Source organism: Manacus vitellinus, unplaced genomic scaffold (assembly GCF_001715985.3).
Source record: "Manacus vitellinus isolate BGI_N305 unplaced genomic scaffold, ASM171598v3 scaffold_5_pilon, whole genome shotgun sequence".
Taxonomy (NCBI): Eukaryota; Metazoa; Chordata; class Aves; order Passeriformes; family Pipridae; genus Manacus; species Manacus vitellinus.
This window is the reverse complement of record NW_021940682.1, coordinates 38,070,013-38,213,586: the sequence shown is the minus strand read 5'-3', so window position 1 is coordinate 38,213,586 and position 143,574 is coordinate 38,070,013. Positions and strand designations below refer to the sequence as shown.

At 38.1% G+C, this 143,574-nt stretch overlaps 4 protein-coding genes across 7 annotated transcripts in view; 1 reads left to right on the top strand and 3 right to left on the bottom strand.

The window, feature by feature from the left end:
• The window catches only part of YAF2 (YY1 associated factor 2), a 32,930-nt gene extending 16,411 nt beyond the window's left edge, over positions 1 to 16,519 (bottom strand). Inside the window, exons 1-2 of the mRNA XM_029963480.1 lie at positions 16,323 to 16,519; positions 16,058 to 16,182 (exon numbers count right to left, since the gene is read on the bottom strand). Coding sequence (XP_029819340.1) covers positions 16,058 to 16,182; positions 16,323 to 16,349 — 152 coding nt within the window. The 5' untranslated portion in view covers positions 16,350 to 16,519. The remainder of the gene's footprint in view (positions 1 to 16,057; positions 16,183 to 16,322) is intronic.
• A 32,765-nt stretch (positions 16,520 to 49,284) lies between these two features.
• On the bottom strand, positions 49,285 to 58,958 carry ZCRB1 (zinc finger CCHC-type and RNA binding motif containing 1). The gene is made up of 8 exons (XM_008929672.2): positions 58,806 to 58,958; positions 54,650 to 54,737; positions 54,464 to 54,492; positions 53,159 to 53,270; positions 52,969 to 53,076; positions 51,717 to 51,826; positions 51,538 to 51,613; positions 49,285 to 50,205 (listed from the first exon to the last, which is right to left on the bottom strand). The coding sequence occupies exons 2-8, from the start codon at positions 54,731 to 54,733 to the stop codon at positions 50,074 to 50,076; spliced, it is 651 nt and encodes a 216-aa protein (XP_008927920.1). The 5' UTR covers positions 54,734 to 54,737; positions 58,806 to 58,958; the 3' UTR covers positions 49,285 to 50,073.
• Positions 58,959 to 59,516: 558 nt separating this feature from the next.
• On the top strand, positions 59,517 to 125,597 carry PPHLN1 (periphilin 1). 4 transcript variants are annotated; one of them, XM_029963602.1, is made up of 11 exons: positions 59,517 to 59,790; positions 62,734 to 62,781; positions 63,818 to 63,909; positions 67,265 to 67,444; positions 68,225 to 68,286; positions 83,582 to 83,832; positions 88,068 to 88,138; positions 92,232 to 92,351; positions 94,953 to 95,093; positions 123,452 to 123,566; positions 123,729 to 125,597. In XM_029963602.1, coding segments are annotated over exons 2-11 (1,062 nt in total). In that variant the 5' UTR covers positions 59,517 to 59,790; positions 62,734 to 62,780; the 3' UTR covers positions 123,758 to 125,597. The 4 variants fall into 4 exon arrangements, with proteins under 4 accessions (XP_029819462.1, XP_029819461.1, XP_029819459.1 ...); XM_029963601.1 differs by having other exon boundaries at positions 67,265 to 67,435; positions 83,582 to 83,790; positions 123,452 to 125,597; XM_029963599.1 differs by having other exon boundaries at positions 59,518 to 59,790; positions 83,582 to 83,790; positions 123,452 to 125,597.
• Positions 125,598 to 129,086: 3,489 nt separating this feature from the next.
• Positions 129,087 to 138,518, bottom strand: PRICKLE1 (prickle planar cell polarity protein 1). The gene is made up of 7 exons (XM_029963625.1): positions 138,344 to 138,518; positions 135,995 to 136,108; positions 135,017 to 135,154; positions 134,321 to 134,524; positions 133,669 to 133,855; positions 132,670 to 133,533; positions 129,087 to 131,342 (listed from the first exon to the last, which is right to left on the bottom strand). Exons 1-7 carry the CDS (start codon positions 138,473 to 138,475, stop codon positions 130,486 to 130,488), a joined length of 2,496 nt encoding a protein of 831 aa, XP_029819485.1. The 5' UTR covers positions 138,476 to 138,518; the 3' UTR covers positions 129,087 to 130,485.
• Positions 138,519 to 143,574: the final 5,056 nt, after the last annotated feature.

Genomic DNA, 143,574 nt, shown 5'->3' with positions numbered 1-143,574 from the left:
CAGCTCCTCAAAAATGAAAAATCCACAATATTCTTTAAATACAAAGAATTTCCTTCCAGGCAATTCAGGTGAACAGAATAAAAGCTTCCAAGTTAATTCAAGTTCCCAAATCTTCTACTCTAATTCGTGTTGCTTTAAGGCCCTCACTGCACAGGACTTAGGTAACGAGTTCATCACGTGTTTGAACATCAACTTCTTTCACACTTCTGCAATATGTTCTATCCTACCAGCATTGCATGGCAGAACTTATTGTTTGGAAACAGTAGTTTAGTCAATTAGCCCCCTGGATTTTACTGTCCAGGGTTTTACAAGAATTATCAAAATTGCTATTGCCAAAAGGTCTTATAAGCAGTAAATAATCTATTTATGTATGTGATGTTTGGTCAAACTTGTGAAGCTTACTGCTAAAGAATAGAATCAGTACAAAAAAGAAATGTGATTGCCTTTACAGATTCCACATAGAGGTTTTTTTACAGTATCTCCTTGGCAAAGTCTTGCAGTTTATTCCAAAAGCTGAATTATAAACACAGGGTATGCTGATACATTATGGATTAAACCCAGAACACTTGCCACAGTTCTGAATAACATAGTAGAAACTCTAAAATCAAATTCAGGCATTCCCGAATAAGTATCTTTGTGCAAAGTATAACAAGGTCAGTCGGCCTGTAGGAAAAACTACCTACAACTATTCACTAGGCTTCAGATAAAGTCAGTCAGCTCCTTTAAATAACCACTCAAGTTTTCCTGAATCCCACATCTCTCTTCGTTTACTACTTATGAGGGACAATTGCTTAAAAAGCAACCTTCTGTAAATAGAAGAGATCCCTGTAATATCTTCTATTCTGTAAATAGAAGAGAATCCCTCTCTCTCTCATGCCCTGCAGACTTGCCTATCTCCCTTCCATCTGCTACTGTGTGGCTTCTGTGTGTTTCTGACTGAGATGACTCAGTTAAGGTACTCAATATTTTTTTTAAATGGAATTCTAATTTCAATCATATACTAGTATTCCTCCTCCACCAGCCTCCACCTCCTTTGTTATTCCCTCATCTAGTGACGATTTCAGAAATGCCTTGTTAACATTCCAAATCCTAATAAAAATCCTGTCTTGCTGATGTTTGTTTCATACGTGTCTTTTAAAAGTCTAAACAGAATACAGTTAAGTGCATTAAAATCTTGTTGAGAACAAAGCTGAATCATTCAAATCCTACTCTGTTCTCTCATTACTAGACTGGATCATTTTGCAGCACAAATGTACAGGCTTTAAATATCTTATAATTTATTTGAAGATCATTTTCTACTCACATCTATTCTAAATATTAATGTCTCAAGAAGCTAATAGAAATCTGATATCCACAGCAACACTCTAATCTTCATTTTTCTAGTTCACAGTCATTAGTGAAATCTCAAGAAAAGCTTATCTTTGCATACCTTTTACTTTATTATCATATTCTAGCTAGTCTCTACTCAAATCTCCTTCACCATGTCCTCATTCCTCCAACTACTACAGTCCACATTCTCAAATATATCTTAACATAGTAACTAGAGAAATTAATTTAAAAATAAAAGGTAGTTCCTAATCTCCAAAGCAAACAGATTAGGATAGGGAGTCAAATACAAAGAAGTGTGATATTATAGTAAACAGCTTTTTAAACAAAGTGAAGGATGTGAAAAAGTGGGTTTAGGTAGAAGATTTTCTAAGAAATGACTACTCCTGTAACACATCAGAGAACACCATCATCTAGGTATGAATGTTTTCAGCAATTCTTATGGCATCTATTTCAGTAACTTTTACAGGGCACAGCTATAGTTAAGTATTATAGTAATATTATAGACTGATACGCTTCCTGCGCATTTATAAAAAGACATTAATTATGCAAAATTCTAACTGTAACTTTGTAATAGAGCTTAGATAGCTTTTCACTCAGCAGATCCCAGGACAGGTTACAACCAGCAGCTTTGGAATGTGACTTTTCCATGATGGATTGATAGACACCAGAAGATCTAAATGGCTCCAGGAAAAAAAACAAGATAGTTCAAATTCATTTTCTGTAACAAGTAACAAGTACCATGAAGTAGAAGTTAGTAAGAAGTAAATAAACTTTCCTCCCACTCACTAGCCAGGTCTTTTTTATATAGTTATCTCCCTTCCTCCACCCTCATAAACTGATAAAGAGTTACGATATAAATATCAAGTAATTAACTTTCCCTCTTCCTGAGGCATGTTTTCTCTCTTTTTCAGAGGTCTTTCTGCAGAAAAGGTAACAATGACCCTAATAATTTTTGCATCTATGTCCCTCCAGAGTATCTTTCCCCTCTCATTATAATTGGTTTCAATGATAACAAACAAAAGCAACTTCACCTAAACATTCACCTATTAAACAGACACAGCTACCAGAGTCTTCCTTGCTTTGAGTTAACTTCTGTTTCCAAAGAGCTTAACTTCAAAGAGACTGCTCTTTTCTTCAAGACTAGGAATTCATGAAAAATGTTGGAAGGTTGAGACCTATATTTATATAGATATTGCAATGGTATTCACAGCTTTAAATAAAAGAAATGGGACCAAATTTAATTTCACATCATAACCTTATTATCATGGCTTACAAATGCAAAAGAATTTCCTAAGAGTCAAGAAATTGATACCTGAATTCCTCATAATACAGAATGAAATGACTAGAATCAAGACACACATACATGCATTATGTCATTGCAGTGACTATCCTCATGTAATAATGCTGACAGTCAAAAGCCAATTTGACACACAAGGAGTGACAGAGTCTTACAAGACTTCAAGTGAGAAGGTAAAACTTTAACTGTTACATTTTAGGCCATTCATTCCAGTTTATGCACAAATCTGTACTGTTAAGGTTATGTGCAATCTGGTTGCACAGAAACCAAGAAAAAAATTCCCTATCTTTACCCCATCAATATCTTTTTTGCTGATCTTTGTGCTTCAAGACAATGAAGTTTTCAATGCTAGTTTGACAGTAAAAATTTAAAAGCATGAAATATTTTTCAAACTTCAATAGCAGAGGACTATTTTTGTCAAATGTAAAACACTCATTCCCAAATAATTTGACAGAATTATTGAGCATTTCTACACACAAAATGCACAGTTTTTAATATATCCTTCCACATATTTGCAGAGTAATAGCTACAATGTTTTCAGACTTTATTTTCTTCTATCAGGCAATTTTTCAATTAACAACATATTTTTCTAGATTTGATACATAAGAAAATTTGCTTTCTAAAATTGCATTTATCTTTTTACTGACTATCATACCTACTCCACAATGTCTTTCTGCAGCATCTTGTGCAACAAGAGCTTCTAGGCTCTGCCAAACAATATTGCAGAACAAAGAAGGTGCTTTTTTTAAACTTTGCTATAAACCCAACACAAACATTTGTTCCATTACTATTGCTGGGTTTTGTGATCAAGTGCAAGTAGGCCACAATTTACCTCCTAGTAAGAAAAAAAAGATTCCTTTCTGCAAAAGGGAATATTATTTAAAGCAAACGGGAAACCATCAGGAACACAGTGTATACTAAGTAGTATTGCAAATGCTGGGGCCAATTAGATCTTCCAAACTATGTTCTGCACAGAAGCGAGCAGCTCATGTAACGATGCCTCTCCTGATCTTTAGCAGTCGAAGTCCCATTATGAGAAGTAAAAGATATTTCCTATTAGCACTTCTTGTAATACAAGTTGCTAGCAATTAAATTAAATCACTACCAGGAGAAGCAGTCTTTGGGTTCTGACACAGATCAGCTCACCCTCCCCCAGTCATCACTACTGTATTAAGCTATTCATAGAATAAAAACTATCAGATTAAACTACATTTAGCTTGCCATGTCACATGAATATGCTCACACTAATCACCACACAAAGCCATCTTGTGAGAAACTAGTCTTTATTTCTACATTGAAGCAGTTCATGATTAAATGCATCTTCAACAAATTTACGCTGCTATCCAAAATTATTTTTTCTCGTTACCATTACTTCTGTCATATCCTAGAGTGTTAACAGTACATTACACTGCCTCCACAAATTATACAACTATGTAATTATGACAGTGCAAACAATGGAGCTAGTAGTTCTGTATGGGAAAACATAATATAGTTCCATCTGCATATTGCAGAGTAACAATGCAATTTCTAAACATCCTATGCATATTTGAATTCTAACTTTCAGCCAGCTCTGATTTGTGCTTTCATATTCCTAACTGTTTTACAGTGTGAATCATTTACTTGGAATTCATCCATTCAGTGCATTTCTAGCAATTCTGTCTTTCAATAAAAGCTGATTCAATTAAAATAGACTCACAAGACCCATATGGTTTTATCAGTCACAGTAAAAATGTGCAGAAAACTACCCCTTGAGGCAGTGTTCCTATTTAATCATTCCCTTAAAGGGAATGCCCTATTTTCCAGATGACATTTAACAGACGAGGCCAGCAAGTCTCCTGAAGACAACTGGTACAATGCACAACAGCCTGCTCTAAGAAGAAATACATGTACCAAGACCTTTAGAAAGGCAAAGTTCATCTTCATGGATACTTTTCAAAGTGGCAATGAAATTTTACTTCTCCAACAACCAGTTAAGTCTCCAACCCTCTGAACGTTGTTAGAATTCTTTCCCATGTGCCACAGACTATGGCTCATCAATGCTCAGCATGGCAGATATATTGAAAGTAGTCTGTTAGAGAAACATAAAACCAATTTATGTTTCCTAGAAGACAATGTGCCCCATATGAGCAGCGGTTACAAAGCTCAGTTTCCTTAACAACTTCCCCTGAGGAGGCAGTATTTGGGACTCTACAGAGAAAGCAGTGGTTACATTGTTTTAGACCCCTAGATCCTTAGGATTTATGGGGAAGTGACCTCTTCTGACTGCCAATCCCACAAAGGATTGGATCCTTCAGGCTGCTCCTCTGTCCCCTTCCCGCAGAAACTGTGATGCCTCTTGCACCTATGCAAAAAAACACACGCAGAACACGAGGTTCACACTGATGCAGCAGCGCAGCCATTGTTGCACTGAACAGGGTCAATACTTGGCACAGTTGGCTTTGCGACCAAATAGGAAAGAACTTGCTTCTCACCTATCTTATTTGTTCTGCACTGCAGGCATCATCTTCCCAGAAGGCTTCACAATCTACAGACTTCTTGCATTCAGAGCCAGCCCCACAAAGATGTCCACCTTAAGTAGGGGAAAAGACTTTCGACTAAAAAGTCAAGTCTCCATAACATTCTTCAGTAAAACGCATATTAATCTCAAAAGATGCCACAGAATCAGTCCTGACCTTCTCTTTCACCCTTCTTATTCAATTATAGAACTTCTAGTGCATGATCATAATCACAGATTTCAGTGATATCTGTAAGAAACAACCTTCCTTCCTTTCACTCCATGTGCCAACCAACTTTTTTCAGCTTTTAGAGTTAGGAACTTTATTTTCATTGTGAATTTTCAAGTCCCCACTCATTCACACATTTTTTTTCTGCTAGGCACTGTCATTTGAACTGTACAGTTCAGAGAAAGTATATTCAAGCATCATGGAAAAGTTTAAAGCTAAGTACCAAATCTCCAGTAAATTAGAATGGGAAAACTTTCAATTGTTCATTTCCTCCCCACCCCTCAACTTCTAAGAAAACAAGAAAAAACTTGTAGCAGACATCAGGGTCTTGTAGTCTTCTCCCAGACTTCTGATGAAAAATTTGCCAGCCAAAAGCCTACCAACAGCTGAACTGCAGCTGAACTCTCCAAGTTCAAGCCTGCTCCACATCAGTGTACCACATACCAGTGGAATGCACTTCAGAGGGTACAGACAATTCTCAAGATCTCTCTGTCCTACTTAAACCAGGATAAGCTACTGTATGAAAGTGTAAAAACTGAACACATAATATTTTGTTCTAACCTACTTTAGAAGTATTTTGTAGCTCACTGTATAAGCCAAGACACGACTTGATACTTTAAGAAAATTTTCTGCAAAGCATACTGTCCTAACCCGACTTCCAAGATGAAAAGTACAGACACTTTATCAAGTTTTAAATAGGAACAGGCATAGTGGGCTGTCACAACTATCAAGGAAAAATTGCTATAAAAAGTCATGGGGCAGAAAATGCAACTTCTCATCACTCTACAGGTGATACAGGAGCTTTCTTCCCACCAGCTAGACTTCTCTTTTAATGTCGTCCATCTTATTGTAGGTGTTTATTCAAATCCCAGTAGCTTTTAGTCTAGGACAGATAATTTTCCCTAGAAAAGATACATGGAGCAAGAATACCATTGGTGGCACTAGAAACAAAGAGGACATTTCCACAAAAACACTCAAACAAAAACAACAACCAAAAAAACATTAAAAAATCCCAAACCAAATCTAACCAAACAAACAAACACAAAAGCCCTCCAAGAAACCCCCAAAACTAAACACATCAAAACACACACTACTTATGCCCCAAAGGAAAGTACTTAACCATGAAAACAGAGAGAAGTATATCCACTATCAAATACGGAAAGGAAGCAAGTACCAGAAGGCATAAAGGCTTCCATGCTTCACTACCCACACAAAAGTTTAATTCCATGTAACCAAATTAAACAAGGCAGTATGAGTACAAGTGAGAATACGAAACAGACTGGGCTACTGAATGTTAATCATGGCAGTCTACAGCCTCTAATGAAATTCACCCTCAGAATCAAGTGTTTAGAGAACTACATGAAGATGGAAAAAGTCATCAAGTACTGCAGAAAGGAAAAGAAAAAAAAAAAGAGAACTCCCAAGATAGGGAAATAAAAATGCAGATAGGAGTAGATAACTCAGCCTAACTCAAATTTCAGAAGGATACCAGAATGAAATTATTTAAGAATTGGGAGCATTAAAGGATAAAGCCAGTTGGCTTGTCACAGCTAGTTCCTCTCTTTTATGGACTGATAGTCCTACTGACTAGGAGAAAAGGAATACATGTTCCAAGTCTTACTTGCAGCACAGTCAAAAATACATCCTCCCACTCAAGCTAAACTATGATGAGGACAAAGTTTCAGAATGAAGTTCAAAATTTGGGTTTGCTTGTTTAATAGTTCTCAGCAACCAGCTGCAGAGACAGCAGCATGTACAGCATAATTTTTATAGTGAGGTTCTACGGGTATACTATTTAATATTCTTAATCATGCTTTGGACAAAGGAATAAGGAATAGAACAAGCATCAAGCTGAAAGGTGGTGACAACTATTTGATAAGACCATCCTGAGTGAAGACAACTCAAAATTATGAATTCCAAGAAAGACAGCACAAAGCACTGCGGGCCTTATGACAGCATGAAAAAAAAGCCCTACTTAAGTAACAATGGGATACAAAAGGACACCAGACTGTACTGGATCAAGCAGATTACAAGGCAGGGATAAGTCAACATCATGGTACTACTGCACAAAGGAAAATTCTCATTCAGGGAAGTGTGAACATCAGACATTGCAATTTAGCAGAATTCTAGAAAGCCACAGTCCTTCTAAACCATACACTAGGAATTACTCAGCTGAAGGTATGTCCTCATTCCGGGTTACTACTGTAAGGAACAAATGTGTCAACTGAACACTCAGGAATAAAGAATAATGATATAAAGAATTATGATTTAAGAAAATCATTACCTTTAAGAAAAGACTGTTGAAATTTTCTTCTTTACATGAAGACTTACAGAGGGAAAGTAGGTGAATATGAAAACCAAAAGCCAATAACCAAAGAACTACAAATGTAGTGTGTAATGCACTAAAGGGGGAAGAGGGAGTATAAATCAACCTATCTCACTGAACACAAAGGTTAGATATCTGGAAAAACAGCAAGGGTAAAAGGCAGTATAAATAACCTGTCTAAAGAGGTTATAGTCCCCTTCACTGGAGACTTTTTAGCATAAAGATAATGCTAGAAGTTGCCCAGGTTTACTGATCCTCTTTCAAAGTAGAAGAGGGTCTAAATCACTGGAAGACCTTTTCCATCCTGAGCTCCTAGGACAATAAGACAAATGAGACATATCAGCCTTTACACCCAAACCTATAATGAACACAAACGAATTCAGAGCTTTCACTGCTTTCTAACTGTGGAAAACAAATGCTAATCTATTTTGCTGACAGAACCTTTCTGTGATCCTGCAGTACTATTAATAAAGTTGGCCTTCTAGAGAGAGTATCCCCTAAATCCATGATCAGATCTGAGATCTTGGAATCAGAGGGCTAAGTAGTTCTTCCTGTTCAGCAGCTCTGATATCATTAGTTATCATAGGAGGGAAAAAAAGAATGTTTATAGAAAGCGATCGATTTCTTTCTGCTCCATGTTTGTTTCTTTTAATTACATAAGGTGTATATACACAGAGAAGGCCAAGTAACTACATTTCTGGCCGATATAACACTAGGGAACTACAGGCCTGTCAGCCTGACTTCAGTGCCAGGGAAGGCCACGGAGCAGATCATCTCGAGGGCCATCACACACCAGGTTACAGGAAAACCAGGGGATCAGGCCCAGCCAGCAAGGCTTTAGGAAAGGCTGGTCCTGCCTGACCAACTGATTTCATTCTATGACAAAGTGACATGCTTAGTGGAAGAGGGAAAGGCTGTGGATGTTGTCTGCCTGGACTTTAGTAAAGCTTTTGACACTGTCTCTCACAGCATTCTCCTGGAGAAACTGGCTTCCCATGGTATGGACAGGTAATAAGTAAAAAAACTGGCTGGATGGCTGGGCCCTGAGAGTGGTGGTGAACAGTTATACCCAGATGGGGGGTGATCACTAGTGGTGTTTCCAAGGACTCAGTACTGGAGCCTGTCCTGTTTAATATCTTCATTGATTACATGGACCAGAGGATCAAGTGCATCCTCAGTCAATTTGCAGGTGACACCAAGCTGGGTGGGAGTGTTGATCTGCTGGAGGGTAGGAAGGCTCTGCAGGGGGATCTGGACAGGCAGCATTGATGGGCTGAGGACAACTGTATGAGGTTCAACAAGGGAAAGTGCTGGATCCTGCACTTGGGTCACACCAACCCCAGCCACTGCTACAGGCTGGGGAAAGAGTGGCTGGAAAGCTTCTCAGTGGAAAAGGACCTGAGGGTGCTGGTCAACAGCCAGCTGAACACAAGCCAGCAGTGTGCTCAGGTGGCCAAGAAGGCCAATGGCATCCTGGCTTGTATCCCAAATAGTGTGGCCAGCAGGCCCAGGGCAGTGACTGTCCCCCTGTACTCGGCCCTGTTGAGGCCACACCTCCAATCCTGTGTTCAGTTTTGGGCCCTCCACAACAAGAAGGATATTGAGGTGCTGGAGCGTGTCCAAAGAAGGGCAACAAGGCTGGTGAAGGGACTGGAGCAAAAGACTTATGAGGAGCAACTGAGGCAGCAGGGGTTATTATAGTCTGAAGAAAAGAAGGCTCAGGGGAGACCTTATCGCTCTCTACAACTACCTGAAAGGAAGTTGTAGGAGGTTGGTGTCTGTCTCTTCTCCCAGGTAACAAGTGACAGGACAAGAGGAAATGGCCTCAAGTTGCACCAGGGGAGGTTTAGTTTGGATATTAGGAAAACTTTTTTCACTGAAAGGGTAGTCAGGCATTGGAACAGGCTGCCCGAGGAAGTGCTAGGAGTCAGGATCCCTGGAAGTTTTCAAAAGATGTATGGACGTGGCACCTGGTGACATGGTCTGGTGGTAAACACAGCAGTGCTGTGTTAATGGTCAGACTCGATGACCTTAGAGGTCTTTTCCAACCTTAACGATTCTACAATGTTATGGTTCTATTTTCAACATGATGCAAAAAGGAACAACTAAACTAGGTTTAAATCAACTACCAAAGTTGGATCAAACAGATCCTATGGGATTTTAGCCCAGTATCAAAAACACTCTTTGTTTTGTTCTGGGAAGATTGCATTAATAAAGTGAAGGAAAAAAAAAATTACTGAGGTATATCAGACATCAGGAAGGAGGTACAGAAAAAAAGAAAACAAGAAAGCATCAAACCAAAAATATCAATTTCATGCTGGAGAGAAAAAAAAAAAACCAACACATTTTTTATGAGCTGTTTAGAGTAACAGATTAAAGTATCTGTCAAGTTCATCTTAAAAAAAAAAATCAACACCCCCCTCCACACTTCTTTGGAAAACTGAAAAACTTCTTTCTTTTCTAGAATTGATCTTCTTTCAAGTGGTCGTGAATTGCATTCTCTATTGCCCATATAAGCTACACCCATCAGAAGCATCTAACAGAGTCAGGCCACTCAATAAAAATTCATTCATTGTTTAATAAAGAAAACAAAAACTCATTCTAGTTGATGTGTGCAGAATTCTTAAGTTTCACTATATTTTTTCAGGGAAAATAATTCCTAAATAAGTTTCCTAACAATTCTAAAAACTCTTCTTAAAAATCGGACTGGAAGTCCAGAATGACTGGATTACCCCATGGCTATCTACAGAGCAAAAGAGAACTATTTATTCTTACTTTTTTTTATAATTTAATATTGACACTAGAATATAAAACTTCTAATATAGAGCTTGGTAAAATATGGATTATATATGACTTTTCCAGTCATTTAAGTCCTGCAAATATTTCCTTCTCCAAACTACCACAAGTAACGAACAGCTCTTCAGTCTGTTAAGCTTGATTCAGTCATGTATTTGTAAAATCAGCACGACAAGCAATTCTTCCTCTTTTTCTCCTTTACAACCTCCCCCCCGACACATACACATATGTGCACACGCAGAGGCTGCAGAGTGGAAGGCAGAAGAGTGAGTCCTTAACAAGCTGTTGTGAAAGAGATGCATTAAACCAGATATACAGGAGAAGTACCAACTCTGTCCTCAGCAGTACTGGATTTCAACAGAAATACAAATACCAGATTTGATTAAATGTAACTGATTTGTGCTTATAAACATCCAGATGGTACATGACTAAACAAATTGCACATGTTTTCTGAAGAAAAATGACCTTGATATCCAAGTTAAAAAATTAAGCACTTCATTTATGCTTCTCGAAGCATAAAACAAACTCATGACAGTTCCAAATAGAGACCTATATCTCATATTTAGGAGATTATCAGACATGTTTATAAAATCATGGACATATTAGCTCGCCAGCCTCTCAGGCACACTCAAGGAGCACAGACCAAATACCAAGGAAACATACAAAGACTGCATCCCAGTTCCTTATACCTCAGACTGGTATGATTTAAATTTGGCTTTTTTCAGCTGGGAGAAAAGGAGCAATTCAGTAATGAAGATCAATAGATCACAGGACAAGGAAGCCATGCCCCCATTCAGCTAGTTATACATGTCTCTACTTTGGCAGTACAGGATGTTAAGAGGCACAGATCCCAAATCCACAAAAACTCATCCTGACTTAAGATAACTTTCTCATTCTGGATACAAATTTCAGGGGCTATTTTATAAATGATATTCCATATAGCAGCTCACTCAACATGTGTATCAAATAGGAATCCCTAAAAAAAAAAACCCACCACACTACATGCAAGCAAACCAAAAAAAACCCACAAAATTTCGCAGAAGTCACTTGTACCCATCTCATTTCTTTATTCTGCCTCCTTTCCCCCGCCAAAAGAAAATTATTATGGATTTGAATAGTGTGCACTAAGACCCAAATTTATAGGCAAGATTAAGTTTTTACTGAATTCAGAGAAAGTAATGAAAGAGGCTCTAAAAAATAAAACCATAACAAGCATAAAATACACTTTGTACAACAAATCTTCCCCTGTTAACCAGCTAAGACAATACTTTTAGTGAAAATATCCTTTTTACCTAATTTAAAAATCACAGAATGCTATCAACTCTGAAAAAGGGAAACTGATCATGTGTTCCTACCCCTCTTTTTTCCTTTATTTACATAGCAGAGTATCATTCCAAACATTTCAAATTTTAAAAAGCCAGTGTTTGCAGTTCCTCCTGCAGTTCTCACTACACTTCCCTGGATGCTCATCATTCACTTTGAAAGGAGAAGTGGTTTATCATAGCATTGAAAAAAGAATAGGGTCCTGCAACTAGAGATCAGACCACATACATAAAAACCACATGAAGGAAAACAAAGTGACAGGTAATTTTAAGTCTCAATGCTATAGCTGACTGAATAACAAGAGTGTTAATAATGCTTCTAAGGAAGTTTGAGCAGAGAGGTGACAACGGGGCAGTAATGCAGTCTCCCAGAAGGCAGAGGAGAATAGGAAGCATACATTCCTGTAGAGGGAATGCCAGTCCTCTTGTGTACTTCTTCCCAGCAACACTGAAACTCTTAATCTTCAGCTTTACAACACATCTAAATTACAGTGACTAATGGTGTTAGCTGGCAAGAATAGCAAAATCCAAACATCTATTGAAGGACAGACAAACCAGGGGCAAATAGTTGCTGCAATAAGGTCTGTCCAAGGATCCAGCCCAATTCTTGAAGGTCAATCAGTATTAATATACTCCTGATTCAGATAGTGCCATGAAGAGCAGAAGGAAAGAAAGAAAAGAAATGGTAGCTTGCTAATGGAGGCAACTTTCTTTTGACAAAGCGGTAGTTGTGAGAGTCAGACCAAATTCAGCAACCCCATTACAACCTCCCCAGGAACAAAATAACTCCCTTATGTGTTTTCAGCACAGCATCATTGCCACTGTTGCTTTAACATGATTCCAGTCTGGGCTTTTTCAGTGTTCTACTAAAGACTTCTCTGTACAACATGGGTGACAGATGGGGAATGATGATTTTTCAAGTGATTTAGTCTCAGTAAAACTCAAACAATTTCATGGGGCAAGGAAATCAAACCACTTATTTAGCCTAAGGACTTTGCCTCTTGCCAAACTTCGATGATTTCTGCAAACAATAAAACTTCTCAAAGAGATCATACAATTTCTTTGTTATGGAAACTATTAGGCAACCTAAATATAGAGTTTGCTACCAGTTCCCTCTATAACATAGTACGCTAGGGTTCTCTTCAGTATTCCTTACTCATGCTTCTAATGAACTTCAGCAGGAGATTTATCCAAGTAAGAAATGATTATTACAGTCCTATGTTCTTTATGTTTATATAATGTCTTTCATCCAGATGATTTCAAAATGTTTTAAAGGTCACACGTAGAAAATTACTATATTCAGTGCAGCCTCTTATCAAGAGGAACATAGCAATTTCAGTACCCAAGCAACAAAACAGAACAATTTAGGTTAGAAAGTAAATACAAAAGCCATGCCTACAGGGGGAGTTTAGATCCTCAGTGACATTACCAAATTAACATCTGGCAGTGGTTCTAGAGTAAAAGGTACAGGGATTTTCATCTGGCAGATGGGAGTTTAGTTCTATATCTGACTCATGGCACATCTAACTGGCACCATGTTGGGGTACTCCTTTAGTACTAACCCAAGGAAAAGAGTGCCACCTTGGGAATCAGTTACACCACTTTCTGCAGCATCCAGGATTTCTCTTGGACACCCCCCCTCCAAGCACAGCCCAGCTTAATCAGTCAAAGTAATACTGCCATAGACAAAGTTAATTGAACTCCATGATCTAATCTGCTTTCCAAATTCAGTCTAGAAATAAGATATAATCAAGAAGTCGTAAGAATTATTTGCACTAATCTTAACAATTCCACCAGTTGTTAAAGAACATAATCCATGTCTAGCCCCTGGCACAAAAGATAACTCTTTTGGAAAGAAGAAATTATTCAACAGTGAAAACATCCATAAACCCTACCCCCACCTGAGAATATTTCTGTAAAGTTAAATGTACATAATCAGTATTAAAAAAAAAGTTTTAATGAACTTTGCACCTGATTCCCAGTGGCCTTCAAACCCACTAAACTTAAATATGATTGCCTGTTTTTCCACCTGAAAATCTGGTCATATTTAGTGAATTTTAACATGCAGAAGCAGATATTAAAACATTCCACCACAAAGAAGACATTTCTCTGAATTAAAAAAAAAAGGCAGTGTTTTACATTGCCTTCTAGACAAAGCTCTCCTCACTAAAAAAACAGTCAAAAATTTTAAGTAAGAACACTGCACACAAAGAACCATGTTGAGGCATCAATTTAATCTAACATCAAGCTTCAAAATGGAAGACTGAAATAAATAAATAATGCATTCTCACTGTCATCAAAACATGGTAGTATTGTTATTCTGTCCAATACTGATGAAAACCATTTTGTCCTACAGGCAATACCAACAAATGCTTTAACAAGGCACTAACTTTGTCACTTGGATTAGAGATGCTTAAAAAAAACCCAAATAATAAAACCACCCAAATGGCCTTTTGTGTCTCTTTGGCACCCTAATGATCCTCTCCATGGACACAAGGGTCTACTTACTAGCTCAAATCAAATATCAGAATTGGAGACAAAAACTGCTTGGCCTAAAACTTCAACCTGTATTTATCTCATGCCATGTGTAAAACCTGGACTTTGAAAACACAGGAAAATGCAATTCATTTAAACCTTATGGGAAAAAGAAATCCATAAACCTACTCAGGTACACTTTGTTACAGTGTTTAAGTAGAGAAACAAAAATCTACCTATCAACTACAGTTCTTCTGTAGCAGGTCACTGTCAAGGAGAAATTGGAAATTTAAAAAAAAAAAAACAAACCAAATGTTTTCTTGTTAAATTATATAAAATATGAAATATTCAAGGGTGGAAACTAGAATGCAATGAAAATATTTGTTTCTCGGGAACTCCACACTCTTTGATTTGGCATGGGGTTTTTTTGTTTTGTTGGTTTTTAAGTTTCAGTGCTTTTATCCAGCTGAGTTTCCAATGCAACAAAACATAATTTTACACTGACTTTGCCTATCAAATTGACTGGATGTTAAAGAGCCTTTTTTGAAGGCTTTGCATTAATTCAGTAGTCTTATTTTGCTGAAAATTACAATCTCTACACATTTCTCTGTGATATAAACACAATGCCATTGTTATAACTGCAAACTACACTATTTGTGACAGATGCAATTCCCCCTCAGTGCATTTACCTCACTGATTTCCTTTGTTAAAAAAAAAAAATCAACCAGTATTGAAATCTCAAGCTATAAGAAGTCCTTTCAACACTCATTCTGGTTTTCAAAAGTCTAAGAAACCAACTCCAGAAAAGGAGTAATTTTTTTTCTTATGTAATTGGATCCAACCTTGCAGTCACAATTTCAAATGTAACATTTGTTGCAAGTCATATTCATCACTGCTTTAACCAATATCTACAGTGTAATTGTGGCTTTTGATAGAATTGCAACTTTGATTGCCATTTAAACTTCTGCCGACAGGATTAACCTCTAGGTATGATAACTGTAAGAAAGGATTCTTGAGCAACACTCTCTTCTGTTAGCATGCATGGCTACAAGTGCACTCCTGTTCATTTATAAAAAGCCTCCATTCCCCAAACACACACGCTTAGCCACAATACTGAAAAACACCGGCAGGCACAGGAACCACTGCAAGGTAATCCACTGCAAGCTTTCCGACTGGTGTACAGAGAAAAGGTCCTCCTGGGAAGTCACGGTTTCATGAGGATGCAATTCCATACGGCACAATTCAACTAACAATTCCTTTCTAAACACTGAAGGGTTATAATCCACCCCCTACAGCCCCCGGAAACCTGGACGGTGATACTCTGTGATGAAAAGTGAATTAAAATTAATACTACTACTAATAATAATAATTATACAAAGGGGTTATGTATGTGGCAAAGTTAAACTCACAGAAAACATGAATTTAAAAGAAAAAAAAATATTAAAGGGTGCCTTAGCAGGCACACCCCAGGTGATGGTTCTTCTTCATGCAAGGGGCACAGCCTCTCCAGGGTTAGGGTACGCAGGCAATTATGCCCTTCCTGGTATTTATAATTTCTGTTTCCACACACGCGGCACACCGCTGGGTCAGGTTTACCGAGGAGCCCCGGGGGGCTGGGTGCTCCCCTCCGCCCCCCCGCACACCCCCCGGTAAACGTGACCTGATTCCTATTACGGCCGCCCTCCCTCACACCCCGGGGACGTTCCGCGGCTTCCCCGGCCCCCATTCCTGTCACGGCCGCACAGCCGCTCCCCCGCCGCCCTCGCTCCCCCCTCCGCCGGCGACCCACCGTGTGGAGGTGCCTTTCCTCACGTCGCACATCAAGCACTTGAAGGCCTCGGCGCTGTTGCGGAAGGTGCAGACGCTGCAGTCCCCAATACCCCTCGTCCGAGGAGGTTTCGGCTGCCGCTTCGGGCCTGCGGAGACACACGGCGCGCCAGGGGCAACGCCGGCCGCGCCGCCCCGCCGCCCCCGGGGCAACCCCGCCGCCATCGCCGCCGGCCCCGCGCTCCCGGAGGGCCCGGGGGAACCAGAAGGCGCCGCCGCTGCCCCTACCTGGTCGGGCTCTTCTTGTCTCCCATGCCGGCTCCAGACGCGTTCCCGACCCGGCCCCGGCGCGGCCCTTTGTGCGCTTGTCAATAAGAAGGAGCGCGGGGGGTCTCCGGGCTCTAGCGGGGACCCGGGGAGGAGGAGCCGCCGCCGCAACCTCCAGCTGTCGGGAAACTCCCGCTGCCGCCGCCGCCTCCCCGCTCACGTGTCCGCCCGCCGCCAACCAGCAGCGGCGCCCAGGCCGCGGCGCCCCGCGGGCCGCGCTCGGCGGCAGCTTCGCTCCGCCGGCGGCTCGGGCGCTGCGAGCGGCGGCGGCGGGGCCCGGGCAACGCGGGGCTGCTGGGGGCGACGGGCGGACGGGGGCGGTGCCGGCGCCGGGGGCGCCCCGACGGGGGACGGGAGGCGGTGCTGGGCTGAACGGGCAGAGCGCGAGTGTGAGGGACTGCAGCCGGCCTGCGCGGCTCTGCCCTGGAAGCCGCTGCTCTGTTGTCGCGCAAGGTTGATCGCACTGGCACCTTGTGCTCCTTCCCACAGAAATTGCTCCGGGACGTGCTTTACAGTAAGAAAGAAACGGGAATAAACTGAACACGAAGTTCTGCTTAGCAGTCTTGGTCTCGAAGCATCCCGTTGGCCTGAGGCCAGTGGAGAACGCCGTGGGTACCAATACAGGACCAGGAGACAGCGATGTTATACCTGGCACCCGTGTGCAGCGCGGTGCTTTTGCACTTAAAAACTTGCAAGTACAACGTGGTTCACAGGCATCATAGCAACATCAGGCAGGATACGGGGGTTTATCACCTCTGTTATCTTAGAGCACCGGAGCCCAGTCACAGACTAGGATGCCATTTTGCAGGATGCTGTGCAAACTGAACAAAGAGCATATGTCCTAAGTACGTAACAAAGACAGCATTAGACACAGGTAGACAGCAGAGTGCAAGCAGACAACGAGATGATACTGGTCAGCATGTCAGTGACCAAAGCTATTGTTGCTGCATTGTCTTTGTCCGGAAATGATAAGATTTCAAGAACAAAATATGCCCAAGGATAGCTTTACCCAAGTGTGTGAAGACAGATGTTTTTGTAAATTAAGCAAGTGGACAATGGAGGAACTTTCTGATTCTGAAGGCAAAGTTGTCAAAACAAGTTTCAGCTAGAAATACTGAGATATGATGGAGAGAGGAAAAACATAGATAAAGTGCTTGACATCTCAGGAAAGCAATTAAAGACCCATTCATTGGGACATTACATTTATGTACAAGCACTAACACTTCTACAAGATTCATAGTTTCTGTGTCTCTCTAGCAACCCTGTGCATCAGCAAGTGGAAAACTGTGTAGGATTTCCTACTTGTGGTTGGAAAGTCATCCTAATTTCCTTCTGCATTCGCATCCAGCTTCCAGCATTGTAATCTTCCTCACCTTATGGGCTTTTTTCTCTATTTGCCTCAGCTTTTCCTTTCTTCCTCTATCGTGATTTCCTTCTTTCTTCTCTCTTTATGCTTCTCATAGAGTCTTTTGTAAATTATGAATAAAATGTATGCATTGCACATCTAAGGGTGGGCCATACCACGCACAGATAGCTGGCCTGGGTTTGTTTGCATTTAGTTAGACATCTATGTGAACTAGGTGCCCAGACCAGCCCCCAGCGGGGAGAAATAAGTTCATGCTGAAAGTGATTGATCTGATGCTAAGACAGGCATCTACAATTTTCTCCATAATTTTACAGGGATCATTTCTTTCCTTTGACTATAAAGAGCACTTTGCACAAGTAGTCCAGAACTGGACATCTACCCTTTAAAATTACAGTACTATATGAGGTGTCTCACCTGTGCTTGAACCTCACACTACATAGAAATCTCTTAACAGGAAGCAGTGGAGAAACCTGTCTCCTTGTGCCCTTTTCCACATTGCACTCTTTCTAATGTATAAATAAACATATTATTTCCTCACTTTTGGAAAGCAATTATTTTGAAACAACTGTTTTCTCTTAACCTTTCCTCTGTCACAGCCTACTTTTTCCATACGAATTGTGAGAAACGGAACTTCCAGTGATGGTTACAAAGGCTGGGATATGTTGTAATCCCTCAGGAACCATTCTTGGAGAGAACCATTTCTAATCAGTCAGAAGAATCGCAACTGCCAGCCACAAGTGTTATCCCTAGCAGACAAGTAATCTTTCTGGTTGTTGTGTTCCAGATCACCTGCTTCAAGGCTGTCACCAAACCACAGTGCTCAAAAATCAACATGTTTTCCCAGCAGCATTGGACTTGTTTCCCACCAAGCTCCCAACACATCTTTATTTTGGGAGCTGAAATGTGATTCAGAGGGTGCATTCAAAAGTTCAGGTGGATGGGTCATGGTGTTACTCCCAGGGCCCACGGGTTTGTGCAAGGGTGGGTCTCATTCTTGAATAACACCAAAGAGGAAAGAAAGGATATTTTCCTCACACCTTGTTCTGTCCTCAAATAGGAGCACAAGAGAACACCACTGAAACCATCAAGCCATCCCATGTCATCTTTGCAAATGAAATGTGATAGAAGGCATTATTTAATGGCAATGCAGGAAAGCACATGGAAGAGGTGTGTGCATTAGTCAGATGCGGAAGAGATTTGGGAAGACTTTGATACAAACTGACAAAGTTGAGTATTCCATAGCCAGATATTTTGTCATCCAGTGGTACCCATATGAACTCAGAAAACTCATCTATCTTTGCTATGGCACATGACTTAGACTCTCACTGTATGGCACATGACCTAGAAACTTTGAATGACAACATTATTAGCAGTATTAGCAGTCTTTTAAAAAGTGTTTCAGGGAAAGAAAGAGTAAGAATGAATGAACCTTCATTTTGAATTCCCCTAGTTCTAGGTTTAATTTCATCTAGAAGTACAGTTGTTCCAGAATAGTTATTTGCACCCTGTTTTAGTTCAGCGGAGCTAATGTAAACACATTTTTGAGACAGAAGAGATGGGCAATATAATTGTATCTTTGTACATCAGGTATTCACTCTCTAGCTAGTGTTTGGTCTCTTATTATCTTAAAATTGACTTTTTTTGTAGCATTGTACAAGAGAAGTGCTCACAATATGATTATGATATTGAAGATGATATTATGCTGATAGCTTTGTGGAAGTAATATATTTCAATATATGGTATAAATGTTCCAGCATTCATGACTTCTCACTTAAAAGTTTATTCATAATAAAGAGGATGTGAAAGGGGATGGTAGCATATTTTTAAGTATCTTTTTGTGTGAAAATTCTTGCTGCAGGGAAAAATCACAGTTGTTCCTGAAAAAAGGTATTCACATACAAGGTTATTTAAGAATAGGCTGCTGCTGTGTAAATCCCTATGAAGACTTGCCATTTAGTCAATACTTGAACCATTGTTGTGCACATCAAACCTAAGCCAGTTGCTGCATTATCAGCATCTTGAGCAATTAAGTAATCACTTTGTCACTGCTTGAGCTCAAGAAACTCTCCATAAAAATGATTGTCATTATATTATAGGTAAGCCACCTTTTAATTCTTATTCATGAAAAGGAAAACTACATAAGTATAAAACTGCACTAGAACAAGTGCATGTTATTCCAGCATGGTGCATCTCTTTGGGTTGCACCGATATAACAAAATTAACACAATTAAATCAATTCATGGGAATTTGACTTGTTGGGTTTTTTGACATGGTATAAGGAGGCCCAAATCCTGCCTGGGTTTCTATGTGATGCTGCACTGCAAAAACCAACCAAACAAAAAAAACCCAAACCAAAACCAACCAACCAAAATAAAACAAAACAAAACACACACATAAAAAAACAAAAAAAAACCACAAAAAACCCCACACCAACACCAAAAAACATAAACCAAAACAAACAACAACAAAAAACAAAACAAAACAAAACAAAACAAAACCACAAAAAAAAACCCCACAAAAAACCAAAAAAAGCCCCCCTGAGCTAGTGAAAAGTGAAAGCTGCTTTCAGACCCTATAATAAAGACAGTAAGATTGGTGATAGTGAGAACTGCCTCTCCAGCCGGTGTTTGCTCAGCCTCAGGGGCAGCCCAAGCTATCAAAAAACTATCAGTGGCTCCTGACAATCCATGCTTCTCTTACTAGTGTGTGGAGGTAGGAGAGTGAAATTCTGATTTAGAAAGGGCTGGGACAGAGAGGGACCACATCTAGAGATTTGTATTATTTTCTAATATCAGACAGCCTAAAAACCATTTTAAAGAGTTTGCATTTCCTTGCATGTACAAGCCTGACCTAAACATATTGTATACCTTTTAGGAAACTATGGCACTTATGAGAGTTGGTTTATCACAATATCCTTCAGGTTTCACACAGCTAGAATGGCCCTGACATCAGTAGGGATATACTGTCATGAATCTCGAGTAACATGGTGGTGACTAAGCCCAGGAGTCTTTCTGGGGCTATAATTTGCCGATTTGTGCAAATTTGGCTCCAAACACATAAGACAGAGGATTGTGCACAGAACTCTTGCAGGTTATAGCACAGCAGCAGTAGCTGTGTGTGTAAGATCAAGAAAAATTTGACCATAGTGGGTTATTTTTTATATTTGTCCCCTATGAACTGAAATGAAATTATCAAACCGCTTACTTTCAGATGCTTGGCAATTATCAAATAATTATTTCAATAACTTCTTACTTATCATTCACTCTCATGGTTTGGGCACAGCCTTTATCCTTTCAGATTTTGTAGTAAATTTAAAAGTTGTTCTATAGTTTCTTTAACTCCTCTGCTTTATCAAAGAAAACTCTCAAAGTATAAGTTTCCCTTCTTTTTCTATTCAGACTCTCTCTGAGGTAATCCGAGGTGTGAAGGATCATTGGCAGGACTAAAAGAACATTTTCGACACTCATTAAATATTTCTGTTCCTTTTACTGAGATTTCCAGGCATGGTGGCACATGGTGGCAATTATTCTCTTCTTTAAGACTGAAGAGAATAATTAATTTCAGATGGATCAGATTGTTAGGAAACAATACCAATACTTAATTCTATTATACGTCTCACAGGAGTGGTGTGCTTAAAACTGCTTTTGAATGCTAAATTGAGGGTATACCAGCTGATTGCTTCAGACACTGGAAAGGTGTTCACACCCTGCATCTGGACTTGAGGAACCTGTGGAAGTTTCCAGCCTAACAAATGGTGAAAGATTGTCTCCTACAGGCCAAATGGTTCAAAATGGTAAAGCCAGAGTTTTTCTTTGAACCATCTATAAAGGAAGCAGAGGGAGACAAGGCTCACTAGCATCTGTGAATTTGGATCTCCAGGGTCAAAGGAACTGGAGAGAAGCTGCCCTTGGCAACTACATAAATCTGAGGCTAAATCTTTCCCTGTCTGCTCCCATCAAGGTGAATTGAGGTAGATGTCCAGCACATCCTCTGCCAAGGAGGGACTTGTTTGGGCAAAGCCAGAGCCCCCTGAGGGGGAAAAGGTATGTATTGCTGAGGCTCCTTTAAACAGAAACAATCTCTGTCTTCAGCTGCCAGTTCTTGCTGACATCAGCATAAGATCTGGCTGGTTACAGGGTTGAACACATACATACCTCATTTAGCAAGCCAAGCTCCCTTGGGGCTATAGGAGAGAAAACAAGTATCTCACTTTCAATGCTATTTGTTCATGTCTGCTCCCTGATTTCATTTTGTGCCTTTATCCCATCTAATTTACTCCCTCATTTCTTCTCTGCTCTTTGTCATCTTCCTGGTTGTTTCTTTTCCTTCACCTCTCTATGTGTTCCTTCTTTCTCCCTCCTGTTTTCTTTTCCTCCTTGTCTTTATGTCTGAGATTTGTCTTTCTACCTGGTCTTCCATACTGCTAATTCTGCCTGCTCCATCCCCCAACTTCCTTTTCTGTCATGCCTCACTCTTTTCTTGCTTGATTTTCACTTTCACTGATGCTCTCTCTTGTAGTTGTTTTCAAGTGTTAAAATCTGACAAGAGGTTGAGTTTCCTGTTTTTGTGTCATGCACGTGGCAGGCTTCCAGTGGAATTAGTGCCAGAGGAAGAACAGCAGAGATTTCACACTTTACAACAAGATTTAAAGCATTTGGAATCTGATTAGGGAATATGGCTGAAAGTCACATAGCTTCCTGCTCCTGCATAGCATTTTTTTAAGGCTGTCAGAGTGAAAAATGAAATACTGGAATTAAAGCCCCTAAGCAAGTTCCATGCTTAGTTCAGTGCTCCAACATCATGTCAAGTCAGCACACCTACTGCAGTGGCTGGATTCCATAAACTGCCTTCGGATCAAAACTGCTGTTCAATTTTTCTCACTGTAAATCTCTTTTATGAATTCCTTCAGATTTACTCTGAGATCAGAATTTGACTTACAGGCATTATCTTTGACTAACGATGGGGAAAGGGTGAATGTGTCTTCATTGTGGGATCAGTAGGAAAAATGATATTGAAGATGTACTGATTTTTTCAGATGTAATAGAAGTAGTGAAGGAGAAAACCAACCTTCTATCAGAAAAGAACACACAGAGATGATAAGTCCATGAGAAGAATGCCTTTTCTGTCTGTAGTAAAAAACATATTTCACTGCTTATAGTTATATATACAAAGACATGGGTACTTAAATATTCAAAACAATTTCAAATTTTTCTTAAAAGGCATTCCATATCAGCTCACTATGTTTTCATTATGAAATATTCTGAGGTAAGAGATCTCTAAGAGAAACCTCAGGAGTCCCTTTTTTTCCCAGTTTCCACATTATTCTAGGTAAGGAAGAGAATGATAAATTTAATGAAGGTGCAGCATGCAGGAGTGCTGGTAAGAGATCTCACCTTTTTTTTGGCTTAGAATTATTGGCATCGTTTCGGTTTGGCAAAAGATTATACCCTTCATGACATAAGCCATGTCAGTATCCTCTGCCTCCAGCTCCAGTGTTACATTTTCCATTTTTCCTTTGTTTTTTTTTTCCCCTGCTCATTTTCATTAAATTGAATACAAAATATAAAATCCAAACAACAAAAATGAAAAAATAAATCACAGAGATCAGATTCAGCTACTAGAACACATTTCTGTGTGGGCTCAGAATCAAGGCCAGCTGAGGAAGCTTTTTCCTTGAGGAGAAGACAATTTCCTTGCCACCGTGTTAAGGTTATTGCAACACCAGCACCCTAAATAACCATGCACTGCCCCTTACCACCCATTTGTCTCTCTTCCCACCCTTCTGCTTGGTCTTATATTGCTGCCAAGTACAGGGCTGGTCTGTGTAGACTCAATATTGGGTAAATGTGTTTTACTAAGCTTATTTTTCAAAATAAATTTTAAATATTAATTTCAAAATTAATACATAAATGAGAGAGAGAAAGAATAATGAAGTTCTTTAATTAATGTGGAGTGTACCCTCAGGCTTTGCCTGTAGGTTCAGAGCACTGTCTGTAGCGAGCCCATGCACTGACAGGTGGTCTAGGTCTAGGAGAAGTAGAAATCTCCCAGAGGAACCTGTCAGTCAACATGGATTGTCATTGATTCCTCCTGTTAGGTAATTGCTGAAGTAGAAGACAGGATTCAAGAAAAACTGTTCAAATAAAAGACTATCGAACCTTACAGTGCTGCTATTTTTAAGATGATTTAAATGCAAAAAACAGTGCTGTGGAAAAAAACCACTGCAATGATCATCCCAGATCACCATCACTGGAAGCTGAACACTGAGGTCAGATGACATCTCTACAAACCAGCTTCTCCTCAGAGCTTGTCTGGGACTGTCTAGCCTGCAAATGACCATAAGGCTGCAGGGCTAATGGTGCAAAGGCTTTTGCATCACACCAGTAATGCAAAAGCTCCACTCCCAAGCTAAACTGCTGCTTTCTGGCTGCTGAAAACAAAACAAAAAACAAAAACAAAAAACCCCCACAAAAACCAAACCAAAACAAAAAGGCAATGTAGTTATGCAAAAGAGAATTTGAAAAATCTCAAATTTTTCACAGCCAGGAGAACCAACCATGTCCTGGGGGGCATCAGGCAAAGCATCACCAGCCAGTCGAGGGAGGGGATTGTCCCGCTCTGCTCTGCACTGGTGCAGCCTCACTTTGAATATGGTGTGCAGTTTCGGGCACTGCAATATAAGAAAGAGATTAAGCTCTTAGAGAGCATCCATAGCAGGGCAACAAAGATGGTGAAGGGCCTTGAGGGGAAGCCATATGAGGAGCGGCTGAGATCACTCAGTGTGTTCAGCCTAAAGAAGAGGAAACTGAGGGGAGACCTCATTGCAGTCTTCCTTGTGAGGGGAAGTGGAGGGGCAAGTTCCAATCTCTTCACTCTTGTGACCAGTGACAGGACCTGAGTAAATGGCATGAAGCTGAGTCACAGGAGGTTTAGGTTAGATATCAGGAAAAGGTTTTTAACCCAATGGGTGGTTGAGCACTGGAACAAGCTCCCCAGGGAAGTGGTCACAGCACCAAACCTCTCTGAATTCAAGAAGTATTTGGACAACAGTCTCAGGTACAGGGTGTGATTCTTGCAGTGTCCTGTGCAGGGCCAGGAGTTGGACTCAATGATCCTGATGGGTCCATTCCAACTCAACATATTCTATGGTTCGATGATTCTATGATTAATTCTGCATTGGAGATATTGTCATCTGTAGCTGTTACATACATTTGACTAACCCTCAGAATGCTCTTTTACAGTTCTGTAAAGAAATCTTCAAAGAAACCCCAGGATCAAGGCAGTGTAAGCACAAGCTTTAAGTCAGCTTTGCGTGACAGCTTCTGATTTATGCTTTCAAACATACCAACCAGATCTCTGTCTCAGTTTGTTCGTTACCACTTGCAAAACACATAAGGACATGCAGTGCCTTAATGTACCTCTCCCAGAATAAAATCTTTATACATATTCTATTAAATTAGATAGTTCAGGAAAGAATTGCCCTTTCCTGAAGACTGGGGTTATGAAAAGACTATTTAGAAGCTTCTATATTTAATTAATTGAAAATTATGTAACATTCCAGAGAATTTTAATGTCCAAATTTTTTCTCTCTAAGTCCATTTAACTACTACCATTTTCATATAAATATTCATAAATATTGCTAAGAATGAAGAGTTGAATGTATTTTTTATTATATCAGTCGAATATACAATAAAGGCATTTCCCTTATCCTTGAGAAAGTACTTAAGTAGATAAAGAAAATAATAATGTGAGTTGCTAGCTTATATGTTAACAACAGAATATTTGTTAGCTGCACATGTAAGAAAACTTTAAACAAATTTGGTAGTTCTAGCTGTAGTTCAATTCTTTGAAAGAAAAAAAATGATTGGATTTTTTTGTTGGAGAAAAGCTATTTCACAGTTAAGAAGAGAGAGATATCTGAAACTCTTTAGTCATGTCTCTCATTAATGTGCAGTAAAACATACTAGATACTCTGCTTCGGTTATTATAGCTTTATGCAAGTTGTCTGAACCGTACACTTAACTCTGGATAAGACTCTGTCCCTGTGTAACTAGAAGATAACAAACTACTGCAGACACAGGAAAGAAGCAGCTCAACAAGAAAGTGTCAGGAAAAGACGGATTGACTTTGTCTGCATTTGGTAACCTCAGGACATCAAATACAAGAGAAAGTCGTGGAGCTTCAAAGTCTAAAAGGTGCACACAACCTAAGAGCTGTGTTCTGTCTTCTTAGGAGTCTGCCTGGGACACTAGCCAGAACAACACTGCAACAGCACCTGACAGGTAAAATCAAAGCATGAGTCATAATGTCTCTGGTCTGCCAAACTGAGCTTTATTCAAGTTGCACCTTTAAGATAAATTACAATTTATAATTTGATGGCATGTTCTGAAGCTAACTATCCTTAATTTCAAAGTGTTGTAGGCAGGTTGTGTACTGGCACTGAGGTACAAACATGGGTTTGTGTGATGAAAATTGAATGAAGGGAGTTCAAAATCCTAATGGTTTGTGTAAATTTAAATGAAGTACCAGCTGGACATTTGCCAGGATAAGATATCATTCTGATAGACCAGAACACTCAAGCATATTGAGTGAACTCTTTGTATTAGTCTAAAAGAATAAAGGGCACTGTAACACTCAAGGCAGAGAAAATGTGGAATGTTTCAAAAGCAAGCATTCAAAATTGCATTGATAATAAATTATTTAAATGGAGTTTGGAATATGGAATTCTTGATATTTGGAAGCATTTCTTGGATATGAGGAAGGAGGCAGGCAGACTAGACATGGAAGAAAGCCCTTTATAGGGCAGAAAGATATTGTTTTCATTAATGCTAGCATTATTGATAGGCTAATCTTCTAGAACAAATCACCCTAAGATATAATCTTCGAAGCTATAGAACTGGTTGAGTACCACAGTATCATCCTTACGATTTTCATTTTAGACACTGTAGCAATCAAAGGGTAATATAGCTTCAAGGAGTAATATGACAGTTTAAAGTTCAATTTAGCATGCTTGTAACAGGCCAAGCACTGGGATTTTTCAGTTGGTTTGACTGGGTTGAGGAATGGACATACAGAAATCTTCAATCATCAGATTGTCTTGATATGCATGACTGAATATAGGTTTAACTAAACTAAACACTTCGTAATTGCCAACAAATTGCCTGCTTTATTAAGACTAGTAAAAAAGACTAATGCAATCCAAGAGTTTTTTGTCTCTGTACCTAGATTTGTATTTCTTAATGAGTTTTGTAATCCACAGATCAAGGGATAGTATAGAAACAAAACAGACCTCAGTTTATAATTCAAAACATTCTTGCATTTGAAATATCTACTCAGAAAAATAAAACATCTAACAGACTTCAGTGCAAGAATACATATTTACTTTTAGTCTCTTTGGTAGTGCCCATTAAGGACCTGACTTTCAGTTCATCAGTTGCAGATATGACCAAATCTGTGAAAAAGGGAAGCCTGATTTTGATGAGAGTAGCCATCACTAGATGCAGCTGACATCTTTTCTGGGATTATTTTCAGTTAAATTAGTGATAAACATTCTTGATATCGACTCCAATTCAACACTGATTTTTGTGTGAGAATTTCTTCAAAAAGTTTTTACATGTGCATATTTAACCAGAAAGCCTGTGAAGAAACCCAATGAGAAGACATAAGAAAGGTAGCATAAAGCTCTCCAAAACATAAAGATATATATATGAGAAATCTTGGCTCAGCTGAAAACCATCTGAAATTTTGAGCCAGATTCATTAGTAGGCACTGGTTGCTTTGTGCTGCTACACATCAATGTAAAGCAAGTGAAATACAGCCATAAGTTAGGTCAGATCTACTGATTAGCCACTTTGCATTGCTGAGTGAACACCAGCCAAAGAGACTGATCATTAACTGACTAGCAGTCAGGCACTGACATACTTTACAAGAGTGGTATTGAGGACCAGGGGATAATTCTGTGCACTGTCAGGGAGAGCTATTAACAAATGAGGCCATCCCCGACTGCTTTTGCCCAACTGAGCTGAATCATGAAAATCAGTGAGTGAGGAAGGATGACGCTTGGCTTTGTTATCTCCAGATATAGATACATCTCTCTATACATGTATCTATATATCAAGATAAAGATCTCCCCCTGCTTATCACCTACAGCAGTTTCTATAGCAGTTGTTGAAAACATACTATCAATTTACCTCTTCATGTGAAGCTTTAGGAGACTTAGCACTAAGGAAAGTTTGAATGCTCCTGTGTTCTCACATTATTGAGCAAAACAACGTCCAAAAGTTGCATCCTCTGTGCACACCAGAAAGGATGTAGCGACCCAGACAGAGCTCCCACAAAAATATGCAGCCATGCAGGTCTCAGGCTGCAGATGTCTTCTACCTAAACTTGTAGTAAAGTCTTTGACACTGTTTCCCACAGCATTCTCCTGGAGAAACTGGCTTCCCATGGTGTGGACAGGTGATAAATAAACAGCTGGATGGCCACATCTAGGGAGTGGTGGTAAATGGAGTTACATCCAGTTGGCAGCTGGATCCAGTCACTAGTGGTGTTCCCAAGGCTTAGTATTAGGGCCTGTCCTGTTTAATATCTTCATTGATGATCTGTATGAGGGCATCAAGTGCACTCTCAGTTTGCAGGCGACACCAAGCTGGGTGTGGGAGTGTTGATCCGCTGGAGGGTAGGAAGGCTCTGCAGGGGGACCTGCATTGATGGGCTGAGGACAAATGTATGAGGTTCAACAAGGGAAAGTGCAGGGTCCTGCACTTGGGTCACACCAACTCCAGCCAGTGCTACAGGCTGGGGAAAGAGTAGCTGGAAAGATTCTCAGTGGAAAAGGACCTGGGGGTGCTGGTCAACAGCCAGCTGAACACAAGCCAGCAGTATGCCCAGGTGGCCAAGTATCCCAAATAGTGTGGCCAGCAGGCCCAGGGCAGTGACTGTCCCCCTGTACTTGGCCCTGTTGAGGCCACACCTCCAATCCTGTGTTCAGTTTTGGGCCCCTCACTACAAGAAGGACTTTGGAGTGTGTCCAAAGAAGGGCAGCAAAGTTGGTGAAGGGTCTGGATCTCAGGTCTTCTGAGGAACAGCTGAGAGGGCTATGGTTATTCAGCCTGAAGAAAAGGGGAGACCTTATCACTCTCTACGACTACTTGAAAGGAGGTTATAGGAGGTGGAGGTCAGTCTCTTCTTCCAGGTAAGAGGCAATAGGACAAGAGGAAATTACCTCAAGTTGCAGCAGGGAAGGTCTAGATTACATATTAGGAAAAATTTCTTCATGGAGATGGTTGCCAAGCATTGGAAGAGGTTGCCCAGGGAAGTAGTAGAACCACCGTCCCTGGAAGAGTTCAAAAAACACATGTGGATGCGGCTTTTGAAGACACGGTTTAGTGGTGAACTTGTTGTGGTGCTCAGGTGACAGTTGGACTTGATGATCTTGGTGGTCTTTCCCAACCTTATTGATTCTCTGATTCTATGATTCAGAGATGTCAGATAAAGACTGTCAAATGGCAAATTTCTAAAGTGACTGGTTTAGGTTTTTATGTTTTAAGTTAAAAATTAGTTAAAACATTTTATCTGTAAATTGTCACAAAAACTGCTGTATCTAAAGCACAGGTGATGCATCCTACAATCCATAGAAAAGGATCTTCAACTTTGATATGTACAAAGCAAAAAGCTGAGTATTGAATCCTTCTCTTAGATCTCTATATGAAGACACCAGAAACACACCAGTTCTCTATGTTCCTTACAGTACATTGAAGGTCTGGAACTGGGAGAAAAAAAAATTCACCTGTGGTGATGATTTTAGAGATTATATAAGCTTTCTCTTATGTTCAGAAGGTGTAAAAAAGATTGTCAAAGTAGGCACAGTCAGGATGATGTCTAGCAGCATGCTGCCACTTCAGTGTGAGGTCCTCAGTAAAGTGCTCGGAAGAATTATTTCTAGCCAGTTGAATCATAGTGTCTTAGATGTGCTGATCAATGGTGTTGCTACACGAAAACTCTGAGTTTAGAAGCAACCTTAAAATGTCTGTTTCCAGTGCTAACAACAATAGGAAGTATTGTAAAACTAATGTTACCCACAGAAAGATAACAGCAGGAACATCAGTGATCATTGAGCATGTCACAGCTGTACCTGGACAGTGGGAAAGTCAGGGAACTAAAAGCAAGAGACAGTAAATCCAGAAGGTGGTCTAGGTGAAACTTTTTCTTTACTGTGTGCTGTTATGTTTCATTTTTAATTCTCAAGGAAGAGGTTTCAGAGAACCATAAAGCCTACAGCTCCAGGGACATTGGGCCTGGAAAAGACATGCTAAGGACAGCACAACCTTACACCAATATTCCTTCCTCCACATCACTCTTATCTGGGGTGCCATGGAACTTGGAACCTTGAGCCAAAGCTCCAAGGCGACAATTAGGTTGAGGGTTGGGGTTCAGAGAACCACCAAGCATACATCTCGACAGACACTGGGACTTGAAAAGGGATACCACAGTGAGTGCAAAACTGCACCTATGCTGCTCCTTCCACATTTTTTCAATCTGGGCACTCATAGTACCTCGTACATCAGCCTCAACCCCAGGCTGCCACTAGGGTCAAGGGGTAGGGTTTGAGTTCAGGGAACCACAATGTGTACAGCTCTATGGACACTGGGGCTGGAAAAGGCATGGCAAGGGGAGCACAGCAATGCACCAACACTGTCTCTCCACAACTTTCTTATCTGGGCCACATATGGTGCTGGGCACCTTAGTCTCAACCCCAAGTCTCCATTAGGTTTAGGGTTATGGTTAGGGTTCAGAGAACCACAAACCTCCAGGGACAGTGGGAATGGGAAAGGCATGCCAAAGAGAGCACAGGACTGCACCAACATTGCTTATTTCACATCTTTGTAATCTTGGCCACTTGTAGTGCTGGAGACCTCAGTTTCAGACTTCCTATGCCAATTATGGATTACATGAATCTTCCCTAATTCAAGGTATTTTAGGTACAAAGGACATCAGTTTAGTTTTTTATTTGCTTGGAAAAACTATGAGCTTCTAAATTCCTTTAGTAGATACATTTAAAACAAACAAACAAACAAACAAACAAAAGAATGTTATTCAAAAGGTAACAACTGTATCTTTTTTCCTGTTGCATATGAAATACGTTGTACAGGCAAATGTGACTTCACAGTCATTCTTTGTATTTGAAATCCAATAGAGGTGGAAAGAGTCAGAGCAGTTGTAAAAACTAGTAGTACACTAGGTTGTTTGGGGTTTTTTGTAGGCTGTTCTCGCAATACATAAATTTCCAGAATCATGGCAATATTCTCCTTTACTCGAGTCAGGCTTGCCGCTCAACTAGAGCTGATCACTGGAGCTTAGTCTGCTATACTCCTTCAGTGAGATAGATGAGAACTCTTCTTTTGGTAGTTGACAAATTTACTGCCTGAATTGATTGACAGACTTTATTTCAAGATAGCATTTGTGTGTTTACACTGAAATAAACAGTGGACACAAGTTCACTCTTGTTTAAACTCTCTTAGAGGTAGTTTACATGTGTTCCCTGGACTAAGATTTTGAGTTCTTGTCTGCCTGCCTCTGTAAATCTTCTGTGACTCTGCTTAAATCCAAGCATTCCCTCTAGATTTTGAAGTTTAAATGGATGTAGACTTGTCAGTTTTATCTTGGGGTTTATTTGTTTTTGTTTTCCCCTTTCTTTTCCACCTGAAATAAAGTAAGCAGATGGAATCTCAAGTCTTTTGAGAATAAGCATGGGAAAGAAGTTTTCCAGTGGTGTGCAAAACCAAGCTAGAGGACAGTCTGTAATTTATTGGTGCACTGCTGAGTCTGAAGTAATGGTGTGACTTCTGAGCAGCCTGAGGAGGCTGGGGGAAAGCACACATTAACATGGAAATGTTACTGGAAAACAGGGCAATGTCAAACTGGTCAGTTCCCACAAAAATTGCTGATGTGGAAATTTTAGAAAAATTGTTATTTTTCTGGGTTATGTTAAACTAAATATGGATAAAGTTGTATCAAAAATAAATAAATTTACAGCTTTTCTGTTTAGAAACCTGCGTTAATGGATATAAAAACATGTATTAAGAATGATTTGTTTATTGGCAGTCAAAGTATTCTGACATAATTATAACACTCCATGGTCTTTCTTAATGGATTGTGTTAATTTTGGAGTCTATCTAGGTTTGCAGAAATTACTTACTGTGTTACTAGTGCCAGCTGTGAGATAAGGCCCTAACAACTTCTTAAAAATACTGTTATTCATTTACACTGACCTCATGTATAGCTAATCATTGCACGGTTTTGCATTTGTTTCTGAAAGCTAAAAAACCCCCAGCACTTCACTTTACTATTGTAAATATTTAGTGAAGCGAAGTACAAAATATTCTCTGTCTTTGGGCTTGTTCCGTGTCAGATAAAATAATATCTTTTAAATAATCATTCTTTCCTGTTACATTTGTTTGAGGAAGAAGTTATGGTAGGGTGTCTTTTACTGGCTCCGCAGCTTTACGGGGTATTTCCCACAGAATCTTTTTTACGTAAAATAACCTGGGAAAAAATTTTAATGCAAGTACTTCTGAAGAGCAAAAGGTGACTGATCTTGCAGCTTCACAATCACTTTATACAAGCTAATTGCAGGCTGTCCCCCAAGGAAGTTTTCCTCTTCCCTGACTATTGGTGTGTTCCTGTCTCCCCCCTGCATTGGCTGCCTTAAGGAAAGGGTAGGGCATGTGAGCGGGATCAGCTTGCCAGGCTGACTGTAACCGCTCTGCTGTGTTTTCCAGAGTTCATTTTCTCTGCTCTAATCTATGAGCTAGTCCGGCTCAGCCCACAGCTGTTTGACTGGAAGCAGTGGGAGCTTGCAAGGACAGTCAAGGAGGAGAGAGCCTGGACCATTCTTTCTAGGTTGCAGAGAATCAGGCTTCATTGCACACATCACAAGTCAGCAACAAAAATAGGTAACCTCAGCAATAGGACAGCATTGGAGATTGCACTGAAAAATCTATCAAAAATCCCAAATTGTTCTAACATCAAAAAGGATATGAATCTGACCTATGATCAAAAGACAGAAAAGCCTCCATACAGGCAACTTACTGGGAAGCAAAAAGCTCTTTGTAGCTTATCACTTATTTAATAGCAGTGGCACTTCACAGAGATGGGACTTGATTCTTGGCACTCACAGTGTAAGCCCTCACTCTGTACATTGCAAGACAGAGGCACCGAGACCAGCCTACATTGTGGGGTTGCAGACCTGAGGGATCAGATACTGTATTAAATAATTAAACATGATAGTGGGAGAACTGACCCAAACACTGACTAGACACATCTACATTAACTTACAAGAATAAAACTGTACTATCTCACAGTCTGCTGATGCTAGAAGCTAAGGCCCTACTTTCCCACAGTTTATCCTGGCCATGTGCCCCCACTTTTTCCAATTTTTTTGCATTTACTACTGTAGATGGGTGAGCCAGGTCAGCTCACTAAGTAGTTTTCTGCCAGCTCAGCCAGCAGATCCCAAAAACTGTGGGGCCATATGAGAGGTTTGAAGAAACCAAAAAGTCTGGCAGAGTGGAAATTATCCTTCTGTGGGCAGCCAAGCATCCAATTGTCTCAGCTGTAACGGGAATCGTCCCAAAAGCTCTCTAAAGTGCTAATGATTTGCATTCAGTTTATAGCACCAGTGACAGCTATAATCAGCTACTGCTGGTTATTTTTTATTTAAAAAAAATCACAGAATAATTCAGGTTGGAAGGATCTCAGGAGGTCTCTGGTCCAGTCCCCTGCTCAAAGCAAGGTCAACTTTGAAGTCAGACTGGTTTGCTCAGGTTTTTGTCCATTCTTGCCTTCAAAAATCATTCTCTTTATTTGAGAAGTTGCACAATTTATATAAAGTTTGTTATATTTTCCAGCTAAATGCCTTTCCTCTGTCACAAGAACATCTAACATAACTGTAGCAGAGAACAAAATGACCACTGTCCTCTTAGGGCTGCTCAGGAGTAGGCAGAAAAGCACTCTGCAAATGTCCCTGTGCAAACAGCGCACTAGCACACTTGTACCCTTCCCTGTCAGGAGGCATCAGTTCTTGGGTATCATTTCTTAGAGTCTGCTGAGAGACTTATGAACTCTCATCCTGGGAACTTTTACTTTCCCCTAATCAGTCCAAATGAGGCAGGTGAGTGAAGCCTCCTGCTCACCCTGTCTAACCAGGAGTAGTTTCAGTCTGACCTTGGAGGTGGACAGGCTCAGCTAGTGGGTACCAGGGAACAGGGGAAGGGATAGGTAACTACGAACGGCAGGGAGAACATCTCTTCATCCCAGCACAGCTGGATCTGGAAAAGGGCATCTGTCCATAACCTGGGATGCACATACACAATTGTATCTTCTTCTTTAAAATTATTTTTTCTGTAAAAAGAGCCAAGGAAGCTACTTGCAAAGAAAGTTATTTGGGTAACAAAGTCAGCTACCCAAAAGTTATAAGATGCCAGGTGACTGCACAACCTTGATGCAGTACCTTGTGCAAAGTGTATTATGCAGTATCAGCACGTATTGTTCCTCCATGGGATCTGTATCTGGTTCACTGCAGAATACATATGAAGAAGGACTAATAAGGGGATTTTAAACTTGCTACTTTCTAACATTCAAAAGCTTCACCTATATTCTAATTAATATTCCTGTAATGCAGAGGGTTACATGCAGTATGCATGATGCGTGGACACACCTGTATATGCTTTGGAGAAAGTTCTTACCTGAAAGAAAAGTAAAAATATCTTGAAAAAGATAGAAAACATTATTAATGATGAGATTTGATTTTATTTCCCTCTATAATTCATGTTAACTTTGGATTTACAAGGTCACGTTAAACAATTTATATAGGAAATAGCAAATCAATTTATCATAGCAAATATAAAATGAACATGATCAAGCTTGGATGTGACTGCATGAACCGTCACATGAGGAGAAAATCTTGGCAGCTGCCTCAAAATAACCATTATTTGTCTCAAAGGCAAACAGACGAGAATGGCCTAAGGCCACTAAGAGCCAGACTCTCTGCATTTCAGAAGGCGCAACACTGAGAAAGCTGAGACGAGGCAGAAAGCTGAGAGTAGAGCTCACATACAGGGGCACCTTTTGGTACTAATCCTGCCTTTTTTCCAACTCTTCATTCCTTCAGCTTTTTTTTTTTTTTTTTTTTTTAATTTTAGTTTGTATATTTTTCCTTCTTCCAGAGTCTGAAGTAAATTCCGTAAGGCAACATATGCATAATATCAGCTGCATTAAAAATTTTAGTTTTTAGGAATCAGAGTTATTTTTAGGTAAAATTTCTTATCCTCCTGTGATTCTTGTGAAAATACAATAAATATGTAGGAAGGACTTAAAGGTGGGAAATCTCTGCCACATACTGAGTTCAGCAACCCTGTTGTCTAGCCTTCTGTCCCTTTACTGCTTTATGTTGCCTTTGTGTATGAGACACAGGGACATGATATATTGGCTTTTATTTGGTCCCCTAATTCCTGCTAAAGAGATGAGGAAATTATAACCACTTGGTAGCAACAGATATTGGATGAAGAAGTACAGCAGGAAGGTAAACAGGAGGTTTCCCATTGATACAGTGTGATCAAGATAACACTACTGTTTTTTAAAAATACATAATTCATTTCTAAATGTCTATACAATTAAAGGGCCAAAAGATGTCTGCATTTAATCAGAAAAACACACACAAAAAAAGAAACTGTAAAATATGAGAAACCTTCTGTCTTTAAAGACACTATTTTAATTCAGATCAAGTGTTTGTCAATTAAGGGCATTAACTGGGGACACACTCATCCTTACTGGCATATGCATTCATCCATGGACATAGCCTGCAGGGGTGGTGATCAATTATTCAGTAAGACATTTTATGCTGCCTCCACCTTTCATAGCACATCATCCACTGGATTGTGATCAGTGGCAAATATTTGAACAGGAGCAAATGAGAAAACAATTAATATTTCTTGGTTGAAGCTAAGTGAGATTTTAATTTCCTCAGTAAAAACTCTCCTCAGTCACCAGGTAATGGAAGACACATGAGTCTAGTTCCTTCTGTTCTTTGAAAAGAGCTGAGATGGTAGTTTCCCATTTTCCAAATATCCCATATGCTTTAGCATTCAAACCTCTCAGAATTCTGCCTCTTCCATCGCATTTATTGTCACCTCCTTCTCCCCCACATCTTTGCTGGTGGTCCAGCAGCATACTGATAGAGAACAGTGTGCTTTTCCAGTTTTGAAGCTGCCTAAGACTGCAGTCAGAAATGCTGCTCTGGCTAAAACTGATGTAAGTAATAAGATCACTGCCCCATACACTCTCCAGTTTCTTCCCCATCCTCCCCATCTACCTAGAGCTCAGTTTTCTTGGGTCACCCCAAAGCAAACTACCGCACGAAAAACCCCTGTCTATTTTCTGTTGGAACAGGGGATCTCATTCGTCCTGAAGTCACAAAATTCTTTGACGTGATGCAAATAAGAGAACAGGGACACACGTGGGAGTGGGGACCTGAAGACAGAAAGGCTGCCATCTTTGGTGGCAGCCCACAGTTATACCAGATTAAGTGTAGTGTGAACCACTCTTGCAGAGGAATGTGTTGACCACAATTTATCTACTGAGGGAAAATATAATATTATAAAGTAACATAAACTGCTTCCCACTCTTTTTGAGTTCTTTAGTTTTCCTTTAATCACTCAGTTGGAGACAGTTTATGCAGTTCGGAAATGAGATACATGTGAAAACTCCTTCAAATTAAATGGTTTGTTTTCTGGTTTTTTTTTTTTTTCTTAAACTATTACAAACACATTTTTGATGAAAACATGGAGGACTCTTTCTGCACTCATTCTCTCAGTAAGTTATTTATACTTCACACCCTTGCCTTTTAGCACTAGGTAGGCTCTACAATATATTTTTCGTGTAGCAAATAGTCTTTTCCCCCCCTCTTAACAGGAAAAACATACCAGAGATCATTATAAAACAATCAAGATTATTAATCCTACTCTTCTCCTGAGGGAGCTGTCTTGTGTTTCTATTGTTCCAGGGCATTCATCTCTCAGAAGTGCATATTTAGTATTTCTCCCCCCCCCGTATTTCTTGTTGTCATGGGTAATATCAAATATGGAGTAGAATACATGGATGAAACTGCAGTATCTTTTAATCTCTCTCACTGTCTCCTAGGGGGTTAGGGATAAAAGCAACATTACTTGGGAGGCAGCATTTCAGTGGATCTTTTGGGGGCAATTATTGTATCTGCATTGTTAGGTGCATTTGCTTAGCATCTGGAAAAGGCCTGACGGATTTAAAACTGAGTTCAACATTTGGAAAAGAGAATGTATTCTACTGTGAAAGTAAAAGGAACTATTACTCTGTAAGAAATAAACTGTGCAGTTCTTACTTTTAAGTTAATAATAAGGTCTAGACCTAAATAAATAAACTGTGTTCTCAGTGGAATTAAACACATAACTAAAGAAGTCACCAAATTTCTGGTATCACTTAAGTCAAATATAAATGACCATTGAAAACTGGAAAAGAACAGGCAGATAGGCTGGTTCTGTGTCCATCCATTGTCAAAACACTTTCTGACCATAAAAACCAGCTCTGGGTTTGTGTGAAATGTGTGAATATGTCTGCCATTACTTTAAAAATTGTATCTATGCCTGTTCAGTGGGAAAGGTCTTGAGAGAGGGAGCAAGCAAAAACTACATGGGATGGGACATGGTCTTGATAAAAACTTCTGAGGTGGGATGGGTCAGAGAAGGGAGTACCTCTAGTGTAGAAAGGTCAGTGTGAGGGATAATTGAGAAGACTTGACAACCTTGCTGGAAAACCTTGCTGCTTGGCAGTGTGCCCAGAAAAGAAGAGTTACCATGAAAAAGAGGCAACACACCTGCAAAGGGGATTGTCCCTCTCATTTTGTGCCTGTTAGCATGGAGCCTTCTCAAGAGTACCTACCCATTTACTGTCCCCTCCAAAACTGCACTCACAATACTCTGATCAGTGTAGATGGATGCCCACCCCCAAAGGAGGGGAAGTGGCTCCTACAGAAGGGAGGCTCGGAGCTGAGCTACCAGATCCCTGCTGTACTTGGGAACTATATCCCTACTCCCACACTAACCACAGCCAAATTCATTCTGGTACAAACAAGACATCCTCTGGCACTGGACTATACATTAGTATTCTTAGACTCTTTATAGGCCCTCTTCAAAGCCTTGATTAGGGTGCTCCACTACTCCAAGTCCTTTTGATGCCACTCCGTAAACCACGCACAAGGCACTGGCATGATACTTCTTATCCCTGGCCATTTGGCAGTGAAGGACTGCTGCACAGCATCTCCTCTCCAGAGCCTCAGCAGGTCTCTTCCCAGATCCAGTTCAAATGACAGCTGTGAAGACTGAAAACAAATGGCACTTCTGTGTCACCCACTTCGGTGTGGTGACACCACATATCACCCGGGGACACACAGCTGATAGTGTCATTGCCAGCTACTATGGCAACAGAAACTCATGGTACAAGGTAAAGGCTGTAGAGATCCACATGCAGTACCTGCAGGAAGAGCAGGGTTGAGAATGGGTGCTTTGAGAAATCAGCTTTGCTCTTGGCCAGAACAGTTATAAGTGGGCAAAGAACTGACCAAGAAAAGGTGAGGAGAGATATGGCAGGTTCAGTAAAATCCTGGAGAGAAAATATTTGATATGTCATGAGACCAACCAACAACCCCTTTTCGGAGCACTTCACCTTTTGAAGTAACTTTATAGCCTATCAGTATTATGTAGTATGTAGCTGCAATATTTTGGTGGGGTGCAAGGCATTCAAAAGCCAGGTCCAGTGCTTTGCCAGGCCATGACCCACAGCCCTTCAGCCCCCAGCACCATCACATCTGCCAGTGCAGTGCAGGAGCCAGGGATGGTAGACAGACCCACATCTTTGCCCCACTGCTCCATAACCCACTGTTTGATTTTCTTTGATTTTCTTTCCTGTATCTCCTACAATAAGTTGTAAAGCACTGTGGTGAAAGGGGACTATTAATTAAATAAAAGGCTGATGAACAGCCTGCTTTTAAGCAAGAAACTGTGTGTCATTGAGCTTCTTGTTTGTGTCAGGGAAGAGAGGAATGAAGGAGAGGTGGTAATGACAGGGCCTGCCTCCAGGGAGGGAGCTGGAGACAGCATTGAGTGGGGTGGAGAGCTCAGACTGAGGCAAAGGGAGAAAAGGAATATAGTACAGTAAAATGAACACGATGGAATAAATAAAGGACAAGCAAAAGAAGAATTTATTAGAACTGAAACAAAGCAGAACCACTGAAACTTTCAAAGCTATAAAAATGAGGAAACAAGAAAAAGTATGGAAACATTCTCATCAAAATTTATAAAATAGGCACAAGCTGGCACACTCGGAGAGAGAAAAAAAATGACAGGGAGGCTTCGATCTTGTCTGTCTCTTTAATCTAGCCAGCAGTGTGCCCACCTTCCCATGCATCATGACTATAATTATAAGCTGTAATCTATCAAAGCAGGACCTGGAAATTTTCATCGTATTGCTCTGTAAACATACGTGGAAGGCTGCAAAACTCTTAAGCGTTGACTCTTCTCATCTAACCACATTGTTCTTTAGGACCATGATTCTGTACATAATGAGAATGATAGGGTTTCCAGTGAGTAAGGCTTGATAGTATCACACGATTAGATAAGAAATGTAATGAACATGTCCAACACCTCAACCAAGTTTACTGTCTCTTGGTGTCTAATGGAAATTGCTTGTAGTTGCCTCCACTTTAAATGATGATATCACACAAGGCTCTCTTTCCAATTAATAAAAAGTCTTGAAATGTAAGAACATACTTAAAGAGCCCTTTTTTTCAGTTTTGTCACTTATTTGTGCTCAAGAGTCTGTTTCTCATTCTTTCTTTCTCCCACATGTTGATAAACTCCATGCTGACAAAATGAAGGGGTTGAACACAAACAAGGCCTGAAAGCGTGGATTTCAGCTTTGACATTTACTACATTGCAATGGATGTCTCCTCCAACCACTCCAGCAGAGCACATGTGTTCTGCTGTAAAGGTGTATAAACCCAGGTAAAGATAGGATTGCCCTCAATCTAAAATACTGAAGTATTTTATAAACGTGGTATTTGACCTTGTTAGTGATGGTAGGTTATTGATACTTAGAGGGGCATCACAGCTAGAGGCATAATGGAACTTGTTGGGTGTTGTGGGAAATACAGCCTATGGCCTCAGGCTTCCACATAGCCTTGAAAGACAGAGAACAGTTATTAGCTTTGAAGATTTTATAACTTGCCTCCAAGGAAAACAGTCTTGTTTTGCTAGACAGGAGCTTTGAAGATTTGAAAAAAACCCCAAACAATCCCCCAAAAAACACAACACTCAAAGCAAACAGACCCCTCCCCAAATCAAAGCAACACACCCCACCCACTTTTAAAGGCTCCCTTTCTGAAACATTAATGTGCTCATGAACCAAACATTAGCAGACCTACCATTCTCTGGAAGAGAGATACAGAATCTACTGAAAATTTAGATCAGACAGGAAAAAAATGGTCAGGTATGTGAAACCAGATTTAGGGGTTTCAGTCTCATTTTTGTCCAGAAAACCTTTAATAAAATATTCTGCCTAAGTTAGCAATCATCTTGCCATTGTCTCCATAGGAAAAAGACACAAAGACAAGCCTTGAGCACAGATCAGTTCAGCTGGTGCAATAAGCAGAGGGCAGCAGCCCATGCCAGCATGGAAAAACCATGGGGAGAAGCAAGGGCTGAGCAGAAGGTGCTTGCAGAGGTCATCAGAGGTAACCGATTAGCTCAGAAGCAACCAGGAAAGGAAGAGCTATTCTTATGTCCATTCAATATTCAGTAGTATCAGATGAAAAGCCAAGACAGCTGGTGTCCTATGTGATGCTCATTATTCACAAGTTTTCACAAGCATATTTTCCATTCCACATCCAAGGTTTAAAGAGAGTAAAAAACAGTATCTTCGTCACAGATCTCTGCAGAACCCCTCTCAGTTCTCATCTCATCGCTTTGTCTGTGAAATGCTGAGAGCAGTGTTCCCACAAAATTTTCACTCAGGTTACAGTAGTAGCATTTTTACCATGTTGTTACTATGTCACAATAGCACAAATCTTAATGAAGTCAAGATAAATGACATCTACCACCTCTCTCATACGTGTAATATCTACACCCTTGTACAGAAAGACATCAGAATGATTAGAGTCTATACCGATTTTTTTACATCTCATTTCTTTGCTTGATAATTTTGTTCCAGGACTTTTTTTTATTTTAACCATGGCTCCAAAAATTCCTCAGCTCCCACTTTTTAAAACCAGAATCCAAGTGTACACTTATAAATGCAAATTGCCAAAGGTAACTCCTAATATTGCCTAGGGTCTTTACATATTCTGGAAGGCCCAACCTCTTTAACAACCTCTAATCAACTGAAGCATTCCCTGCTCCTTTCTGTCCCAACTGTAGCTTGCACTCTGATAGATTGTTGCTAGCATTACAGTTGACTTCCCTAGTGAGGGCTGATCCCACCAAGGATGAAACACTCCTGCCTTTCCAGCTGCTACACTGAAGATTCCTCCTGGTGAAGGGTGGATCAATTTGCGCCCCTGTTTTATCCTTCCTTTGAACATATTCCTTGTTTTTTGATATTTGTATGGCACACACCACTGTTTCTCATTTGATTGGCTGATCTTTTGATTTGACTCTGTATCCTTGTGCTAGTTACACTTAGCAAACTCCTCTAGAGTTGTTTGGTTTTTTTTAAACCACTGTTGAAGATTTCATGGTTTACTTAAGTTGGGCTCTTATCTCACTTGTATTTTATTTCACTTCAAAGTATTTTGCAGTAGTGCCTTTACTACAGCTTTTTTAAGGAATTGCCTTTTTGCTTTTGCCTACTTCCCATGAGCTCCAAGTTCTCACCTCTCATTGCTTCAGTTCTGTTGTAACTCTATTTGAAAATTAATGGAATTAATGATGATTTTATGAAGTGAAACTTGACCCACTTACTCTGGATGAGTTGGGAAACCAGTGAGTGAATGACCAGTTGTGTGGCATTTCTTCTTAGCAAGGTGGCTTCTTTACTTCATTGACTTTCCTGTTTCTTAACAAACTATTCATGCCACGTGAATGATAGGCATCTGCTAAGGCTCCTTCCACTCTCTCAGTTCCCTCTTGTGATTGAAATTTCAGTTGAAATGCAGTTTCCCTAAGCCAGTATTCAGCTGTAGTGGTGCTAGTATGAAACATGAACATTGGGAAACAGCCTGACTACGGATCTATAGAAATATAAATCAAAATATGGTTGGCTTGTTCTTATTAAAAGCGACAATCAGCTTATTTTTGTTTCTAAGTCAATAGCAGTACAAAAAAGGAAGTGCATAACCTTAAGACAGTATCTTTGAAATCATGTACAAATATCACAGAGATTCTCCACCATGGTATTTTCTATTTTAGAAAGAAAGATATGATTCTAAAGCAGGTATTTTCTGCCAGATATCAGCAAATTTCCACAGTGAACTCTGAAATCCTTAAAAAGGAGGGGAAAAAAAGAAAGAAAAAATATAATGGAACAGCTAATAAGATAGCAACATAAAAAATGCTGCCTATCACAATACTATGGCACAAAATACATATTTTTAAACCAGTTATCAATGAATAATGCTCTCATCACTCAGACTGGAGGCATGTATGAAACTCATACTTGAATATTCTCCAAAGGGATATCTCTAGACATTTGAAATATAGTTTGTTGGCCTCTCTCATCAGCTGAAGCCTAAGCATGATACATCTGTCAATGAACATGGCAGCAAACATTAGCCTGTGTACTTCATTGCTGTTTTTGCTATAATTCATTTAATGACGATCATATATATTTTAATAATCTCAGTGAACTAAATTTAACTTATTCATATTATGTGAAGGAACTGCAACAAATACGAGAAAAAATAGAGATGGCAGAGGAAAGTTTCCAGTCAGCAAATTTTGAAATTAATTTCTTGTGCCTTATTTATAATTAATACAAGTAATTTTAGAACAAAACATAAGACAAACTTATTATTAGTTGTTCACTTCGGCTCGCTACGGTTGTTTTTAAAGATTTTACATTTTTTTGGTTAATTAAAAATAGATGGGCTAAGAAAGAAGATAACTGAACCACTCACATCATTAGCAATTTACTGAAGAAAAAAGAACCTGAATGAGTAAAGTCTCCCTCAGCTGGAAACCTAGGCCTTTATTTAAATATTACATTTAGTCAATGATAATAAAATTGGAAAAGTAATTGGACAAAATAACTCAATGAATGGCATAGCTGGAAAGCAATGTTGTTTTTTTTAAAAAACATCTTGTAGGTAAAGTACACTTACAATGAGACATCCTGAAGCTGTTCTGTAGATTGGATATCAACACATAAGAAACCCAGAACAGAAATCTCTCCATCTGAGAGTCAAGAATCTAGGGAGGAAAACATCATAAGCAGAAGAACAAACAGCATGTTATGAATAAGGAAAAAACCCTCAGCATAAATCGTATCAAAGGAGAAATGAATAGAGACAAGATGACTTTGTCATCCAGACAGTCGGAAGAATTGGAGAAAGTTCTGAACAATGACAATCCCATGGGGGAAGGAGGGACAGGAGAGAAGGGAAGTGAGTTTAAGACACACTAGCTTTCAGAAGCATCATTAGCTCTTACAAGTTAGTTATTGGCTCTTGAACAATAACTGCTGATGCAAAGGTGGACTGGGAAGTAATTAGTGGCTTTAGTTTTCAAAAAAAGCTGAGCCGCATCCACCTTTGCCATATTGCTGTGAAGTCTAGCACCTGAGAAAATCAGATAACTAAGTTCAGTGTGAAAAACAAGCCTTCACTGCAACATGCAATATCACTCAATTCCTAAAAGAGCCTTCTTTAAATAGAAGGGAATTAATGCTACAGGTGATAGTGTGTGTTGATTTTTAGTCAACCTATTTTGCTCCCTTTTGTCCTTTATTCTGATGCTGAACTGTGCATTACCAATATTCTCAGTCTCACCTGCTATTTGCCTTATTTGTTTTTTTCTCACTTCTGAAACTCTTCTTCCTCTCCTACCAAGAATACATCCTGTTAATTTCCACAAAGCTACTGTGCTGTCTGCATTCAAGCCTCTCATATCAGAATCTATTTCAATATAACACCTACATAAAAATAGTTTACAATAAATAGTTCTTCTATCAGAGAGGTGTCATTGTGCCCCAGGAGAAGCCAGTTAAAGGATGAAGATAACTTAACATGAAAAAGTAGCAACTCTCATTTGAATTAATATAATCCAAGTTATACTTCTATGTGACTGAAATAAAGTCTTTGCAGTTAGACCTATTATACCTATGTAATCCAGACAGCCCCATGAATTTTATCTACATAAACTCTGATCTAAAGTACAGTTAAAAGGAGAATCTGTAGAAAGAAACCTGAAAATGTTTAGTGTAAGTCATGTACACTTATTCTGGATGCACATTTGGCTTATTCATTCTTTGCCCTGCCTGCCTCCTTCCCTCCTTCTCTGGCTCCCAGCCACTGGAAGCAGTGAAATTGCATCCAGAGGATGCTGTTACAATAATTACTCCTTGCCCTTTCTTTAAAGCAGCAGAGTAATGTGTGTATGCTGCTCCTACCACATTCAAATCAAGGGAGTTAAGTAACTTCCTGTCAACCAGTTTGCCATTTCAAAGGTGTGCAATACAGCAAAAAATCTACCATCCTAGAACAAATAACATAAGAGTGAAAAAAGGTGAAACTTTTGCAAGGGCTACTTTGTCCTGAACTCAAGTACTTTGTTATGGGCTTGACCTAAATTGTGCAGCAAATGAAGAGAGGATTCTGGACATTCTCCAGCAGCTTCAGCTAAATTAAATATGAACATGAATAAGGCCCTGGGGCCCTGCATTCTCTAGGATGCCACAAGCATGGGACTCACAGAGAATCCACCCTTGCTGCAGAACTGTGTTACAGATTTTAATTAATTGAGTTTCCTCTGTTAAGCTTTTCCTATGAAAGCCTCCCACAGTAAAAACACTCCTTAAATTGTTATGCTGCAGTAATGAAAATAAATCTAGCTGATGAATTTTCAAAAACTTTCTTTGAAAGAACATAATATCAAAAACTACAATCACTCATTCCAGATACATGGTTCATGAACTCAAAACCATCACATCCAAGTACTGCATGTTCTCATCTTTCCTAACTGCCATATGCTGCTCAGCCATTTAATTTTATATGCACTCTCACGGCTCCAGGCTTCATGGGCAGATGGCTGTTTGCCACCTAATCAAATTCATACATCAAAGACATCCCAAGTAAGGTTCTTTGTAGAACTGTATCCTCCTTTAATTTGTCTCATTTTCTTGAGCATTTGAACATCAGTACATATTTGTACTATCAAAAGGTTCATAATTTTCTGATATAAGACACTCATTCTTCAATTAAGCAAACATAGTACAATCAGTTCCTGTCCCACTCTAAAAATACAGTTCAGTGCCTTAGAACTTCACAGCATAGCCACAGAGTCCTTAATATCCCTTTTGGTTCTATTTTAGGTCTCTCCTTCTTCCGTAGCCACATCTGTTCTTTGAGCAGAACATACCTACATGCTCTGCCTCCATATACACAGTTAAAATAATGCATCTTTACTCTTGCAACCAAGCGACATGTTTTGCTGTACTGCACTGAGCTTGCTGCAGCATCTAAATTTGGATGCCTTCTAATCTCTTTGACTGCACATTGGTAAAACTGAATTTTCATGGATTAGCTCATCTCGATGTAGGCTTGTGGCTGTTGCATTTGATGAACTTAAAACCTCAGAGTTGCTTTTGATTCTCTGGAGTATCCTGTTCATCAGACAGAAAACTTCTCATATTAGTAACTGTGGTATTTCTTCAAGCCACTGTGACCTACATTGCCTCAGTGGGTTGGTTAAATGTTTCACACTCTTTTATCACATTCTGCTGCCACAAGTTCTGTAACTCTCTGCCTGCTGTATTACTTATCACATCCATTAAATACATGCACAAACACACACCTTGTCTGTCTGAATGCATAGCAGGGTCATGGTTAGCCTGACAGTGATGGAGGGTTGCTTCTCAAACCTGTACAGTTCTTCGACTGAAAAAATATTGCTTTCTTTTACATGGAGAGTCTCAGCTTATTCCTTCTAGGATATGTTTTACAGATACCAGGATAGATATGAAAAACAAGGTCATGTATGTTAAAAGTGACTAAACCCTCCATTTTACACCTTTTTCTCTAAAGAAAGAACAGTGTAGTAATTTTTAATGTTACCTTCAACAGCTACAGAAAAAAAACCTCAGCCTCTTAAGACTCGTAAGATAAACAAAGCTGCTGAGTAAAGGACATCTAAAAATGGGTTTGTAATTTATACTAAAAAGAAGCAATATCCAATATTGCTATTTTAAGATAGCACATTTGGAAGAATATTATTTGAAATATTTTCATAGAAGAGCAATGATGGAATAGTGACAGAATATATAATTGTATTGACACTGCAGATGCAAAATAGAATAGAAACGCTTATAGTAGCACTTCATAAATGCAATTTTAAAATATCACATTTTACATCTAGCTTTTCTAAGCAATTTAATATTTTTTGCCTCAGAAGACTACAGCTAGACAGCCTGCACAGCTCACCTTCCCATGCTACAGTAAGTCATCTCTGCAGATTAAAGGGCTATCCCAGAGAACACAGTGACCCAGAAGCCAAAGTGTTTACAATTTGTTCCAGACATCATATATTTAGCTACACACAGTTCTTTGTATTTACAGTCCCTTCTATTGCTCTGTTGAGAGTAGTAACCTGAATATGCCGAGAACATAGTGGGAGCCTGTTAAACATGGACTAAAATTACTCCTGTGTCTCATAGCTGCAATGGTTTTACCAAGTGCTGCACAGGCACAGTGTGAGTAATACCATTTATATTCAGTTAAGTGAATCGTCCTTATCTCACTTCCATAGCCCCCTCTTCCACAAGGACAGATAAAAGGCATCTCCTAGTAGCTTTTGAGACACTACTCTGTTAGCCATTTCAACAGACAAGAGGTCCTATGACCCCTAACACATTCTGACAATTTTCAAGCTGTCTGGAAACTACGAAAGATAAAATCTAATAAGTGGATGTTTGCAGAAAGATCCAAGTTTTTGACATTATTAAAAAAAAAATCTGCTACTTATCAGAGCCATATTATCTATACTCTAAAACTAGTAGTTAGCTTGCTAACCTAAGTTCTCAAAGTACTAAAAATAACCCCAAACCAACACACCTCCTGCACACGGCCCCCTCAGAAGACAATCCTGTGGTTTTTCTAACAGCAACAATAAAGTGTTCTACAAGGTGATTTTTATTCTTCTCTCTTTTGATAACAAGACTAGAGTCTCACCTTGTCTGGCCCAGAGCCATACAACCACCAAAGCTGTTTTCTCTTTCTGGAGTTGGTGCTTTATGATACCACGCTGACAAAAGCACCACTCTGTTGCTGAAGCTTTGCAAAATAATTGCACCCTATTGGCCTGACCTAAATCAGGAGCCTAGTTAACACTCTCCCTTGCTCCTCAGCACTGATGGGACTCTGATGGCAACCTGAAGCTGGGCTGCTTAGAGTAGCTGATGGTGGACATAAATAGGAGCAAACCTCTCCAGGTTCAAAGATCAGAAAGAGACTTCATTGACAAGTTCTGGCCTTTTTTTTCAGGATGAGGCAGCTGCATCAGGGGCTGCTGCCAGAAACAATTTTGGATTTAAGTAAGCAGAATAGGTACTCACATTATCTAACTACTCTAACTGTCTAACTAATGCTAGTGCTCTGAATTTCTCACCTAGAAATGCTTTGTTATCGTGCCAACAAAGAATAGAAATTTAAAATTATTCAGAAGATCAAGTGCAAAAATCTGACTCCTCCCAAGTCCCTCTAGGTCATGATTTAGGCATTAGGTGTATTCTTCTTTACCCTGACTCTAAGGCAAAAACTATAAGCGCTGCTAAACAATAGAAGTTCAGAGTTAAGAAAACTGTTACAGCAAGATGACTTAAGGGAAGGAATTCCAGATGCCAATTATGCACAGAAGCAGGCTCATTTTTACTTTTTCTCTTCCAATGTCACCTACCTCAACTGTTTATGCTTGGTACAAAAGAGCATGGAGGAACAACACTGGGTCAGTTGTAAAAGTCTGGACTGAGCTACTGCTTCATGCTGACAAGAGCAAATCCTACTGGGAAAGCAGTGAGGCAGAAGCAGCAGACTAGAAAAATATATCAACATGCTTCAGCTACTGCAGCTCTTGAAAAAGTACTTTATTAGGTCAGAACAAGGGTCAGTTTTGAGTTTTATGCTTTCTGACAAGACACCAGTAGCAAATATGAAACAATAAAGTGTGTAAGAACAATACATACCGAGACTGTTAATATCTCTGTATATTTTAACTGTTAGAGGTAGCCAGCAACTGAGGATATTTCTGAGTGGAGACTTTACTTAAACTAACATTTGAAAATCTGTTTCACATATAAGCCTAATCCTTTTGACTGCATGACCCTGAAGTCTCCTAGCAGTGAGTTCCACTACTACATTACATAGTGTAATGAAATACAAGTTTGAAACTTGCTGCCTAATCACTTCATTGAAATCTTAACTCTTACAGGCTGTCAAATATTCCCAAACCAAAGTCATGGACAATGTCAAACTGGTCCTCTGTCACATTTTAGTTTTCTATCTTTTTCAAAAAACAGCATTGAATATGGTACTTGAAAAGAAGACAAACCTCAATTTTAAGTAGTGGTCTAATATTTTTGTTTGTTTTGCTTTCTTTTTTTTGACTGTCACTGCATCCTAACCTAGCATTTGCAGAGAAGCATGCTGGCAGCAAGACTTTCTTCCTTAGCAGAGTTTAGAACTCCTCAGGCTTTATTATTACATGCACAATGTAGACTGATTTGCATTTACTATCACTAAGTTACGCCTGGCACTTTAGCACTCTGCTATTCAGTATCAAGAGATCTTCCCAAAATTCAGTAAAGGAAGCTTCAGATTTAATATATAGTACTTTCAGCAAAAAGTCAGTCTTAAAAACATTCCTTTGATTACTGAGTCCAAGACCTTCCTATGTTTAGAACTCAATATTCTTCCTTATTCTGATGGCTTGAGTAGCTTGCAGAGAAAAAACTTTTATTACCTTATTCTTGTTTCTGAATTCTTGTGTTTATGGAGCAACACAAGCACAAGAATGACCTTCGGAATGAGACTACACACTAGCTTTGATGGGGGGGTAGTGTGTGTTTCTTTGTTTGCATCTTATGTATTTGAATGTAAATTGGTATTAAAAATAGAGAATGGAATATTTGGAAGAAAATTAAGTCCTGATGGTTAAACAGTAAGAACTGTAAGAACAGTAAGAAATCAAGTGTCTGTGGTTTTGGGAATGATCACTGATACAGGAGAACATGACTAGAACCCTAGAGATGTAACGATGGAGACTCTATTTAAAAGGACTTGACAGCTTTATTTGCAAAATAGGTGCCGACACACTTTGCTTAGAGACCATGATGGTTCCAAGTATACATGAAAGCTCATTTTTAAGCATGTAGGAAACTTTGTGCCTTTTAGATTTTGCCAACAGGTTCAGATGGCTGTGAACATAGAACTGTGACCCAGGTTAGATACAAGTATATTCAAAACGCCATGGATAATCATAATTACCATGTTAGGCACCCAAACTGCAGTCAGGAAAAACAGTGCTGGTGCGACAGTAATTTCTCATCTACTGTATGAGAAGTTAAAAGACTAGTACAATGCTTAAAGCTGAAATTCAACCCTATGAAGAGGAACTAGTGCAAGATTCACATTCCACTAAAGTACTGCTAAAGCCTCCTGCTTCCAAGCAGGCAATAAACAGACCAATACATAAAGAATCAGTGGTGCTAACAGTCGTCCTAAGAGGAATCCCCTTGGGAAAAAAGCTGTGGGAAATTCTCTTAGGAAAGATTTCACTCCCAGGGTTTGGGTCTAGATACTAACTGTAAGTAGTATTCTCATAGATACTTTTTCTGGATTTAAGTGTAGGAACACACCATTTCCTTAAGAAGCTGCCTTGAAAGGTGAAGTTTTGAGAACAGGTATAAAAAGACAGGAGGGTGAGAGGACAGAATAAAAATACAACGTGATTTTCAGTGTCTCCAACACCAAAACAAATCTATATTACAGATCACTTTGTAGCAATTTACAAAAGGTACATTACATATATTATATATACATATAGAATAGTATTATTTCAATCGCTAAGTTCTTCCTCATCACTGAAATAAGTACTTTTCTTAATCCGTGGACGTTTTGAATCATCTGAAATTGAAGATTCCCCTGCAGTCTGTGTCCATCGCTGTTGTTCTTCCTCAATTTTGGCTTGCTACAATGAAAGAAGGAAAAGTATTAGCTAGGACTAAGAACAACTAAGATGCATTACAAATAATAATGCTAATTATTCATATGCATTGAATCATTAAATAAGTTAGAGAATTGCAAGGGTTTATCTCCATTTCCAGTAAACTGTGCGATAAATGCACTAGGAAACATTCCTGAAAGTATTTCTCACACACAAGCAGTCTTCTACACCATTGCAGGCCACATGGACTATCCTGTATTTTCAAAAAGTGGAATTTTGCCCATGGCAAAAAAACTATAGAGCAGCTAAGATCTGAAGCAAAGAATGCCTCACATTTTAAACTGACATTATTGAATCAACTTTATTCCACTAACAAGTCTTCTAACAGTTGTCTTTTGCAATCATTCATTCACATAATGAATGCCTTTGGGGATTATTATTGAAGGTTATTCAGCTAAAGATTTAAATAGAAGCTTCCTATTTTTACCAGATAAAATTTTTGGATGGTGAGAGATATGGGAATGTTTCTTGGCTTCATAGGTTTTATTTTCAATTGTGGAGTTTTTGGGGAAAGGGGGAATAATTGTGCATATTTGAATTATTTTTTTGGACTATATAATGTAAAAATTCTGCGCTCATTACAGTGAGATTCAGAACAAAGTTGTGCTAATAACTCTTGAGGGTCTTTTTGGGGACAGGCACACAGCGGACAGGGAGCAAAGAAATTTGAATAACAGGTCAGGCTTGCTCTGTGTAGTGAAGCAGAAGTGTGTAAACAAGTAATAAAGGCAGTAATACAGATGTCAGACAATCTATCTACATAACAAAATATGCACTCAGTATGTTTTGAGAGCTGAGTCTACTAGAGATTGCGATGGACTGTACTAGGCAAAGGAAGTACCCCAGAAATACATGTTTGTTCAAGGATAGTCCAGTGAGGGTAGAGGATGTGTCCAGTCATTCGTACATAACTGTGTTTCCCCATCTGCTCAGTTAACAAAGTAAAGAGGGATTTGTAAACAAAAATCTAGCAGGGCACTGCAGCAGAGATGACAAAAAACTAAGCAGCAAAGGAGCTTGAAGGAAATAAAAAGCTGCAACACATAATACAAAATAAATACACATAAACCAGCAATAATGAAAGTGCAAAAACCCCAAACAAAATCCCACTGAACATGACTGCAATGTGAAGATGTAACTACAGTTACCAACTGCTGCTGCCAAACAAGAGCCCCCAAGTGCTACAGAGCGGACAGACCTATGCATGTATCTCAGAGCTTTTGAAGAGCATCTGAAGAAGGAAGTAGACTTGCATTTAAAAAATAATGATAAATACGCAATGCTTCAATTTTGTACCTGAAAAGCTATGGCTTGGCTGAGGCTATCCAGAGCAGGGTCTTCTCCTTCCTCTTCGCTTTCTCCTTCCTCCTCACTTTATTGTGCAGAGAGAAAAACAATAAAAGTTCTTTAATTTAAGTGTTTAGTATGAAAAAACTTCCTAAAAGAAGTAGGAACATGTAAGTAAATATACATACATTTCTTCTGGCTCAACTATTTTCTTTTTCTTCTTCTTTTCTTTTTTCTTCGGTGGCTCCCGCTCTCCTAGCATATTCTTAGGACAAGCATAACTTAAGTGTCCTGCTTCCTTGGAGAAAAAGAAATATTGCTTAACACAAACCATTACAAACAACTATATGTTAAAACATATCATGAGGGAAGTTAATGTAAGACAGTTCATGGAGAAAAAAATGGAAGCAATTAGTAAGATAAATGGAATGCTGAATTAGCACACAGAAGACAAACTCCCCTCTATAAACTTGCCATGGAAATTAAGAGATTGGTGGTGATATGCACGTTTAACTGCATACTAAGAACAAGCCATGAACACAAAAGATTTCTTTGGCTGCTGCAATAGCTGAATATACTACATACGGTTTATATTCAAGATAGAAATCTCAGAATTAACAAGTTAAGACACAGAAGTGAGACAACATTTTTGCTGTTATGAATATAAATCAAGTTTGTATTGGACATTAAATACCATCTGAATCTCAATGTCCTACATCATTACATTCAGGAAAAGTCAGAAATTGCATGTTAAGCATCTGTAACACGCACGTATTTTTCCCCCACCCCCAGAATCTCGAATAAAAGACAGAAGGGGTACTATCATTCCTGAAAATGATACAACGTGCTATGCAAGTTGATAATATCAACCAAAAAAAAATTTAACAGCAAAGGCAGGATTAGCAATGGCCAAACTGAAGACACCAGCTAAGATTCTGTGCTCGTTTTGGCTGGGATAGTTGATGTTCTTCACAGTAGCTGGTATGGGGCTAGCTATAGTTTTGGATTTGTCCTGGAAACAGTGTTGATTACACGGGAATGTTTTAGCTATTGCTGAGCAGAGTTTACACAGAGTCAAGGCCCCTTCTGCCACTCATCCCCCTCACCACTGGGTGGGCTGGGGGTGCACAGAACCAGGACGACTGACCTAAAATGACCCAAGGCATACTTCTAGACCAGATGATGTCATGCTCAGCCATAACACTAGTGGGAAGTTTGGCAGGGGTGCTGTTGCTCAAGGATTGCCTAGGCATTGATTGGTTGGTGGTGATCAACTGTTTTCATTTGCATCACTTGCCTTTCTTGGGTTTTATTTCTCTTTGTTATTTTCATTTTCATTACCATTTACTACTATTACCACTATTTTATATTATTTCAGTTATTAAGCTGTTCTTATCCCACAACTTTTCTCCATTTCTCTACATTTTTGGTTTTACTCACCCCACATTCGTAACACTTAGACTTATCAAAGTAGTTACGCCTGCGAATGAATTCTGCTGCTCTTCCATTATCAATGGCAATACTTGCTTTTATTACTCTTCCAAACAACTGAAGAAAATTGGAAAGAAAAGGTAAATGTTTTGGGACTGCAAACCCAACCCTCCTGCCATAATGACTTTCCACAATTTACCTGTTTGTTATTAAGTGCCCGAGAACAGTTTTGTGCAGATTCTTTATCCAAAAACAAAATAAAGGCAACTCCTTTGCTCTTTCTGGTGTCTTTGTCTTTCATAATAGTAACTCTGGAAACATATAAGTGCATTATTGATACACTAAAATGACTTCAGAGACATTTTTTCCTTAAAGATCTCAGCAGGATCTTAGCTTTGTTATATAGCAAAAAGGTTAAAGTATATCTAACAATAAAAATGCTCAATAAAGAGAAATTCAAAGGAACAGCTAACCTGGCCATGTGATTACAGGTAGAGTGGAGATGATTTTAAAAAAGAATGTGGGGTATTTCTGGGGACAGTGTCACTCTTAATTCCCTTGGATGACCTGAACAGAGAACACGCTCTTTAGATCTGCAGGCAACCTAACTGGAGGGAACTACACATGCTGGAGGTGAAAGAAAAATTCAGGAGTAATCTAATCACTGCTATTATTGCTGAAAAACACAGTGCATTGAACTGCATCCAAACTGAGAAATCTATGTTTGTGTAGAACTAATCAGCTAAACAGGTTCACAGTAGGAAATGCTAAGTATGTGTAGTATTGTTCTACAAATATCTCCAGCTGAAATCCAAGGATTATGGATACATGTGTTATTTCACATGACATATGAAGTTAGATCTTCAGTCTAACATTGATATCAACAGCTTCAATAGCACATTGAGAAATTCAAGAAGGATCTAGACGCAGTAAAAAAGAAAAAGAACAAATTACAAGATAGGGCAGGGGGGTGGGAACCTACACAACTTCAACTCTTATTGATTTCAAATGCATCCTTATATCTAATTTTAGGTAAAATACTAAGCAGTCACAATAACAAGTCCGTCTAGAATCACAAGTAGAGAACTGTACATTGCAATTGTGAGAACTGTGACATCTGATTGACATAAGTAAAAGCTCTCACTTCTACACTTATCCATTGTGCCCCACACATGTTCAAGGGAAGGAGAACAATACTTACTAGAAGAATACTACTTCAACTATTTCAGAGAAAAGACTGATGGTATGTAATGACATTCTACTTGCTCTTAGGAAATAGTTAGCAAAACCTGTCCCTAGCACAAATATTCTTGTATTATGTATGTAACTGCAAGAACTTCCAGTTGTTAAATTAAATTTATACTTTATTAAAATGAACAGAACTTCAATACAGTTCCACATTCATGCTTTAATTATAAAAAGCTCAAGACTTTCAGGTGAAGGAAAGACATCAAATATTTAAAATGAGAGGTACAAAAATAGAAGGCCATATCAGGTCACTTACTTGACAACTTTCCCATACTTTGAAAATATCTGAAATATAAAACAAAATAAAAAGATTTAGCAAGAGACAACTGCATTTCATTAGTAATAAATTTATCACAACAAACTGATATATATCAGTATTGATTTTACAGTCAAAATCGTTATCAGTAAATTAAATCAAAACAATGCAGCTCTTAAAACTTACCCTGTACAGATCATTGTTTGTCAAAGCAAAGGGTAAATTGGACACATACACTGTGCTTTTGCTTGGTGCCAACCCACCACTCATTTTTCTGGTAACAGGAGAAAGAGAGAAGAGTTAAACTGTATTCAACAGAGAAATCAATTAAAAAAACAGTTGTAAGACTTTCAGTTGTATTTCAAACCCAGCCCAGACAGCCATGATGAAGTTGCAGAAAAGCATAGCTCTTATTTCCCTTTATCTCCCTTACATCATTTTACATGGAAATTAGTGTTTGCCTTCATGGGCTACAGAAGACATACATTCCTTCCTCCTCTCTTGGATCCAAACATATTTTTCTTGTATGTGAGCCATATGTGTGTGAAATTATTGACCTTTGTTGAAGTACATGCATGATCTGATTCTTTATACAAGTATCAGTTCAGCTGCATTCAACATAAAACACAATCAGTTAAGTGAAAAAAAGCTTCCCTAAAGCAGAGCCCTAATTATTGGAGAGAGAAAGAGAGATAAATTTTAAAGTCAATGTAGTAAGATGCTAGAGCAGCATGCATTTCCTCTTGTAGCTATTGCTCAGGTTTCTACACTCCTCTAGAACTCCAAGTGTATTCCAGAGCTGACCATAAGACAGCATTCTCCCCTAGAAGCACTTCCCTTCCTCCTCCTAATTAAGCAGATCTATCCCGGCAAGAAACAGGACAATTTCAAAGCCATTTTCACTGCCAATCTTTTCTATGGTCTTGAAACTAAGTACGTCTGGAAACAATGAATCAACTAAAAAATACTGTTATAGCCACATACATATCTTCTAACACTGGGTGAAGAGTAACTGAACTAACTAGAGAAAGAACAGCCAATGTTTTTCTTCCCATTTGGACATTTCCCAAAATTTTAAGTGATGTAAAGTCTGTGTAAAACATTCTCTTTGATCCATTCTGTAGCCATGGCTCAGACCAAGAGCTAAGTGAGTAAAATTTAAGATCAAAACACAGCCCTTTTGAAAGAGCACATCAAATAGTACAGCAAATCCACTACCTACACAGTCCAATTGCTACCTCCTTGTCCACTTTCCTACAGCCTTATTACTGCTTCTTGGCACTTCTAGCCAATTTCTAACTGAGGATTAAGCCATTTCTTCAGCAAGACCAACTCATTTTTAAAATGCAGACAAAAGCTGATCAAGGGATAAAAAAACCTGAAGTATTAAAAGCAACATCTGCCATAGCACATAGTTTCTTATGGGACTTTTTGGGTAGCTAGTCTGAAGAGATTGCTTGGCCAAGTGCCAACAAAGTTAACTAACATCATATTATAATCTGGCTGATGTTTTCAGGCATTTCATGATTCAGCCATCTGAAGATGTGATATTCCCAACAGGCACTGATTATCCAAGTGTTTTGCTTCTTTTTCCTGACATGCTTATTGTATCACAATTCATTTGAGTGGCAGTTTCCAAGTGATTGAATTTTGAGGTTCTCTGTGTTCAGAGGTAGTTTTTTTGGCATGAGCAAAAACAGAAGCATAAAGGTTAAGCAAATGAAAACAGAATAAATTGTCAATAAAGGCCATACATTGCATCTGGTGTTATGCAGGCTGGATTCATTATCCCAAATTCCTTTTGCTTGGCATTAGTATCCTTGACAAGCCTAACCAAACTGACTTGGCAACATTCCACATGAATAGATGGCCTGAAGTGGAGTTATCCAGATGTACAGTGGATAGAAGGACTTGGTAAGATTGACCTTAATGCTGCACTATAGTACATCGCCAGTGCTAATATATTGCAACAGTGGAGGAGAAAACAGCAGAGGTGAACCTCAAGTGTCTGAAGACAGCAATTTCACTCTGCCTAAACGACAAGAGAAGCTGGAGCACCCTGTAACAGGAGATCAAGCAGCCCTCATTGTAACGGGCAGGTGCTGAGGACAATGGCATCGCTGGAGAGCTGTCAGCTTGCACATTCCACAGCACCACAGTGCAAACCTCCAAAGAGGAGGTGATACATCATGCAGAGATTACTACGGGCCCAATACCTCAGTTGTTAGGAAATTATTAATGAAGGCAGCCTACAGAACCACCATTTTCAGCTGCACACTACTTTTTCCAGAAGCAAGCTGGAAGAGTTGCACCTTGGAGTGCTGGCTGCCAGACAGCTGAGGTTGAACTTTGTTTCTAGTCCCCTGAACAAATTTAAGTGTAACAGTTTTGCTGCTCCAACTGCCCAAATATTTTTAGCAATTTGTATTGTTTGGGACTGTTGTGCAAGGATTTCTTATTTTTAATGTCTGACTCACTGGACAGGCACAACTTTAATACAAGACAGAGTACTATAACTGTAGGGCTATCATCATTTACTATCTGATGATTTTTAGTGGGAGGAGTAAAAAAATGCCAGTTCCAGCTTTAAGGCAGATCTCTAGATGAGACATGTCCTCTGGAGGCTCACCATTACAAGGCTGAGAGGCCTTCTATTTCAGGAAGTTTCTGACTTCATAGAACTGTCCAATAAAAATTTAACACTTTCATCACATTCTTTCTCCTTGATCACTAGTCACTCTGCTCAGCTGGCAAAAAAAAAAGTAAATATCCCCTTTCCTCAAGAAAAAAAAACCCAAACAAAGCAACCAAAAAACAACATTTGAGCTTTCTATTTGCTGCAGGAGACTCACCTTAGAGTCATGTACAGCCTGACTTCTATATCCTGCTAGAGCTCTCCAACAAATCAAAACATTTCTGTTTTATCCTGGCTGCTTTTATGGGGTTTCCCTGATCTTCAAGGTATTACCTGATTACTTAACTTTAAAGCATCAGCTGAAAGCGAGTACATTATCCCCATGGGACTGAGCAAAATTCCCCTTAATGTAACAGCCTCTGTGTAATATTAATGTCACCTTCATAATTTTTACATATTAACTTTGAGGATAGAGTTGTCTCTCATTACAATGACTTCTTGAATTCAATCTTTTTTGACTTTTCTAACAACTTGAACTAAAAGAAGCCATTCTTTGACAAGAACCATCTGTCAGTAATGATAAAGTCTCCTGAAAAAATAGATCAGGTACATGAATATGTTTTGTTTGAATCCAATATGCTTAATGCAGCATCTGTCACTAGTGCTGGGGACATCACAAGAAAAGACAAAGATTAATTTCAGTAATTGGCTTTTCTACTCTGTCCCAGAACACATAAGGACACCAGCAAAACTGTTCAGATGCCTCTGAAGCACCAAGTGGAGTCTAAATTTACTCATACTTCCATGACTTAACATCAGTGTTTCCACTTAAGCACAAATTTGTGTGTTTAAGTGCAGAGCAGTAAGGTCAGATTTATAATTTAATCAATTAAAGTAGCATAAATGATTTGTGAACAAGTTTCTCAAGGATTGCTCACTCAGGCCAACTAATTTGAGCTCTTCTATCTTAATCCTTAAAACACAGTATTTTATTCCTGATTTAATAGCATCAACAGAGTTTAGACCCAAATCAACAAACCATTAGTTTCAGAGGAGCTTGGCTCAGGCTTATAATCAAATGTCTGTGGTTAATGAGGAAACCAAACTCATGTTCTCCTTGGTTCCTGTCAAGGGTACAACCACTTGCTGCAATTCTGTCCTACAGAAGGGGCATGGAATAAGCTGTCAAAGCATAATCTGTTTTATCTCACAGTCACCGAAATAGTACAAAGCAAATATTAAACAGGATCAGAGTTTGGTAAACAACGTTAATGCTATCAGCAAAGAAAGAAAGTCTGCCCAAGCCAAAGAGGAACGTAAAAAGGATCCGTTTGAATTGAACCACTCTTACGCACTAATCTAGCTACAAAAACTTAGGGACATTAAGTAAGTGAGCACCAGACCACCAGCAGGGACTACCTTAAGTGCTTTCTTAACAGTCTTTTTAAAGCGATTTCCGGCATAGCCAAGATGGGAGAAGAGCTGTTTGGTTCTGGTCTCGCCCAGAACCTCACCCAGGAGGGGCAGATCTGGGTAGCTTAGTTGGTGACGGCCCTTCCTCCTCAAACCCCAGCCGAGAGACCTGAGTCCGTTTCAGAGCTCGGTACGGCAAACGTCCATTAAGGCAACAGAGCCACAGACTGCTCAGGAACCTCCACACGCTGTACTAAAGCTTTTGGCCGTAGCATCACCCCGCGGTTCCCTTACCACAGCACGGTCCCGACCAGCTGCTTATTTCGTCCCTTCCTACGCCGCAAAAGCCCGAAGAGAGGGAGCTGTAAACAAGCGCTCCCACACGCACAGTGTCCCCGTCCCGGAGGGCTCAGCCCGCGAGGGAGCCCATCCTGCGACGCGGCACCGGAGGACGCGCAGGTCCCTGCGGGATCGGTCCGGACTCTCGGCTCGCCGCCTGCTCGCTGCTTCCCGCTCCCTCCGCCCCGATCCCGTCGCGCTTCCGCTGACGCCGCGCCCGCGCGGCGCGCGCCATGGCGGCGGCCCGGGAGGGCGGGGTTCCGCTGACGCGCCGGCAGCGCCGGAAGCGGCGGCGGAGGTGTGGTGCTGTCCGGGAGGTGCGGGGGCCGTCCGGGAGGTGCGAAGCTGTTCGGGTTTCGGGGCCGTCTGGACGTGCGGGGCCATCCCAGGGCCGCCGCGCGCGGGAGCTGGACGCGGGTGAGCGGCGGGCGCGGAGCGGGGCCGGCTGTGTCCGCCGGCGCCGCGGCGGCAGGGTACTGCGCGCTGCCGCAGCCGATGGCGCGGCCCCGCCGGTGCGCGCTCTGTCCTTGCGGGGTGCCCCGGGGCCGCCTGCCCCTTTTCAAGGGTAGATTGTAAATTCTTTGACTGGGGTATCTGGGACTTCAGGGGAACCAAAACTGTCAGAAATACACAAAAAGACGTGGAAACTCACGCAATCAGTGCAAGCAGTGAGGACGGTTTGTTGCAGTGATTTGCCCTGGGTGAAATACGCAGGATTGGTTGGTACTTTCAGGAGTAATTGTTGAGAGCATTGCAGTTTTGACCTGTTATGACAGCAGTATGGAGAGCTGACATATTTTATTGTCCAAGTGTGCCGCAAGACAAAGCCGCGGAGGAGGCGGAGGTCCATGCGCTTGTTTGCATTGACGGTGCCCGCGCAGCAGCCTCTCGCAGCCTGGTGGAATATTCTTTTCGTGGCATTGGCACTGGTGAAGGACAGGTTGGTATCTGCAGGTGGTCAGGCAAAGAGAAGCGCTAATACATCATTCATTGTATTAATATAACCCCCAACGCATTGCCTCCATTTGTCTTGCTCTCAGGGATGTATTGGAACGATGTAGTAAGAAAACCGAATTGATGGGATTGTAAATTCTCATTGGAATGCTGCTGCTCTGAATAATTTTATTCAGCTTATGCATGTCTGGCTATTTTTTCTTTTGAGATGCAAGTTAATTTGACTTTGGAAGAAAGCTGCTTTCCTCAGGTTATTTGGTATCTAGGTGAATATGTCTAGACTTGTTGCAATCATACTTCTTTTTGCTTTTGAAAATCTTACAGCCTAATATTTGTAATTAGGGAGAGATGGACTGTCTTTGAATCTCTGTTCTTTCTTAATGCCCCCCTCACATTATTTTATTTCCTGATATGTTGGGTTTTTCCCTCTACTCTTACGCTTCTGCTTTTTCATCCTACGAGTAGGACTGTGTCTATTCAGTGTTTTCTGCCTGTCCCAGATATGAGGGGAGGTTGAGAAAGTTGGGGTTTTTTTCCCTCTCAAACTCAGTTTTATCCATCTTATCAATTGTCTAGGTAAGAGATGCTAGGATATCTTCGAAGCATTATCGAATATGGAGTCTAATTGTTGGAAGAAAAAGCAGTGTTTTCTCTCTGTCTTTATGTCCTCACTGCTGGAATCATTGCAAAGTTAATAGTGATATTTCTAATAAGTTACATCTGTCCCAGATCTTACTTTCACAAAAGCATCTGAGCTTTTTTTGGAGAGCTTTCCAAAGCAGAGGAGAGACAGAACTGGCCCACATTTGTCAATCTGCTGTTTGTCAAAGTAGTATTATGAACCCGGATATATCCCTTAGCATGGGAGACACTGCAGCTGCCTGTCTCTGCATTTACAGCACAGCATTGGTTTTATGCTTTGTTCACATATGGCAAGATATAGCCATCTGGATTAGAGAGCTGTATGTTTTGGAAACAAAAATGTAGATTCTACAGAACTCTTCTCCTACTCGTTCACCTTACTAGCATTTTGAGCAATGTACTTGATGGTTGATTCTGTCTGATTAACTCCTTCATTTAATTCCTCTAAATGAGAATGAGATTTTCTTTTCCACTTCCATAGTTGCTTGTTTTCTGGTGTATATTTTTTTATGTCCATCTACTGACTTTTGTGATAGTGTATCTCTACCTTCTTTCCAGCTTGTGTTTTGCTTTGTCAAAATACTGATGATAATTCTTGCTAGTTTCAGTGAGGTCCAACAGTGATAAAAAAGGGAGTGTTTTTATCAGCCTGGCTGCTTGATAATATAATGGAGCTTGTACATGAGTGGTGGTGGTGGTGCCTGCTGCCAGTGATGTGTGTTGGGATGTTGGAGGTCGTTTGACTGACAGAGTAGCATGATGTGTAAGTTTACACTCATCTTCAGTGGCACTTATCTGAAATGTGTTGCTTTTTGAATGGTGTGTTCAGTTAACAGTTCCATAACTTCTGCAGGCATCAGGGCAGGGACACTACTGTATTTATCAAAATGGAAAAAAAAAAAAAGCCCACTTGAAAACCTTATTTGAATCCAGCTTCTGGTATTTGCTGTTGGTCTAAAAAACTGAGGCTTACTGTCAAGTACCTATATCTCTGCACATGTGAGAGATGGGTGAGCTGTGGACAAGCAGGGGTGGGAGTGGGTGCTGTTGGGTGGCTCAGGTGCTCCCCAGCTGTGGGCAGGTCTGGCAGAAGGAATGATCCACCCTGGGGCAAGGGTTGGGCATGAGGGGCCAGCAGTGAAGTGTATTGAGGAAGACCACGTGATGCTTCATGTCTTGCTTCATCCAGTTCTCTCCCTCCTGGTACTTAAAAACACAGGGGTATTCAGGTACTGGGCACAAAGAAAAGAGGACTGTGGGGACAGTGTCAGAGCAAATGAAACACCCTCTCTGTAATGTGGGAAGGAGGGCATGAAGTTGGTCAAAGAACTGTTCATGTACATGTAACCCCTGGTGGGAATTTTTAAGGCTTTAGCAAAAGTCCCTGGAGTAGAGAATAAAGAAAAGTTGAGACAGTTACTATGAAAGTTTCAGGACAGTACTTCTGATGATACACCTGACCATCCAATACAGCAATATGAAAAGTGGTTTCAGAATTAGTAACTCTTCTGTCCCTTAGAGGGCAGGGCCAGTGGATCCTCTAGCTTTTGCCCTTACTAAAACCAGGATCAGCTGGTTGGCTTAGTCAGCTTTTGATTTGTAATCTGTGGCTACATCAGACTAGTCCTGTGTCTTGGTTATCAAACAAACTTAAGGTCAAGTCTCTTATAAAATAGAACAATATTTTAAGAAGATACTCTGGTTCATTTGAACCAGTGGTAGGGTAAAAATCTCTGAACATGAATGCATCTTACAGTTGAGGAAAGAGCTACTTTGTCGGGATTTACAGTGTATTTTTAAAGGAAAGCCTTTGTTAAATCGTAACCTCTCATCACGTGCAACTGAGTTTTATTTTTCTTTACTTAATGATGTGGAAAGACAGTTAAATAAATATTCATTAAGTGAATATGTTAAATATTTTTCTGAGTGCTTTTAAGAAAACAGTTACAGTAGTTTCCTAAAGCTTTTGCTAATGAATGGAAGAAAAGCTGGGAGTTGAGATAGTGAGTAAAAGATGACAAAAGGGAAAGAAAATTCTGGAATTTATTAGGAAGGTGTTTTTTCTGTAATAATTTGTCACAGGAAGTTTTTTGATACTGTTTATTTAGCTGAGTAATTCATATTCTTTCTTAATTGAGTGTGGTAAGTAACTGCTGATTCAGACAGATCACGGGGGACAGGTGGGTAAAACATTTAGATTTTAGCTGTCTGGTTTACTTAAAAGAAAAAATGTACTTATGATGAATATATATGCATTTTTTGCTAATTTCAGTTTCTTTTTTTGTAGGAAAGTGAATGGATCTTCAGGAGCAGAGTTGCTAAAACTGACGGAAAAGTGAGTATGTGAGTGTTCGTTGTTTGATGCAATGGTACATATCTTAGTACTACCTCTGTTTACAGTTATTAATCCCTTTGTCATGTTGATTCTTAACATCTGTATTAATCAATATTTCTGTATAGCCTCATAAGTCTATTTCCAATAAAATGTTTTTACTTTGTGCAAGTAGGTAATATTATGTATTTCTTCTTCTGAATATGACCTGCTGTTACTTTTCCTTAATGACTGTTTTCAATAGCAGAGCTACCATTGTGAGGGGAAGCTTTGAAAAATATAATTCTAGCAGTTGTTTGAACTCCTCAAGTCTGTACTGCCCAACATAGCATGACTAGAATCTCTTAGGGTGATGGTTTATTGCTACCTGCCTTTAATTACTAATTTTGACTTTGAAAGTCACGCTTCTTTGGAAAGAGGAATTTTTGTGTTCTGCTGGCTTCCAATTTAAAACAGGAAGTATTTGCATATGAAGAATGTGTTTTATTCATGTAATCAAAGTGCAGAACTTTTTAGTAAATGAATGATGTGCTGTGTTTTAACTGCTTGATAGTTGAGTTAATGAAATAATTAAAAGTTATTATATTATATTAAAAATTAGAAATGATTTAATAAATAGTTTAAATATTTTTAGAGGTCCAGTATTTTTAGCAGAGCAGTATCAAAATTGCTATATGTGTATGCATTTATATGTACAGCTAGTATTTGCAATATGCATATATTTCAATAGAGCTGTTTATAGTATCTGTAAGTCCTGTAATTTTGCTGATTATGCTACACTGATTTCCAGTTGTTCAGTTGTTCTTGCACATACTGTGAGTTATTTTTGCTTAAAGTACATTAATTACTTTCTATAGTAGTTTCTAGTATAACTAGAAGTACTTATTTTAAAGGGCTGACAATAGGAAGTATATGTACAGAGGTTGTGCATAATGCATTATATTGAGAGAGGTCCGTGAACCTTTATTTCTATGCTCACTATCCTTTTGTCTATTCATAACTAATTGGTTTTCACTAACTGTATTTTTATTGTCTTTAGTGGCATATCGAAGAGATGAAATGTGGTCTGAAGGGCGATATGACTATGAAAGAGTTCCAAGAGAACGTCTCCCTCCAAGGATTCACGGTGATGTAAGTGTATAGTAAGTTTCTATAGCATTATAGTGTTACACTTTATACAATGGCTTGTACCATAAGGGCTGGATTTATGTTCCTAATATACTCCAAGTTCTTTTCTTTTCTCAGTCTTTGAAGCCAACAAGCTAGCAAATGCATTTGCATAGAAGTCATAGGATGCCTACAAAATTAAGTCTTGGGTACTTTTTTTCTTATTTTCAAGTCTATTGGAACTGTTTCAGAATATTTGTATTTTGATAAATTGAATTTTTTTGGTGTAATTCTTTGCGTTATTAAACATAGGGTTTTAATAACTTCTAAAGAACAAAAGGCCATACTGTGTTATATTTTTCCAGTCTTTTCTTTCTATGTTAATAGTATGGATGATAACTCTCAGGCACATAGTGTGACTCTTGGGGATGATCCTGTGCAGGGCTAAGAGTTGGACTTGATGATCCTTGTGGATCCCTTCCAACTCAGCCTATTCTGTGATCTGTGATTCTTTTAAGTAATTTGAGGTCATAACTACTTTCAAAATTGTTCTTGTCACTGATACAGTTTTTTATTATGATGCTTAAAGTATTGGAGGAAATGTTTATAACAAATGTTAAAAATACATCTTTACTAAAGAAATTGTGCTTTGAAGTCTTGTAAGGGAAATGCTTTTCAAGAAGTGTCAATGGAAATCTACTTTGTAGGCGTGGAGTCTTTCGTGGTATGTTACATATGTATGTTGTGCTTGTAAAAGCAAACACAGAAGCTGTGCTTGCTCTGCTGTAGAATAACTTCAGAATGCTTTCAGAACATTTCTGTGCCAAAGAGTTGGGTAATTTTTTTTCTTTGTCTGAAGTCTCTAACAAAGATATAAAACAGGCTGTAGCTTTGTCTTTTGAGGCATTACACCATAAATAGAACTTTAAGAATACTGTTTGATATTTATATTTTGCATCCTGTGCAATGTGCTTTAGGCAAAATAAAATTTCAGATACCAGTGCCTGTTATCTGACTTTCCTTTTAATTATCTTAAATGGTGAAATAACAGCATAGCTGAGTTAGCATACCTTCTGGGTCCCATTTGTTACATTTTCAGCTCATCATTTTGGAAGCATACCAATGTCAGTAACTTGGTAACCAGTTATAAAGGCTTCTCTATTGAGTAATGTATTAGACTTTGGCTGCTCTGTGACATTTTTAACTCTCTTTACAGGGAACAACAAAATTTCTGTGTTTTCAGCAACCTGGAAATCAGATTCATTTGGACAGGGTATTTAGCTACCTCCTCCTCCAAAATACTTATCAACAGTAGGACAGGAGGAAAGGCAGAATGTATTTTCACAGATTTTTTTTTTAATAGTTTGACTTGACTAACATGTTGCTGATTTAATTTTACCATTGCATCAATGACATTTCTAAATCCTTGTAGTCTTTCAGGCTGTTCAGAGAACAAATCATGACATAGGCATTATGAAAATTTACTTTAATTTAGTTTAAAAGATGTGATGCATTCAGTTTGATGCAAGAATTAACTTGATACTTCAAAGCTAGCTTTATATTACATGTGTTTGGAACTGGGGATGAAGGGACTAGCAGAATACACTCATCACAATTAATACTGTCCATCTCTACCAAAACAACACCCCAGTAGCTGGGCAAACCAAAATGCGGTGTCTCTCTGCCATACTGAAAGATGAAGTTCCTTCTCATAGAGCTCTGCAGATTCAAGACCATTAGAAGGCAGTTTCTGTCCTTGTAAGCCTGTGCCATTGTATCTGTGTCCATGTGTAGAAGTCTGACTTAATTTTGACTAGGCAAGTGAAATGGCATTAATTTATTCAATCTATGAATGTGCTTAGTGCTTGCTGATAGGTTAGTACATTGGAACTGAGATGTGCCAGTGATACAGAATGAGGTATCTTTTGTTTGAGAGAGCAAGAGCTGTGTCCTAATCTAAACTGGGTGCTAATTATATATTAAGTATAGATTGTAGTAGAAACACATGCTTTCAGATCCTGGTAAAGAACATAAAGTTGCATGCACTTGGCACAGTAACTAGTATCCGTAACTAGATACACCTTGAGCTTTCATGTGACTGTCCTTATGTGTGTCAATATAGTTATGTGATGGGGTCTTCTGGGTGAGGTTAAAGCATACAGCTGTTTTATTTCAGCTGCAGAGCACATCTTTGTAAGACACTAAACTAAAAAAAAGAATTACATGTGGAGTATGTTCAATGAGGTAAGGGTAAATCGAGCATTGTGGCTGTGTATGACTGTGTGTGAAGTATCCACTTTGCATCAGTATGGCTATAGCCTGGCTTGGGATTGCCCTCTAATCCATTTGTTGGGTGGCCTGTGAAATCAGAACTAAGTTGTTTTGCATGACAATATTTAACAGTTTATGAGTGTAATTTTTCTGTATTTTTCTACAAAAACTATTGGTGCATTAGGTTGTGACTTCTGCTTACTATTAAAACAATAGTTTGAATATCTTTTTCCCCCTCCAAATTGCTCATGCTAACTCAACTCTCTGCATATGTAGCTTTTGGTTTAAGGCCCAAAGAAAAAATATTTTGCTAAAGGAAGAAGACTTAAAATACAAAATCTTTCATTCATGTTTTCATTTGCTTTTTATTTGCAGTTGACTTAGGTAAAACTTGGTTCCAGAAAATTGAATGTGTTTTTTTTACAGCTGGACAATTTTTGCTTAATAAACATAGGATTTCTTTCATTGGCAATGGCATATGACTTGTTATTTATTTGAAGGAAATACAGTAAATTAATTTTGTGTTCTTGCAAAAAGCTGTCTGAAACTTGCATTAAAATTAAAAATGAGTGTTAAAACTCTCTGTCACTTGAATCCTCAGATCACCTACTGCATTGTATTGAGTGGGTGCTTATCTATTAACATTATGAAGCAAGGACTGTCTTAATTATAACCTCTGCTGTGTGGGGGATGTTGTGGACATTAAGTAAATTGTTTTCAAATGTGGTCTTTATTTTACAGGCATTACAGGTGTAACTTGCTCTGTTGGTTTCCAAAGTTAATATAAAAGTCTTTGAGAAATACATGTAGCTAATGCTTAAAAAAACCGTGTAGCTGATGGTTAGAAAGTAGCTAATGCTGTTGAAAATTTTCTCTCTATAATTAAACTTGTAATGCTTAAGGATTGAATCTGAGTGGTGTCCAATTAGATTTAATAAGTTATTCCACCATCAGACTGGCATGATTTTTAATATTTGTTGTTTTCCTGTACAATTTCTTCTTTTAAGATTATTTAAGTCCCATATTTAGAAATAATTTTAGTTTTGTTTATTCACTACAGATTTTCGTCTTTTAAAAGCAATGTGATTTTGTTTGTTTTGTGGTTTAGGGGGATTACCATAGAATAGTAAACGTTGTGCCCAAGAAACCACCACTGCTTGAGAGACCTGGGGATGGAAATTACAGTCGGTATGATGATTACAGTCATGCTGAGTACAGAGACTATGAAGAGGGTCGTAGTTTTGCCCATGACCGAAGAAGTGGCCCTCCACACCGAGGTGTACGTAAGGTGATTCTTCTTGCATGTTTATGATATTTATTTTTTCATTAATGCTTGAATACTAAACAATTAACATACTATTTCAGACAGAGCACTGGTGTTACTGCTGTTATCACAAACTGAAATAGAATTAATAGAAAAGAAATCCAGGTTTTGGATGTGAAAGCCCAGAATCTGAACTGGGAAAACAAAAATGGCTAGAAGCCCTCTCTGTAATGCAGTGCAAAGTTACCTGGATGAATGGAAGAATGATTGCAGAATCTTTCTATTTAACAAGTCTTTGCACATGCAAGTTGTTGAATGTTATCTACGTATCCTTCTAGTTCTCACAGTTGTTCACTTAGTTAAACACTGTTGTGATGATGAATGCATTTTTTTTTCCAGTAGCTGCATGTAAGCACAAAATTTATGGTCCCTTGTAAAGGTTATTACTGTTGCCTCCTGCGATCCAGCTGTTTGGAATTCTGTAACTTCAAGCTATTGATGGTAATTTGTATTTCAAAGAGGAAATTTTTTTTAAGTCAAAGCATCTGTATTTTTTTTAGAAACTTTTGTAGTTTTTGTGTTTTGTACAGCATTGCAAAGTTGCTCTCTTTAGTACTGATAGAGAAAGAAAATGGCGTACAGTGAATAAATTAAGAGGATACTTGGTGTGAGAGATTAAAGCTTTTTTTTTTAGCTCATTAAATGCTTTGATTTTGCAGTAAGTAACTAGTTGGCAACTAGCTGTACCTGACATCTGATGTAGAGATACATGTCACACAGTTGTTTTGCATGTCTGTTTTGCAGGATGAATCAGGATACAGATGGGCGAGGGATGATCATCCTACAAGTCGGCAACCTGAATACAGGTACTTTGTAAGACTATAGTAGTGCCATGCATAAGCTGGAAATATTTAGGGTATTTTACTTTGTTATCCAAACAGTTGGTAGAGCAGAGCAGTGCAATGACAGGGAAAGAACATCTGCTGAAGTAAAAGACAATAGTGGACAGTGGTTTTTAGTTGTATTGCTTGAAATAGAAATAAAATGAATGGTATGGCGTGAAAGTCTCTACTTTAGTATGTGTTTAATAAGGATAGGAGGCATAATGATAACATGTTTAGGATGGTAACCTAGGCCTGTAAATAACTTAGTGCGTCTCCCTGGTCAGTCACAGTTTTTAGATGACTTCAGAGAATTCTTTGGTCTGTTATTTGATTCTGTGATTGCAGTATCTTCAGGCCACAATACAGTGGAATGATGTTTGATATGGGATTATTTCAGTTAGCAAATAAAGTGCACAGGTAGCATTACACAAAACTTATGGAAAAGGATGAAACCCACCTTAAATATTCAGACAAGAATTGATTGTTAGTATATCTGAAATATTAACAATCTAATCTAAGAATGTTACCTCATGGCTGTGCTTTTATATGCCACATTCTGCATTTCCACTTCTCAAGATGTCTATTATACCAGGCCTGTATTTGTATATACTGCATCATGGTGTTAGTCATAAATATCATAGAATAACTCCTTTTTACTGCTGTGTATTAAAAACTGTGGTTGTACCATACAAAATTCAACTAAAGTAAACCAGGTTAGCTATAGACACCTGGTCAGTTAGAAAAATTGCTATTAAACCTGCAGCAAGTTAAAAAAACCACTTCGGGGAGGTCAGGAAAAGCTCAGACAGAGCAAACCTGACAAACTTGCTCAAGGCCTTAGTCTTGAATACGAATATGAAGCTGTTAGTAGCAATATCAATACAGGGCTACACAGTTGCAGTAGATACATCTGTTCCTTTGAATGTGATTATTATTTAGATGTAATATAACTGAGTTATTCTATAACCTCACCATGAAAGAAATCCATATACCATAAGGGTCTGTGTGTACTATACTTCTTTCAAAATTGCATTCCTGTGGCTAAAAGAAATAGTAAAGGTTTTTGAAAAGTAGTGGTTAATAGAAACTTATGTAAAAATTCTTCCATTTTTTCCTCTCAATTTAGGAGAATCAGAGTTGTTTAAAGCTGAGGAAGTTAAAAGACTGAGAAGAGTGACTTACTGTCAGGCAGTTTATTGTACACAGAACAAGAGTGGCACCCAGTGGTCAAAAAGATTGTCTTAAATGCATCCTGATTTCTTCCTTTTAAAATGTGAGGATAAAATGTCAGCTCATTTTGTTGGAGTCTTTAAAAGCATGTTGTGTGGTAGGTGATAGTCCCATCTGAGTCTTCATTTTATACTTTAGACTATGTAACTTACACAACTGCAGTAATGATATGGAAGAACTTCATAAAGATCCATGGTTCAATTGAGGGTATGAGAATATATTTGCAATTAAATGAAACCCTGCTGATTTATTGTATAAATATAGTAAATAACCGTGAAAGTAAAATCTTGTGATCAGTCTGCTAAAGACTTGTAATGTTACATATTTGTAATACACTTAATTATGATTTCTTGCATATGGCTCTCTATTGAGCTATGTAGTGGATCTCAACAGAGGAAATCAAAATACAGTACTTGGTATATGTTGTCTCCTGTGGTGAAAACACTAATTACTTTCCATTTGCTCTATAAAACATGATATTAAAAAGTTAGTATATGCAAAAATGCTTTCTCTTTGGGTATGCTGAAAGTTATTTTGGGTAAGTTCTTCTGAAGTACATATAAATATTTCTTTTTCTTCGAGGTAGTAGAAGGAGATTTAAGATTATTCTAAAAAGGATTTTTTTTCTTAAATTACGTGAAACATGGCCAAAACGTAGTACGAAATTAGAAGCTAAAGACACTCAGGGGACTTCTATAGTTAATGGGTTTTCATAGGCAGTGCAGTGACTATAAATTCTAAAAATAATAGCACTTCTATTGACCCAAATAATCAGTTTTATTGAGTATTTTTAAAAACTCATTCTGTAGCTAAAAATGTGCCATAAGAAATTGTTGCAAATATCATGTTAGCATTTCCTTTTAAGCATTCATCATTCAGATTTTCCTGCTTTGGGTTTTGATATAACTGTCGAAAAGTACTTTCTATCTCCTACTATTTCCATTTTTGTTCCCCCTATCTTGATTCGGAGTGCTAAAAAACGTTCCATGAGATTCTCCTGAAGTAAAATGCTGCTTATCTGCAATATCAAAAATCTTTAAATGATGCAGAATTTTGGGGAGTGAAAATATCACCCTGGGATGGGGCAACCCCAGGTGTACGTACAGACTGGGGAATAAGATGCTGGAAAGCAGTGCCATGGAAAGGGACCTGGGGGTCCTGGTCAATGGCAAGTTGAACATGAGTCAGCAGTGCCCTGGCAGCCAGGAGGGCCAACCGTGTCCTGGGGGACATCAGGCAAAGCGTTGCCAGCCAGTCGAGGGAGCGGATTGTCCCGCTCTGCTCTGCGCTGGTGTGGCCTCACCTTAAATATGGTGTGCAGTTTTGGGCACTGCAATATAAGAAAGATATAAAGTTGTTAGAGAGTGTCACAAGTTGGGGAACGAAGATGGTGAAAGGCCTTGGGGGAAGTTGTAGGAGGAGCAGCTGAGGTCACTTGTGTTCAGCCTGGAGAAGAGGAGACTGAGGGGAGATCTCATTGCAGTCTACAACTTCCTTGTGAGGGAAGAGGAGGGGCAGGCACTGATCTCTTCTGTGTGGTGACCAGTGACAGGACCCGAGGGAAGAGCCTGAAATTGTTTCAGGATAGGTTTGGGTTAGGTATTAGGAAAAGGTTCTTCACCCAGAGTGTGGTTGGGTACTGGAACAGGCTCCCCAAAGAAGCAGTCACAGCACCAAGCCTCACAGAGTTCAAAAAATGTTTGGACAATGTGTTCAGGCCCATGGTGTGATTCTTGGGACTGTCCTGTGCAGGGCCACAAATTGGACTTCAATGATCCTTGTGAGTCCCTTCCAACTCAGGATATTCTATGAGTCTGTCGTTTTCTGAAACTTTGCTATGTTGAAGAAACCAGCTGTCAGGTTTTTTGTAGTGTTATTTTTGGTTGCTGTTTTGGTTGCTGTTGTTTCTTTTGTGGTGGCTTTTTTTTGAGCTTCTTGCCTTTTTGCTAAAAATAGGAAGTGCTTGCTTACTTAGCAGTTGCAGAGCTGAGGCTTCAGCTGTGATGTGTCTACTGACCAGCAACATTTATCCGTGAGTGACAAGAGGATTGCTGAGGTTCTACCACTTGGCTTAGCTGTCTTTTTTTTCTTGCCTTCATCCTTCTTATGGAGTTATGCTCCACTTTCCAAGCAGCTTTCATTTACATAGTAGACATTATCATGTCTACCACGGAGTGGAGCATTACAAGTCCTTTTGCTATTCTCTGGATCTCACGGTTCTTGAGAGTTGTTAACCCTGTTTTATACTATGCTTAGTGAACAGCGTCATACTGACTATGACTTCTTTATGGCAATATCGTATTTTATATGTAAAAAATAAAGTAATTCCGAGGATATTTGGGGCATAGATTTCAAAATGAGTTCCTAGCTCTTTTTCTCCTGTTGTCACCTAATGAATTCTTGCTGGATTTCTGAACTCTAGGAACTGATGTGAATTTTGTAACCTTACAGTTTTAGCTTGGTTTGAAGTGGTTCTTGGTTCAAGTGTAGTTGGCATATACAAAGAATCCTACATCAAAGCACAATCTCTTAGTTTAGAGAAAATTTTCTGCACATGTTATGACAGTTTTACTCTCTTGGTCACTGATGCTGGTGACCAAGATGCTGAGAATGGTGAAACTTAGCAATTGAGAGAGGTAGAGATCAATTAAGATATACTTGTTTGTATATTTATCTTCTACTGATGTTGATCACTTCTGGAGCTGTGTTACTGTCTTTAGCAATATATTAAGCTCATTTATTCGAAGCACTCATGCATGTCAAATTTTTTTAAAAGTTGCAGGGAATTATGCTGTTATATGTTGAAGGACTCTAGTTCTCTCTGGGCCTCATAGCAATGAATTTTGCATATACGTTCATTTCTGTGAGGTCAGATGAACTTTTCAGTGTGAAATGCTTTAGAAGATTGCTAGCTGCTGTTCACTTTAGTCATGCCAAAATATAATCCTTTTGAGTGCACAGAGCATTACTTCATTCTTTTTTTTTCCCAACCAAACTAAGTTCATAAGATGTGAAATATGCGAAACTTGGCAACTTAAGATGTGTAAGACTCATCTTCAAAGAGAAATTACAAAATGACGCACTTGTAAATCCCAGCTACACATGCATTAAATTTGATCCTTAGAATGATCCGAGGCCCAGATTTTTGTTAAATAAGGATTGCCGTATTTGCAGACTAAGTACTCTGTGTCAGTAGTAATACTGTTTATATGAAATAGACTCCTGAGAAGTGGCTTACTTAGGACATTTTTAATATCTCCTCTCCAGTTGTTATGAATAATTTTTTCATTGTTAATGAAGGAAACTTGCTGCTACTATGCGTGTTGTTTTGTTTATTGGTTGTTGGTTGGGTTTTTCTCCTATATTCACTGTGAAATTAGAAAGTAGTCTTAGTCTAGTCTTCAATACTAATCCATTTGTCTATATAAACCAAATCTGCTTATCTGTGGAGTGCACAGGAAATATTGTGTAAGAAATGGAAATACTAAAGTAATTTTGGTGCTAGAAATGAGAGAAAACTGTCTGGCAAAATATTGAAACTTAATTTTAAACAATTAATGATCTGTGAACAACTGAAATTCGTCAGTCAGTTCGATATTTTGTTTTAGAAATCTTATAAATCAATGGCACATTGCCTTTCTTCTGACAATTTTACATGTTTTTCTGAACATTTAAACTTGCAATTACCTCTATAGGTTGGTACAGCATAATATATCTTGATTTTTATAGATGCATACACCTTCACAGTGAGGCTGTGTTTACTGAAGAGCATGTAAAAAATTGGTTACAAAGTGGGGGATAGAAGCCCAGCAATCCTGGCTTTCTGATCTCTGCCTGAACTACCCTTCCATTTAGTGATTAACTCTTTGCAGGATTATGTGATGACAGGATGTTGTAGAGGAGTGGTCTGAAAATTGTACATTGGGAAGAAAATTCTTATTTGGCAAGAATAGTTATTTTAAATGAAAACCATTGATGAGAGAGTCTCCACATGGAGGTTAAGGGTCACTGACTCTTCTCTTAATAAACCAGCATTGCATATTGAGGGTTCAGATGTGTCGTAGGCCAAGGCAGTTATCTTTACATTAACACCATGCAATCACCTTTGAATTACAAGGGGTAGGTTGTTCTTGTTGTTTTTTGTTCTCCTCCCTTGTATGTATTCTTTAATTAATGAAATTGTGAACCTTTTTAAATATTATACTCATTTAAAACAGTGTATTATATTGTGGGAGGTCTTTAGGCTTTGGATTTAAACTTTCTCGTAATGTAAACTGATCTTTGTCTTGCTTATAAAAGATAAACTTAGCCAAAGGGATTTATGAGTTGATGCTATAAATGTACATAAGTCTGCTATTCTGTTGCAATATTTGACAGGTCTTAAGGGACACCATACAAGAACTTCATTCTTTATTAAAAACCATATGTGGAGGGAAATAAATATGGCAGTCACCCAAAGAAAATGGTCTTGCTTTTGACAAACTGATAAGCAGAGTTATAATCATATTCATTAGCACATGCCTTTTTCTTTCAATAAATAAGTAAAATCCCTGCCAGAACATTGAACCTCTCAGGTATTCACACGACCCACTGAGAGTAGCTTGTTTATTCATATACAAAATTACGGTTTCCTTATAATAGATCATTGTGGTAGATTCGTTATACCTGTCTACAACTCCAGGCAAGGACTTGTCTGTTGAAATCTTTAGTTCAGAAAACTCATTGTGTTAGGCTGCTAGCTAAATTAGTTTACCTTGGCTTATGATATTTTGGAGGGTGGAGGGGGGAAGTTAGCACTTTTTGGAACAAGATAATAGGTAATATGTAACTTAAAAGTTGATTCTGGTTTACACTAAATATTTAATGACTTCATATTACAGTTTGTGTCTTATGCAGTGGTCTTATTGATTCAGTAGTTGCTATGTTTTCTTTAAGAGCTGTTCTCTGCTACACTGCCTCTTTAATTGTCCCAAAGCACAACAGAGCTAATTTGTTTGCACATTGAGATTATGTTTTATAATTTGACTGGTAGAGAGGATTTCAACTGTGGAATTTTTTTGCTCCCACCCTACAATGTAAAAATATGGAGAGGAGGTAAAAATTGCTCTTATTTTCAACCTTGGGTTTTTTTTTAATGTTTTAGCTGATTGTGTGCTTATTTTGTGAGGTGAATGTTGCTTTCACTGGCAGCTAGTTTTAGTTGCTGAGTGAATGCTTTTAATTTTTAAATATTTTGTCTAACAATTGATTGTGATGTTTATTGAAGGCCTGTTTTATTTCTGTGAAATTTATCCATCCAATTCTAAAAAAAAATGTCTGCTTTCAAAAATTGCTTACTGATAATTTTGTTCCTTTCAGAAGGCTTTGCAGAATTCTTTTAATTGGTTATGCAATTTCCATCTCAGGTTGAGAGAAAGGAGTTTAAAGTAATAATATAAGGTGTATTGATAATTTAATTTGGTTTTCTCATAGTCATTTCTTATCATGAGCTTGTAAGGGCAGTGCCAGTATTTTTAGCATTCAACCAGAACCCTAGAACTTCCCAAACAAATCTGAGCTGTGATTTTTTTTTTCCCCACTCCTAGCTGGTGGGAGACTCCTTTGGCTGTTGTTGGTTACAGAGAATTCTGACTGTTTATTTCATTTCTGAATGATGTCAGGGAAGCTTTATTTTTCTACTCAAAATATTTCTGTATTTCTCATGTATTGAAATTATCAAAGTAGCAGAACTTCCCACTACCTGATTTTTTTTTCCCTGCTGAGCTTGTAAATATACAGGCTCATGTAGTAGAGCTTACCTGTTATATGAAATGTGGAACGGTTCAAAATCTTGGGTTTAACTCCTCTAAAAGCTGTAAGAGAAAACGGGGTAAGCTTCTTTTTGAAAAGTGTAATTATAATAGGTATTTTCAGTCTGATTCTGTGTGCATGGCATTTCTTATACTTTGGTCCTTTGAAATGTTTTAGTTATATGTAAATGTGATCTCTATATGTTGTGACTCCAAAGGATTGAGAAAAGATAGAGACAGATAGTTAAAAACTTCTCAAAAAAATTTTTATATTCTTAAAAATTTTTGTTGAACAAGAAATGACTAGGTAGTAAATTGACTTGTATTTGACAACAATTACAGCAAGCATACCAAACTTGGTAAAAAAAATCCCAAAAACAGAAGTTCTCCTCCTGTCACTTCTAAGCTGCTATCTGGTTTGACTTGCTTTTGATCCAGGGCTGTGTTATGTTTTAAGGATCTGTTGCTTTTTGTGTGTACAACTGTTTCCCACTGCAGTTTTGTAAGGTTTTAAATTGTCATATGGAATTGCTACCATCATATTTTTAACAGTGGTTATTACATGAGAACTTTTACTACAGATTTTAATATGTTATGATATACCTGTAAGGAAAAATTCAGTAGTCTGTGCAAACTCGGTTTTGTTTTGTAACAACATTGATTTGTTGTTTAAAACTAAGTCACATTTTGGGAAAATTAGTATTTTCTTCTTATCAATGTTGTTTACATAATGCTAATAAACTGTAAGGAGATGCTCTCTTTACCATGTATGATAGGGTAACATGCCTAAAGATAAGATTATGTACATTTACACTGTAAGATCTTGGCTAACCCTTCACTTAAAGGAAACCTTTAAAAAGCAAGCTCGTCTGGTCCAGTCTTACAGCTAGCACTATAAATTGTATCAAACTAGCAAGTTAATGATGTATTGGGAAATAATGAGGCAAACTCCCATGGGTAGCACTTGATTATTCTGGAAAGTTTTCCTAACCACTTTGTGGAAAAACAGCTAGGTACTGAGAGACAGTGGGGAGGGAAAGAGAAGGGAGTCTCCCTTCGAGTCTAAACAGCTTCTGTTCAGATGGCATCTAACTAAATCATCTCAGTGATAGCCAATGAATTGGATTGATTAATGTGGTTGTGGCTTTCTCAGGTTGAGGAGTATTGCCTCCAAGGACTGACATAATTTCCCTTAGGAGGCAAATTTTCCATTTATTGGGTTCCAAGGACTTGTTTGTTTTATAATGAGTATACTAAAAATTTCGGGGAATTTAATTCCTGTTGAGAAAGGGTGGGAATATTAGGATACAGGAGAGCAGAGGAAAAAGTTTAGTGTTACTGACAGTATAGACATCCTTTTGCTAAGCATTTTGCTGCAAAGAGAAGATTTTTGATTTTTTGACTTTTGACTACTGTGTTTTAGGATGTTATGAACTACACTGAGGAAAAGTTCATCAATAAGGGAATTCTATGATCTCATGCCATTGGTATTATTTTTGAAAGATGACGCTGTTTTTGCATGGTAACAAATTATTCTCAGTTTTAGTCTTGACATTAGTTCAACCTTAAAGGTTCTTTCTCTTGTATATGAAGGTTTGTAGTACTTGTTTATGAGTTGATAATAAATGCTTTTGTCTAAGTGAAACTGAATATTGATGCCATTACACGCAACAGGGTTTTGTCAGCCAGCTGTGGGAATGTCTTCCTGTTCTGAAATATGACGTTTAATAGTTGCATATGTTAAATTAAGTCCTACCTTACCTAGACTAGTATGTCTAATTATTTTTGGAAATTATGTTTGAGAGCATGATTATAAAATTCAGAATTAAATGGAAAAGGTGAATCGATGTGTTGACTTATGGAATCATAGAATGGTTTGATTTAGAAGGTACCTTTAAACGTCATCTAGCCCAACCCCCCTGCAATAAGGAGAGGCATCTTTAATTAGATCAGGTTGCTCAGAGCCCCATCCAACCTGGCCTTGAATGTTCAGTGAGTTGGTCCTGAGTGCTAAACGTCATAATGAATTAAATAATTGTCTACCAGTTTGGTCTTCTGAAAGAAAATATGGAGTGGGAATATGGGTCCAAGGAAGATGGCAAAGTTCAGGATCTTAGCAGCACCAGTTTCCATCAGTATGATTTGTCATGGAGCTACACTCTGAAGTTAACTGTTATTAAATCATTGAAATAACTGGAGGCATACAAGAGTTGCAAAAGGATTTTTAATAAGGAATTTACCCAAGCAGCATAACTTGCTTCTGCATTAAATATGTTCAAGTGCTGTTTGTAATATATAGGAAATGGCCTACAAAAAGAGGCAAGTTAGTGTTTATTACAGAGACTGTAAACTGTAATCAAAGTGAAGGGAAAAAGCGAACTGGAAAACAAAAACGATAAAGCTACATGGCTGAATAATTTATAAGAGGAAATGTCTGTCGTAACTTGAGGCTTTCTGATTTTGAACAAGCTATATACTTGACAGGAAGGAATGAGATCACATAAAGAAAAACGCCATTATGTATAATGAACTTTTTTGTCAGGTATGTGTAATGTCTTTTATATTGAGAAATCCAAAAGCAGAGGTAGTTTGCTAACTTTTTCTTAAATTTTCTATGCAGAAGTCCATACCACTCATACAACACTTTGGGGCATAAGCAGGTGAAACCTATTTGACCTAATTGCTTCAAATCTCACTTCAATTTAAGAATAAAAAGATAGAGTTTTGTGAAGCATTTTTGTGTTATAAAGAAAAATGGAGTGTTTTTCTGATTTATAGATCTCATTAAGGGATTTGAAGATAGAGAAGTAAATATAATAAGGGTATTGTGTATCAGTATTACTGACAAAAGGTATTACTGCTTACAAACCTGTTCCACAACTTGTTCTTTCCTTTTGCAACATTTTATTGATAGTCTTAGAAAGTCAACCCCAAGAGTTAATCAAATCAGTATATACTACTGCAGTGCTTGTTGCTTTCTTTTACGCATCAATAAACTAATAGCATTCTGCGGCACACTGATGAAAAGCTTGAGAGCTCCTTCAGCAGATATTTCAAGGTTTCTGTGTTCTTTTATTTAAGGATTTTAAGGATAGCTTTTGGGGCAAAGAGTAATAGCTTGCTGAACATAACCTTCACTTATGTCCCTAAAACAAAGTGCAAAAATATCTCTTTCTTTCTAGCGCTTAGTTTGTATACAAGACAAATGCTTACCTACGTTGAATCACTTGCAAGTACTGATACTGACTGTGAAGTAAAAAACAAAGTTAAAAACCCCAAAGAAAACACCTTTTGAGCGGTACCAATGTCTTTGGTACCTCAGGGAAATATTTTAAAGTTCTTTTCCATGTGCTTGTGGCAGGATGACCGCAAATGTACAAAGACCTACTCAGAAAGGTCTGTCCCATTAGAACTTTGTCTAGAAGCAGTAATGATGACCAGTTTTTCTGATATAAGGGGAAAAATGTATTTGAAGGTATACCATGTTGTGCTTCCTTCTTCTTTCCGATTTTAAGCTTATATTGAGATAGAAGATTTCAATTATTTCCATTTTGAATTGAGTCTGTTTAGGAATTGATTCAGTTGCTACTACATAAAATGAAAGAGGTTTATTCCTTGAGCTTGTTGTCTTAACTGCTTGACTCTTCTGGCATGATATGCTACTCAAAGTGCAGTTGTAAATGTTGTAGCTTGTTTATAGAAATTGTAAGTTGGTCCATCACTTAAAACTAATGCTGCCTCTGGAACTTCAGACCTATGATTTATTTTCTATTGTAGAGAAATTGCAGGGAACTTACTAAGCCCATGTTTTTGAAAAGAGAAACTAAGATCACGTGCATTTGAATGCAATTCTTTTGTCTAATTGGATCTTGATTTGTCTAATGAACGTATTTTGTCTTTATTCTGCAAACAGTTGTATAAGACTGTTTGCCCTTAATTCTTTGGTACTTAAATCTGTTGTTTTCTGGACTCTTTGTTACTTGTTTCTCTGTCCTTATCTGTACACTTGAGCATAATTTTTCTGTGTCAGATAATAGAAAGAGAGTTTTGGTTTAAAAATGCTTTTATTGTGTGGACTTATCTTCCAGCAAGTCTAATAGTACATTATAGATGACAGTAGAAACAAGGTACTCTTTACTAAGGATAAAGAGGAATGTAGTGGGATTTCCAGTGCAGTTGAAGTGCACAGCTTTACTATTTAATTAAAGGACAAAGAGGCATTTCTCTCTAATGTTGATATAATATTCAAGTTGTCTTAGTTTTTATTCTCTGATCTGTCGTGACATCCTGAGGTGGTGGGAGATGAGTAGCTTTCATATTGAGTGAGGTGGACAAGTGGCATCAGTGTGGAGTTTTGGTGTTTGGAAATGATAACTTCAGTAGTATTGCATGCATCATAAAAATTGTGAAACATTTAAATATTTTTGATTTTTTTTGGTACATTTTATACGTGTAGTTACCCTTCCCTGCATGAGACTTAGCAGTGTTTCAGAATGCCTATTTCCTCTTGCCTTCATGCAAAAAGCTGTTAATAAGATTACATTGACTAGTCCTAATTACCTTAGTTTCATTTAAAGCAAATGCAAATATCACAAGTGCTGCAGTTACTTGCTTAGTAATAAAACGTTGAAAAACAGTTGTCATAAGAAATCTTGTCATCATTTCACATGTTCAAATGAAAGCCATTGGAACCAAGTGCAATTACTTATGTCTATGATGGTGTAATTCTGTATTATTTTAGATTATGATAAATCTGCATAAAAATCTTTGGACAACAACATGAGATTATAATAAGTCTCCAAAACAGAACCTGAGTAGGTTGTTGGTTTGTTGCACAACCACGTACTTCAGAAAGAAATAGAATGACTTCTGGGAGAGAGGATGGTGGCTGGAATCTTCCACCACCTACATTTACGCTGAAGATGTTAAAAGTGGAAGTGTTCTCGACTCTTCTTTTAGAGATTAGGGGTGTAGTATATTTTATTAAATGTTTTCTATGTCATCTGAATCATGTTCTCATGAGCTCTGTTAGCCCTTGCAGTGTCCTGACAAGGCAAGAGGATTTTTTATTTTAGTTGCACTTTTCCTCCCTCCCCTTCCCCCTTGCCTGTGTATTATGAGACAGAAAGAATTCAGTTCAAATCTTGTCTGTTTTACCTCTTTGCACTGAACTCCGGTGTTGTAGAAGCTATCTATAATTTTCTCAATTTATTTAAAAAATTGTGTGGGTTATTTTTAGGCAAGGTTAGTAATTAAGCCCAAGCCTATAAATGGAATATTTATCCCCTTTGACAATTGCAATAATTATTCTCAGATGGAAGGATCACAAAAACTTCTCTGACTTTTTTATCTAGGTCATAAACAGCACTCACCTATAAATTATTGGAAGAACCTCAGTTTTTGTTCTACAGCAATGTGCTGTTTTATTGCCAGTCTCCTCATTTCAGTGTCAAACTTGAGAGTTATGTCCTTTATGGATGGACCACATCATAGATTAATGTTTTATCTGAAAAGATGAACGTCTGTATTGGGACATAGAAGCTCCAGAGACAAGGTATTGCACACAATTGCCCAGGAGCACGAATTCAATGAGAGTGCACTAAGATTCTTCTTACAACAAAGCTTTTTCCTGTATTGCATATGATGTGCTATCATGTACCTAAGTACACCTCCATTCCTGGGCATTTCACCTCTAGCAAGTGATTTAATTTTACCTTTATGTACTCTTAAAATATAAAACTGACACACCAGTTGTTTTTTTTCATGTAGTTTAAGCTGTACCACTCCCTGTTGTAAACTACATGACTTCCTGTAGCCCTCAGTTTTCCACAACACTGCTGCTGAATGGTTTGCAGGGAGGAATGAGACCAGAAGTGCTCTTTGTGGTAGTGATAGCTTAGAGAAGCTGGTGTTTCTGATCCTTTGGCATCTGAAAACCTTCCCTGTGTTGTATTCTTTTGGTCTTCTGCTATGCAGAAAGCCATACCTTTGTCTATTATGTAATTGTGTTTTATCTTTGAGGAAGCTGGAGCTGATGGTTAACTGGAATAGCTCTCAGACTTGTGCTCTTCCCTCAGCAGCCCTTGGTGAATGGTATATCAGAGTATGGCTGTTTACTTGTAAAATTTTAGGAGCTCATCCAAGAATGTCAGCTTTAGTGAGAATTTATTGGTCAGGTTTCATCGAGGTTAATGATACTACTTTCTGTTGCAACGCTGCTGAGAACAAAATTGTGCTTTCAGGACTAAGTTTGAAATAAGAATGCAAAATAAAAAGATTTCAGGGGTGCTATATAAAAGGGATTAATCCTGTATTTGTTATTAAGGGTAGTAGCTCTATTTTAAATTTACAGCTGAGCACAAAATCTTGCATCTCTATTAAATATTGCCCCTGCTCAATAAACCTTTTGAGTATGTGTTGGAATCTGAAGCATGTGCTTAACTGCTTTGCTTGAATTGGGGCCTTCATTACCAAATTGCAGGTGTATGTTAGCTTAAGTATTTAAGGAAAAAAATAAAAGCAAAACAATACTTACTTTGTTCTATTCAGTGTTGTTTGTTACGTTAATGGAAAACATCAGAAATGCTGTGCTGTTGCTATGCTGTCCAAAACAGATTTAATATAGAATGTTCTGTATGAGATATGGTCCAGTGAAGAATTAACGTGGAGTGATGAAATGGAAATTCAAAAATTGAAAGTGAGATTCTATTTTAGGGTACATAATATTATTGTAGAATGAGCCTTTCAAATGTGTTCCTGTTTAAAAGTATGTTTCAGTGATATTTTTTAAATTCTTATGTGGATATTAGAGCATTTCTTTTATGTGTGCAATAGCTGGGGCTCTGTAAACATTTCCATAATAAACTTCTCTGTATACATAAAGAGAGGTTCAGAAGGAAATGGAAGAAAAAGTGGGCTGTACCAAACTCATTCCTGATAAATATTTGATTAATATGTTCTTTAATAAATAAGTAAATAACCCTCACTTAGCTAGAAAAAATAGTTCAGTACTGAACTAATCTCATTTTCTTCAAGTGTGAACTTCTGCTTCAAGTCTATTGCTTCATAAAATGTTCATACATACAATGTAGATAAAGCATTAGTTCCCTATTTTTGGATACATCTCATAGCTATAGCTACATTGTGCTAAATAACACCACCAGATTTTTGGTCATCTTTGTGAGACATTCACTTGTTTAAAATATTGGACTATGATGAGACATAGGGGAGAAGAATAGTGAAGTATGATGCATTCTGATTTACTAGAAATGATATGAAGTCTTTCTTTTCACTTTTAGCCATGCTGTGAAGAAGCTGGGAAGTACTTCCTTCTCTCAGCAATACATCTTCCGACCAAGGCGAATGTGACAAGTTTTGTATTAGTTAGCTTGTGTGTTTGTTAGCTCTGAGATTCTTTAGGACAAGTTCAAAAGGATACTGAGTTTGTTGTTTTGTTTGGTTTTTTTTACCTGTACACGTACATATATATTAATATAATTTACAGGTAACCAACACATTTATGGTATGGTCTGGAGTAACAATATCTGAATTTAATAGAAAGTTGTCATGGTTACTAGATTATGGTTTAATATCAGTTGAGTCTGGGACATTTTACAGTAAAGTTCAAAATTAATATTGTATTCTGTGAAAAACATTTTTAGGAGGTATAAGTCTTCATATTTTCATTCAAGATTTAATCTTGAGTGGATACATAGGCTGAGAATAGATATTCTGCAGATTTCTTTTTGTCTTTGCTTGATATAAGCTGAAATCCCTCAGTGATATTTCCCATAGCAATATGTGTGAAGTCAAATGAGGGATATAGTCCCTTGAAAATAAGAAAAAAACAAAGCTGAAAAATACCAAATAGTGTGAGCAATATTTGCATATGCATTTTTAGCAATTGTAAATGAAGGCTTAATTTCCAGGGGAAGTAGACTGAATCTGAAAAAAAAATTGCGAGAGCTCCCATTTCTTGAATGTTTTTTTTCTTATATTTTAGCTGTATTATCAAGAAATAGAAAGGAATTAGCTTCTAGCAATGAAGTAGTTCAATGAAATCTGAAAAAATTACAGCCTTTTATTTTTCCACTTGTTTTTCACTCATTGCCTAGTACTCTAAACAATGCTTAAGATTTTAGACAGCTAATCTATTTGTATTTACAAGGCATAAAATGTTACCATTGTATTGTTTAGTGCTGTTCCAGAAACATTGGAAGGATAACCAAGTAACTTTAATTTTTGTGTTGTCTTCCAAGGGACGTCAGAGATGGCTTCAGAAGAAAAAGCTTCTATCCTTCTCATTATGTGAGAGATCGATCCCCTCATAAGAGGGACTCTCCTTTCTTCAGGGAATCACCAGGGAGCCGAAGGGATTCTCCGCACAGCAGATCTGGCTCTAGTGTCAGCAGCAGGAGCTACTCTCCTGAAAGAAGCAAAGCTTATCCTTTCCACCAGCATAGCAGAAGTATGTCATCTTTACATAAAAGAAATATTTCTGCTCAGCAAGGTAATACTGGATCATTGATGAGCACTGGTTAGTGAGGTGAAACTGCACTTCTTTTACAATGAGAAAATTAGACATTTTGTACCATCTATATGTTGTCTGCTCTGGTTGTTTCATTGTACTTTCTGTTCCCTTATGTATTTCATGTGGGAGATTGTAGATGTTATTTTGGTAGTGGCTCTAGACTGACTGTAGGAGTTTCAGCTGCACAGCTTTTTCTAGTACTTTATGTTCCTTTTAGTATCAACTCCTTCTGTTACTTCTTTATGTGCTTCATTGGATTCCCTTACAAGAACCTTTGCTGTCATCTATAGCAGATCAAGACATTTCTTCCTGCAGCCAGGGGAAAAGAGGGATTAAAAAATTGGAGAAATTAAAGTACATACTTGTTGCATTTTCTCCAGATGTTCTTAGAACTGTATTATTAGGCTTTTGAAACTGATTGTTTTTTAGCAATTTCATCTTGTTGTCAGATCCTCTCAAATCTTGCTTTCCTCAAAGAAATCTGAAACATATCTCAGTTGAGTCTATACTCTGTGTGTTCTGCCTTTTAAAAACTTGACTGTTAATGTTTTCCAGAAGTCTAATGAATCATCTGTTCTGAAAATATTCGAGGTTTTCCTATTTAAATGATTTGGAAAAAAAAGAAAAGATAAAATAGCTTTTTTTAGTATACTACGGTTGTAGCCACTGCTGTTTGTACTGCTTATGTAAATTAATCCGATTTGATTTCCCTTTCTGCAAATGCTTTCTAGTGAACTATACAAACCTACTGTTCATTTTGGCAGCTTTTATAATATAATTAGATTTTTTTTATTCACTATTCACTATTTTTATAGACGTGTTGTGTTTCCAGAGTGACACACTGAACCATTATGTAGCATTTCTTGCCAAAAAAGATCTTCATAGTTTAGTTAGCATTGTTTAAATATTGAGGAATTATTTTACTCCTTGTAGAATACAGATGATCTTTCTATTTGGTCATTGCAATTCTTTTAACATTTTGTAGCAATACTCAGTGAACATGAATTTCTCTAAGTGTAGGAGAGGAAAAGGAAAATATATTTTTCTACATTATAGAAGTGTTGTAGGTGTGCAGCTCATACTTACTAGGAAAGCAATGTTGTGAGAAAGCCACATAAATTTTTGGCATGTTTCAGGGTATTCCTAAAATTTTGAGCTGACTTCAATCATTTAAGTACAGATATATAGAATATTGTCAGAATTACTCAGACAGTAGTGGAAGTAGTGAAGTAGAAGCAGACATCTTCACAAACCAGAAAAGATGCTGGTGTAGGATCTTACATCTAGGTCTGTAGTTTTTGCTATTTTTTTCAAATTGCATGGTTAAACATCTCTCCCAATCACCTTTAAATCAGTTCTAAGGATCCAGATGGCTTGTACAGAGGACTATTTCTTTATAACCGCTCGCTCCTGGAAAACAGTACTACTAAATTGTTCCTCTAGATGACTGAACCAAAATGGCTTATTCACAAAATATAAATGGCTTAAATAATACTTTTAGAATAATTTTTGAATATGATTTGCCTTAGGTAAGCTCATGTATTACATATTTAAAAGGAACATAAAGTGGGGCATATATATATCAACACTACATTTTAGTTGGTACTTAAATGGATTTACAACATGCAAAGTATATACTATTTCACGTGGGACTTCCAATATGGCACCTTTTTAGAATATCATGACACTGTTTAAAATCATGCTATCTGAATTGGTTAGGCCTCATGACTTCCACTGAAGAAGGAATGTCCCATGCTCTACAGCTCTTCATACATTAGGATAAAAACAGGACTTAAATGAAGAAAACTGGGGGGATGTGAATAAACTTGGTAAAGGGAGGGAAGGGGCTAATGGAAAGGACAGGCATTCATCTGTAATGGGAGAGCATGGAGAGAAGCAGGGTGGTATTCCTTCAGTGGGCCAGGAAGTAAGGAGTCTGTAGGGTGGTGTGTGGAGGAGATGCAAGAAGGCAAATATGGTGCATGGAAAGTGTCATGTTTAGTCTTACAAGTAGGCTTTTGGGTTCAAAATAACCACACATATTCAGAAAAAAAGGCCTAATAATGTCTCCAAATTAAATGGTGGTTTTTCTCTCTGCTTAACTTTGAATAATTTACTGCCACTTGTATCAGCTCATTTTCATCTGTTTAGGTGCAAACATATAATCCATTCAACTGAGATAATCTTTAAAGAATCCAGTCTGATAGAGGAGGTGTGTGGGAGGCAGAGTTAGAGTAGTCTGTAAATTCAAAAGGAGGTGGCCCAGCCATGGAGCTGAAAAGCAGGTATCACAGGAGCAAAACTTCAGGGTGGCAAGGGAGATGTTCTGTGCTTTGAGGAGTATGACAGATTAAAGACATGACTATTTCTATTTTCTTGGTTTTGGTTTTGACATATACTTTGTATTTATAGGAGCTTTTTATTTTTCATAATTTTTCTATTTATGATTTATTTTTAAAAAGCTTTTTTCTGTTAAAGATCAATTTCTTTTGTTTTATGTCTACTAGAAATTCTTAAGTAAAGTTGATTGCTGTGTTTTTAAAGTATGCTCTCCATTTAGCATCCTCTTCAAACTGAGGTTTAAAGTGCAATTTAGAACATTTGCTTTTGTTAAAGTAATTTTCCCACCTATTTTCATTAGCATTTTTGAAAGACCCATCAGTAGCTGCGAAGATTTTTGCATGGATTAGTAGGCCTTCAACATTACAGCAGTAACTTGCTTGCCTCCAACAGTGATCTTTGCTTTGTATTAAGTCTACCCTATACATATGGTATCACAATGTGGCAAAAGACTTGAAGACCAACTTTTCAAATACCTCTTAAGCATTTCCTATTGTTAAAGATATGCATTTTGTATAGACTTTTCCTTACATTTTTGTGTAGGTTTTTTAAAATACATATGCACTATTACTTTATGGCATTGAGTAAAAAAAAGGAAAATAGCTCAGCTCATAGGAGTGAGATATCATGTCTGCTCTTTATTGCTTTGACTCATTAAATTAAAGCCGTATTTAAAACCATAATGAACAATCATGTTTATAGCTCTACTAAAATAATTTTGTAAGTATTTGATAGGCATTTTAAGTCATCTCTTTATTAATTGTATTGATAAAAATTTAGTGGAAGCCAAGGTAAGTTTGTATTTTATTTGTGAACAGTCAACTGTTTCCCAGTGAGAGTGAATAGTCTAGTTAATTTAGGCCTACTGACAACATGTTTGCTTTTTGTATTTACCTTTTGCAGATCCCTTAGATGTAATCTGTGGACCACAGCTTGAAAACTAGTAGTTTACACTGCAACCATTTCTGCTGCTGTGGGCTGCCTGAAACTGGTCTGTGGCAAGACCATGCACAGACTGTGATTAGCACAGTGAATTTGATTTGACATTTTGCCAATTGTAACTCTCATAAGAAAAACACTGATCATAAAAAGAACATCTAGCCTGTGGCTGATACAATACAGGAGTGTTTCCCATGGCAGGGCTTTTCAACATACTGTGGCCTGCTAAACCAGTTCCTACACTGCCTGGTTTCCTGGAATGATTGACTGTGTTTAATATTTCACCTCTTTATATTATTACATGAATATTAAAAAGTGAAACTACATCATCTTGCTGAATCACATTGATATGCCCTTTCATTTAATGATGGAGAAAAGGATAGTGGTTTTTCCTAAATGTGTGAAATGACACAGCTCTATCTCTTCTCTCCTTGTGAAGAGAAGAAAGTCTTATCAATATTTATCAGATGATGAAGCATGTAGATTTCACAGAATCATTGAATCACTAAGGTTGGAAAAGACCTACAAGATCATTGAGCCCAACCTTTGACCAAACACCACCTTGTCAACTAAACCATAGCACTAAGTGCTATGTCCAGTTGTTTCTTGAACACTTCCAGAGATATTGAGTCCACCACCTGGGCATTCTGTTAAAATGCTTGACCACCCTTTCAGTAAAAATATTCTTCCTTATCTCCAACCTGAACCTCCCCCCGTGCAGCTTGAGGCCATTTCCTCTTGTCCTGTTGGTTATTTGCCTGGGAGAAGAGGCCAATTCCTATCTTGCTACAACCTCCTGTCATCAGGTAGTTTTAGAGAGTGATAAGGTTCATGTCTGACTTGAGCAAATTTCACTGCAATTTTTGTAAGCCAGTAAGCATATTTGAAATGTATATCTTTAATTTCACAGTCATTAATTTTTTCCTTAATTGTAGGTAAAGAGAGGACACTGAGAACATCGAGAGATGCATCACCTTCAGGGTCCACAGCAGTACCCTCATCAAAGGTGAGTTTTTGAGTGTTTCTCACCATGTTTTTAGATTGCTCGTTGTTGGATTTTTTCCTCAGTTAGAAGGAGATGCTGTGTGCAATTGTTATGAAAGGGAGCATCTTGAATTGCTCTGCAGTCCGCCAGAGGATAGATTTCCCTTATGTGATAGGAAGGTGCTGATAATGCTGTGTATCTAATGATGGCACTGACAGACCTTTTTATTTGGTATTCACTGTCTCATTTTAGGAAAAAGGGAGTTTTGTATGAATTTAAAATTGCCATTTTTCAAAGTTCAGGTTGTGCCAGAAAAGGAATGGCAAGGAATAAAAAAATGGTCAGGTGGTTTTTAGGAGCAACAGATCAGTTGGACAAGCCTGTATTTGCACTGAACTTCATCCTTTAGTGATTCCTAGGCTGTGACTGGATTTGGAAATAGTGTGTAAAGTGTCTGACTGACTGAGAAGATAATGTAAATAGCAGAGAAACAGGGTGCTTGAGGATGTGGCAAGAATGATGGCATTTAATTGGGAAGGGAGCTGCATTGCAAGATAGTTTGGTAAGTGTCACCTTATGTTTTTACTAATGCCGTTTTATTTCCCATCAGATCTTGTGGACTGAGCACCAACTACATAATCTTGCTAATTAGTTAAATGGACAGGCTAATAAACAGTGATGAACAATCAACATTCAATATTGTTCTGGCTTTCCTGTGGCAGCAAAATCATTTTCACATCACAGACTGCTTCCCTGCAAATTATATTTGAGGTTAAAATTAACACTTCCACAGGAGTATTTTCTGTAAATTGTTGAGGAATACTTTAATGAGAAGTAAAGAAACAATGCATGATATTGTTTGAAATTAATAAGGTCCTATTAAAAAGTAGCACTTGCCCTAAGTAACATGGTGTACTGGCTCAGTTCTTGAGGTCTTTTTAATAAAAGCAGTGGAGTGCTTAAACAAAAAAAGTTCTTTTTGTTGAGAGAAGGGGACACTGAAGAAAATAATTAGGTGGGGAAAAAAACAGGCTTTGGTTGTGCTATGTTATTCTAAGTACTTATCCCTTATGCAGCTCTTTTAGAACTGCTGTGCTAGCTAAATGCCAATGTCCTTAAGGGCGGAGGCAAGTGATATATTTTCAGTGATGTAAATAAGGAAAGTAAGATAAAAGCTATTATGCATAAGTTACACTGATTTAGATCATAAAATAAACTTCATAATTAGTTCACCTACTTTGCTTACAGACTCAGCATACTGCAGCTTAATATCAAATCCTTGCTTAATACAAAACTTTGAGAACAAGGAGGAATTGCAAAATCTCTTGCTCTTGTTCTAATATGTAGTGTGAGCTTGAAACATAAAGTATTCTGTAAATGTTCTGCTTTCGTCTTCAGTCAGATCTGATCTATGCTGCATTGGTTTTTTTGCTAGCAGTTTGCAAGTATATGCTCATCTGGTATAGGTTACACAAAATGAAACTTTGATGAAAGTCAATTCCGCAGACAACAGAAATATTTATTGGGTATGCATCAGCTGCAGAAATGGAAGTATTTCCATGGCTGTTTATTGCTTTTCTCTTGAAGTCTCCAAATCTGCTTGTAATGTACTGTCCTATGTCAGTGGAGTCTGTTTGGGATCAGCCTCTTGGCTGGATTACATAAGTGCTTCACTGACATAGAAGTAGTGACAGAAAAAGTGTTGGCAAAAACACGAACATCTCTAGAGCCAGAGTCTTACAATCTATTAAGGCTTGAGAAATTACTTATATACTTTATATTAGAGATTAAAGGAGATGATTTTCAATGCTCTAAATTATAATTTAACTTTGAAATACTTACAAAGGTGTATGTTTCTCCAATAATACTTCTTTTCACTGTAGTATCTATTTGCAAATCTGAAAAGGTATTCTTATCTATCTTATAATTAATCTTTTACATAATCATGATTGTGAATTAATACGTGTTGATGTTATCAGATCTTAGCCACCTGTTTAATTGACTACGGCATGAAATCTTTTGTTTTTCTTTAATAGCTGCGTGGACCATAAGCTTCAGAGGCTGTGTCCAACGTAGTTAGAGCAAAAGACAGATATAGGAGACAGGGAAATCTTCTCAGCAGGTTTTTACTGTTGTGTGTTATCTATGAGGTAAAAAGAAAACCCAAACAAACCCACTCCAAAAAAAGAGACTTCTGTTTTGAGGCAGGGAATGTGGGGAGGGGGAGCAGTTTGGGTTTTTTACAAGATATACTAGGTTGTTCATTTCTTGCATGTTTGCAGCCTGCAATGCAGCAGACATTTTCAACTGAGAAGTATGTCCTGTTCTTTCCCTTCAGTTGTACCTGGGGCAATACCATTACTTTATTACATAAAATTGACTCGGGATTTAATACATATTTATCGACATTCAACCTATAGAATTAAATTTAGTGAGATTAAATCCAACAGGTTTTTGTCTGTATTCCACTAGATATTAGAGTGATTAGATTCTTTTTATGGCTTGTGGAAATATAGTAGGTCGTGTGAGATTTTATTTATCTTCATTTCATGCAAAGCTGATTGTTGGTTATGAAGATACTGGTCTTTTTGTTAGTAATGGACAGAGCTATATTTGAGAAAAGGGAGAGATTAATAATAGAACCACAGGGCAAGATTTTTTGGCAGCTAGGGAAAAGTTGGGGTAAAAATAATAGACATACTATGGGAAATAGGAACATTGGGGGAAAAAAAACTTGGCAGCAGATAGTTTTTGGTTAGACTAGTGTAAGAATAATTGTATAGTTTGAAAAGGTGAGCTGGCCAGCTGTTCTATGTTTGTGTCCTATTCCTTGCTTTTAAGAGCCCTGTTCATACCCCTGCATATTGAACTTCCTGACTTTGCTGGTTGTAATTCTGTAATTTGCAGTTATAGAAAGCAGAGATTCCTGGTGGAACATTGTGTTACACTTCTCTTCTGGATGCAGATAAAGGTGTCTTTATGACACTGAATTCTGGAAGAGTTCTGTGAATTGTGTGGTTATGCCATACTAAAGCACAAAGACATGTTTGGATAATAGTTTACTTGAGGTAAACACAAAACATCTGAAGACAAAACAGTCTTGATACAGGTCACAGTATTTGCTTCCACTGGCCATTTATGTAACCTAGAATGAACTAATGATAAGAGGGGGCGTTGTTTTTTTCATTTGGATTTTTGTTTGTGTGGGGTTTTTTGTGTACCTGTTTGCTGAGATGAAACAGGTATTGAGTAGATATTGTTACAGCCTTTTCAGGAGTATCTTTTTTCTTTAGATATCCATCTTAGTGTTGCAATTTTTAAAGCTAGAGTGGTATAGATTCTTGGGTGGATGCTTCTATACATACACTTAATTCAAATTAAGTACCCACGATAGTGGTAACAAGATCTATAAAGCTAGCTATTCCTAAACTAGTATTTGTCATTGTCTGTTTGCTGCTCTGATAGTAAAATAGTATTCTTAGAGAGAAATCCATTTTTAAATATTATTTATACAAGAATTTCCGTATGAAAAGGTAGAATTAAAGGCCATAAAGCCATGACTGACTCTGTTATAAATGATCAGCTTTACCCTCAGTAAAAAATAATTGCTTTTAATGGAACCAGACTGATCACTTAAAGTATGTATAAAATACTTTTTGTCCCTACTTTGCTTAGGTTGTATACCCTACCTAGTATTTAATAGTTTAATTTAAATTTGTTACAACCTTTTATGCCTGAAAATCACATTGAATTATTACATCACTCCACACTTGTCTGACTTCCTTTAGCTTCCAGCTGGTCTCAGATAATTGTTCTGTTGTCTCTGACCTGTGAATTTACTAAAACTGATTCTGAAAGTGTGGTGGTTTCTTAGCAGTCTACTGAACTTCATTGATTTATTTTTTTTCTCCTCTTCCTTTATTGCTTTATTATCTGCTCTTTCCCCACCTGCTTTTCTTTAAAGAAATCTGTCAGCAAAATGAAATAATTTCAACTTTCTTATTTCCTATTTTAAAATGTTTTAGGGATCCGAATAACTCCTTAATTTAATTTTGAAGATGTTTTGCTGTAAATGTATTTCATGTTAAATCTTGACTATAATATGTTTGTACAGGCCTTGGAGAAGAGCAACAGACTATCAGAAAAGGAACTTGCAGAAGCTGCAAGCAAGTGGGCAGCTGAAAAGTCAGAGAAGGCTGAGGAAAGCAATTTACCTGAAATAACAGAGTATGATGTAAGATATGATTATTAATCCACTTGTTTTAAAATGTTACAATGATAGACTCTTGTTTTTCTGTACTCTTCTGAAAAGCACATTTTTTAACTTACTCCTGAATTTTTCTGCTTGTGCTGTGAAATATTTGTTGAAAGGGAGTGAGAGGGAGACTAAAGTCTTGGGATTTATTTATTTATTTTGAAAAAATAGACAAAGCCAGAGTACATTTTGTTAGTGTAATTTGAATTCATGTTGACCTACAACTGACACAATAAGGCTCCAGCTGTCCTGGGGATTCTCCAAGGAACTCTTGTAGCAGTGTAGCTCTGTATGCCTACTGAACTCCTTAAAATTACCAAGGGACTTCCGAGTCAAAACATGAGTGTACGTGTAAAATATAAGACTTAGAAGAGAAACTCTGGTTTATTGAGTTCAGTTTCATGCCATGTCAGCCTACCATGTCATGTATTCTTTTTCAGAAAGTAGTCCTCCTCTATATTAAAAACTAAGTTTTCACCTTGATACTGCAGTGGGTAGATGCGTTGTTTTCCCCTGGAACCCTTATTCATTAATAATCAATATTAATTATTTGCTAGTTTATTCCCATCTGTTCTTGCCCCTCCTTGTCTTCTACCAGTGGCTATACTGAAGTGTGATTATAGCCCTTCTCAGTCATTGTTTTGTTATGCTGCTTTTGGGTAGGATGTACTTTTTTGATTCGGTTATGTTAGTAGAAGATGTATCATTTAAAACAACCCAAAAGTCATGTAATGTTAAATTATCTGTTTTAATTCTGTGGTAATTTGCTCTTTGACTTTCACTTGGCTTCAACTTTAGAGACACTCTTTAAAAAACAAAATAGGACCTACTTTACAAAGTCATGTGTCTTAAACTTTACAATTAATGGGTTTGATATATATTTTTTTATTTATTTGTAAATAATTTGAGGGAAAATGAAAGCATCTTGGGAAGCATCACATTTCCTCTTCTGTTTCACGCTTGTGGAATGTAAGGCTGTGTTAGAGAAATAAACTCACTGGATCCATATTTATCTGAACTTTTAAGTCTTTTCTGTTGATGTAATGGGTGAATGCATGAACAATTCCTCAGTACTGGCCAGGAAGATCTAGTTGGATAAACAAACTGAAAAAAGTAATTGGGAAAAAAAAAAAAAGGGAGGAAGTGTTAGAGTAAGGAAAAAGCAAGAACTGATCCAGGGATGAATGCCATATGGAGGAGAACATACAGATAGACATTTCTGAGAGGTTCAGGAGAGTAACAGTGAAGTATCACTCCTGTTCTTGATGAGGGGAAGGTAATGCAAGGGAGGAAAGAAGAATGGGCCATATGGAGAAGAGTTGTTTAAAGCTTCCTCTGTGCCTCAGAGAAAATTGCAGTGGCAAAAAGATTAAAAATAAAGAATCAAATGAAGCAATTGCAGCTGATTATGGCACAGTCTAAGATGATTTATTGACTAAGAAAGTGGGCTATAGGAATGCTAATGAAGGAGGTGTGGCATCTCATTCTGAGTTCTAGAAGAAAGGATACCTCTCACCTTGATTAGTAGGCTGTCATGTATGAATTGCAAGAGTTTTTAACTTCATGCAGTTTATTTTACATAGTGCTTAACAGTTGAGCTTTGTGTTGCACTGAACTTTTTAGTAGCCTTTACTCACTCTTAGGCATTTCGATAGTTACTGTGGTGACAAGATTTGGATGCAGTCTTAATGGTTTTTGTTGCTACTAAGGTTTGAGCAGGTGCTCACAGGACCACTTAAGCTTTTGTCTTTTTTTTTTCTATCTAATGCTTTTCTCTTTCATGTTGGTTAAGTCTTAAGATTCTTCACCTTATTTTTGAATAAAAGAAAGTAGTTTTATTCATCTTCTTCAATTCTCAAATCCTATTTTTTAAAAAATATTTTACTACTCTACAAATCTGTTCCATAATATCAGATTTAAATAATGCTGTAAAAGCAAATTACTGCATCTTCTATACAAACTCCTTGGAGTTGGACTTCTGTTTTCTTTAGTATAGGGATACTGTCTTAATTTCTGTTTTAGAGGGAAGTTTATACAATTTCAGTACTTCAGTGTAATTTTTCATGTTGTTAGAAATCCTCTAATCACACGTTTGGTTTTACTATATGGTAGGTATCACTTTTCCTTTAATATTAGACCTTTGGTCCTGAATGCTACAAGAGTTCTTTCTGACAGCATTTTTATTTTGTTGATGCCTATTTACCTTTGATTTTGTTACTTTTATCCTTTCCCAGAAAATTAATCACACTTTCATTGTGGATTTTTCTTGCTAGCTGGTGTTACAAAAATTACATATAAAAATCTTTTCTCAGTGGATGGGCAGGTAAAGATTATCTGAAATCATTGCCTTTACACTGTTAAGACTGAGCCACAGAGGTTTTTATGATGTCATGTTTTCTACCTGTTTAAAATCCCTATTTCTGTATCTGTTAAGATTGTAGCAATAATACTTCACTAACAGTCTTGATGAGCAAACTCCATATCGACTTGATGACTGCATTTGGGATTTTATTTTTTTTCCTCACACTGAGGTTTTTATTTTGCTCTCAAAACTGAATCTATTGTTTGTGTTTTTTTTAGGCTGGATCTTCAGCTCCATTATATGTCGAACAAACAGGGGAAACAGAGGCAAATATAACAGATAGTACGGAATTATATGAGGATGGCCAGTTTCTTGGTCGCTCAAAAGCAATTGCAACTAAGACAAAGGAGATTGAACAGGTGAGTCCTTTTGGCATTTTGTCACTAATACAGTAATGGCTTGCTCTGCTAGAATTATCCTGATTTATTTTTTCCTCCTTCTTGGAGTGTAATATGAATGTAATCTGATTTCTGGAGATGATGTGATGATAACATCTCTGACTATTTCATTCTGAAGAACCATGACATTTATCTGCACGTGGAAATTAGCGGTAGTTTTCTGTAACTTACATACAGCAACTGCTTTTTTCAAGCTAAGATAATGACTGCTTCTTTGAATAATTGTTTTAAAATCAAATATAATACAAATAATTTCAAATGTAATTAAAAAGTAAGGCTTTATGTGAGATCAAATAATCAAAAATCAATTTTGCAGTGTAATTTCCTTCACTGAAATGTATGCAGTTTGGGATTGAACACCAGAAGCTGCCTGTTATTGTTTTGTGTGTTTGTATTTGTTTAGCTGGGTTTATTTTTGTTGTTGTGATTGGGGAGTACTGTTGGGCTTTTGTGTTTGTTTTGGTTTTTTTTAAATCAGCTTTGAATCTCAGTGCCTTTGTCATTCTCTGAGTATTAAGAACCATCAAATTTTGACTACAGACAGATGAGAGAGGGTTACTGTATTCAAAATCTATTTTTTTTTCTCTTTTGTGTTGAGTACTGGGGATTGATTTAATACAAAACAAGATTTCTATTACTCTTGTAACAGAGTTTTGAGGTAGTTCAATGAAAGCTTATTCATGTATTATTCTTTATTATGTCACCTCAAAGTAAGAAAATTATCTACAATGACCTTCAATTTCATTTGTCATAAACAAATGAAAGTGGTTTGTCTCTGTTTTTTCTTATTTTAAATGCAGAGTTGGGAGATTTTTCTGAGTTGATCTTTCTAATGTATATGCAACTATGTCCAACTCTGTAAATTGCATTTAAAGTTTATCATTTGGGTGAGAGAAAGAGGTGACTTTCTTCAAACTTGCTGTAATTTACAATGTTTTCAGTGTATACGTGGGATGGGTAAAATAGAAATACAAATCAGTTTCCCCCCTCATGTTTATCTCATAATAACATCTTCAAGAAAATAGGTTTCATGTCTTGTTTGAGATAAGCTTATTCTAGGTCTTCATTTTTCATCTTAATTCTAGTGGCCTTTGTTCTGTTGCCTGTGAGCCCACTTCCTGTGCTGTAACACTGTTCCTTTTTATTGACACTTGAAAACTAGCTTTCTACTCAATTGTTTTTGCATTTGGGGTTTTTTCCCCTTTTAATAGTAATTTTTCATAGTCATGTTCCTGGTGATCATGGCTTTCCACATGTGCTGGGCCTGGCTGGGATGGAGTTAACCAGAGTATGCTGTCAATGCCGTTGGTTTATCCGTGTGCATCAGATCATAGGCTCGTACATGGCCGAAATCAACTACTACCAAATGCATAAACTTATGGCTATTTAAAAATGACAAACTGAAAAAAATACAAAGACTAGGAGCAGATTTTTTAAAAAATAGCAGTTGTGATTATTTAGGCTGATACTGGTGAATCTATGGATTGGTTTAATTCCCCTAGGTCCTAAAGACAGGGTTATAGATGAAAATCTGGACACGAAACTCTAAGGTTGTTTTCAGTATGATCTAATGCTATTGCGCTTGGTAGAGTTTGCACTTAATTCTAAGGAAATCTAGTTTATGATCCATGAAATGGAATATTTTTAGGAACTTGGCTCAGATAAGCCTGAGGAATAATTAAAGATTTGGATTTTGCAGAACCAGTTTCTCCTGTTGTTGATTTGAATATTGAAGCTGTCAGCTTCCGCAGAATTTAAATAAGATTTTAGAATGATGCTAGAAGTACCTTCAATACATCTTAACTGAAGGAGATGCTTATTTTCTTATAAAATGAGGTACTGTGAATTTGTTAAGAGTTAGACAGGATATTTATTTAATCATTGAAACTCAAGACTGGAGAATTATCTGTATATTTTTCAAATAAATATTTAAAAGTAGATTCTGCTTCAGCAATTAAATTTTCTGGATTTTTTTTATTGTTGTAATAGACCTAATGATTTTCATAATCATCATTAATAGCATAATGAATCATAATGAAATACTGTGAAGCTTCCTACTGTATACTGAAGCACTCTCTGTACAAACTTATACGCTATTCTATTGACTTTGAGTTCTTAGCATCCAAAAGTAAATTTAATTTAGTTCTGTGTGGCTTGAGTTCTCTCCCTTTGACAAGTAATGAGAGAGGGAGCAAAGACTGGAATGCAAGGTAAATTTGCAGTGCTGTTGTGAACTACTTACTAAAGGTTCTTTGGATGAATTTCTCAGTATAATTTATACTGATTTTACTACTTTTTAACTGAAAGTATGTTTCTGTTTTTCACACAGTAAAATTAGTCCTTATCATACAAATTTAATACTATTGCTAGTCATGCTGTATTGTTTATACAGATGTAACATTTAAATCTTTAAAGTGAACTGTAAGCTATAATACACTTTAGAAAGAGTGACCTGATAATAAAATATATTTATAAGAAAGCTTTTTCATTATTTGTTTCTGATTATTTGTCTTGAAGACTCAAGTAATAGCAGAAAAAAATTTTGCTCCATGGACTTCTTTTCAGTTAAATTTCATTCAGGTGTTTAAAAGTTTCTGAATAACTAGTTTTAGTTATTATTTCTGGAATGTAATTTTTTGGGAGGATTACTAAAATAAATTATTTATTGCAAAGACTTATGCTGCACAAGTGGTGAAGCTGTAATCCCTCTGCAAAGCAAGATTTCCAAACAGTTGTTTTTCAGTATACACTGGACAGCTATTAGGGTATTTAAAATAAGTAATGAGGTCAGACAGGGCTTGTGCCACTGGGTATGTGTCAAAGAATTGGTGAGGGTCCAGCTAGTGTTTGAGGAAATGAGGCTTGATTAGAAGGCTTGACCCATTGGATCTCTTCTACTTCTGTCTCCCAAGTTGTTCTGCTTTCTCTTGGAGCACCAGATCTAGTGATGTTTGCTTTTCCATTCATATTTATTCTTAACCTGATTGCCAGGTATTTTTGCTGTTCCAAACTCCTGATAAAGCCCTCTTTGCTTTGTCCTCTCCACCTGTCTCCAAAGCTCCAACCAGGAAAAAGAGCAAAATTTTCCAGATATATACGTTTACTTCATAGTACTGTTGTTCATAGTACTTTTACTACATGGTACTGTTTCAGGCAAATGCAGAGGCAGAAAACTGTGCTGACAGAACATGCAGTGTCGCAATGAGCAAATTCATTGCTGTACAGCAGAGAAACAGGCAGCCTGATGCCCTGGGGCGTGGTGGTGGCAGCTTGTGATATAGTCTGTTATTTCTCTTAATAAAAGCAAACAAAAAAAAAATCCCTTGAGCAATTGAATGAAATATTCATACAGGTGTTCTGTTTAAATAAGTGCTTCTCCGTATCTTGTGTATCGCTCATATCACTCTTTTGCAAAGTTCCCTTTGTCTTTCCTCTAAGCTACAATAACAGAACCTCCAGATTCAGAATTTTAAAGGAAATGTGATTGTAAATGATCACTCGACTCATCAAGAAAATATTTGTATATTATTTATGTGACGGGGGACTTATTGCAAGCATTCATGTAAAATCATACCATTTAAAGAAAAATGAAGTTTTGTGTGCTGATGATAACAGGGGAAGAAGTGTCAGACCAAGTGCTAGTTGCTGTTAGCTATATAGTGACTATCTTTTAAGAATCTGCAGTTGCTTTGCAAATATTGACTGAAGCTGACATAAAGAGAGGAGACTAGAAGTTTCATGGATAAAGGCTTGGAAAAATCCAGACACTGTTTTAACAGAGCCAAGAATTATCTATGTCATTCTCAAACTAGAAAAACTCCGAAGTTTATATTTGATTTGAAATGTGCCAATATTACTTGAAAAGGAAGAGCATGGCTGAAGAGATGTACAGGTGCTTGAAAACGTTTCTGAACTGGGACTGCAGATCCTGGGCATTTCTGACCTCATCTTTGAAAGAACAGGCATAGTGACTATTGTGGAAACATCCAGCTTGGAAGGGTTCTCACCTGAGCCAGTCTCCTCTTGAAACAGGGCCTTAGATCAGATTGTTCAGGGCTTTGTCAAATTGAGTCCCACGTATTTCCAATGAAGAAGACTCTGCTGTTTCTCTGGACAGCCTGTTTCAGTGTTTCACTGCTCTGTCTCTTGAGCTCAGCTGCCATCACAGTCCAGAACATGCTTTCTTTCCAACAAGGACACAGTTTCTGCTCACTGCTTCTCTTGACAGCTTCCTGTCCCCATTCTTGAACTGCAGAATCCCAGCTCGTTGCTGTGTTCCCCTGTTTTTAGGACTTGCTGTACTGGGAGTGGGCTCAGCTGTTCTCAGGGAAGGGTTGATTTCCTAGAATCCTCTGGCTCTGCCACTTTGTGGTTGAAAGAACACAATTTTTCCTGTCATTTTTGCACAGCAGGTACTGGGAAAACTGTTCCCTTCCATCCAAGTGCATAGTCTTTTCAATCTTTGTGCCTCTTTGCACTGAATGAAAATTCTGCAGCATTAACATGTGTCTCATATTTTAATATATTCCATTAAGTAGAGTCTAGGTCTATGATGTGTTCTTTAATGTTTGGTTTGTAATAGGAGGCTTTGGAGAGTTTTTTAAAAATAAAATAGGGAAGTAATTAACTTTCTCAGTTGAGGTGTTTTTTGACTGTTTGGGTTTTTTTGAAGCTAGGTGTTTCCTTAGACCTTTGAACATGGCCTTCCCTCTTTGCTCTACGTTTATAATTTTGAAATAAGGTGTTACATGTTGTCTGAGTATTTGTCTGAGCATAGTGAGGTAGAACCCCTTAAAGAGATGCTTAAAAGATTGGTCTGAGTACTTGAAAACAGTGTAGCAGAAAAGCTTTCATTGTCATGTCAAGATCAATGAATGCCTATAGTTTGCTAATGTAACCATTTCATGCACTTTTAAAATACTTTTACATTTAATAACATGCAGTATGCATTAAAGTGTTGTTTTGGAGTTGTTTAGTTTCTGTTTTTATATAGTTAAGGATCAGCTTATGCTTTCAGTATGTAATGTGCTGAAGTGTGGTATTTTTTTGGAAGTGATGACAAATACCTCCCTGGTGTTAAACTCACAATTGGAGCTATTCAGCATCAGTGTTACACAAAAGGCTATCTCTTTGTTCTTCCTTTATGAGCAGGAGTAGCAGGGATTCTTAAAATGTCTTATCTTGTCTAGACATCAAGTCTGCAATACTGTGTTAATTAGTCCATTATTATGTGTCCAGTTTCTTACACATTGTGTATGCGAATGACATCGGTTACCTTTGGAAAAGTATTATTTTCTGAAGACAGATATTACCAAATGACAATTTTACCAAGTACCTTCCTTGATTTTGGCAAAAATCAAACCTCTTAGTCTCTGAATGAGATTTGACACTCAGAGCTTCAATTTGGCTGTTATCACAGAGTTCTGGCATCTAACAAGGAAGCACAGGAATTAATACATTCATGAATGCTTTTTTCTGTTAAGGGAATTACTGTCAGACTGTATGCTTCCAGTTCACCAATGTCTTTAAATATGCAGCAGAATAATATTTTAAAATGTTCAAAACATTTGGATTAATTGCTTCTTTACTTGAATTTCTAAATGAATATTGCTCGTTAACAGCCTTCTTGCTGGAAGATGGTGAAAATAAGAGGTTTTTCTAAAGCTTGCATTTGAAACTTCATAGCTACAATGCATAGAAAGAAGGAAAAGTAGGTGTGTGACTGGGTCCACAGGCTGCCCATATTCTGTTTCCAGATCTGCTAACTCCTTTTTTTTTAAATAAATTGCTTAAATCTCTGGCCTAGAAGTTACAGTTAAGTAAGAAAAACAGGTTTTAGCAATTATAGTGTGTGTAGTTTCAGAAGAACTGTTTCTTGTTCTCCTTCTCTGTCATATTTCTTGTTCTGGTAAAACCTATATAGCAATAGCTGAATTGTCTTTGTGTGTATTTAACACAATTAATGGGACTGTTCTCTTGGGGTGCTGCTCTGAGCGAAGACTGACCTGTCACAAAGCAATACTTCACGTTGCAAGGACTTAGTTAAAAAAGCTTTGGTTCTAATGTCAGAACATAAAAACATTATTACAGTAATTTCTTTTGTAATAAAATAGTTACAATTTCTGTAATGTATGGGAGTATACTGTATGCCTTCCTCTCTGCCCCCAACCCCCCCAGTGTCCATTGCTAGTTTTGTTTTGCTTCAAACAGTGTAAAGGTGAAAGAGGGTGTAAATATGAAGTAGCGCCTGCATCTTGGCTAGGAATAAGTTAATGGTAAATATATCAGAGAAGTTTTGTAAGGCTTGGATATGATAGATTAAGCACCTAAGTTTTAGCAGTTGTAGTAAAATAAATAAATTACTAATTGGAGTAATTGGAGTCCAGGAAAAAATTAAAGAGGCTTTTGAAGCTGGCCTTGGGTGCACCTTTTCTTTTGACTTTAGCTGAGCCAGGGAAACAGGTTACTGTTTCCTCAGATTAGCTTGTTGGTCTGCTTGTGCTGCTGCTCATTTCAGGCAAAATTATCTAGGTTAGAAAAAAATCCCCTAATTAAAATATAAGTTAAGAACTAGGTGAGTTAAGTGAAGCTGAAAGAACTGGAACAGTGGCTAAAAAACACATTAAAGGATTATTTCTGATTGTGGATGAGGTCAGGCATGCTTTGTTTCTGACAGGAATAAACCAGACAAGAGTAACAGGCGAAATGAGAGTAAAAGATGGGGAGGCTGTAGATTTTCATTCCCTCCTAGCTTTTCTGTTGTCCTTCAAACCTTGTGTACTTAATACACAGTGGCAAGGCCTTAATGATGGAATCATCATCATCAGTCTAATTTGGTTGGTAGCATAGTATGTATCATGCCTCCTCTGAGCTTATGTTTATTTTATTTAAATGTAAGTTGTAATTAAGAGAGTTAATTTATTTTTTCATAATCAAGAAAACATTTGTCTCAGGTTCTGGTATTTTGCCTTAGGCTTCTCAGAAAAATTGATGACAATCCCTTTACTTAATTATGTCATCTCCCTATGATCTTGTTTCATCCTTTTGTGGTTTATTAGTTTCCTTGTATCAGTATCCCTCTCTTTATATATAAAAGGCAAATAATTTATTTCTTTTTACACATTCTTAGACACTTTTTCTTTGGTAATAATTCTGACTTGCTGATTTTTCTACAACCTTTTACTATTTACTCTAGACTTCCTTTTTATCATTGCAAAATCAAATCGGTTACATTGCTGAGTTTATTTGATCTCTGTAGTTCACACTTGCCTTAATTCTTTTTTTTTTGTGTTGGGATCTTTCAGTGTTATAAATATGAGCTGTTTGTTAGCAATTTGTGTTTTCATGTTTATGAAACTGCAAGATGAAGCACATAAAAGGTTTTGGTCACTATCTTCATAGTATCTTTTATTCTTCTTACAAATATTTTTATTTAAAGCAGAATACTTGTAAAAGGATGTGAAAATTTTAGCTACTTTCCTTTTCTTGTGTTTGGGTCACAATAATTTAGAAGTTGTAGTCCTTCACTTTACGGTTTTTCAGCTGTGTTCTATTCCTTTTCCATGGACATTAATGGGTTATTTGGTATGCACTGCTGTGTTCTTAATTACAAACTGCTGCATATGCAAAATCAGTGCAACTCATTCATTTTACTTCAGCACCTGAAGGTATGGTTTAATAAGGAAATATATTACCACATTTCAGCTTTTTGCCAGCAGCTTTTTTCATTGGAAAACTGATAGAAAGTGTTATTTAATATGCAACACTCTCAGGGAAATACTTTTAAGAGAACTTAGTACCAGAAATGTATGCATTTATGCAGTAACAGTAGGGTATTTCTTAGAGAGGTTGGAATTAGATATAATTCACCTTTAGCTTTCTATCACTAACTATCTATTGAAGATCTTATGTTTTTTAGTGTAAACAGTTTTAGGCCTGTGCTGATCACATTATTTTGGAGTTGGTGAATGCTGAACCCATTGACAGATGTAGAGTTTTTGATGTAGAGGCACTTCATTATGTGATCATGCAGTACTGCAGATTGCAAGATCTCACAACTGTTTGCTTACACACAGTCGTAAGGGGGATTGTTTACAGGTGTTACAATGTGGTGGCAAATCTCTGTAAGACTTAAATGAGAGAGGGTTAGTAGTTAGGTACTTGATAAAATTGCTGAACTAGGTTGAAACCAAAGAAAATTTGAAAGAAGGTTGTTCAAATCTGAAAGACAAGATCCACTTCTTGGTCAGGTAAAGTGAAAGTTTAAGGAGATATGTATTAAATAGCATTTTTTCAATCAACAGCTAGCAGTGATTGCTTCATTTAAGATTTCTGGTTCTGTCGTGAGAAACCAGAAGAACATAAAGACAGGATGAAAGAAGACTTGGAAACTATAATACTGAGTAGGCTGGAAAGAAAAAAGATTAGTTTTAGGAGATGATGAGTGCAAAAAGGTGTTAGAAAGAGAAGAAACTCACTAAAAATGTGTGGGCCTTGTTATATAATTAGGAACTAATTATGAGAAATTGCTTACTGAGAAAACTGTCAGAAGTTGAGATGCTTGGAAGGATAAGCTGAACTGACATTGGCGAACCTCCTGAGAATGCTGAAGGATGAAACCAGAAATGATGAATAGTCTGAGCCTTGATAAAGGCAGTAATTTCTGTAGGAGTGAGTGTTGGTTTTGTGGTGTATTGCGTTTTTTGTTGGGAGGGGTTGGGTTTTTTTTGTTTGGGGTTTTGTTGGGTTTTTGGGGGTTTTGGTGGTGTCGGTGGAGTTTTGTTGTTGTTGCTTTTGATAACTTGGATTTAATTCAGAGGATAGAGAAAGCCTCCTCTTCAATTTTGTCTCCAGTTTATTCTTTCTTTAGCAGAAGGGCATTGGTGGACTTAAGAAGTAGGTTAGCAGTGGTGTTTGATTTTATTTTTGGACTGTTTTAAGGATTAAAGATCAAATTCTCTTTTAGTTGACTCAAGGCACTGATGATCAAAGTTTTAAGTATTTTTTGTTCTTATAACATAATGTCTCTTCAGCATTGTTACTAGGGAAACCTGCTGCTTCCTGGATTGAAACAGAATGAGAATAGGATCACTCCCATAAACCTAGTAATTAGATCCAGAGATCTAAATTCCCTTAGAAATAGCCTAAGCTCAAAGAACTACTGTCTAATGTCTGTACCTCCCCCCTCCCCACTCACATCATCTCTATCAGTATTCCCAATACAGTCTGAGCATTGATCTTCTGAAAGACTTAGAGAGGAAACAAGAGTCCAAGTGGTGCTTAAAATAAGATGTCTGTAGAGCAAACGGAGGACAGTGTCATAAAGGAAAGGTTTCGTAAAACCATGTGATGATGGGAATGCGGTAATTGAGCGAACATGCAAAAAGCACTGTAAGTGGTAAATGAAATGTGGTGACAGGAAGGACTTGATGTCTGGCATGGAAACTGGTTTCCATTTCTCCTGCACTGACAAGAGCTTTCAGGCCTCAGGAGGTTGAAGTAGACAGCAGCAGAGTAGTGTCACTCTACCTGTAAGGAGGGAAAATTTGCAGAAGTGTGAATCTACAGTTCGATGGATTTTTGTGTCTTTTACAGACTGTGGTGCTTATCTTTATATAACAGAAACTTGGTTTGTAGATGAGAGTTTTCCTGGTGAATATAGTTTAATCCTGTGATCCATTTGTAATCTGATTTATATACAACACTGATGCATGTGTAAGTATAGGATCATCTGTGACCAAAGACACTTGGGTGACAGGTTGTATTTGTCACCTGATTCTTAAATTTATATGTTATATCTCACTGCCTGATGTCTTCTTCCTTTTGGCAGTTGTTTCACTGAGCAGGTTAAACTCAGTATGTTCTAAAGATGGATAGACTACACCCTTTTGCAATAGCTTGTTCTTTTCTGTGAATATTAGTGGATTATTTAAAAGTAGCTACAATTTACAGAAGACTGTTACATAGTTTTTTGTTCAAATTATTTTGAGTACATTTAATATTTATTTAGTTCATTTAATATTTAATAATATTAATTTTTATCTTAAAACCTTGGCATACAAAGTATTAATTTTCTCTGACCTTGAAATAAATACAGGGTAATCTTATAGTTTCAAAAGGCATCAGAATTGGGAACTTTACTAAATGATATGGGGAAAAAATCTATTGTAGCATAAGTTGTTTATGCATGGGCTTCTTCTGTAAGTTAAGACTGTGAAAACATTAGATTTTTATCTTGGGGTATAAATGACTAATGCACATCATCATTTATTGCTGACCCACAAGGATCACTTTTCCTGTTTTGTTTGACTCTTGTTTGCATTGATGTTGCAACTTTTGAGTCCTCAATGATTGTCTGGACGTACATTAGTATGGATATCACAAGGGCACGCTTCACAAAACATGGCAGAAAAACAAGGGCCGAGACTCCACACAGGAGAAAGGTTACAGTGTGCCAGTTTTCCTTGCTACTTTGACTTGCAAAGGCTAAGAGAGTCAGCCTGACTTGAAATAAACCCAGAAGGTGAATACTGACCAATCGAGTGGGTCATGTTGTTCATGGTTCTTTAGCTTTTCATGCTTCTTTAGAAGGATTGTTCATACATGAATTTTTTAAACTACTGAACTTCAAGTATTGCTCTCAATGACGCTAATGACCTTTGATACATGTTTTTGATACTGTTTCTCCAGTGTTTAATTCGCTTGGTAGCAGTCTTTCCCCTTCTCCTGACTGCAGATACCTTAAATACTTAGTTTCATTACAACATGAAATGTTGTACTTATGTGGGTTCTGTGTCTGCTTGCTTGACCATAATTATACCTCACAAGCAGTTCACCACCTCAGTATAGTAGATAATTTATATATCAACCTTTTTGGTCATGTGCTACCTAAAAAAAAAATCTCCACATAAGCATCTTTAAACAGAAAATCATAAGTAGGTTAGGATATGCTAACACAAGCTTCAACTGGAAATTTTCCCCTTTTATTATGTTTCTTCTTAAAACTTGGCTTTCTGGAGAAACTAGCTTATGCAGTTGCAGAGTATCTATGCTCTGTATCTTTCGACTCTATTGTCAGATTTCAACTAAATTCAATTTAGGCATAAACCAAAATGATTAATTGTTACAAGCTTTATGAAAATAGGCAGTGACAGAAACTGCATGCATTCCAGTGGAGACCATGTTATGATTGCATCTCATTAGACACCCGAAAGTCTCCTTAAGCAAGTGCTGCTGTTTAAAAACAAACAAACAAAAAAACAACCAAAACCCAACTTTTACCACTGCAGACTTCAACTGCACATTACAAAGAGTTTGGTGCTACCATAGCTTAAGAAATTATGTCCCTCTACTGTTCCCTGTGCTGGCACAGTAGTCTTTGTGGGCCTGACCATGAATCAGGTCAAGAAAAAGAATGAGAAGTTTATAGATACTCCTTTACCCAGTTCTCTTATTCACAGTGTAGCTCCTTAAATGTGCCTGCTGCTACAAGGGAGTACCCTCGCTGTGTTGTATGTCGAGCCACTACCATCTCTGAACATTCACTATCTTGAAGGTACTGTTCAGACACACTTAGACACTGCTTAGTTATTTAATCATCAGGCAGAAATCTATAGAAAGCTGTAGTCTTTGGTGGTATTTGCAGAGTAGCTGTTTATTTTTTCAGGGAAGATAAAACTTTGAAAAATATTTCTGTTCAATTTCTATCTAAAGCTGCCATAATGAGAACTCACTTCAAGACATCTCACTATCTTCTAACTTTGATAGCATTGGTTCTGCGTATTTTCGAGAATTAACTCACTTGGAAGTATTAGTGCATCACTAGACACCCTCATAACAGCCTCTTCCACGTGGCCTGTTGGAGCCAAACTTTGATTTAGTTGTGAACCAAACTGGTACCTGTTGGCTCCAGCCTTTAAGTTTTTGAGTAGATTTTGAGCAGAAAGAGCAGTCACAATAAACCAGTATTTTTGGTAGTCAGATAGCTTGGTTTTGTAAACTAAATGATCTTTTTTAATTCAAACTCTAATCGCTCGCAGTTCTTTAAAGTATTTTCACTTTAGGAAAATGAATACCAAGAGATTTTTGTTTTATTTATTGTCTCTCAGCTAATGCAATGAAGAACTGTAAGTGTGCAATTATAGAGAAGTGTTCCCACACCAAGGCATAGCTTGCTGTAAAGTAAAGCTGGAAGCTCTTTTGCATGTGTCTGTTACGTGCCCCTGAACAGGGTAGTTGTGACAAGGACTCTGTTACAGTTTAAGATAAGGATGTCTCTGTTCGTTTGGGGGGACCTGTGAACTAGACGGAGCCTCCTTGAAACGTGTGATTAGATGACTTCTGTTGGGGGTGCAGTCTCGCCTGTAGCTCTCCCAGCAAAGGGGATGGAGACTGTACCTTCACCAGTTCTTGGCAGTGACACTGGTGGGCCCCTCCACACCCAACAAAAAAATTTTGTTTTTTCACACAACTGAAGGCAAGTGTCAAGTTAGGAATCTTCCTGTCCAAGTTCTTTTATATGCCAAGAGGTGGACCATAACATAAGGAAGAGAGGAGGACTGGATATGTCCTTGGGAAGGCAGGGACAAAAGGATACAAGAGTTTCTGTGGAAGAGGCAGTGTAGAACTATGTCTAACTGAGGAATGAGGTGACCTCTGAATTGGAAGGTGGAGGAAATCTGGAAGGGATGAAAGGATTTGTGGTGACAGGAGAGGTAGGGTTAGTAACAGTGTGGGAAGCAATGAACCAGGGTGGGACTGGACTTGCAGTTGAAAAAAAAAAAAAATATTTGTGCCAAGATCAGGAACTGCAGCCAAGAGGGTGGGGAAAAGAATGAGATGGGGAACATGGGTGGAGATGGGAATTAATTCTTAAGATGGGAATTAGCTCTAAAGCTCATGGGCAAATGCAGTGGAGTTTACTCCCTGGCTGGAGGGTGGAGACGCCACATCATGCAAGAAAACTTGCTGCTATTTCTGGTGCCAGAAACAAGTGGGGAGCAGTCAGGTGCTTCCAGCATGGTGTCTTCCCTTCTGGATGCCCTTGAGGTGTCTGCAGGAAGCTACAATTGTAAGGCAGGAAATGCAACGTTCCTTCATCGAGTACCTGAAATTGCCTACTAAAAAATTTGATGAACATGTCAGTCAGTGCTTTTGGTTCAGTTTACTGTATTTGTCATCAACTAGAAAAAAAAATTTCTTAATGTAAAAATGAGTTTTTAATGAAGTTATTAATCTTTTTACCCTAGTGTAGGTCTAACCATAACTCAAAAATGCCCTTATTTTTTTTTTTAATGCTTTTCATAGTTTTTGTCAAATTTACTCATAAGCATAACTACAGCTCACTGTACAATTTTCCTTTTTCTTATGTTGATATGGAAGGAGGTTTTCTTGCAACTATGTTTTTGCTAAAATCAGAAGCAGAGATAAGCAAGTAATTATATGGTCTCCCATGACCCAGATAAGTCACCAAGAAAACTGTGGTTTAGGAGTGTTCCTATTTTAAGCAGGATGGGCTTTTTGCTACTGAGAAAAGCATGTATCATTATAATGAGTTGGCTCTGGAGCCTTTTAATGTGTGTAGGTGTTACTTGTGTCACAGTAAGCAACCAGCAGTGATCCCAAAGAAAAGTATCCCATCTACTGTTAAGGTTGTATTAAGTATTCTTGAAAAAACATATGTGCATATTGCTGAAGAGTTATATTAAGATATGCAGAGGTCTCTTAGGGATAAAGTGCTGAGCTTGTTTTTGTCTGTTGTGGATCAACTAAGATTTTAAAAGAGGCAAGGTCACTTAGCATGTTACCTAAGTATGAATACTTCCTTAAAGCTGCTGTATTATATATTATATTTAAGCTCTGAAAAAACATGTGTGCATATGTATATAATATATACAGTGGACAGTGTTTTCATGGATGTTTCCATGTAACTAAGGAACATACCTTTTGTTTATGTTTTCCTGTTTGGCAGAAATGCATGAAATATAAATGCATATATCACAAAGTAATATAAAGATGCTCAGATAATTCAATTGACGTGAAATGCTTTTCAATGAATTTTTGATTTTTCAGAGTGTTAGGTTGTATGAGAGCTTCAGTGAAGACTTGCCAAGGGAATGGGAAGGACTCGGATAAAATTGTGGCAGAAGTGCAGGTTGTCAGAGATAGTAGAGGTTCCTTTGTCACATATGTATTTGCCAACTGCAGGGTCTTGGGCAGGAAGAGTGATTTGGCTTTGTCCACAGTGTAGTTTGCTGAGTGGTGGAGGTCTAAGGAGAACAAAGAGAAGATGTGAACAAATGAAAAAGAGATTATTATTAAGTTGAGGTAATATGAAGTGAGTCAATGGATTATGTTACAACTAAGCAATAATTTTAGGATCGGATTTTGGTGCATTGCAGCCAACAAACGGGAAGTGTTAGTTGTGTTCTCTTCATTAAGAGTGTGTGCTACTGACTTACCCTAGAGAAGGCAACTTTTCATTTTTTTAAAACAGTTAGTGTTATTATTCTACACAGTCCATGGTACTCTTAAATAAATATATAAATAAATGAAAAAATCCTTTGTTTACTATATAAATGAATTCTTTGTGGATGCTGATCCTTGAAATAGAAAAATCCCTTACCTGCTGATTTGAAAGTAGGAAGTTTGCAATATTTATACCTTTATGAGATTTTAAAGAACAGAAAACCCATTTAAATTAAAATTAAATTTTCAATTTAAATAAGAAAATGTCATTCATTTTCATTGTGGTTTTTTATTTAATTTGGCTTGCTCTGTTCTAAATAATTAAATATTTTTTCCTGATTTAGTTTTGATTCTAGACAGTGTAGTTCAGCCAGATCTTTATAAGCACAAACTGGTTTTAGTGTTGAGGGTTTGTTTGGTTTTTTCCCCCAAAAAGTTCTGTAAGGCTGCATGAAGGGAGGAATGCCTTATTTTTCAGGACATGTTTGTGCGAATAACCCATCTACTCTGTATCTTTGAGAGCACATGGTAATCTTGTATGAAGTAAGGTTAAAAGGTAAATGGTATGGTATTGTTTCTTTTGGCTGTTGCATTAAAGTGCTTGACCTTTGGCAGCCTGTTTTTATCTTAGGCAGTAAACTGTTTAGTTCTGCTTATCAAAAGAGACTTCACTGCTCTCTTTCCATGCTGTTCTTATCCAAAACACACTGTATCAATCCAGCATCAGTAGACTTTATGAGCAGCAGCTATTATTCTGCCTAGAGATGCAGCATAAAAAGTTTATTTATGTTGTAACAGTACATTCTATTCAATAAATACTTTAATTTATATTTTTGTGGTTTCCAGCTTCATTATAGTTCAGATCTTCTTTTGTATTGCCTCCTTATTACCGTACTCTTTCCCTGGATTTTGGCTGTTTGATGTGAAATTACTTGGTTTGGTGTTTGCTGTAAAGTGAGTTATTTTAGACTATTCAAACTATATAATTTGTATCTCTAAAGGTAAGATTAAAACGGAAGAGTATGTTTGCAGGTATTAGCAGATTTTCTAGTTATTTGATGATGTCTTCAAATCATTGACAAGGTGGTGGTAATTTGAAATTTTATGAAGTGTTTAGTTAAAGGGTCAACTCCCCCATAGCTTCAGTTGTCTGTGTGATTTGCCAAAGTGAAGTTCTATATGTTGGAATTTTGGCCAGAGGCAGAATTTGCTGTATCTCTGAATTGAATCTCAGAATTGGTCAATTCTGCTGATGATATTCATCAAATCTTTAACCTGCAGGAAGTGGACAGTTTCAGGGCAGCCGCTGATTTGTTCTAGCTATATTTTTTTTTTTCATTGACTTGTTAATTCACATGATACTTTACTGTTGTTACTAGTAAACAAATACTGGCACCATAATGAGCCTCCCTGTTTTACAGTTAAATATTTCATATCCAAGAGGACTGAGTCCAGACTGCTAGTATCCTTGTATAAGAAATAGTGTGGCCAGCCGGCCCAGGGCACTGGTGAGACCGCACCTCAAATCCTGTGTTCAGTTCTGGGTCTCTCACTGCAAGAAAGACATTGAGGTGCTATAGTGTGTCCAGTGAAAGGCAATGGAACTGGGGAAGGGTCTGGAGCACAAGTCCTATGAGGAGCGGCTGAGGGAGCTGGGGATGTTTAGCCTGGAGAAAAGGAGGCTCAGGGGGACTTCATCACTCTCTACAACTATCTGACAGGAAGTTGTAGCAAGGTGGGGGTGTCAACCTTTTCTTCCAGGTAACAAGTGACAGGACAAGAGGCAGTGGCCTCAAGTTGCACCAGGGGAGGTTTGGATTTGCTATTAGGAAAAGTTTCTTCACTGAAACAGTTGTCAAACATTGGAACAGACTGCCCAGCGTAGTGGTGGAGTCACTATCTATGATGGTATTCAAAAGATGTGTAGATGTGGCACTTAGGGACATGGTTTAGTGGTGGACTTGGCAGTGTTATGTTTACAGTTGGACTCAGTCTTAGAGGTATTAGAGATCAACCTTAATGATTCTGTGATTTTGAGTACTAGAAATATCTCTGTTATTCTTTGATTTAGTGGATTTGTTGCATCATGCTGTTACCACAATTTATAGGTGTCACAGATCACAGAAAGCTGCTGTAAGCTATCTGAAGAATACGGACCTAAAGCTCTGTAAAACTGTCTTAGGAAAAAACCCAACACAGAACAGTATTTGATGATCCTGGTTTTCTTCTTATGGTCATAAAACTTCTTATAAGGACTGACTGAAGCCAGGCTTGAAAAGAATCAAAGCTTTTCAGTGGATGCCAGAATCTGGAGACAAGCAAACACTTCAAAAAGTCCTGAGTGTGTTCACATATCTTGCCAAGTTTGTTCCCAATATATCCTCTGTCAGTTCACCCCATCAGACAACTTCTGGAAAATGTACAGTGACACTGGATTGAACAGGGCAGACATTCCTTTAATGAGTTTGATAGGTAACAGTTCTTGTGCTGAAATGCTGCAGTGTTGCTTAACTATCTCAATAAGAAGGCTTGTAAATAGAATGCAGAAAGCTAGTGTTCTGAGATGATGTTTTTAAATACAAATAGGCTTGTTTTTCACATGGAAAAATAATTCACAATGAAAAAAACCAGTGGTTCCCGAGCTCTTTTGAACCAACTAATCTCTGTGATTCTTCAGTGTTACTTATGAACTGTAACCCAAACTTATCAAATAATTAATTCTAAGTACTGTGGGATACAGTCAGTGGTATATCCACTCAGTAAATGCAGAACTCGTACTACGTTCCCTTGGAACCACAGTTGGTAATCGCTGCCCTAAGACATATGATTTACTAACCATAAAAGACAGTCTCTACTCATTGTGGCTTTCTCTTCGGGGAGAGACATGCTTTCTGTTTTTACCAATTTTTGGATTGAATTCCTGCTTCTAAATTGAAGTGGAAATAGCTAGAATTGTGGGAACAGATTCAAAAGGAGAGATGATTTGGGTGTTGAATACTAAAAACACAGAAAGAATGCATATATTTGCAATAAGAAATGAGGCTTCATCATAAAGCTTTTCTGACCTGCTCCCACCCCAGCCATTGTTCTAGCTGTATGTTCTGTTTCTGTGTATGTTTTGTATTTGACCGAAGATACTACTAAGATATGCAAACATTTAAACAGAGATCCTGTATGCTTTGTCTTCCTGGGTTATGTGGAAGTTCTGTGAGTAGTTCCAGATGAGCTCAAGGAGACTGTAAACATTACTGTAAAGCTATAGATAAATGTCCTCTTTAGATGTCACTCACAGATGCTTGTCACCTTCTCACCCAGGATAGGTGATTCCTCTCCACACCCCAACCAATGTGCTATCATGTGACCTAATGAGGCTGGTTTTGCCTAAAAATTCATTTTAGTCCTGTATCCTACTGGCTCACACAAACAAGTGGGGTGATGGTTTCTGGCATAGGAATACTGATAACTGGGAAGGGGGAAGAATCTTTTCAGCTGCCACGGCTGCATGTGGAAAAAGATATCCGTCCACAAGCTAAGGAAAGATTACAGAAGTCTTCAAAAACATGGTCTTAATTGTCATTTTCCTTTATTTGATTTTAGATTTGAAATGAGTACTTAAAGTAAATGACGAGAGAGCCTGTTTCAAGGGTAGAGACAGCACAATGACTTGGACATGAAAAAAATTTGATCCATTATTGAGGCACTAATAAAATCGATTTGTGAGGCTAATATAATGTGTGAAGTAATTCTAAACTTTCAGAAGCAGTAAGGTTTAACATAAACTAAGCAATAAAATGTGGGTAATCGAAGTAATTGTTTTTCTTCTTGCAGCTGTTGCTTTTCCTTTCTGAAAAGCTGTCCATTACATACAGTAGTTTACTTATTTTGTGTAGTGTTTTCTTTATGCTGCATACGTGATGAAAAAACCTACCCTTTGGCATGCAATTTCAAACCTGTTTTAGCATTTTTTTAACCATTAAAGAAGAAAAAAAAATAAGTTGCTCTTTTTATAGTGATGGTGAGGAAGTCTTCTAATATGAGGACTAGTTCTTAAACTCATGGATCCACCAGCTTTGAAGTTATATTAGCAATGCTGCTGTCAGTTAATTGTGCAACTAACTACTTGGAGTTGCTTTTAATTGGAAAAAGGGGTTTTTTGGTTGTTTTTTTTTCTATTGCTGCTTATTTTCATTTTGCAGTTGGAGAAAATACAGGTGATCCACACCTCAGGATAAAATTCTGTCTTGCTCATTAATGAAAATGAGCCCTCATAACACAGTATTGAGTCTGAGAATATTTGTAGCTGAGAATATTTGTTGAAATTGAAAGTGTGACAACTTTTGTTGAGGGAAAACTAAATCACCACAAGTCGCTTTTTGATAAAATCAAGTGCATCATTGTTGATCTTGACCGCAACACAGCCGATCGGTGTGGATTTTGAACTACTGTACATTTCATACAAAATATTTGTGTGTTTTTATGACAAGAAAGACTGGTTTGTCATTTTATTGTTGCTGTTAATATGCAGCCCATTCTGATGAAGCTTAAATGAATACTGTGTTCCTTTATGGTCAGCGGACATAACTGAAAGCTATTAAAGCATTTTTAACAAGAGAATTAATGTAGAGTCTTCTGCAGATAAACTTCACCCTTCCTGTTTTGGATGGAGCAATAAGTTTACCATGGAGCAGATTTAGGAAATAGCTTTCCATCAATTCAGTATTTTATAAATAAAAAGTTGCAGGGCGAGGTCCTTCCTTTGGCATAAAGCTGATTATTTCCTGTTTAATCCAGAACTGGTGCATTTCAAGTAATGGGAGTTTTTTAGCATCAGTCAGAGGAGAGTATTAGGAATTTGTTTTCATTCATGTTCCTATGAAAACACAGTTTCTAGACTTGAAGATCATTATAGAACAAAGAGAAATAATTAGATACATAAATAGTTGCTCTTTCAGACAATTTTTGGACTTGGCTGCTCAGTTGTTTGTATCTAGGCATTCTTAAACATATAGCTGGGTATTCTTATACATAAGCTGAAAAGATGTCATTGATATATCTTCAAGAGATTATCAGTACTCCTAGTGAGGTTTAGAAACTGATGAACTGTAATTGCTATGGATTATTTGAATTCAGATTTATGATCTGCTTACAGAAGGCACACACTTTCTATAGCAAGAATATGTAAGAGGCAGAATTTAAACTCGTACTGCTGCTTTACCTAAGGAACACACAAGTTAATATATGAAGTAACACTACCCTCATCCAGTACATCTGTTGTAAAGAAGCCTATGAAATCTAGGCCACACACAAACTGGTCTCCAAGGGCCTTTAGTTGGTGTTAGAATGCTGTTATTATGTGGTCTGATTGGTTTAGCAAAGAATTATCTCCAGTAAAACCATGTAACATAATAGTCCTTGCTCTCCCACATGGGAGCTACTTCTGCTTGACTGAGCAAGACATTTCTTGAAGGAGTAATAATACAGTTGCTCTTGCCAAAATGTAACATTAAATGAAGTGTATCATCATGTACATTTCTTTTGTGTACCAGTTCTTGTTCGTTTAAACATTTGTGTCAAGTCCTCCACCATAGCATTAAAAAATATTAAAATAAATCCATGGATTTCCTAGCAATATATTTAAAATAATTTTTTGCTTCTTATTGAAAACTTATGTGTATTAACTTTAAAGCAGTGGGGAATTAGTTGCAAAATATAAGTTTTCATAAATGAAAACTCTGTTGCTGAGCTGTCCAGATACAAATTTAATTGCCAGGCAGTACAAGTCACAGCAGTTTAATATTAATCTTGCATTGTGCTAATTGCTTTGAATGTGATGCTTTCCCTGTTCCCTTTGACTTTAAAGATTGCTGAGACAGTTCAATAGTTTATATGAACAGCTTTCTAAGTAGTACCAACTTGGTTGTTTTTTGCTATGATTGTTCTGAACTATACAGCCTTGCTCTGCAAATCCGTCCTTGTGTAACTGGAGCTGTAACCACGTACTGCACTTGTTGAGGACTTACCTTTTTATTGCTTTTTATTTTTATTACTATTTTTTACTATTTTATTTTATTACTATTTATTACTATTCTCCTATTATTTAATAATAGGAGACCCTCTTATTCTTTGTGTCTCCTCAACAGTGTCATACAAAAGCTGCACGTTCCATCTTTAGGTTGTTTTATAAGCATTGAGCAAATGCAAAAAAACAGGTCATTTTTTGTTTGGATGGTGAAAAGAAGAAGGGAGTTGAGGACAGGTGGTGCTTCTCTGCAGGGATGATTGGAGGTGTGATTGCTCTCGAGGGGCAGAGAAGAGCAGAAGCCATGGGCTTCTCCTGAGCAGCAATGGGCTCCATCCCATTCAAAGCCCATGGCTTCACCAGAATAGCAGAGGTGTCATTGGGGGCATGGTATGAAGCAAAGGAGTATCCAAATGATGTCTTGACCTTAAACTGGAGGTAATCGATTCACGCAGGTAAATAATTTGGCCTGCATGTTTTCTTCCCAGTGTAGTACAGAGCATGGAAAAGACCAAGATTGTGTCTCAGGACCCAAGCCAACTCTTCAGGGTGTTCAGCCTTAAAATGTATGTGTAAACTCAGCAGAGAGTTTGTTACTGTAGACATAGACACCCGCCCATCAGTTTTACAGAACTCTTTTCATCTCCTTTCTAGAATTCTACTTTTAAATGAAGGGGAAGCCTTGTAGTGGCATTGTTTTACACTGCATTTCCTCTATCAAATTAATTTAGTCAAAGGAAAAAGGAAAATCGCAGACAGGAGATGCTGTGACCTAGAAGCAAGGTGCTGTAGACCAGCTGAACAGAAACACTGTGGCCCCAGCTCCTGGCGAGTCCAGGGCCAGCCTCAACTGCCTCTCTCAAGGGCCTCCTCCCAGGCACTGTGGCTCCCAGCACCAGTCCCTGCTGTGCTGTGCTCCCCTGTTGCCCCCACAGATTGCCAGTCCTGGTCCATGAGGGCGAAGCAGAGTCCAGATCCGAAATCATGCTGCTTTTAAAGTGAGGGCTGTGTCGACATATATTCCACATGAGGGGCTTCCAGTCAAGTATTTAGATGCCAAAAATATTGGACTTACGTTCTGAAAGCTGATTAAACCTATTAAACCAGCCATTTTAAACGTTCAGTGGAAGGGCAGGCAGAATTGCATTTAAGTGCAAATAACTTAAATATTTTGCATAACTTCAGTGAGTAGCAGATTCACATGCAATTGTTCATTATTACATAGTAGATTAACTTATTTCTCCCAATTTGCATTTCAATGAATATCTAGTTGATCTATAAACACATTGATTAATGGGTGCAGAAAATATTACATGGATTCAGGAAAAAATTGTTAGTGTGTTTTTAAAAAAGGAATAGAATAGACTTGTTGATATTTTATAACTAAAAATTGTACACCTCTGTTGTAACCAAGCATTAAATTTTTTGTATGTTAATTTAGCTTTTTGTAACCATAAAAAATAGTTTATCTTGGTTGAAAATGAATTCTAAATGTCTTGATCATGAGAATTGTCTGCAAGTGGTTTAATGACAGTTCTGAGCATTCTTTGCACTGTGGAGCTATAAATTTATATATTGTACTCATAAATATAACAGTACAATTACACTGCCACTGCAGCAATGAAAATTTCTCTGTACTCTTTCAGTAGAGGATTAGCTTATTGTACTTTAGGAGACTAAATTTCGGGTAAGTTAATGAAGTCTAATTTGCAGAGTTGAAAAAAATCCAAGATAGCATGTAAATAAATTAAAAAGAAGATATTTGGGGAGAGGTAATAATTTCTTTTAAAATATGTCTTTGGCAAAGAAAAAACTGATACTAGTGGTTCAGAAGTCATTCAATGTATACTACTTTCCCAGTTTACTGGAGCTTACATGCACAATTAAAATGCAAATTTGACTGCACATGCAATCAGTTGAGAGTTAAGTCTACATTACATTTTCAGTACTGCTTTTAGTTAGGAGTAGAAGAAAAATTTTGTCTTACGGTCTCACCCATGGTGGGAAAACCTGGCATAGATGTGGCTGGGTTAACAGAAGAGTGCTTTGTCAGACTTATTTTAGGTCTGCTGATGAGGTGAAATAAGAAACTGATTTATACCACCAGAGGGCTATACCAACCCAGCTATCGTGGTTTAGGTGGGGGAACAAAAGCTGTTACCTCTCCCTCGTGTAGGGGGGCCCTGGGGCATCACTGAAGCAAGGAAAATTTCCGGTAGTTTGCTCTTTCATTATTGAGGTGTCTGGAGGGGATGTGCTATGGCTTTCAAATTTGTGCTGTACTTGTGCTCTGCAAGTTCATGCCGTGCCTTTGTGAGAAATCAAACAATTACCAGCAAGCATGTTGCTTCTTTCCTCCTTGCATGGGGTATTTGATACTTGTGGGAAATGTGCCCTTGGTAACTGAAGAGCTTCTGTCTTCTGAAAGATAATGTATTAAATGAGTACTTGCATGAATCACAGATGTCAGATTGTGATCGCTGGGCATGTTGGGTCTTCTCAAAGGTGAGTTAGTATCTAAGGGTTGCAGGCTGTTTAACGTGGTTTCTGAGCCACAACCTTAGCTCCTTCCCCTCTGTGAACTGAGCCTTGAGGGTCTTCAGCCTTTTGGATGGGGAGCTAAGAACAGGCATCTCTGAAGAAGAGCACTGACTCAAAAGCACTGAGGCTGTATACATATGGTATAGAGCTGCTCAGAGGGCCTAGACGCATGTTGTGTTGCTTTGAAGAAGGAGCCCTGGTGGAGGCAAGAGAGTGTTGGATGAATCTGTAAATGTATTGAATGATAAAAATACTGAAAAAAATGCAGGAAAAGTTGCAATGAAAAAGAGCAAGGGGTTGAAAATTAGAGATTAAATTGTGGGCACAGATTTCACTTGCTAAATCATCACACCCACCTAATGGATGTGGCCTTTGTCGTGTCTGGTGGTCCTGCTTGTGTTTGTGAGCAGAAGAGATTATCCTTCGGCACTGAAGTGAGTTTGACCATCTCCTGCATATAGCTGCTTAATCCTTGCATATGCAAGTCTCTTGATTCCTATTCAAGAGGCTTTTACATGTGCCTAAAGCCAAGAGCATACAAAAAAGGTGCCACAGTGCCATATTCATTCAAAGCCATAGCTGGAGAAGAAAGTTAATGTTTTAACGCCTGTATATAAAATAAAGCACATCCATTAGATCAGTTCCCCCACAAATGAGAAGTGAAGATTCAGTTGAGTCCTTTCTGAGACAGTAGAAATTTGCATCTTTCGTTTTCTACTCAGTTCTGCTTTCTATGAGCTGTGGACAAGGGAGATACAGAGGCTAACTTTTGTGTCCTGGTGGGACCAGTCTTCCTGGAGATCATTCCAGTGAACAGGGAACTTCTGCCTTGTTTCCCTATTCTTCAAATCTGTTTAGAACAGATGCTGTGGTTTTAGCTATTCTGAGTCACTTTGAGAAGTTAAGAAGTCTTTCTTTGCACAGACTGTAGAGCTAAGCTGGGGGAAACTTGGTGCATGGGTTGAAATATTGTTCTCATGCCCTTTGAATATCATGTCTACTCTTGCTGTTGAAATGAAGCTGATTTTTGGTCAGGTATGCAAGACCTTGAGATCAATATTACTCTTATGACTCTTCTGCAGCCTGTAATCATTTGCAGGGGAGAACATCTGAAGTTCTAGTTTTCATTCTCATTACTGTCCAACAGCTCTGTTGAACAAAATGCTTGTGCCACTCTGGAACAGTTTTGGAGGAAAACATGGGGCTGTGCTAGGCAGAGAAAGGAAATTATGTGGACTTTGTCAGTGAGTAGTAGGCATGTCGTCAAGGTATTCCCTAGCTAGGTATAATTTCACTCATCAGCAAAGCCATTCAATATGTTTTTCTTTGGTTTAAGCCAAGACCATTTTTAGATTATCACTGAAGATGGGATATAGCAGTCAAAGACATGAGCAGTCCCCATGTGCTTGCTTCTGCCCCTCTGTCTTCCTGTTCAGAGAAGAGCTGAGCTGAAAGAAGTCTGTGGTGTCCATCATTCCCTTCATGTCAGTGACACTGACACTGATGGTGGCATTTTGAGGTTAACTGTGAAAACATAGCACAGACGTAGGTCAGGGAGTTTTCACGTTTCATTCTACCTGGGGAATTCTAGGGCTTGATCACCTCACACCTGGGGGACTAACATTTCCTTTTCTTGAACTGTATCTGGAAATAAATGTCTTTTAGCTATATTTAAACAGTTCTAAGTGCAAATTTTGATTTAGTTTTCTGAAATAAATGAGGAGTGTTCACTAACATGTTGCAGGTGCATCACACCTTTAGATTTGCATCAAGTGCTTATATGGAGACCAGCACAGCAAATGGTTGATCTCAGCCAGAGCTTCTAAGCTGTTATCATGTAACAATAAAAAGAGCTAAAATTCCATGAGAATAATATAAAAGTATGCATATTTGTGATCCTCTGACTTCACAGATGTCAGATGTGTTGATTTTGGAAAACTCTTCAAAAAGAACTTCAATTCAGCTTAAATACTTCTGGTTCATAGGAAAATCAAGACCATGTATGTATATATAAAATAAATATATTTATGTATTGTGGAACAGAACAGCTGTTTATACTTCTCTTTCATCTGCTTACTGAAGTTGTACATGCTCTTTCCATTATGCTGGTGCTGTAGCTTAGGTCAGAGAATAAATGTATGCTCAGTAAATGATCACCCTATGGCTCTAGCTGTTGTCCGGATTATCTGACATATGCTAGACAGAATAATCATGTCATTGGTATCATTCCCTTTCTTGGTTTTCATTTTAAAAACATTATTTCTTCTTTCCCCACACATGATATAATTTTCAGCTTTTAGTTCCAGATGTTTACAGATGAGCTTTCCATGGTCTGAGATCAAAATCAGTATCAGCTGGAATTTTAAAGATAGGGTTATTTTTGTACCTTGTTGGATCACAAGTTCTTTCAGTATTTTTCTCCAACAGAGAGCTTCTTTTGCTTGTTTAGAGTCTCTTCTGCAGTTTTCTTTCTTTCTTAAGCATCACATTCTCGGCTCGTTCACCAGAAATAGCCTCCTTGTATTCTGTGTAAAGATGGATTTTAATGTCATGCCACTGTCCTCTTTTTTTTTAAGAGCTTTGAGTGCTTTCACACATTTTTCAAATAGTTGATTGTACCATTAAGTTGTAATTAACATCTTCTGTATTGATATTTTTGTAATTGATAATCTCTGTTTCTTTCTGTAAGACATAGTAACTTCTCTCTGAAGGTTGGTAGTTGTGCACTGACTTCAGATATAAACTGGTTTGTGAAGTTATTTTCACTTTAAGACCATGGCTCACAGTTCTTTCAGTTGTGCTGATGCATCTGTTTTTAGAATTGAATCATTGAATCACACTAATTGAGGGAAAGTAATTTTAAAAGGGATAATCTCAGTGATGCAATTTATGTTGCAGCTATACAAATAAGTTTATCAGCACAATTGGGAAGGAGGCAGATTGCACCAGGAGGATCAGAATTAGTAGCTGGGGCAGAAAGCTTCTTGAGGGAAAATTGCTCAATTATTGTTAGAGGAGCCGAGCTGTTTCCTTTGTTTTCTGTTGTTAGAACTGCCTTCCGGCTCCACCGTCGCCCTCTTCCCCTAATTTAGGTCAATTCTATTTTTTTTAAGTCTTTTGTCATAAAGTATTGAAAATGTTCATCTCTTGTGTGAAGGTGTTTAGTTTCCAGATTGTTGTGACAGCAAAGTGACTTCTGACTCCAGATGCAGTGACAATGGTTCTCTTGATTCTTCTCCAAATCTTCTTTTGTGAAAATTTGAAAGAAAAATATGCTTAGATTGAGCTAATATTTATATGCTAAAGGTCAGAGAATTTCATCTGGGTTAGTTCTTTGTGGTGTGTGAGAGAAATAGCAGATAGTACTATTTGCCATTCATTTGAAGACCAATTAAAAGTAGAGCATTTCCTTCAGTTGTAGCTTTGGGTGCCTTCCTGTGCAGAAGATTGGGCAATGCATCTGTGTTGTCTGTTAGTGCCAGGGTCCTCTGAAGACTCAGAGTTACTAGGTTTGTTTACTTGTGGAAGATCATTCACACATCCTTGGTCTGACCGCTTTGAAGGTGGTAAAATAGGACAAATAGACGTGCAATAAGAAAAAAAAATCTATTTCCCCCAAAGCATAATGTCTGTGGGGAGAAAAAACATTTCAGAAATCATCCTGTGAAGGTGTTAGCAAGCATGCTGCAAGTACTTGAAAGGCCTGAGTTACCCAAAGCGAAATCCCATCTGTCTGTCACATGACTAATCAGAGACAGCAATTCTTTCTGAGCTCTTTCTTTGGAAAGAGTCAGAGAAAAAAGTTACCCAAAAGTTACCACAAAGCCTTCTCTGAAAAAAATGCCATATGCACAACATTTCCACACTGAAGATGTTCAGCTCCAGTTTGGTTTGGGCTGCACTCTTCTTTTTAATTTTTTAATCACCATTGAAAATCAGTTTCTTCTGAAAGGTTTTCTTTCATTTGTCAACAGTGTTTGAGTCCTGTTTTAGACTGTTTTTATAGAATATGCTTTCAAACATTTGAGAACTGTCTTTATGAAAGGTATCATGTTAATCATTGTTTTTCTGAGAATAGTTTAGTTTGCGTGAAGAATGTTGGGCTTTTTTACTGCTCCTCTGACACGAATATACTTGAGGTGACCTCAAACTGGTTCTTATGAATATAATAGTGTGGTGAGTTTTGGTTGGGGGTGAGGTGGGTGTTTTCTTTGTTTTTTAAGTTTGTTTTTAGTAGTGGGGAATTGCTTATATACAGTTGTATCATTGGCGTCCACAATATAGGTAAATGTGGGAGGAAAGGGTCACACATCTCTGTGAAAAACAAGTTCTAAGACAAGTCTAGAATACTAAGAGATCATACTTTGAAGAGTATCAACATTTTAGCTTATTTTCCTCAAAAAAAATATATGGAGATAGAAAACTTACTATCTTCATTCAAAAAAACCAGTGCATTTTCTAAATGGAAATTGGCCAAAGAAGTGTGAAAATGTACTGCACCTGGCAGTTGGAAGACTTCGACAAATTTCTTTTTCTCTGGGTGTTTAGATTAATAAACGTAGCTGGAATCTGGAAAAAACAAATTTGAAATGCCACTGACTTGCTTTGAAAACCACCTAAGAGCGTAGCCAGATGCTTGTTAGAAAAACAGTTGCAGTGATAATGAGAAGTTCCTTCACCTCAAATGTGGTGCATAACTGACTTGAAAACTCCTCATTCCCCGCAGGATGAGGTCAGATGGGTTCAGGTAAAGCACTGTCAGGATTTCTCTATTCCCTAGTCATTGAATCACCAGTGCACCCAAAGTCATATTTATCACAGACTTTTACAATAAGCAGATATCCAACAAACAAACAAAATTTGGTGGAATTATTTAAACACACCTTGTATTTAAAGTATTAAGAAATATTACAAACTAAGTTATTGATGCTTCGTATAAAGATTAGATTGCTAGACATGCCACAGTTTAATTTTAAATATATCAAAATGAAAATCTGGTTTAGCATTTGCACTTTGCTCTACCATTTTTTATTAAATATTTCTACAAGAGGAACTTAATCTCTCCTTTGAAGGCATTTCATCTAGTAAAAGTTATTTCTGGTATCCAGATAGTTCTGAGCTAGTTACATTTGTATTAGTACAGGTCAGAAGAGAGGTAAATGCCAATAAGCTTTACAGTTGAAACTCACTCTAAATCCAATGTTCCTTGTTTGGTTTGGATCTAATTCAATGAAGGCTGTTGGTATGCTAAGGTGAAGAGTCTTACATTTAATGTAAAATGTGTTGTTTCTAGGTCTACAGACAAGACTGTGAAACCTTTGGCATGGTAGTGAAGATGCTAATTGATAAAGATCCATCATTAGAGAAGTCCATTCAGTTTGCCCTGAGGCAGAATTTGCATGAAATAGGTGAGCGATGCATTGAAGAACTCAAACATTTCATTGCTCAGTACGATGCTGCCAATCAAGATCTATCAGAATCCTTCAAAGAGAGCTCATACTAAGGTCAAAAATATGCTTTTAGATCCTCTTCATTGTGTATGCCATAGCATATAAATCTGCTTTTTGCAGGGAAAGATGAGATCTTTTTGGAGATATGAACCCAAGGCTGTGCTCCTTCGAGGCAGCTCAGGTGGCTGTTCCCTTGTTCACTGTGGTCTCCGCAATTGTATTGTTCCTACCTGTCCTTGTTGACATATATTCCTTTTAAAGAACGTTCTTTTGAAAAATGTTGTAAAGCAATAAACTATTTTTGAAACCTTTACACTGTTGGCTTGTAAAAAATGTTCAGTCTGATGTATGCACTCTTATGTTTTGATGCTTATAAGTGTAACTTCAAACATTGTATTTTTTATTAAAATAATAAGACAGCTCTCATTTGTCAACATATGCAGAAATATGTCTGGTTTTCATATGTACTATAGGAAAGGAAGACTTGCAAAATTGGTCTCAATTATGATTTAAATAATCTGTTTTGGTTTAATTTAAAAATTCAGATTAATTCTGTAAAATTACACAAGAGATTAACTCTAGTCTCTGACTGCTAGAGCAACTCTAACTGCTTGATATAAGAAGTGCTGTATTTTTTTATAATTGTGCATTCTGCAAATGCCTTTTAAATTTTGGTGTTTTCCCTATCAGGACTCATTACTAGTAAGCAGTATTATGTAGGATGGATTCTAATTTTTTTTACTGTTTGTATTTGCTGTGTTTTTGACTACATCATACAGAATGTAACTGCAGGCAGCCACTGAGCAGGGAAAGTTCCCTTTTCCTACTCTGTTCCTCTCCCCCCTTACACCTTCTCACCACTTTTCACCCATCAGTTTTAACAATAACGAGGCTGTGTGTAATCTTTATTTCCGACTTCAAGGAGGAGCAGGAATTGGGGTGGCAAAGATGGGAAAGGAAAGCAAGCAGTACCATCTCTTTAGTAACCCCAGGTAGCTTTGGATTAGGTGTAAAACACAGTTGATCCCTCAAGCCCCAAATTGACTATCATTTCAAACCTAGGTGATTCTGGGACCACTTTTTATGTGATAGAGCAACTTTTGGGAACAGTGATTGAGGAAAGTCAAGAGACTGCCAGTGAAAAATATTCAGGACTTGTTTGTGGAATCCTGACTATTGAATGCATTAAGATACTGTTTTTTATGAACATTTTAGAAAAGGGATAATTTGAGTCATAATCACAAAGAGGTAAGTATAAGCATGATTGTTTTCTCTACATTTGCATTTAGGAACATGTGAGACTCTAAAAGGACTAATGACCAAACTCACCATTTCCAGATTTCATCAGAATGGGGTGCAGAAACATAAATGAAATAGCATTGATTTTGCACGTACAGGGTACTGAATGTGTCACAGCATCTTGCACATGCAAATCTCCCTATGGTGTATTAAGTATTCATTGCATCAGATTCCTGAGGTGCCTGGTTAGTTCTCATGTCAGTAGGGTGCAGTTTTGCAGTTGGCTTTTGTTGGTTTCTAAGAGTTCACATTGCTCAGAGGAGATGACCTGCAAGTACTCTTGTTGGCACCTGGGACTGTGTGAGTTGCACAGTAGTGGGAATCAGCTCATGGGCCTTACAGGATGCTAATTTGGTGAGGGAGAGAGGGGAAGAGAGGCAACCTGTTGTGACACAGTAGTGAGACCTGACACACCCCTTCTGGCTATCTGTTTTACCAAGATCAGTTGTGAACCACAGGCAAAGTTTTCTCTGATGCAGAAGCATAACTACAGCACTTCACTACTTGTCTACAAGACAGAGAACCTTTGGGGTGTTACATCAGAGTTTCTGCTTTGGGTTAGAAATGCTAATGGAAAAATACTGAAATTGTGTGTAATATATTTTTGATTAAAAATCTCCATTGTTACTGTACAGTTTGTTAGGAGTTTCCTTTGTTAGAAGCCTTATTAAATTTACCATGATAAAAGTATCTGAATTTTCAAGTGCTTTTCTATTAAGTAAGACCTAAGCTTACAGTGATAGAATATCTCAAGTTGGAAAGGAACAGTAAAGATCATTGAGTACAACTCTCTGCTACTCGCAGAACTACCTAAAACTGAACCACATGACTAGGAGCATCATCCAAGCTCTGGCAGCTTGAGGCCATGACCCCTGGGGAGTCTGTGGCAGTGACTGACCACCCTCTCAGTGAAGAACCTTTTCCTCATTTACAACCTGAACTTCCCCTGATGCAGCTTCATTCCATTTCCTTGTGTCCTGTTACTGGTCACCAGAGAGAAGAGATCAGCACTTCCTCCTCCACTACCCATCTTGAAGTTGTAGACTGTAATGAAGTCTCCCCCTCAATCTTCTCCAGACTCCTCCTCTAATAGCCTAATCTCTTTCCTATATTGTGGTGCCTAAAACTGCACACAATATTCAAGGTGAGGCCACACAAGTGCAGAGAATAGCGGGACAATCCCCTCCCTCAACCAGCTGGCGATGCTTTGCCTGATGCCCCCAGGACATGGTTGGCCCTCCTGGCTGCCAGGGCACTGCTGACTCAGATTCAACTTGCCTTTGACCAGGACCTCCATGGCCCTTTCTGCAGGGCTGCTCTCCAGCTTCTCATTCTCTAATTTGTATGTATAATCAGAACTACCCTTGTCCCAGGTGGAGAATCTGGCACTTGCTCTTGTTAAACGTCATGCAGCTGGTGATTGCCCAGTTTGCTAGTTTATCCAGATCTCTGTGCAGGGCCTCTCTACCCTTGAGGGAGTCCACAGCTCCTCTCAATTTAGTATTGTTAGCAAACTTACTTAATGTACATTTGACTCCTCTCTTTACCATTTATAAAAACATTAAAGAGCACTGGCCCTTTTACTATAATTCTTTGAGCCTGACCTGTTGGCCAGTATTCTTGAGTATTTTATATTAGCTAACAGGTCAGTAAGATCTTTCAAAAGTTTCTTATATTGTCCTTTGCTTAATCTGACTATTTTGAAAAAATTGATTAAATTTTACTCATGAACTAAGGAGTCTTTAATTTTTTTAAGTGCTATTTCTGTGAAAGGTTTCATTTGCATTCATAAGTGATAGGTTACTGATTTTCCATTTAATACTTGACATTGTGTTGAATGTTCACATTTAACCTTTTGGGATATATGCTTCCTGTTGATGTAAGTAAAATATACTATGCCAGTTCCTTAACTTAAGGAAGAAGGATGGCTTTTAGTCTTGCTTCCTTTAGAACAAGCATGTAGTTCGGATTTATTTCAGATCAATATAAAAAAAAATTGTCTCTGGTCTAGAGAACAGCCTCAGTGGGGCTCCTGGAAAGTGGTAGGAAGAGCACTGGTGAAAGGAAACATGTTGTGATGGAGGAATTTGATTTCTTTGTTGCTGTAAGAGCTACTGAAAATGGAAGTTACTCCTTGCACTTGATAATGTGCAGATCCCATAAAAGTCTAAGAAAGGAGGTGGAAATTGCAGGAGTATGGAAATTCAGTGCTATCTGCCGAGGCTGGAATGGTTCTAAATGGTTCTGTAACCTCACTTGAGTGAGTTGGCAGCTCTGAATGACAATGTAAGCAGTAAGGGTGAAAATCAGCAACAAACCCACTATGGATATGAAAGTATTAGCTGGTGTAGTGGTGCCGTGCTTTGGGTTTCTGACGGAAGCTGTTGATAACAGAGGGATGTTTTAGCTACTGCTGCGCAGAGCTTACACAGAGTTAAGGCCTTTTCTGCCTCTCACCCCACCCCACCGGTGAGGAGGCTGGGGGTGCACAAGAAGTGGGAATGAACACAGCTGACCTCAAGTGACCACAAGGATATTCCAGACCATACGGCATCATGCTCAATGTATGAAGCTGGGGGTGGGGGTGAAGAGTTTGCCAGGGCTGCTGCTGTTCAGGGACAGACTGGGTATTATGTGGCTAGTGGTGAGCTACTGGGGTTTTTTGGTATCACTTCAGGGTGTTGGTTGGTTTTTTTGTGTTTGTTTTTTGCCTATTAAACTGTCTTTTAACTCAGCCCATGAGTTTTCTTTTATTCTTCTCTCCCCCATCCCACTAGGGATAGTGAGTGAGCAGCTGTGTGACATGGATGCCTATGAGGCACTTGGAATATAGGTCTAATAACACAACCCACATTTTAGAGCTTTGGTGACTGTATCTGAGTCTTGTGCTGGTTGCAGACACTACATCTCTATTTAAGGTGGAAGAATCAATATTTCTCATAGGAAGTGGTCAAAAATAATAAGGAAGAAATTCTTTATGTCAAGCTGAGAAAACTAAATAAAGTTGTATAGTCATCTTAAATTTTTTTCTTGAAGAAAGTATTAAGAAGCAACTAGCAATCTATGGAAAACTTTTATCATCTAATATTCCATTCCATTTGGGAGAGTACATATGCTCCATCTCAAGAGGTGATGTAAGATCAGAAGAAATACCGGTGGAGACATTTCTCCATGAGACAGTTTCTTGGTCCAACAAAGGACACAGCAGTAGTGGTTACACCATTTTGGTTTTGAGGACCCTGGTTTCCCATTTTTGGAAATGCAGGCAAGAAGGGAAGGTCCTAATCATTGTTGGAGCATCTTGGGGAAGGTATTAAGAAGTCAACATCTCTCCTCATGGCCTGTAACTCCTGGCAGTCTGGTGGCTGTAAAGCATGTGGTGCCTGAGCCAGGGCAGAGCCTGCCAGCTGGAACCATCCCACAAGGTGCCCGTCGGCCCATGCGACGGAACAGCGTATTGCTTTGATCAGCTTTCACATACACAAGACTTGTTTGTACTAGAAAAGTGACTTACACAGTGAGTACCACTTCTGGGAGTAAAGGATCTGTTACTCATTTTGCCCTGAAAAATACAAGCACGTAACTGCTAGTCCGATTTAGCCTTCGCAATAGCTTCATTTTCTTTGTTGCCCATGTATCCATTCCTTACTTTTAGCTGCTTTTATTTACAACTTCTGTATCCTCAAGAAGGGCAAACATTTGTGGCAGTTTGAGCCACATTAGAAATCTAAAATCCAATTTTTAGGCTTCCCCCACCCCTTCTCAACAATTTATCCTAACACCAGAGGGAAACTTTCAGGCCAGAGGCTTCTGTAGGGGAAGGGGGAAGTTTGATTTGACAGGTTTTTCTGGTAAGAAGCATCTACTATTTCATTCATTTCCTTTCTTCATGTGGTCAGAAAGCCAATTAGCATTTACTATCTTAATTAGTGGATGTCACTGTTAACAAATTTCTGCCCTTTATATAAAACAGTGGAAGAATTTTATTATAACTTAAAGTAGCTCCTGCTCCACATCTCAGTTCAAGGGAACTTTTGAGATCACCTACAAGATTATAGCTTTTGCCAGCTTGCCTTCTCTAACCACCCAGTATCTCTCTTCCTTTATGTAGGTGAACTTCAGAAATTATTTTTGGGAAAGGAGGGGGAACAATAATAATAAAATCCACATCCACAGGAGTTGCATACTGGTTGTACTGATATATTCCAGGCTTGTGTGGTTTTTACATTTATATAGTTTACATTTTGCTTGACCCATAAATAACACTTGCAAGATTAAGAGGGCCATAGAGAGTATTTACATAGCCCCACCATGCATACAGAGCTTTTAATACCTAGTAGACAAAATTGAGCTGTTTTACACTGAACATTTTTCAATATTTTTCAGCTTAAACCCCCGACTAAAATACAAGCAATATTTCATCCATAATGCTGCTGTTAAACCCTTAACAAATCTAGTTTGATCTTGTAACAAACTTCTTCAAATTCAGGGATATAAAAATATTCAGATTTTAAAATTTTAACTGTACAATATGTACATTAGTATTTGCACTGTTAAATTATGAATACATTTAAGCCTATGAAATACTACATTATAAATATCAATGTTTTTGACTTAGAATTGCAGCTAATACATTTTAAAACCTGGATAATGCATGTGAAAAGACACAATTCTGGAGCCTAATCCTTTAAGCCCTTATGAAAATATTTGTTACGTAAGTAGATTCATTGACTTAAATGGGGTTACATGCCTGAGCAAAGGACTCCAGCAGCTTTACCTCTCTCACTGCTGAGGGGTGGGGGGCACGACAGAAGAAACATCACCACTCATTGGCAGCTAAGTCCAGTTCCAGCAGCTGAATTAATACCTTCCTTTAAGCAGGCACAAAAAAACCCCAAAATCCAAAACAACCACCTTACACTTTCTCAAAAAATTGTGGAGGAAAACCCATGACAGTTAAGTGTATAAACCATTTACTGTTGCTCTAGGATACATCAAGGCTTCAAGCATTTCAGCTCCCACATTCTGATTTTTACCTCTTTAAGGAGCATTTTCCCAAATTAAAAACAAAAATAAAATTCCAGTTTTTGTGCGGAAACTTGAAAGAGGAAGAGTGAGCTTTATCTGTGAGGAAAAGACACAGCATAGAGCCTTCTTTTTCTTGGCAGCAAGAGGAAAAAGTCAAAGATCACCTATGTGGATATAGCTACAGCACAGGACTGACATTTTTATTTACTTATCTTTGTTGAATCCTCTCTCAGGTAATTCAGTGTAGGTGAATAGCGAGCATAAAATAAAATGTCTACAAAAAGTCTCTATCAAGAACTGCAGTAACAGTATTTTGACAGCTGAAACACAGTATGTAAACCTAGCAGTATCTGAGCAGATTATTTGGTGTGGGGACATTTCTGAATGTTACTTGTACAATGTAAACTCTGGCAGGGTTATCATTTACACTGGCAAAGCATTAAGAACTTTAGCAACTTGCCTAAGTACAATTATTAATATAAAAAGATGTGGTTCATACTGTAGCTACAGAGTTGACTGGTCTTCCCAATTAAGAAATATTAAGAATTAATTAAGAAATAATGCAATTTTTTCCTTTGTGTCCCCTCTTCTTCTTTGATTTGGTTGTCCTTTGTCCAAACTGAGAAGTAGATAACGCAGTAGTTGGACCAGAAAGATCATCTGTATAGTATGGATATCTCAGTGACCGTGGTTGTGGAATTGGCTGTCCTAGAAAATATCCTTCCTCTTCAGAATCGGATGATGAGGATGAAGTTGAACACCAGGAGTCATCTTCATCACCATACAGTCCAAAAAACTTATCAACCACCTGATTCCTCAGTGCATAGTCAGACCTAGTATGGGCATATTGTCCATACAGCTCTGCATTTTGAATAAATGCCCGAAGCTCACGTGAGCTCCTGTTCTGAATAAATTTTTCATGATCCTGAGGGGAGTAATAACGAAATCTCTCTCTCGGAGAGCTTCTTCTTTCTGTGGCCAAGTTAAGTGCATTATCTGAACGAGACTTCCTACTTCTTCTGCGATGGTGAGAAGGCCGATTTCCACGTTCTTCAAAATGGTAAACACGCCTACGAGTCCTTTCACTCATCGGAGGCTGACGTATTTCAAGATTCTCATAACTTCCGTTATCAATGACATCATCTGAAAACTTCACCTGCTGTGGTCTAGACTGGGATTTAGATCTTCTCAGTACAGGCATATGGACTGGCTTTTCCTCTGGCAAGACTTTTTCCTGACACAACTCTGAGCTCAGACTCTTCAAGGACTCTGTGCTCCGGTGGAGCATTGAAGAATTTAGAGTTCCCATGTTGCTCATCTTCTCACAGTCCTCCACATCCAGCTCTTGGAAAGTTTGCAAAGAGTAGAGAGATGGCCGTGGTTTGCCTTCTCCGTCCATTGAAGCCCCTGTGGGGAAAAAGGAGGAAAAGGAAATGAGAGAAGCATGATGGAGACAAGTATTATAACAAAATATAAAATGTTTCTTGTCAGCAAAGCAGACCTTTCGGAACTATTCAGAACTAAAGGACTAGCTTCACAGAAGATTAAACTTTGTTTTGACTTAAAACATTTAAGTATTAGCTCTGATTACCAAAGAATTACTTCATGAGGACATCAAGAGCAGAAATTCTATTAGTTTAAAATTTTGAAACATGAATACAGCTAGGCCTTTAAGAAAAAAGGATTATTTAAAATTATTCTGCAGTCTATGCTTGCCATTTTTAGGGCTAAAATAATTCATGTTTCTGGTACTGCCAAATTCATGTTCCAGCTGTTGCTACAGGAAAGCCAAGCTTTACTGCCTTGCAAAAAAGGATCCTTACCCTCCAAAAAACATCAACAATAAGCTGGCCTGGTGTACTCCACATTTGTGTCTACTGACCCTTCATTCCCACAGCAGTGCCATGTGCCCTGTGATGGTCCCAGGTGCAACACCTCTAGTTCATTCTCCTCCTGTGCTCCCTGAAACAACCTCCCCTCCTCAGTTCCTTCATTACTGCTTGGCAAATGCAGCCAGCCTGTGGTTGGGCCTGAGCTACACGAGTAGTTGCAGTAATTCAGGTTACAGGAGGAAAAGAATGGAGAAGATGATTGAACAACTTTTAAAACGGGCCTCTAACTCCCAGGTTTGGGGGTTTTGTAGGGAAATAGGAAAGGAAGGTTAACACGCACTTTATCCCTTTGGGTAACTTTTGACAATCACGTTTGACAAGGAGATTCACAAAAGCGGATTACCAGTTTCCTTTTAGTCAATGGAGAAAGATAATCTCATAAACCTAATTTCCTAAGGCTAAGAAATTTACCATCCTTTCAGACTTCCTACATATTTTTACAAGCAAATCAGGAAATTATCTAAAGTGTTTTGCAGATTATCTTTAATGTTATCCTAATATATAATGCAACTTCTTGTACTTAAGGTATGGCAAAAATAAATTGTCATTTGCTTAAAGTGGTGATTCATATATAACAAATGCACGGTTTAAGACCATTCTTACTCTGACAAAGAAAAGAGAATTCAGAAGGAAAGGAGAAGAGTCTAATAGAATTTAAGTAGCAGAAACATATCTCACTAAAGATTATGTGCTTGATTAAAGCTGTTGCCTACTTTACATGCATCTCCTACTACTAAAGCTTTTTAGAAATCACAGAAATGAAAAATCTTTGTTGAAAATACTCCAACACTCATACTTTGGTTGACCTCTCCATCAAAACTATTCATTTATTTCCCCATTACCTGTTATGTTAGACAAAGCCAAGGAATCCATTGAGTCTCGAACACTTTGTTCTTGCTGTTTAAAGTCAGACAAACATTCGAGTGAACCTCCATACCACGGTGTTTGGTCGTGTTTGTATCCTGATGCCCCATGTTCCATGTCTAGCTCCTGGATTTTCCTGCTGCTGGCAGGGCCTGGGTGGCTGCCATATGCAGAGTCTCCCAAACCATCTTGTGACTGGGCCCAGTACATGTCTGATTGATACTTCTTACTTGCTAGGCTTGGATTATTTTTTTTCAAGTCCAACTTGCTCTTGACCATGCTATCAGAAATCCAGTGTTCACTTGATCTAATGTCTACTTCAGCGGGCTGCTGGAAAAGGCTTTTATCACCAAACTTCAGAAGAAGTTGAGTCATGTAATCTTCATGTTCTGCCCATTCTTCAGGGTCTTCAGGCATTTCTTGCTCTACTCTTCCTTTCCAGAAATCTTCATTAACGAAGCTTGCCTCTTCCCTTGAAAGGCTTAAATCATCCAACTTACGAGAGAGAGTATCATCAGCATTGTCTGAAAGGCCAGGAAATTTGTAATTGACGGCTGGTGACAGGAGGAGAGACTGACGGCACTGGTCAGCTGACCGGCTGCTTTTTCCCATGCGGACACTCCTCCTGGAATCTCTGGATCGAGCTGACTGAAACGCAGAATCAGAAGAGTCGGAGGCATGGACATCCTCTCCCAAGCTGCAGGTTTTTGAACAATAAATCTGCCCTTGCTTTGGAAGGAAAGGGCAGCCAAGCAAAGAGGTCTTGCACTGAGCACAAGAAAAGCAAGCTTCTGTGGCGTGCCAGTGCTGTCCATCATAGGTCATCTGAGCATGGTCAACACCTAGAAAGGGAGAAAAAGCAGTGCTTTGGGTTTCTCTAAAAAATTACTTGCAGAATTCATGCTTCTGGAACGTGAAATCAGTTCATAAATTGGCTTTCCCTTAATTTGTAACTTTAATGCTTAAAAAGGACTTACCAATATGTTCCCCACAGGTCTCACAGTATTCTGCATAGAGAGATTCAAAACAGTTACAGCAGAACGGTCGCCCATCCTTCATGATGTATCTCTGTCCACCCAGGATTGTTTCACACTCAAGGCAACAGAAGTGCTTCATGTGCCAGTGGCGACCTTCAGCTTCTGTACACTCATCAGCAAAAATTATCTGTTCAGAAATAAAATGTATACTTTTAGTTAAGTGGCCAAAACCTGACCTTTGGAGTTAGAGCATGTAAAATATCCTAGCTCTGCAGTTTATTTTTATTTAGCTGCCTTTTGCATACAAAGATAGAAACAACGACCTCCCACAGCAAAGGAACCTAAGAATTCAACCATTAAAGAGGCCTCTATAAGGATGATATTTTTGAATATTTGTACAGATACTTTTTCTTATTCGATCTACAAGGTTCAACTCTAAACACAAACAGATTTGTGCCTTCTAAAGACCATCATATTGCTTGTAATATTGCCAATTTGACAAGAAATTCAATACCCCTCAGCCTCCAGACACATCTATGCAGCAGAGTCCTGACTTCTTAAGCGACTGCATTTGAAGTTAGGAATTTCCCAACTGCAGTTTCTTAACTGAACAACAGGAGTGTAGATTGGCTGTAAAATGTGAATTATTTACCTCATCACAGGCTGAACATCGAGGTTTGAGAAGTTCAGCATGGTGTCTGCCACAGTGAATTTTTCCATCTTGGTAGAAGTAGATAAGGTCAACAAGCAGCTCATTGCATGTGAAGCACACAAAACACGAGGGATGCCAGCACACACCAGGCCCGGCTCTCGAGGCAAAAACTGCAACTTCACCGCCATTTATTTTTGTACCACACTAGGAACAAACACAGAAAGTGAACACAGTTCCCATCCCAAACTACTAGCTTCTTGTGTTTAAACTAAGTTAAAACACCAAACCCAATATGAGATTTTATTCCAAAATTCTGACAAGAGGAAAAAAATGTTATCAATTTTGGTCTAGACAAACTGTGTCTCAATGAACCTTTTGTGAATATAAGTTTATTTTATATAAAATAACATTTTAAAGCATATGTCTGTTTTTCATTTGTCATTACTTTAGTATGAGTCAGCATTAGGGTTTTTTTTTGAGTAGGAAATACATCAAAGACTCAGTTAATTCCCAGTGTGTTTTGCTTAAGCAAGCACTACCTTCTTTCTTCTTCCATGCAGCTTCCAAAAATCCTTTTTTTTTGGTTTTATTGTTGTCTTCAGACATAGACAGAGATAAGCTTAAATTTTAATACTGAGATAGTGTAGTTTTAGATTATTCAGCCTGGTAGTCAGCTTGTGGCATTAGGAGTATTACCTGTTCACAAACTGCATGCATCACTGCTCTTGAGAGTAGTTTAATAGTGCCTCGGCCAAGTGCCTCCTTTTTGCGCTGAGAACTGAATATCTGCAGTTCCTTCTTTTCTTCTTCACTTAAAGACTGGCAGTATCTCACCTTCCAGTGAAAACACAAGAGAACTTATTTTATACACTGAGCCTTTAAAGTAACACATTAATAAGTAAGTGCATATATGCAAGGAATTCATCAGGCCTGCTGCCACTCATCATTAAACTTTTCCAACTTGCCTTCTCTGCCATCTTAATATTTAGGTAATATGGCATAACACAAAAGGAGTATGGAGAGAGATTTTACATTAGAGGAAAAAAAACCCACCATGCTAAACTAAGAAGTTGTTTAGGAAAGAAAAAAGATTTTTAAAAGCCAACCCAAAATCTGCTGCTATCCTAAAACAATGGAATGAAACCAAATCAGCCGTAACATTGTCTTTTAGATTTATGGTTAAGTGCCCACAACTAAGTATTGCAGTAGACACAAGATCTTAAGTATTGACATCCACGCCCCTTTCCTTACAAAGAGCTTGTTTGTTATTTCCACTTCTACTCCAAATTAGCTGCATAACTGAGATGCAAACCTTTTACTATCACAAAGCATCCTTTTTGTGCGCTACAATGCAATTTCAGGAATTTGTAGGTTCCTGGTAATTGGTGGGTGGCTGCAAACACTATAAAACCAACTTGTGTTAAGTTTATTGCAGTGACACCAACCTCCCTAACAAGCAGAAGCAGTGTCCTTCCAGACAGCTCTTATCTGCACACAGGCCAAGCGGACAGCTGAACAATGGACTCAGTGTACACACCGTGCTGCTTTATAGCTCAGATGCCACTGCAGGCCACGGTTTAGGCTTGTAATAAATACACAGGCAGGTAATTCTCCATGTAAAAGCTGGCAAGGAGACCCCAAGCCCTGATGGTTCATCCTAAATTCTGTATTTACCTCATTATCATGGGGTGGCAGCTGATAGAGAAGTTGTTTAATCCGGTGTTTCTCTCCAGGACTGTTAACGTAAGGGACCTTCTCCTCTGGCAAGCAGGCGAAATACAGCTGGACCTGACCAGGAGAAAGACAGAGCTCAGTCCAAGGGAGATGCATCACCCAAGAACTGCCAGCATCTTTTAGCTACTGTTTTATCTCAGTTCTCATTTATGAAGGAAGGAGGTCACGCTACATTAGACCTAAGACACGGTTTTTGCTGAAAATACGAGACCCAAATAAACCAGCTCAGCAAACCTGAATTGTCTCTGATAAAACTAGCACCCAGCTGCTGAATTGCTTTTCTGGAATGCAATTTGCAGTGACAATTAGGGGGGTATCATAAATTATGCACATTTAATGTTCTCATTATTCCCACCCCCTTTAGGGCTGGTCAACAACTCTGTGGAAATTCCAAGTTTCCCTCTGTAATTTACCACACAAGGCATGAAGCTTTCCAGAAAACAGCCACTATATAAACAAATTTAATTTGCTCTCTGCATTTTACACATTGTTGAGACAAAAGCTGTTTTGTAGTCTCCTGCTGACCAGGTTCACCCAAAGCATCGGCTTTCATTGCTTCCATGTGGGCTTTGGTAAGAAGGTGGAAACATCCTTCCCTTGGGAGGAGGCTGGATCCAGCCACATTTCAATCAGGTGCAAGTTAACCATGGAATTTTCATGGGATGAATGTTTTTGTATCAATCTTCACTCTTTTTTTTTTTTTTTCAGAAGAATATTATGACAGGAAAGCTGTAATGAACACTATGACAAAGCCCAATGGCAAAAAATATTTTTGTGGAACAGCTACAGATTTATTGTTTTTCCTATGCAGCTTCCAGCTTGTCATGAGACCTGGAGCTGTAAGTTTTGCTATTGGGAAAAATATTACTTGCCATCCAGATTTAGATAATGCTCAGGTCAACAGCTTATTACTGTTCAAGATAGGTGAAAAAGAAGCAGTAATCTGTCACTTAAGCCAGGAAGCAATCAAAATTATTAGAGACAGGCTGTACAAAACATGACTTAGTCTTCATTTAACCAAAACTTAAAACAACTGAAGTTTACTGTAAGCCCACTTGCTACTAACTGCATTTCAAAAAGCTCTGGAAAAAGATAACATGCAGCAAGAAGTGAAGCTTTAAAGATACTTTCTGCCCTTTTCTCAAGTTTATTGCACTGTTCTCAAAGTAAGTAATTTGTCTTGGAAAAAAAAAATCTTTGGGGAGTTTGAGCTAGCTGAGATTATGAGGATATTTTAGGGCATTTAATTGTTCTGGCAGAATGTTAGCTTGCTGTTTGCCTTAAGGTCTGATTCATCAGGATTCTTATAGATGCTTAAATAAGTGATAAAAAGAGTTGCCCTAAAAATAGCCCATTATTTGCCATTCCTGCTGACTTGTTACTTTACTCAGTATTAAGAAAATCTCTGCATTGCAAAAAGGAGACATCTTCTGCACTTTTTTTAACTATGAACTGTATAAGCTTACCAGGATTGCTCTGCCTCCTTTAGCAGATGTTGCAAAGCCACCCTGGCCATTTAATACTAAAGTCTGAGTTCTGGATATTAGCAAGCACACAGCTTAAGCACAGTTACAATATCATCAAGTAAATGAAAACCACGAGAGGCTCATTTTGATCTCCCACAGAAACTTGCTCATAAATAATTTCACTTTTATTTCCATTACTGTGATGTTATACAAAAAAAAAGGGTAATGAGGAGAGGGGAAGGAACAGCCCAGCCAACCCATGAATGTCGGCTCCAGACATCATGCAAGATTAATCCTAGCAGGGACAAATGACAGCCATACAACTATTTAAACAAGTGTAAAATATGTTATTATTTGTCACAGTGATAGAACACTTGCATTTACGTGCGCTGTAGTATCATCCATGTTCTAGATGTCAAATGCCTAATTTGCCAAGTGCAATGAAGTACTTGGCCAAAGAGCACAATGCCATGAGGTATGTCATAAGCTTTAATTTAACCTAATAACTACTTTCAAAGAAAAAGCACATTTCTGTGCTACTTTTAGACTTGACAATACATATCTCTGCAGCACATACTTAGTGAAAAACCTTGACTGGGAACTGTTCTTTGGAACATAAAACTCCTCAGGGTTGAGGATTTTAAGCTCCCTACACACAGCCTCATTGGAACAGGAAACAAACAAAAAAAAGAAGTGAAAAGTTCTATATGAATTAAAGTTTTATACATTATAAGAATTTCATTGCACTTGTAGAGGCAGCACATCACTCCCTCAGACAGTCCTTATGAGGCTTATTTTTAAAATGCAGAAGTATAGTTGGTACCTGCTCTGGTCTGAGGCCTGGGGGAACCCAAGCATATTCCTCCAAGGCACAGCCAGAGTCATCATCAGAGGTTGAGCTTCGCTGACACCCAAAAACGAGGTTATTGGCTTTGGGCTCCATCTCCAGTGGCATGAGTGTGAAGCGTTAAATATTTCAGCTGCAGCTCATCAAGAAATTGATCTAGAGAAAGAGATTAATAGACCTTTAATAAATTTGAACATGCAACAACTAATTATCAGTGTAAATGATCTTAAAACAGTTCAGTATTCCTTTTGTTGTCCAGAATGATAAATTATTGAAGCTTCATTACAACTTGCTATAAGCAATTCAAAAGTTCTTGAAAGTTATAAAAATAAAACTACTCAAGAAAAAAACAAAACAAACCCTAGACACACACTACCACAATTGGCAACCACAATGTATTTCAATATTAACACTTGTCACCTTTTACAGTTCTGCTTGTTTCACATCACAGGTTGTACATAGGTATATCTAGCAAAGACTCACTGAGCAGATATTAACAACATGAACGACACAAGCTCTTCCTGAAGCCATTACTACCACTAATCTAGTAAAACAAAAGACATGACAACCACATGTTAAAAACTAAAGAAATTACTGGGAAAAGACAGTTGTGCAAGTAGCATCCTGTTGTTCACAAGGTAGGCACAGAGCAGCAAGCATCTGCTGGATTCCTCTGAGAACTTTGTTTTAGCTGTATGGGAGCGGAAGGGCGTTGGTCCTGCTAAATATCTGAAATTCAATTATGCCAGATTAGTCTCTGTAAAATACATCATGATTGTTCTGTCAATTTAAAACCCTACAGGGTGATGCTTCTGTTGATTCATGAAGCCTGCAAAGATTAATATCACTGGGATCATTTTGAATAACAACTGGCAAAGAAGGCTCTCACCAAGATCCATAGCAGTCTGCAGTAAAAAGCTTAAGATAAATATCTTACATTAGAATGTCTAGCAGTTCTTAGGAAATTCAGATGAGGAATTTCAATGAATATATATATGTACATAAAAATACAGATAACCAAACCCACAGAGGATGTGTCCTAACATGGCAGACATCCTGACCACTCAGGGTAGGAACAAGCTTGCTGTAACAGTACCACATTACACATGACCTATGTCTTCCCCATTTTAGGACATTCTTTCACCTATTTATCTAAACAGAGATCCAATTTTGTGAGTGCTAGATCTGAGCAGCAGAAAATTCTAATCTCCTTGCCATATAACCTTGCTGGTGCGTCTAATGTGGAGAGCAATCTAAAAACTTCTGGTGAGTCCCACGTTATTACATATCCAGTATATCACCACCATATTAGAGAAAGTAAGTTGCTGATAGATCACAGATGGAAGATTTAAGACTGTGTACCCAACTATTTTGCTGGTTACTCAACAGGAGTTTCTCCTTCAAGCATCAGGCACTGGTTAGTGCCAAGTTCTGATGATTCAGCACATAAACTAAACCTGTTCCATAAAAAGTGCCCACATGCATCCAGAGCAACAAACTCACAGAAATTACAATGCCCAGTAGTATACGGTCTTATCTACTCCTATTTTCTATACATCTATACATTCCCACACCCAATACTGGGCTAGTGCTCATAGAAATTAAGTTATTTAACTTTACTCCAAAACCTTCTGGTTCAAAAACATAGGCATTATTTTTGGTGTATGGCTGAGATGCCAACACACTTCATAGCTGCACTGTAATAAGAGATTAATTTAATATTTGATGGGGCAAGCAAACCTGCCAACTTCCCTTCTGAGAACAGGCTATTTCTGGAAAGCTGGTGAGCTGTCAGGCACATGCCTGAAATCTTACTCAAGTTGAACAACTGAAGGTTAGCAAAACAGCTTCTGAGTTTAACATTGCCATGTCACCATCTTTCTCAAGGAACGTGAGTATAACCAAACTCAATCCCATGTATTTCAAATAGAAAACAGACTTCCTGGTACTTACTATATCCCTTGTCAGAAACAAATGACAAGACAAGAGACTGTTTCCCTTTTCAACTTACTAGTGGAAGTAAAGTTAAGCATCAGGTATGTTTTTGTTATTGCTTGCATAAAACTGGGGTTTGAGGGATGGGGATGCTCAGATTGGCAGCTTGTGTCCTGCATCATCTATATCCAAATAACTCTTAAGTAAAAAGTCACTATGAGGATCATTGAGAAGCCCAATTCCTTCCAATATTATCTCAGCAGCAGATGAACTGTTTTACCATTTCCCCTTAGAAAGAGGCAGATATCTAATTTACAATACTGTGTCACTCACTGACATCTAAGCTGGTATTTCCAATTCTTATGGCATCGCAACGCAAGAACCTGTGGTGGTCAAACAGTCAGTTTTCAAGAACTGACTCCTGCCCAATAACCCAGGAATAAAAGGAGTCAGTAGGTGAAATGTCTTTGCCAATATTTCATTAGGCAGCCTGACCTCAATCGCACACCACACAAAACAGATTTGAAACATAATTTAGGCAAAGAGACCGGTTAAGCTCTGGCAGTGCCTCGGCACTTGAGCAGAGTGTTCCCCTGCCTCATTCACACAATGCCAAACGCTCACAAGCCCACCAGTAACTGAGTAATCGCTTCATATTAATTGTGCAAAACCCTTTCTCTGCAAGATCAGAGATTAACTTCTCTGACTTACTTCTCTTGAAAGGCAAGAAAACAATCCAAAATCTGAATGCATGGTGATGTGTTAACTTTGCTGAGTATTTTGAATACTAAGGCTAAATACTACTTCCACACTGCAAAAAGCAGGGCTGGGAAACATCAGGATTTCAACTAGCAAAGGTATGTAAGTGTAGGAGTGCTGCCTAATTCCTAAGGAAGATAAGGCACTGGTAAGAGACCAGACTGCTTTTCTGCAGAAACTGGTCCTGCCTGGGCGTCCTCTGACCAATCCGTTTAAGAGAGCTTGCATACCAACAAGAGGAAACCACAGACCCACAGGTCCAGTTTCCAGTCATACAGGACAGTTGAAAGTTTGGCTGATAGAGAATAAAGGAAAAATACTCCTTAACTCCAACTCTAAAATGCAACTTTATTGTCACGGTTCTCCTCCCCAGATAAGGCAACTGGAAATGGTCAAAGCAACGCTCACAAATCTTCAGTGAACTGAGATTACTCAAAACAACATCATTCACTTTCAAAGAAAAATGCTCCCATAGAGCAAAGGCAAAGCTGGCTATAAAATGACTGACAGTACATCACGTATCAATGTGGCCATGTCACAAATACCGTGGTGTTGCTGAGAGCAAGGTTTCTAATCCAGCCTAGTTAAACAGCAGGCTATCTGCAGAACTATTTTAGCAATTGCTTGTTTAGGAGTTCTTCTTCCTCTCCTGCTCAAGTGTGATTTGGTTTGCATTTTAAAACTACAGGGTTTTTCCTCCCTGCCTTCCAACCACACTCATCCTTCAAAGTGATCTCTTTAAAATGATTACATCCTAAAGAGGATTCAAATGAATATAAACAACAGCTGAAAAAATAAGTGCTTTCCAAGGGATGAGTAGAAAGGTGTATTTTCTACTCCTGCCATGACACCTACAGAACACAACAAGGATGTTTTGTTTTGCTTTGCTTTCTTGAAGTCTGTGGAACATTTTGAGGTTTCAGCTCTGTTCAAATACTACCTCTTAAAAAAGGCTTTATAGTCTACAAGGAGGTATTCACTGGCACGTTGACAACTATGAGTAACATAATTGAACTACACAGCTAAATTCGATTTAAAAAGAAAAGCAATTAATGTGTTTTTTCCACTGATGAATTAAAACAACCATAATATGAGAAATTCCTTAGAAGCAAAGACAAACTACACTCCTAATTACAAACCTATGGGTACAAAAATATTGGGATATCAAACTTAGAACAAAGTTGTTGCTGAAGCCCATTTGAAGGTTATCCCTGTGCTAGGATTTCCAGCTCACTGATTATGTTCCCCACTGACCAGATAGAAAGGTCATGATTTGTGAGCACAGTTAGACAAACATCTCCTTGCCCATCCCCTGCTGTTTTACTCTGTCCTGCAGGGTAAATTGTTTTAACAACTTTTTTTGTTAGAAGGCTTGTTAACAAGGCTGTAGGGGGTACAAGATGCATATCACATGCATCCATTCACAATGAAGGCTCAACGAGTTAAGATTAGCGTGGCCAGCTCATTCACCTGCTTATTTAATCCCTGGTGCAAGATAACTACATTAGAAGAGGAAGGGTGTAATACAGCAGCAATAAACAACCATAAAGTAACCTAATAATAATTCAAAGACTATTTCCAATATGTATTACGCACATCATCAGGAAGTCCCATTCCCTAACTACAGAACAAGTAACATATTTACAGTGACCTCTACGGCTCTGTGCTTGGAAAATCTGGATCCAATTGATGATCAGAATCTGTATCAGTACCAGCAACTTCTTCATCTGTTGACTCCTTTGAGTAAGGAACTACCCAGAGCAGTGGGGGAAAGAACGGAGCCTGTCTACTTATCCATTCAACGGACCTCTAGATGGACCCTAAAAGTAAGAACTTTTTTCCCTTTCATTAGCCAGCGAACAAGGACCGACAGATGAGTTAACTGCTTTCCTCCTCTAGCATTCCAGCGCAAAGATTACTTTTCCAACTGAAAATCAGACTATCCTTCTCAGGGTATTTTCTTTTGACGAGCCACACTGCAAAGACAGGCTACCTCCATTAACAAAAGGAGGAAGCCCCATGACAAAGCATCGCCCCACGCCAACACATCTGATTTGGCCGTGTTATCCTTGGCACTTTCCAGCGCTGATGGAAACTCAAGCGCACACTGCAGTAAGGCAAGACCCAAACTTCCAGCCGAGGAAGCCGTATTCTCACGGATGCTTCCCCCCTCTCTCCTTAGGAGGGTGTACAGATTTAGAAAGAAAGAAATCCTGCCTTTTACAGTCTCCCATTGATTTTTTTAAATTCTATTTTAAACAGCAGCCAGACTTTACTCCAATGTACACATATACTCAGGTTTCACCCCGTCACCTGTTGGCTCTCGAACAACACCCTTCTTTGTTAGGGCTCACAGCCCTCATTTGAGACAAGTTTCCAGTGAAAACACTTGAAGAAAGTGTTCAATAAGTCACAAGGCTGGAATTGTAAAGAATAGAAAAATAAAAAAATTCTGCGCCTAGCCTTGTGTATCGACAGCCCCGCCGCGAGCGCTTATCCCGGAGGAGCCGGGA

Coding starts and splice junctions, on each gene's coding strand:
- ZCRB1 (XM_008929672.2), bottom strand. CDS start 54,733: ATGAGTGGTGGGTTGGCACCAAGCAAAAGCACAGTGTATGTGTCCAAT. Junction 54,493..54,649: donor CAAACAATGATCTGTACAGG/GTAAGTTTTAAG, acceptor TTTATATTTCAG/ATATTTTCAAAGTATGGGAA. Junction 51,827..52,968: donor CTAAGTGTTACGAATGTGGG/GTGAGTAAAACC, acceptor TTTTTCTCCAAG/GAAGCAGGACACTTAAGTTA.
- PPHLN1 (XM_029963598.1), top strand. Junction 83,833..88,067: donor AAATATTTCTGCTCAGCAAG/GTAATACTGGAT, acceptor CCTTAATTGTAG/GTAAAGAGAGGACACTGAGA. Junction 95,094..123,451: donor AGACAAAGGAGATTGAACAG/GTGAGTCCTTTT, acceptor TGTTGTTTCTAG/GTCTACAGACAAGACTGTGA.
- PRICKLE1 (XM_029963625.1), bottom strand. CDS start 138,475: ATGCCACTGGAGATGGAGCCCAAAGCCAATAACCTCGTTTTTGGGTGT. Junction 133,856..134,320: donor GATGTTCAGCCTGTGATGAG/GTAAATAATTCA, acceptor ATTTCTGAACAG/ATAATTTTTGCTGATGAGTG. Junction 131,343..132,669: donor GGCTTTGTCTAACATAACAG/GTAATGGGGAAA, acceptor TTTTCCCCACAG/GGGCTTCAATGGACGGAGAA.